This window comes from Carcharhinus amblyrhynchos, chromosome 8 (genome assembly GCF_965287045.1).
Source record: "Carcharhinus amblyrhynchos chromosome 8, sCarAmb.v2.hapA, whole genome shotgun sequence".
NCBI lineage: Eukaryota > Metazoa > Chordata > Chondrichthyes > Carcharhiniformes > Carcharhinidae > Carcharhinus > Carcharhinus amblyrhynchos.
In genome coordinates this window covers 34,197,639-34,341,817 of record NC_137331.1, presented here as the reverse complement: position 1 = coordinate 34,341,817, position 144,179 = coordinate 34,197,639, and the positions used below count along the sequence as shown (strand labels likewise).

General features: G+C 41.4%; 2 protein-coding genes and 1 long non-coding RNA gene across 4 annotated transcripts; 1 reads left to right on the top strand and 2 right to left on the bottom strand.

The window, feature by feature from the left end:
• Positions 1-24,432: 24,432 nt before the first annotated feature.
• On the bottom strand, positions 24,433-43,070 carry snrnp48 (small nuclear ribonucleoprotein 48 (U11/U12)). The gene is made up of 9 exons (XM_080193872.1): positions 42,788-43,070; positions 38,300-38,416; positions 36,926-36,986; positions 35,912-35,992; positions 30,409-30,591; positions 27,620-27,741; positions 26,595-26,731; positions 25,045-25,212; positions 24,433-24,943 (listed from the first exon to the last, which is right to left on the bottom strand). Exons 1-9 carry the CDS (start codon positions 42,983-42,985, stop codon positions 24,895-24,897), a joined length of 1,116 nt encoding a protein of 371 aa, XP_080049998.1. The 5' UTR covers positions 42,986-43,070; the 3' UTR covers positions 24,433-24,894.
• On the top strand, positions 43,018-130,767 carry LOC145346513 (uncharacterized). Its single transcript, XR_013887705.1, has 3 exons — positions 43,018-43,075; positions 93,714-93,783; positions 130,561-130,767. It is a non-coding gene; the product is annotated as an uncharacterized LOC145346513 (long non-coding RNA).
• Positions 56,890-139,565, bottom strand: LOC145346511 (desmoplakin-like). Of its 2 annotated transcripts, XM_080193870.1 has the most exons (24): positions 139,124-139,565; positions 131,655-131,751; positions 118,695-118,846; positions 116,856-117,039; positions 113,486-113,614; positions 105,823-105,891; positions 105,570-105,731; positions 102,826-102,930; positions 99,045-99,140; positions 98,232-98,357; positions 97,404-97,565; positions 94,733-94,887; positions 94,510-94,636; positions 92,179-92,380; positions 91,047-91,225; positions 87,971-88,143; positions 85,189-85,327; positions 83,463-83,656; positions 80,058-80,220; positions 78,304-78,387; positions 78,101-78,208; positions 72,170-72,268; positions 70,058-71,875; positions 56,890-60,684 (listed from the first exon to the last, which is right to left on the bottom strand). In XM_080193870.1, the coding sequence occupies exons 1-24, from the start codon at positions 139,417-139,419 to the stop codon at positions 57,520-57,522; spliced, it is 8,184 nt and encodes a 2,727-aa protein (XP_080049996.1). In that variant the 5' UTR covers positions 139,420-139,565; the 3' UTR covers positions 56,890-57,519. The 2 variants fall into 2 exon arrangements, with proteins under 2 accessions (XP_080049996.1, XP_080049997.1); XM_080193871.1 differs by lacking the exon at positions 70,058-71,875 and having other exon boundaries at positions 139,124-139,564.
• Positions 139,566-144,179: the final 4,614 nt, after the last annotated feature.

Here is a 144,179-nt window from a genome sequence, read left to right as displayed (position 1 = left end):
ACCTATGGTGATCAATAAATTCAATGGCAGAAGATGCATATTTTTAACCCCTAAACTAGAGGTGATCAATTTAATTGTGCAGATGGCTTTAGGGTTAGATTTAGAAAGAACAATTTCATTCTCCTGAGATGTATTTAAGTGAATGAGTTCCACATTGAAGTCAAGTACAGGGATTGATGTAAAATTATCCAAGAGTGTCTTTACATACCTTTGTACCCTGAGGTCCTGGCAATCCAGGAGTGCCTTTGTCACCACGGTAACCCTGTAACAATGGCATTGTTAAGGACCAGATTAGAAACTCCAAGGTATTCTATAAAGTTAACTTAGAGCATAATTTGTGCATTTGATCTTGGCATTAGGGTGAGCATTATGTGTTTCACATCAGGTATGATTCAAGTGATCTACTGGGAATCTTTTATCAAAACAAAATTTAATTGAGAACATAGTTAGAATATAATAAAAAGTATGACTTTTTACCAATTAAAATACTTAGACATGGCAAAGTATAATCATTTCCAATTTAAAGCAATACTCCATTGATGTAAAACCATCTCCAGAATTAGCACAAAAAAAAGTATGCTCATGCTGGATTTTCAGCCTTCTAACACTTCTGGATAGAGATCCAAGCAGCAGTCTCCAGACAAGGATATAGCTCAAAGCAGTAAAATGTCAGAGAAATAAACTTAATCTCTAGCAGCTCCCAGTCTCCAGATTTCAGAGACAGAAAGGGATGCTTCTCTCTGTATCTTCCAAAACAGCAGCTCTCAGAGAAAGATTCATTCTGATACAGCAGAATCTCCAAGGAAGAAACATATCTTCTGGCAGATTCCAGTCACCAACTTCAGAGAGGGAAAAAGAGAGACACTGCTCTCTCTCATCTCAAAAGCAGCATCTAAGCTTGAACATATATGTAGGCCCAACTTCCCCATCGCATGACCATACCTGCCAATCATCTCAATCATACTGCAAATATCCCAGGGGAAAACAGCAGCACAGCAATAGATCAGATTAAAACCAATACTCTAGCCATTAGAAGCAATTATGCTGCTGCAGCAACAATGCAAGATGCCAATAAATAGAACAGTTCCAAGTGCATAGAATTACTACAACAGATTCTGCACAAGACATGACTCAAATATATTTCCTAAAGGCACAATATCATCATAGCATTTACCCCACTACCTTTAAATCTCATACAAAAAGGTAACCACAAGAAAGTTACTCTCTGAAAAACTTCCTGAAGTGATGGGAGAGCTTTACCTTTGGTCCAGGGAATCCAGGGAATTCAGGCATTGCTGATCTGCAAGGACATCCTGAAGAGGTGCCATCAAATCTTTGCCTTTCACACTACATTGGTTGTTTTTATGAATCAAAAAATTGAAAACAACACAAGTTAGTCACCTTCAGTTTTTAAAAATTCAAGAACAATTCGGGCAAACACTTTCAGAAAGAAAACCATGACATTTTATGGCAACCATATGATATGACACAGCAAACTTAAAATTAGAACCAGCTCTTTCAAGAGAGAAATCAGGAGACAATTCACACAAAGATTAGTAAAAGTGTGGAACTCTCTTCCGCAAATAGATGCTAGATCAATTAGTCATGTTAATTCCGAGATCAATAATTTTTTGCTAGCCAACGGTATTAAGGGAAGGCAAATGGAGTTAGGACACACATGTTTCATGGGCCAGAATTTTCCAGTCATTCACTCTGGCAGGATTCTCTAGTCCTGGTTGAGCACTAAATTCTCCATCCTTGCTTGTGGTGGTGGCGGGACATTATGGCCAGAAAAGTCCGGCCATGATCTCCATAAGTGGCACTGGACTGAAGTCCTTGTTAATGATTTCCATCTTTTGAATGGCTAACCCCTATGTCCCTGACACCAGTTACAATGGTGGGGCTCCAAGTTCGAACACGTCTATCGTGCTGAAGTCTTAATCTCATTTGCAGAGGATTTGGACAAATACAAACACCAGGGAACCAAAATAAAGATAACCACGTTTCATTGGACTTATCTCCCATCCCATGTATGTTTTGACAGCTGGAGAGCTTAGCTGACAGTGGCTTGAGAGTAAGCTCTTTATCTTTTGAATGAGAGATGGGGGCGCTCCAGTGGGGAACTCACAGTAAAAGAACATAGGAAAGACGGAAATATAAACTCAAATTATTTTGAAAAAGGAAGAGAAATGCATTGGAAAGTTTAATTTAAAGTTAAAAGTTTATTTATCAGTGTCACAAGTAGGCTTATATTAACACTGCAACGAGGTTACTGAGAAAATCCCATTACTGTGAAAAGTGCCTATTGTTCACCTTTAATAACAAAGCAATAAAGTACCCATGGAAGAGAAAATGTAACAGATTTTCTACTTACGAAACTAGGCAATTCACAACAAGTCACTTCAGTTGCCTTATTTGGGTTGCTATAAAATTTGAACTGTTGTACATCCACCTATAGGACATAAAGGAAGTATGGCAGGTGAATTTAAACTCGTTCACTTATTCAGTGCTTATAATCAGATCAACAGGCAGCAAATTGTGATGTCACATTATTCAGCTTTTGAACTTTAACAGTTGTGTAACCAAACAGATACACGTATGTGTGATCAGGAGTTAAATAAGTGGTTTCAGCTGTTTGATTCAAATGCACGATATTGACCTGGATTTTGCTAGAGCGCATTTGTCATGGAATTCGAAGAAAACTGTCCACAAAAGTCCAGCAATCACTATGGAAAGAATTTCCCCTTGGATGTGATCGGCGCAACTTGTGGGCCGAAGGGCCTGTTTGTGCTGTAGTGTTCTATGTTCCTCTACAGCAGTTTCAATGTGGTGCCAGGTCAAGGGGCGGCATGGTGGCACAGTGGTTAGCACTGCTGCCTCATAGTGCCAGGGGCCCAGGTTCGATTCCTGGCTTGGGTGACAGTCTGTGCAGAGTTTGCACATTCTCCCCGTGTCTGCGTGGGTTTCCTCTGGGTGCTCTGGTTTCCTCCCACAGTCCAAAGATGTGTGGGTTAGGTGGATTGGCCGTGCAAATTGCCCCTTAGTGTTAGGAGAGGGAAAGCTAGGGTAAAATGCAAGGGGTTATGAGGATAGGGCCTGGGGAGGATTGTGGTTGGTACAGGCTCGATGGGCCAAATGGACTCCTTCTGCACTGTAGTATCCCATGATAAGGAGATGCCTTAAGTGATGTCAACAAGGGTCACATTGAAGCATTCACAAACAAAGGGGTTAAAAGCACTTAATAAACTTCACTTCTAACTTAAATTTCCAGATGTGAAGTAAGATAGAAGATAAAACAGATATAAACAACTTTTTAAAAATGTAAATGTCATTTTGAAAATTGGGAATTTTTTTACCATAATGAATAAATTGGGCATTGCACATTGAATGTGATCTTTTTAGCCCGCTGCGCCAGTCGCTCAGCACTGCAGCCTGGGAAGATAGTGCCCGAGGCTTTTGCAAAGGGTGCAGAAAGGTCTCGCACCAAAAGCCACCTCCTGGCCCTGATTTGCTGGTGACAATCACATTTTGTTCCTGTTCAACATGGACCAAACCCCATAACCTCAGTGGGAGCATAGCTGGGCAATGACCATTGGGCAGTGTCAACTTGGCAGTGCCCACTGGGCATCCTGGCATTGCCCACCAGGCACCATTACTGTGCCAAGGGCAGTGTCAAGGGGAAGGGGCCTGAGTGGGGATGGAGCTTGAATGAAGGTGGAGCTACGATGCGGGGTGGAGACAGGGGTAGACCCGTGGGGGGAGGAAAGGGAAGGAGCTGTGGAGGGGGGAAGCAAGGAAGAGATGATAGGCCAAAGGAGCCATTTAATAAAGGGGAGGTAATCGGCAACAGGGGTGGGCCGCAGAGATGGGTGCGGGTGGGAGGGGGGAGCAGGCCAGGGGTAACAGGCAATCTCCCAGTGCACTGTTAGGACAGATAGGATTCACATCAGTTCTCATACCAAAAGTGACAGGAAAATTATGCCCACAGTTTTAGCACCATTATCACTGGAAAATCTAGGCCATTATTAAACAGTGAGGCAAGGAATATGAGACAACTGTACCTCTGGTGAGAATCCAAGCCAGAATATCTGTGCTACTCAGTTTTATGAGTATCTACACATCTTGCATCTCTATCTGGTGTTTGACAACAGGGAACTTTATATTATTTATACTTAATTTATAATAATTTATAATACCCTTGTTCCTGCAATACTTCCATAAATTACTGACAGCATTAATATTACTAATCTACATGGACGCTTCCGCTACCTCTGAGTTGCCTCTCTTTTACCATATGATTGCTATTTATTAAAAATATCCCTCAGTCAACGAAATAAGCAATATACAGTCAAACAAAAATAATCCATATATTACCAAATTATTTATTTTAGATTTGTGATCATAGAACACTGAAAAAATATTAATGAAAGGCATGTTTTCCATTGTTACGACCTCATCAAAGTACATCAAAAATTCAGTCATAAGCTGAATAACGGGATTTAATGACAAAAATTCTATATGCCAAATGAGCGAAAGAAAAGGAGAATTTCACACCTGTCTTTTGGGCACATTTGAAAATGCAATCTTATGGCATTCGGTGCAAAAAAGGTGCTAGAATGTGATTCGAACCAGCAAGGCTGGGGGGAAGGGAGTGGGTGCAGACCATTCATGATTCTCCGTGGGAGAACGTGGGTTGGTGAGGTGGTTAAGGTAAGTGAGCCCAGATGTGTCTCAGGCTCATTAATGACATGCTAAGCATGTCATTAATATGTAAATTGGCTTTCATTAGCAGAACAGGGCTGGTACAGTTGGGGGAGATGGGAAACTGGGCACTTTTTTTGTCTTTTGGCTCCAGTTCGATCTTACCACCTCACTTCTCTGAGAATCCGATGGGACCATGTCGTAAGATCAGGCCTGTAGTTTCTTTATGCACAGCTGTGTGAGCAAAAGAAGTGCTGGGGTGAGATGGAGTATCATGGAGTGAAAGTTGCTTACCGGGAGTGTAGCATCATTCTGTGCTCCTGTCGCTAAAATAGTAACCCCATCTGTGGTGATGAACCCATACTGTTGAATGGGAGCTGTGCCAACCTGCTGACAGTCAACAAACAAAGTCAGCTGCGTTCTGGTGGCACTGAGCGAAAGCGTGTGCCAAGCCCAGTTGAACAGCTGCCCTACATTCTCAAAGGTGGTGACCTCCTCTCCTACAGCCGCCACGTTGTAGACTTCAACAGCGTTGGTCTCACCATACAGTCGGAGGCGGAACTGCTCGTCGCCATATCTGTCGGTTACCCCCCACAGATTCCACACCATATCAGGGGTATCTTCTCTCATTCTAAAGGTTGTGACAACTGAGAATTCTTTGGGGAACCCATATGGATGAACAAACCTGCAAAGTGCATAGCAAATGTTAAAACATTTTTCCCTACGTGTGATTGCAAGTGACATACATATTTTAAAAATGATGTGATGCTGACGTTCCTACTTCTTAATAAGGGAATACATGTTTTCTTTATTGCACTCTGGTTACCCACCTGTGTTGTCCACAATGGCGTACTCATGTATTACACACAATGAGATAGATTATAAATTCAGTCAACTAAATGGGGAGCATTTTAATCTCGACCAATGTATGGGTTTGGGTCAACTGGAATTTTAAAATGTTAAAAATCTGAATTCTGATCCCAACCCTCCTCTATCCTCTTGACATTTTTTTAAAAAATAGGTGGACAGTTGGAGGAGGGACAATCAACGCAATCCCAGAAGGCGGATTGTCCATTTAAATATTATAGTGAAGCTGCTTATCTCATAAAATATTAGTTTGAATAGAAGAGTGGCTGGCTGGCAGAAAACTGAGAGTATGCATAAATGGGTCTTTTTCTGATTGGCAGGATGTGACAAGTAGATCCCACAGGGGTCTGTGCTGGTCCTCAACTTCTTACAATTTATATCAATGACTTAACGCAGAGGGATAGGTGTTCTTGTGCCTATGTCACAAAAAGTTAGTACGCAGGTACAGCATGTAGTCAAAGAGGCAAATAGAATGTGATCCTTTATTATGAGAGGAATTGAATATAAAAGTAAGGCTGTTATGCTTCAGTTATTTAGGGCATTGGTGAGACAACATCTTGAATGCTGTGTGCAATTTTTCTCACCTTATTTAAGGAAAAATGTAAATATCTTGGAGGAGGTTAACTAGATCGATACCTGGAATTAGCGAGTTGTCTTATAGGGATAAGTTGAACAGGCTGGGTTTGATTCCACTGGAGTTTAGAAGAGTGATGGGTGACTTGATTGAAGTATGTAAGATCCTGAATGGCCTTGACAAGGTGGACTTGGAAAGGATGTTTCCTCTTGTGGGTGAGTCCAAAATTAGGGGGCACTGTTTTAAAATTAGTGGTCACCCTTATAGGACAGAGATGAGGGGAAATGTTTTTCTCTCAGAGGGTTGTGCGACTTTGGAATTCTGCCTCAGGAGGCAGTGAAAGTGGGGTCACTGAGTAACTTTAAGACCGCAGTAGATAGAATCAAAGGTTTTCAGGGGTAGATGGGAATGTTAAACTCAAAACACAATCTGATCAGCCATGACCTTGTTGATTGGTGGAGGAGCTTCAAGGGGCCAAATGGTGCATTTCTGCTCCTATTTCAAATGTTCACATATTGAAACATCATTTTAAAGTTAACCCTTATCCAACAAGCTTCCTGGAGCGCAGAGAAATTTTCTAGCACCTTGAGAAACTTGGCAACTAAGCGAGGCGAGAATTGTTGGATGTAGGCAGTAAATGAATTTTCTTTGACCTGCTGCATCCAATTTACTTGCTTCATCCAACCCCATGGTGTTCCTTCCAATTTCCTCCCTGGTCTTTACGATCTGACCCTTATGAGCTTCCTCAACCCTGGCCTTTGATCTGACTCTGGTGCACAATCTGCTTTCAGGTCTCCGATCTCTCCCCCCACCCCCTCCACCCCTCACCCACACCTACTCTGGCTTCTAATATTCCTCCCCCAACTCCCCTTTCCAATCTATCTCTTCACCCCCCCCGCCTCACCAATCCCCAGTTGTGAAAGGCTGATCCACCTGGTGGCCAGTCAGCCTCTCCATGTAGCCAACTACAGCTAAGAATCAGAAAGAAACATTAGTCCTAAATGCAATATGATCCTAGGGGAAACAGTTCTTCTGAATGTCCCAGCAGTAAAATTTTCCCTCACCCACCTCCTGGCTTCCTCTCTGTCTCTAGGATCAAGTCCAATGATTTAGACAAGTTGGCTGGATGATTAGCAATAAACCAGATAAAGACTACTTTCTCACACAGAGAAAGCTGGCTAAAAGAGGCTAAAATGAAATGACAGATGACCATGAGATTTCTTTTGTTCAATTTCTAAGTGAACCTCATGGGGAAACATGTGTGTGATATGGTGGCACGGTGGTTAGCACTGCTGCCTCACAGCAGCAGATAACCCAGGTTCAATTCTGCCTTGGGTGACTGTCTGTGTGGAGTTTGCACGTTCTCCCTGTGTCTGCATGGGTTTCTTCCAGGTGCTCCAGTTTCCACTCACAGTCCAAAGATGTGTGGGTTGGGTTGATTTGCCATGGTAAATTACCCCTTAGTGTCAGGGAGACTAACAGGGTAAATCCATGGGGGTAGGACCTGGGTGGATTGTAGTCGGTGCAGACTTGATGGGCCGAATGGCCTCCTTTTGCACCGTAGGAATTCTATGAAAAAAAGTTTCTTTGAATTATAAATTGTATATGTTAAAATAGCCAAATAGTTACTTGTGTTCCACATTTTTGAATATCAAACCATATTTACATTGGACAGATGTTACTGAAGGACAAACTTAATTCATGACACTAGCAGTAAAGGTACAGTTCAAAAGAATATTTATATGATGGTCTTCAAAAATGCTACACTTATTCACAGAATGGATCTCAGCAACAAGAACATGCAAACTCCACACAGACAGTCTGCCAAGGCTGGAATTGAACCCAGGACCCTGGCACTATGAGGCAGCAATGCTAACCTAATCTAACCTAACCTAATGCACCATAATCTTAGCCTCTGTGAACCACTGCTGCCAATATTTTAACAGTGTTTCTTGCAATGATTGCAAATGTGTTTAGTTATGGGCATTACCTTTGTGGGAGAATGCAATGACAATGCATGCAAAAAAAAATGATTCTGTTTAAAATTTGTATCAAACCTACTACAGTTCCCATGTTGATATGTCTGGTGCATTTATGAATTTACCCAAAAAACAGGAAGCATTGTTGAAAATCCTGTAGTAATGAAATCAAACCAATTAGCTTTCTAAAATAGTGTATAGCAAGTGGAGAACATTCACCTTGCAATGTCTTAAAAATGTGAAGTAGTATGTCAGGAATGAGATGATGTGTAAGTGTACTGTGTATTAGCCTTATTTGGAGTGTGGTCCATTTAATTTAACTATAAGCATGTAAGCATATACATTTTGGCAACAAAAAATTATAGAATATTAAACTTTATAGTTTACTTTATAATTCAAAGAATTTCTTTGGTTTTGGACATGAGTTGGTCATGAATGGACCTATGTAAATGCAAGGTTTTCTTTCTATGATATTACATACCTTGTTTCTCTCCTAATCTGTATTCCTGATTCAAGGCGGTAAGCTGTTAGGTGATTCTGGGATCCTTCCACCTCATATATACCTATGGTGCTCGACACCCCCAATGCATCCAACATGTCAGTAACTGGAATAGAAAGGAAATGCAACTAGTACCAAATCTATAGTTGTTTATCCAATTTACCAGAGCATGATTTATGCACACTTAGAACCCAGTATTACATTGTTGGACCTGCAGTATAGATGGGAAATTATACCATCCTTTTGGATAATTGCACTGATGCCTCTTGTGTTTGTGTTTATCAGCTGAGGTTAGCTTGGCTGGAAGAATCAGAAATGTTTCATGGTCACTTTTTTTTAATGATGGTCTAAAGAACAAGACAATAACCATCACTGCGGGTCACACAGAGACAAACCTTTAAAACTGGAGAAGCAAAACACAAGCTGATTAAAAAGAAAAGGCAGACTAAATATTCTGTAGAGCAGCATGGTAAAGGCTGCCCATCACAATGGACTGTTGTGTAGCTAATAGTCCGTGAATAGTCAAACCATGTTTGAATATTCAGAAGCAAATTCTTTAGCCAGTAGGAGCCAGTCGTCCTGTGCTTTATAGCAATATGATACACTATAGTAATGCGCTGGGGTTAGATTTAGTGTACAACATGAAAAATTCATGAGACCGTAACGTCAAAGCTACCACTATAACTGAGTTGCTATGAGTATGAGATATCCTTTGTAACCCAATGCACACCACTAAATAACAGAGTACAAGATCTCCTTGGCCTTTTTGGATCTTGCATTTTCTTCTGGAAGTGAGAGATGAGGAATAAACACCAGGCAGGATTTCAAGGGCTTGTTAGCAAAGCTATGCAAGATATGAATGTTGACGGCATAGTGAGGTAACTGTTAATGATGGAATATGAATGAAGGATAATACAGTGCTCTGCTCTTAAACGTGTATGATAGCCTATCTTTTTATTCCATATTGCATGATTTACTCACATAGTCCTTTGCCAAGTGTTCTGATCATTTGCTTTGCTGTTCTGAAGAAATCCAATTTGGAACTTTGTGCTTGGAGATCTCCAACCATGCAGCACATTTGGGTAAGTTGTTATCACTGTTAACTGACTGTATATGCAATAATTCCCACAGAACTTTACCTCATGAGAAAAGGCGAGTTAATAAAAATAGAAAGTTGTATTTAAAAAAGCCTGTGGTTTTAAAATTGCAGAAATTTAAGACTTTTGGGGCTCTCTACTTTTTCAGGGGAGCAGGGAGGAGTAATGGGAATAGGGCCTGGGTGGGATTGTGGTTGGTGCAGCTCGATGGGCCGAACGGCATTCCTCTTCATTGCCAGGCTCCTATGCTTCCTTTTGCACGGTTCAGCTTTTAGGAACTCATTTAATTTTAGGCTACTAATAAAGTAGATATTTGCCATTTCTTAACTCACCATCCATGTAAAAATCTTGTTTTTACCTCTTAATTACAATGAATACAGTTGTGTCACAATAGTGTGTTCAGAAGCATGTCTTATTTTTGTGGTGTTCTCAACATGTAACAATGAGAATTTTTGTACTATTCCAAGGGGTGGATTTTCCAGGGATATAGCACTCATACTCAAGCCTATGAGTGGGATTTTATGGGCTCGCTCGAGCGAGACTGGAAATTTCCACCTGAGGTCGATGGAGATTTCCATTGTAGGACCCTCATCTGCTCCGATTCCATGGCAGGTGAGGTTGTAGAGTTTCGGCCTATCTCTTTATATCCAAATGTTTATCAAACTCTGTTTTGAATGTACCACACAACTGAACCCTCTGGGGTAAAGAGTATTCCAAAGATCCGGAATCTTTTGAGTGAAGAAATCTCCCTTCATCTCAGTGCAAAATGCTCTATTCTAAGATTGCATTCCCTAGTTCGACCACAAAATTAGGCAAGTGACCCCCTTCTGTTTTAATTGCATGCATGTGCACATATCAGCCAGCTCACATACCTTCTCCCTCTGATATATCATGTGTAAGAAGCGACTCCGTCTCCACATCGAGTATTTCTCTGTGGCGTGTGTATGGCATTCTTGTGCGGGGATTGACTTCCCAGGCAGGAATGTAAATGCCTGTGGGGTTAGTGTAAGGATAATCTTTGTCCGTGACCATCTGTAACATTGGCATGCCTGACCCCCTTTCATCTGGGTCAGGATCCCCAGAAACTATACGGTATAGCTCATCGTAGTCAGGTATTTCAATTTCAGGATAATATCCTGATGGGGATTCAATACTATCATGAATGTCTATTGTGATTCCATTCCCAACACCAGACATTCCATTCTTAGAGGAAGTACTTCCTGCACGTGTGTTTTCTGGTGACTCTCTGTGCAAATCTTCAGCTGTGGACACTTCAAAGGCCTTCATGTCATCATCTCCTAAAGGAAACAATAGTTAACTTCAGTAGCAACCTTACATAGTGTTGACTTTTGGATTTAGAGTCATAGAGCAATACAGCATGGAAACAGGCCCTTCAGCCCAATCGATCCATGCCAACCATGATGCCCTCCCAACCAGTTATAATTGATCATGTTTGGCCCATATCCCTCTAATCCTTTCCCATCCATGTACTTATCCAAATGCTTTTTAAACGTTGTAATTGAACCTGCCTCAACCACTTTCTCTGGCAGCTCATTCCATAAATACACCACCCTCTGCGTGAAGAAGTTGCCTCTCAGGTCCCTTTTAAATCTTTCCACTCTCACTTTAAACCTATGCCCTCTAGTTTTCAATTCACCTGCCCTGGGAAAAAAACTGTGTGTGTTCAAAAGTATTTTCTGTATTTTGAGGACTAATAGCTGGATTCGGCCAGAGACAACAGTATGGAGAACCAATGTCTTGGGACCTTAAACCTGCCTTCAAAAAACCCTGGGACTGCAAACTGACATGCCTGAACCTCTCCAATGGCATATTGTCTGTTCCAATATCTCTGGTTCATGATGATGCTCGAGTCCATTTCAAGTTTCATATTTGGGTGACACATTTCCGGACAATAGTGTTTGGGAGACAACTCTGTGGCCAGACAGTTTTGTGAAGTTCTGCTGTTGGTATTCGATACAAACATTCCAATCATGGCAGAATGATGAGATGAAGCTTGCAGCATATCTTATATTTTCAGCATTATCATACAGAGACAGACCTGACTATCAGTCCTGTTGCAGTCATGGTGATGTGTAAGGGCTAAGAACCAGACTAGGAGTGTCTGGTTTTGGAAAGTCTAGCATGGAGTAGCAGATCTAATCCAGCCAAGTTATCTGACTGGAGGGCACGCTGGCACAGTGGTTAGCTCTGCTGCCTCACAGCACCAGGGACCCAAGTTCGATTCCAGTCTTGGGTGACTACCTGTGTGGAGTTTGCACATTCTCCCCATGTTTCCTCAGGGTGCTCTGGTTTCTTCTCACAGTCCAAAGATGTGCAGCTTAAGTGGTTTAGCTAAGCTAAATTGCCCCTTAGTGTCCAAGATATGTAGATTAGAGGGATTAGAAGGGTAAATAAGTGGGTTTACGGGAATCAGGTCTGGGTGGGACGGTCTGTTGGAGAGTTTGTGCAGACACAATGGGCCTACTTCTCCACTGAAGGAATTCTATGATTCTAATTCTATGATTCTATGGCTGGGCCTTATGCCTTTAGAGCAAGAGAATTTATCGCTCACTCCGATACCTGCCAAGCAGGATGACAGTATTCCATCATTGATCAGAAATAGGCAATTATGACAAGGAGGTTTGAGCTATTTGATGAATTCAAACCACCTACTGCATTTTGCAATGATTTGCATTTAACTGCACTACATTAACTGCTAATTCATAATTTAGAACATTAACAATCTTTAAAATTAACAGGCACTATCAATAAAAATGTCACCTTCGTAAGTCAGAAGTCAAAAAGATTCAAAATTCACAATTTCCTGAAACACCTGCAAAGATATTGACCATCACTAAAATCCCCCTTGCACTAATTATATATTTGCCTTTCAGGATTTGGCCATTTTATAATGTTAACAAAGGAGGAAATGTTCATCGTCCCTGCATGTACCTTCGTCTCAAAAGAATATGTCAAATTAAATCTCTTTACAGCCTATCAATCTTGGTCATCTATATAGCATGAAATTATATTCCCTGGACAAACAGAATGCATGTCTTCATAATCAAGGACGCCATGCACCCAAGACATATATCCTTCCACCTTCTTCCATTGGAAAAAAGATACATAAATCTGAGGTCACGTACAAACCCACTCGGGAACAGCTTCTTCCCTGCTGCTGTCAGACTTTTGAATGGACCTCTAGCTGTGACTGTACCACTACATTCTGCACTCTCTCCTTTCCTTCACTGTATACAGTATGCTTTGTCTGTATAGTGCGCAAGAAACAAAACTCTTCACAGTATACATATGACAATAATAAATCAAATCAAATCAAATCAAAACTAAAAGCCACATGTATTATGAGGATGTTTGCACTGTGCACTGGTTAGTAGTCAGAAGCACAGCCTAATAAAAGCCAGCGAAGCTAAATAGCTGCATTAAAGCATTTCAGAATTTTTCATCGTTTCTCTTCATTGGGAAGAAATGAGAAAGCAACATTGTCAGAAAATCAGAAACCCCCTAAAATGTTTCTGATCTTTAACTTGAAGGCTTTGTAAGAGAATGACTGTTGCCAAGCAAAAAGCAAACCTCTTGTTCTTCCAGCTTGACTTGACAGATCCTGACGTTCAAAAAAAAACTTTGCATTCATTCTGAGGACCAGAAACAATGTAATTATGCAATAGGCTGTGGAATTTATATACTACAAAACATTGCAGATGGATCAGAAAAATACACCATCAGCAACCAGGAATACGTCATCTGTAACATTTCTAGCTTTGAAAATAAATATTCTAATCAGTCAAAAATAAACATAAGTACAAACACAACTTTTGTTTTACACAATTAAAATTATTATTGGGGAAAACTATCTTAGAGAAAATCTGAAAAGTGCCACATCAAACTAAATAAACAAGTGGATAAATTCAAGCAATAAGTAAATTTAAGGATGTGTTTTCATAAGACAATTTCATTTTAAACCCAAATGCCAAGAATAATTTGGTGTCACAAAGAGAATAAACTCTCCATGAGCACTAAAAGAACAAAAGTTAGTAAACTTTACCAATTGTTTTGTAAAGGGATCACCAATACAGGCTTTGTGTGATGGCTAATCTTCACTTTATATCAAAATCTTCCACCAGTCTTCAGACTTTGAAAGGATCCTCCGGACATGATTTGATGATTATAGAACCACTTTTTTTTAAAACAGACTTGAAAAGGCAAAGCCAGGAAATAGAGATAAAACAGAAATAGAACAGTGTCTGCAGAACATTGGATCAAGGCACCCCAGATTGGTTGATGTTAAACTGATCATTTAGAATCTACTCACCAGAGATTGAGCCTGAATATTCCTGACAATTAATATCAAGTGAATGTAGCGAAATTAGGAAACAAGCTACTGGCCACAGCATCTGTCTCCTCAAAGGCATGGAAGAAACCTGTAAGTTTGGATTGAAAACATGATAAATTGATGATTAAATTTGAAAAAAAAGTTATATAATTTTAATACCTAATATATTAGGAAACACCCTTTCCTGATCTGACAGCATTAGAATATCCTTGTAAGGAAACTATCTTGAAAGCAAAGAAATATAATGGAAGGGTTCATTAAGTGAATACAGTGGTGGGACACACACAATCTCATGTATTACTGGAACAAATTGTGAATGGAGTTACACAGCCGAATTATAAAGTAACAAATTCAAACACAGCTTGGAGTTAGTGGAGTAATGCCTAGAATGTACAATCAAGATAAAAGTGTTCCAAGCGTGTATAGCAACTCCCTTAAATGTATCCAACTCCCAAGCAAAAGGTGTGGGTGAAAGGGAAAAGAGGAAACATTTGGAGCATAATCAGAACAGGAAATGCTGGATAAACACAGCAGTTCTATCAGCATCTGCTGAGAGACAAACAGAGTTAATGGCCAGTATTTTCTGACCATTCACAGCCCTGGAGTTTTCTCCCATCTTGCTGTGGTGAATGGAGATTTGGCTGAGCACCAAATTCTCTATCCTTACTTGCAGCAACGATCGGGCGCAATTGACTGGAGAATTCCAGCCAATATTTCTAGCCCATTTAGGCTCAAAATATTCATTCTGTTTCTCGCTCCACAGATGCTGCCAGATCTGCCGAGTTGATCCAGAGTTTTCTGTTACTATTTCAGATTTCCAGCATCTACCGTATTTTGCTCTTATTTTAACATTGGGAGCATGTAAATTAAGAAGGCCAACTGCCTTTTGCAGCAAGCTGCACTAGACAGATTTGCAATTATAATGATTTTTGTATATAAAACACAGGCTGTAATTCCACAGTGGCAATTTGAGAATTTGAAGTCAGTTTTTAAAAATCGAGAAATAAAAACTCAGTAACAGTAAAAGTGGCCAACCCTCTAACTGCCAAATATCATGATTCATTCATGTTTTCAGAATGGAAATCTGACAGCTGGGATTCTCCCAAAAAAATTCTAAGTCTGCAATTTGCATGAAAATGTGAATAACTCCCCCCGATTTTTTTTAGCAAGATTTTCAGACAATCAACAATAGTTTCATGGTCATCAGTAGATTCTTAATACCAGATTTTTATTTTAATTATTGAATTCAAATTCTACCATCTGCTGTGACGGAATTTGAATCCGAGATCCCAGAACATTAGCTGATTTTCTAGATTAATAGTCTAACGATAATACCACTAGGCCATTGCCTCCCCATGAAATGAATGTTCTTGATTACTATTAATTTCTTACCACAAATCAAGATGGTTATAAACATCGATGTCAAGTGAGAATGCTCCAGCATATTTCACATAGACCCGTTACAAACTAATAGACAAAAGAAGCTTTCTTTACAGCTGCATTCCACTGGAGGTCAAAGGTTACTGTGTTAACCTCCTTCTGGATGCAGACACCTCTAAGTTATTTTCAATTGATCATTTAATGCTAAAATTACAATAGAAATTTTGTGAGCTTTAGAAAAGAAATTGAGTTTATTTTTGTCATGTGAATTTTTTATAGGACAATAAACCTGATTATTAGTGAATAATTTGATGAGATGCTCCTCAAATGATAATAATTATGGTCAATTTATAAACTAAACCTCTTAGAATATCTTGGATTAATAATAAATTAAATGCCATGCTTTTCACTATGATATCCTCCACGTAAATACAAAGAAGAGCAATCATTTGGAGTTCTTTTATGTCACTGCAAGTTTAAGGCGGTCATGACATTGAATGCAGAGTCAATAAATGTAAGGACATTTAAACTAGGAGCAGGAGCAAACCATTCAGCCTCGTGAGCCTGTTCCATCATTCAATTCATCGTGGCTTATCCTCAACTTTGATTCGACTTTTCCTTCCAATGCCCATATCCTTCAATTCCCTTAACTTTCAGAAATCTATTGATTTCAATCTTGAATATACTCAACAACTGAGTTGAGTATATTCAAGACAGGCTGAGTGAGGTAAAAACTATCCTTTCTCAGCCTTCTAGGAAATAGAATTCCAAAAATTCACAACCTTTGAGTGGAGAAATTTCTCCTCATCTCAACCCAAAATGGCTGTCTCCTTACTCTATGACTATGACTCTAGTTCTAGACTCTCCAGCCTGGGGAAATATCCTCTCAGCATCTACTCTGTCAAGTTCTCTTGGAATCTTGTATATGTTGATGATAGATCACCTCTCACTCTTCTAAACTCCAGGAAATATAGATCTATTCTATTCAATTTCTCCTGAAAGAAAATCTCTCATCTCAAGAGTCAATCTAGTGGATTTTTGTCATGCCCCCTCAAAGGCTCGTATACCCTTTTACAGGTATACAGATCAAAAATGGATCTCATTACATGTATGGAGCTGTTAAGACTGTTGTATGTCAGAGTACTCCATGTTATTCAATGAATAAGCCATGTGGTCAGGAAGGCCTCAATACCCATTGTTTGCTCAATCAGTTGCTCTTTGCAAGTTTGACACCTCCTCATTGATGGGTTAAGAAATGGGAAGATTATAAATGTTTGATTGCTATTCAACCTCTGCTGAAAAACACATGTTTTGAACAACAATAACTGAGGCAAAAACATCCAGATTGCATGGAACTGTATGCAGCAAGGACTCAAAGGAGCAAATTTTACAGTCCTGCCCGCCACAGGAATCGGAGCAGGTGAGGGAGGGATCATAGAAAGGTCCATTGACCTCGGGCAGGATTTTCCGGTTCCAGAGCAAGCTTGGCCGGAAAATCCCGCCCAATGTCTTCAAGAGAGGAGGAGAGGGAAGAAACCTGTTGAGAAAAGGAAAGCAAAACAAAAATGCATCAAAATGTGTCCCAGTTCGAAAGCAAAAAGATATATGAACTTTCTTAAATAGTTGTCAATCTGAAAAGTGCAAAATTCTAACATTTACTTTCATTATTGAACATTACCCATTGAAAATGTTACCCTGTTAAACTCTTAAGCAGCATTCCTGAATTAAAATCTGTTTTCAACTTATATGAATGTGAGATAATAGATCTGCAAATTCTACAGATGTTCAAAATGCAGTAAAATGAATCTTTGGCATCCAACAAGTTTAATCAATTATATTTCCTCAGGTAAACAGATCACATGAAGGAAGGACATCTCATCTACAAAGGCTGAGAAAGGATAGTTTTTACCTCACTCAGCCTGTCTGATTTGCTTAGTTTGTTCACTCTGCCATGCAAAACAAACAGATCGTTATACCACTGCAAATAGAGGCAGTTTCTCTTTTATGTTCTGCACAACCAGCCTGTACAAGCTGCACTTTAAACAATCGTGTTTTGTACCCTATTTGGCATATTTTTTTCTATACAGTAGCACATGCATTAATATTATTTCCTCAAAGGTACACTGAACGCATTGTGTAGGACACTGCAAGAAAAATCTCAAGCAATAAAAACAACAAAGCTCCTGATAAGTCTAATACCCTCGGTATGGTGTTGACATGTTTCCTAAAGTACTACATCAAAACTGGATACAGCAAAACGACCCATCTTGCCCCTTAGCATATTCTACTGGGTTTAACACAGAGAAAGATCAGGTGGATGTGCATGCACACACCGACAATCTGAACAATTCCCCTAACCCCTGCCTTCATTTTTTTGTGAATTTAAACAGCCTATTTATATTCCATTGCATTTTAGTTATTACCTTTTTATAATCAGAAACAGGTTAGCCTTTTTTTAAGAATGCTTCCAAGTTGCACCTAGCAGTTGTAAGACATGCCCATGCTCCCTAAATAGTTAAAAGGTCTCTGCTGGGTTTTTGCTCTGCCCATTAATACATTGCAACATTGTAAAAGTACATAAGACTAAAGTCATTTCAGAAAACCTGCATTTTTTGCTTTTAAAATTCAGCTGGAATTGACCAAAATGTAATTGTGAATTTTCCAAATGAAAATACTGTGGTTTATTACACAGAATTTAGATTTAAAAATATCAAAATGCCTCTATCCTATTTAACTTAGTTGACTTCATAGGTTTTGTTTAATTTGTCATATAGTTAAGTTACTTCGAGCTGCAACAAGAAATCAAATTGATCCAAAATCAGTTTCAATAGCCACTAGTTTAAATGATAAAACCCTACATTGTGGTGCCCTTGGGCTCAACACATTTACACTGATCATCTATTTATTACAACAGAATTCTTGTACTTTTTCATGTTATCTTATAAACTGATAATCCTCACTTTTGGGTGGGGACAAACTCGCTGTCTGAAAACATTTTTTTTCTCATTTAAAAACTGTGCATCTTATTACAGCCAGTTACTCTCCTGTTGACTTCCAACTCTCTTTGCTTTTAATTAAGACTCAAGAAGGAGTCCACCCACCCTTCACCCCACCACCATCCCACAATGAGGATTTTATTTAATCTTGGCTGTTACACGTCAAGCTGGGGCTTAAGGGTGTTTAAATACCATTTACTATCATCTTTGAAAAACGAGTGTACAGCTAAGCATTAAAAGAGCACAGTGTATTATAACAAATTGGGTTCCAAGAAACCAGTGTTTTAATGTTATTTTTTGTTACTTATAACATCAGCGTTCCACTTACCTCCACTTCTACAGCTGCCATTATTTTGGTCTACACACTAAATCACCTCCACAGCCCACTGGCTTCCAGGTAACCTAAAGCTCAAAAGCTCTCATTCATGATGGAGCATAGTGGTTGATTTCTCAGATCTCCTTCCTGAGAACCATCCAATGTGGCAGCCTTCTTCGATGCAAGTTTCATCTGCCCCTGTGCAATTTCGCACAGGCTCATCTCAATGACCATCTGGCTGAGGTGTGAAATACCTGAGTTCTCCAACACAAACATTCAGTAAAGATCATCCTTTAAACTTTCCATCTGAGACTAGTCATTTACGACCACGACGTGGCATATCTACCACTATCATGGTCTACTAAAAGTAATAAAGCTTTCAAAAATTTTTGAAGTAAAATGCACAAAGTAAGCACCACCTCGTTACATTGATGCCTGTCACATTGCAACTACCTTATGGGTGAACTTAAAAACTATTACGGACATTAATGCATGGGTTAAAATAAATTGTTAAAACTAAGTATGGCATAGCTATATTGTTGGAAAACTATGGAAAATAAGAATTGAAAGCTAAACACCAATTGTCTCCATTTTTTGAAAGTCTCTTTCCTATGCTGTAGTTGTCTAAAATAGATATTGAGTTAGAAGTGAAGTTCAATAGCTCCACAATAAGAATCATAAAAGTCGAGTTCACAAACTCCCACATGGCCACCTGAAATCAACAGGTGATTTTCTTACCCATCCCAGTCTAAAACCATTCCAAGAATGTCTATCTTCTAATAACTTCACCCTGCTGCAGCAAATGGAGTTAAGACTTTTCCCATGAACAAAGCCAATTCACTATATTAAAAAAAATTAACACCTTGCACACAGAATCAAGGCATTTTAGGGCTGTAGAGAAGAGTGTGTCGGGATAATTAGATAGCTCTTAAGACTCACAGGCAGATGTGGCTGCGTTGTTTCAGAAGCAATCCCATAAACTGTGTTTGCTCTCTCCCACGTTAATGACAATAGGATCCACATTTAAGGAGATTTCCCCATGATTATCCATAGAAACAGAATGCACGCAACAATTTACAGGGCGGCGCGGTGGTTAGCACTGCTGCCTCACAGCACCAGGGACCTGAGTTCAATTCCCAGCTTGAGTCACTGTCTGTGTGGGGTTTGCACGTTCTCCCCATGGGTTTCCTCTGGGTGCTCCAGTTTCCTCCCAGTCTGAAAGACGTGCTGATTATATGCATTGGCCATGGTAAATTCTCCCTCAGTGTACCGGAACAGACGCCGGAGTGTGGCGATTAGGGGATTTTCACAGTAACTTCATTGCAGTGTCAATATAAGCCTACTTGTGACCCTAATAAATAAAAGCATGTGCAAACCTTTGAACCACCGTTCTGAGAATACTGTTTGAAACTTAATGAGCTTTGCATGTTAGTGAATTATACAGCATAACATTCTCTTTCGTACAGCTGCCTATCACTCAATTCCCTAGTTTTACAATTTTAGAAAGCTAAAATTTTAAGACCCCCATCGAATACTGATTTTAATAACATGCAGCAATTGAGCTAGAATAATAAATCTTGTACAGTCAGTCACACCAGTACATTAGTTTAGATTTAAAGTATTAAAAACAATAAGGCTGAGATTCTCCAATCTCGCTCACCTCTCCACAACTGCCAGCGAGAATGTAGAATTTAGAATCCGTCAAAACTCCATTCACTGCAGCAGATCCAGAGAATCCCAGTCTGGGCAAGGTCAGAGAATTCTGGCCATAAAAGTACAAGGCTTCTTTCTGCACCATCAGTTGAATGTTGGATGTAGCTTGCACGATCAGTATAGGGCACAATGCAACACCAACATTACAGATAATAATGCACCTACATCTTGGAGCTGATCACAGGTAAGATAACAACAGGCTTTTTAAAGAATCTAAGAGAAAACTTTATTTGAAAATACTGACACACCACCACCCAACCACATGGGAGTATTGTTTCCTCAAATTGTAGGTTCAAACTCCAAGATGTCAGAAAATATTCTATATTAATATAACTCACTGCAAAACAGACTGAGTCCTGAATCGCCAGAACTGAAATGTCAAATGTAGTAGCATAGAAATATAGAAGATAGGAGCAGGAGGCGGCCATTTGGCCCTTTGACCCTGCTCTGTGATTCATTAAGATCATGGCTGATCATCTAACTCAATAGCCTAATCCTGCTTTCTCCCCATAACCTTTGGTCCCATTTGCCCCAAGTGCTATATCTAGCCGCCTCTTCAGTACCTACCTGCCCGATTCAAAAGGTCCCGTTAAACTACTTGTAGAGAAGCCAAAGATTGCTCATGGCCTGCAACCAAGACTAAAACTTTATTTGGTCAAATATTTATTTACTATCCGGCAAATCTTGAGAGAGTTGGGTGCCTACATAATTGACAGCAGTTCAAAAAGTAATCCATTGGCTGGGAGATACTTTTCAACATCTTTAAGGTGCAAGACAACATGTAAATTAAAGCCAAAAGAGAAAATGCTGGAAAACCTCAGAAGGTCTAGCAACATCTGTAAGTCATGATGTGGAGATGCCGACGTTAGACTGGGGTAAACACAGTAAGAAGTCTCACAACACCAGGTTAAATTGGTAGCAAACACCACCAAATAAACCTGTTGGACTTTAACCTGGTGTTGTGAGACTTCTTACTGTGTACAACATCTGTAAGGAGAGAAAAGAGCTGATGTTGAATCCAGATGATCCTTTGTCAAAGCTAAAAGGCATAGAAAGTAAAAGATATTTATACTGCAGGGTAAGGGAATGAAAGATGAGTCACAGCCACAAAAAACAAGGGGAAAGACTGCTAACGCAATCCATAGAGAGAATAAAGGGTGTGAATGACCAAACGGTAGAGAAGCTGAAATCAGAGGGTAAACGGTGACAGATGAAACGTGGGGGGAGGGGGAGATGGGTGGGAGAGATAAAATTGAGAAAAAGGAGAAGTAAAGGGGGAAGAAAAGGAAAGGGGGTATAAAGTAGGGGGAAAAGAGTGGGAGGGAGGAAGAAAAATGATAATAAAGTAGTAAAAGGTAGAGAACAGTTAAAAATGAAATGAAACGAAACGAAAACAAAGGGGTCGAGGTGGGGTAGAACTAATTATCTGAAGTTGTTGAATTCAATGTTGAGACCAGAAGGCTGTAATGCGCCGGGCTGGAAGATGAGATGCTGTTCCTCCAGTTTGTGTTGAGCTTCACTCGAACATTGCAGCAGGACAAGGACAGACATCTGGGCATGGGAGCAGGATTGCATGTTAAAATGGCAAGCAACAGGAATGTCAGGGTCCTGATTGCTGAGCACCTCTGGTCTGTGGGCAAAGTGATCACCCAGTCTACGTTTGGTCTCTCCAATATAGAGACCACATTGAGAGCAACGAACGCAGTAAACCAAATTGAAAAAGGTGCAAGTGAAACGTTGCTTAACCTAGAATGAGTATTTTGGATCTTGGATGGCAAGCATGGAAGAGATAAAAAGGGCAGGTGCTACACCTTCTGTGATTGCATAGGAAGGTGCCACAGGTGATGGGAGAGGTATTGGGTATAGTGGAGGAGTGGACTAGGTTATCCTGGAGGAAATGGTCTCTGTGGAATGCTGACAGAGGAAGTGAAGACAGTGGCATCACTCGAGTTGGTGAAAATGGCAGAAAGTTATTTTTTGCATGCGGAGGTGAAATATGAGAACAAGGGGGACTCAATCCTTGTTCTGGGATGGAGGGGGAGGGGGTGTGGATTGTGGCATAAGAGATGGACCATACAGTTACTGACAGGGACCGCAACAGTGTAAGTGGGAAACCATGGTTGAGGAAAGAACACATATCAGAGCCACTTTGGAAAGTGGCATCATTAAACCAAATGCAACGAAAGCAAAGGAACTAAAGAGAAAGGGATGGAGTCCTCACAGGATGTAGGCTGCGAAGGACTGTAGACCCGATAGCTGTGGGAGTCAGTAGGCTTGTAATGGATATTGGCAGATAGTGTATTGTCAGAAACGGAGACAGAAAGATCAAGGAAGGGAAGTGACTGAAGTGGACCAGGTGAAGGTGATGGAGGGATGGAAACTGAAGTGAGGTTGATTAATTTTGCCAGGTCCAGACAAGGGTATGAAGCGGCATCAAAATAGTAATCAATGTACCAGTAAAGGAGTTTTGGGAGGGGACCTAGGTAGGCCTGGGACAAGAAATGTTCCACATGCCCCATAAAAAGACAAGCGTAGCTGGGACCCATGCAGGTAACCATTCCTACATCTTTGATTTGGAGAAAGGAGAAGTTGTTGAGAGAAAGGCTGAGGAGACTATTAGGTAGATGGAAATTGTTCAGTCCTTTTTTCAAGGTAGACGACATTCAGGCCATCCTGATGTGGGATGGAGGCGTAGAAAAATTGCACATCCATGGTGAATAAGAGGCAGTTAGGGCCTGCAAACTGGAAGCTGTCAATATGACACACAGCATCCAAGGAATGTAAGTGGACCAGAGGAGTGAGGATGGAGTAAAGAGGAAATAAGTTCGGTGGGACATGAGCATACTGACACAATGTAGAGACTATGAGGTTGGAAGCTGCGGGAGGCAGAAGGCATCTGGAGGAAATGAGGTTGTAAGTGTTGGAGCAAATGGCTTGATGTTCAGTGGTATGGGCACGGTCCAGGGGGAAGTATCTGAGATTTGACGCTCAGTCTCTGAGATTGAGGTCAGTACATCTTGGTCAGCAGGTTTGGACCTGAGGGAGTGATGAGCAGAAAGTTCAGAAGGAGAGAGATTGGAATGGGGGGGGGGCAGAAAACTTAAGACAGCCAATGTCCCGTTGACAGTTCCCAATGAAAAGATTGAGAGTAGGCAATTATCCAAGCAGGGTTGTCAAAATGGATCAGAATGTTGGAGGCATGTGAAAGAATCTACGGAACAGGGGGAGGACTCTTGCCCAAAGAACTGGGTATAGAGACAAAGGCAACGGAAGAACAGTTCAACATGACAAGCCCAAAATTCATTGAGGTGGGCACATAATGGTACAAAGCTAAGTCGTTTGCTGAGAACAGCACGCTCGGCCTCAGAGGGGAAGGTCGGAGGATGTGGTGAACACACAGCAAGGGCTGGGGCTAGAAGTGGGGTTCGAAGGATTGGGACTGATGGGGGCCTAAGATGCATAGTGATGTTGATGAGTGGTTAAAGCTTACGTTCCTTAACATCTGCCAGAAACAGGAAAAGTCTTGTTCGAAAAGGTCAAATGGTGCAGAGGATGAAAATGAAGCTGGGAACAGGGACAGCTTTGAGAGAATTGAGAGAGATATCTTCAGATGGCAGCACATAGCACCGAGTAGCTTTTAGTATGTAGCAAGATGGCAGTTCGAAGAATGCTGTATATCCTGGAAGTACCTGTAAATTAAAGCTTTGTATGAAGGTCTTTCGTTTAAGTGAATAAATATGGCACTTGCTATCTTGAGTATTCAATGTATACTTTTAAAAATACGCATTTGAATTCATTCCTTTGAATCTATAGAAAGTTTAAAGGTTCAGATGGTTGGCAGGTGATGCACTACAAGAATTTACCCTCTGCAAACCTCATGAAATATAATTATTGGACACAGGAGTTAATTGCCTCAATTTCAAAAATGACCTTTAGTTTAACAAAAAAAGTCCTTGAGCTGTCAGGAAGGAAGCTTTATTTCAAGTGTAACATACATTTTCCTTACCAACTGAATTCAGCTTGGGATTCAAGTATTTAATAAAAAATGTTAACCTTAAAAAAATTGAAAAATTACAGTCAACAGGAAAACATCAGACATTAAAACAAGTGTACTGTAACCAGGTCTTACAGTTCAAACAATGTCAAACTTTGAATATATGATTCAGAACTCCAGATATCCACATTTGTCATTCAGATATACTCTGGCGAAAGCTATTCTTACTTTATAGCTGGAGACAGTTAAATTAATAATGTATTCAGATATGAGATATTTAACTGGAAGTTTAACAATTTTCATTTTGTACAACCATCTGTAGACATTCATTTAAAAGGCTGCAGTTCTTAAAAATCAGTCCCTGTACACACAGTCCTCAGATTCTTTTACAAGTTTTATTTCAGCTTTTCATTCTATCAGTCCTGGTTTACTTCCGCCGTTTGTGACTTCGATGCCGGTCCTCATCCCGATGGTCTCTGAAATTATACATGAAAACTTTGTTAAATCTGTCCTGTTACACAAGGATTCCATACCCTGCAACTAGAATGAACTACTTTCCAATAGGAGATATACTCACTTCTCTCGTCTTTTCCTGGAGTCTCTTCCTTTATCCCAGTCTGGACTTCTTTTCCGTTCATGTGGACTTTGGTTGTGGTTCTTCCGCCGGCTGTCATGATCTATAGTCTTACTATTTCCAGTAGATTGGGATTCCATTGAAGGAGACTGTTCATCACCGGATCTTCTTCTATAACAGAAAAATACCCACCTCAACGAAGAAAACGGTAATACAACGCTATTCCTTCACCAATTACTCTTTGAAAATTTCACAATAAAGCAGCCAAAATGAAACAGTTAAAGTAAAATGAAAACAAAACGACTGCGATGTTGCAAGAAGTTTCCAAAACAACACTTATGCTAAGTTTTAAACTTTACTTATTATTGCCACAAGTAGGCTTACATTAACACTGCAATGAAGTTACTGTGAAAATCCCCTAGTTGCCACCTTCCGGTGCCTGTTCGGGTGCACAGAATTTAGCATCGCCAATGCATCTAACTAGCACATCTTTTGGACTGTGGGAGGAAACCAGAGCACCTGGAGGAAACCCATGCAGACACAGGGAGAACATGCAGGCTTAGTGACCCCTTTCAAGAATTGAACCCAGGTCCCTAGCACTGAGGGAGGTTTGCATTATATTCACACCTAAAAAAGGTGTTTCTACTCATTGCTTTTGAGTGTCAAAAGAAACATAAGCAATTTGGTCAACTGTTTTCAGTTGGTTGGAAAAAGTAACATTTGTTCATTTCCTCAACCTTTCCCTCATCCCATCCTTGTGAAATTTAGAAATTTGCCACGAGCAAAAACCGATGAAACTGCCACATTCCAGTGTTTATATGATCATTCCAACCAATGTTCTAATTATGCTCCAGCAGACTTAATGAGTGCTACGCCTCAAGGAGATAAAAGGTTCAACCCCAAATTGATGCTAAATTAACCAATTTTAACTAATTACTTACACAATTAATGACAATGGTTGTTTGTCATTAATTACATGAGATGAAAAGTAAACTTATATTTGTGAGATAGAGTGGAGAAACCAAAAAAGTTCTTCATGATTACAGTTTTCCTGTTATAGATCACAACATTTTATTAGGTTGCAAGTGGCACAGCAAGTAACTCAGATATACAGCTCAGTGGATTTAAGTTATTTGTGGAATAACATCTAAATTTGATTTGATGGTAAAACAGTGATGGGTTGCTTCTGAGACCAAACTGACTCCCACTGTCTCAAGTGTGTGGTTGGACATGCAGGAGAAATTCTCCATTTAAAACTTCATTTTACTACTTCTATGTACAAATTTAATCATTTAAGTATAGACCAGAATTCTCAGATATCATACACACCTGCCACCAGTGAGAATTTGGCACTCAGCCAAATCTCCATTCACAGCAGTGGGACTGGAGAATCCCAGCCATAACTTCAACCTTTTCTTGATATTCACTGTGGATTATAAGGAAGTAAAAGTAGAAGTCTATCCTACTCACTAAATAATCAACAATTCACCTCATCTATCTGGATTTTTGCCTCGTCTCATGGTCAAATCCAAAGAATTTTGGCAACTGCATACCTGCGAGAAATTGTAGAGCTTTTCAAAGATAATGAAGCGTTTTGATCATCATACTCTTCAGTGTTACTGTAGTCATCCTGGTCATTCCACTGTCTTGACAGTTCTTCCATATGTACATTAATAACATCCTTAATTATCTAAATTAATTAGGTACAATAAGGATTAAATTTTAAACACAATAAACTGACAAGCTAAGAGCACACACAATAAATTCACTTCAAAATCGACTTCAGACCCACAGGCTGATTTCACAAGCGGTATTAGATAATGAAGGTTATGTTGTAATTCTAACACAACACAGGCACTCTTCCTCCCCCTAATGGTGGATTATGGAAATTGACAGATAGTCCTCACACATTAGTCTTAAAAATCTCACGCAGCAATCATGCACAAATACATTACAAATAGGTTTTAATCATCAGAAAACTAAGACAACATACAACCATTTGCCCATTGGAAATCCGATAAAATAATTTGAGATGGCTGGAATGCAGATAATGGAAGGTTTTGGACCATTTCCACCACTATACATTTTTCAGTTTTCATGCAGGATGACTCAAAAAAAAAGTTCTAATTACTTTACTTCCATGTGGCCTTGATACTTAGGCAAGCTTTTCGCAATGTGGATAACATAACATGTTAATTTCTCTTGGGCACTGGATGCCTCAGTTTTCAAAGAGAATCAGGACTGGCTCTCAGGTCAAATTAAATAAATTACAAAAGATGTACAAATAGACAAGACAGGTTATATATTTACTGTACAAATCTGTCACCCTGGTGTTCAGCTAAAGAAAAATGCAAAGATTACAATACAAAACTCCAAGTTAACCCTTTGTTGATAGAATTATAATTCTATTTCAAGCATATTCTTTGTGCTATTTACAACCTTAATTCCTAATGAGATTTACTAAATGAGCATGTTCAAAGAATAGGAATAAAATAAAGAAGGGAAATCTAAAATGAATTAACTAATCAACTTAATATTCATTCTATTTTAGACACAACATTAGCTCATAGACCCTTACCTCTGTGTAAGATTTCTTTGTAATATGAACATTCTTGGCTCTGTAGGATTGGCGGCGACGTTTATAATCTCTCATTTCAGCAAGAATTTCAAGGTGTGACTTTGGCCCTTTCTGTTCATCATCTATGTTGGGTGAGGAAGACATTTTTGAATACGCATAATAGAAGTGGTCTGCATAATCACAGCTGTATGCAAGTATGGATCATGCAACGCAAAAAAAAACTTGGGACCCAACAGTAATCTGCACTAGTACCAGACTTTACTTCCATAGTTCCGAACAAAATAGGCAGACTACATCTTTGGACAACTCTAATGTCGAAACTATCTATCCCTGCAAAATCTAAAAATGACTTATGATACATCTATAATTAAACATAGTTAACTAAATGGCATTGGATTCAAACTCAACCAGACACATTGATAAATGATCATGAGCTCTAAAAGTAATATGCTATTCCCCAATCTGGCCAAAAGACCATGATTTTTAAAGTTCATTAATTGGTCACAAGTAGGCTTACATTAATTCTGCAATGAAGTTACTGTGAAAATCCCCTAGTCGCCATAATCCAGCACCTGTTCTGGTACACTGGGGGAGAATTTATCATGACCAATTCACCTAACCTGCACATCTTTGGACTGTGCGTGTGTGTGTGTGGGGGCAAACATCCAGAGGAAACCCATGCAGACACGGAGAGAGTATGCAGACCCTGCACATAGTGATCCAAGCTGTGAATCAAACCCAGGTCTCTGGTGCTGTGAGGCAGCAATGCTATCCACTGTGCAATTGGGGATTGAATATAAAAGTAGGGAGGTCTTGCTGCAGCTGTATAGGGCATTGGTGAGGCCGCAGCTGGAGTACTATGTGCAGTTTTGGGCACCGCACCTGCGCAAAGATATTTTGGCCTTGGAGGGAGTGCAGAGGAGGTTTACTAAGCTGATACTGGAGTTGAGGGGGTTGAGCTATGAGGAGAGGCTGAATAAACTGGGCTTGTACTCGTTAGAGTTTAGAAGAATGAGGGGAGATCTCATTGAGACGTATAAGATGATGAATGGGATGGATAGGATAGAGGTGGAGAGACTCTTCCCGCTCAAAAAAGACAGTAGGACTAGGGGGCACAGCCTCAAGATAAAAGGGGGGCGGTTTAGAACAGAGTTGAGGAGGAACTTCTTCACTCAAAGGGTGGTGAATCTCTGGAATTCTCTGCCCGTTGAAGTGGTGGAGGCTGCCTCGCTAAATATTTTTAAGACGCGGGTTGATGGGTTTTTGATGAGAGGGGATTAAGGGTTATGGGGAGAAAGCGGGAAAGTGGAACTGAGCAGCGACAGATCAGCCATGATCTTATTGAATGGCGGGGCAGGCTCAAAGGGCTAGATGGCCTACTCCTGCTCCTATTTCTTACGTTCAGTACTAGCTGTTCAAGGTTATTGAAAAGACAAACAGGATCACAACAAGCAAAAGGAGGTCCTGTGGCAGAGAGCTTCCCTGCCTGAGCCAGAAGCTCTGGGTTTGAATCCCACCAAGACTTATTGATTCATAACATGGCCAAAAGGTTCAACCTACAAAATCCTTCCAACTTGTTGACAGTTGGCAGTAAGAGTGGGAGAGAGTCCTGATCAGCTATGCTTGGCACCTCTTTAGCTATAAGCCTCTGGTGACAGGCTACCAAACTTTCCAAGTAAAAACAAGCTGTGGGAACAGATGAAAATCTGCCTTGTGCACCACAAGGTGCAGGAAAAGAAACAAGAGAAAGGGGAAGTTAGCTAGGAACAACCCTTTGAGCTTGTTTCTTCAGTTAGATCATGCCTGACCTGTACTTCAACTCCATCAATATGCAACCCAAAAAAAAATCAATTTCTCTGATCTCAGATTTTTTGGGAAAAAAATGCTCTAGGTTTCCACTACCCTCAGTGAGGAGTAGTGCTGCCTCATATCACCCTTGAACAGACCAACTTTAACCCGAACTTTAACACCCTTGTTTGAGCCTTGCCTCCCAGAGGGAACAGTTTTTCTCCAACTATCCTATCAATTGCTTTAATGATCTTAAACATATCAATTAGATTACCATTCAACCTTTAATTTTCAAGGGAATACAAGTCTAGTCTGTTCAATTCTCCTAATATTGTAATACTTTTACTACTGATAGTGGCAAACATGTTTGCAACCCCACCAGGGTTTTCTTAAAGTAATGTGCAAAACTGAAAATGAGTCCAGTTGAGCTTTACACATCTAACATAACTTGCATCCCATTCCATTTCAGCCACCTAAAGATAAAGGCTAACATGCAGTTTAGCAATTTAATTATTTTTTGTATTTCTCGACCAAGTATTTAATGATTTGTGCTTGGACCTCTAAATATTTCTGCTCCTCCAGTTCAGAAAATACCTCGATCTATCCACGTTGGGTCCAAAGTGGATGACCTCTCAGTTCCCTACGTGGGGCTCCATCTTCCAAAGTTTTTCTCACTCATTCCATAAAAGTCCCCTTCCAATTTTCTGCACTACTTACTGTGACATTAAATTTAGTGTCTTGGATATACAACTATTTATCCCATTTGTAAAACTCAACATTTATGCATTCAAACAATTCAGAGAGTCTAGAATGGAACATTAATCAAACCATATCTGTTGCAATCGGATACACTTTTAACAAAAGCTTTGGTGTGAAATTAAAACAGTGGTGATGTTGTATATTACCTTATATTTGAAACTAGACTATTGGTTCTGATATTGGTAGAAGAATACATCAAGCAAGTTCAAGCTACTAAGTTAAAAGAAAAATCAAATACAAACCTCGACTGAGTTTTGCAGCAAGGTCCACATATAAATCACCATCATTTTCAACAGATTTCGTTCTTTGCTGACTGGTTTCTTTGACAACATGTTCATAGATAGCTAGGCGATCCGCAGGCGTTAGATCACAGATGAAATGCTTATGATTCTCAGGAACCTCACGAGGTACTGACGAATAATCACCTATATATATATATATATATATAAACAGTTTATTCAGTTACACCTCAATTTCATATCATTTTCAAACAAAATAATGCAAGTCTAACTTCCACATGGAAAACGGGCTAATATACGTGTTGTCCACCAAAAACAATTTATAATTTTTATATATTACAGGTTCTGCAGATATCTTGAAAGATATCTGATGATTAGCAAAAACACTTTCTCAATTTCCAATTATGAAAAATATTTTAATGCTTACAAGCCTAATGTTAACTGTATAAGCAATCATTAGTTCCAAGTTCCAACCTGCCACATCAATACCAAGGGTGCCATATATTGGCCAGACTATCAGGAATAGCTCTTACAATAAGCTGAAAGGCTGCACCACCTCACTCAAAAAAATGCTGACAGAGGGGTCAGCATTCACTAGGAGGATGGCTGGAATTCTCTGGTCCTACTAGCAGCACACCCCACCTGCAGGTTTCCCACCAGCATGGGGAGATGTCAATGGAACTTCCCATTGACAACAGTGGGACCAGAGAATCCTGCCACTAGTAAACAACATGCCAGCTCCTGCCAGCAGGAAATACATGCCTGGGAGGGCACAGAATCTTGCCCAACGTCTTTCAAAGACAGGAATTCGAGGCGTATAGCCTGTGACTCCCCCTGAAAACACTCCCTACTTTGAGTATCAAATCTCAGAATTATCCTTTGCAGCATTTATTAAAAGTTGTAATGAAGTCAGCTGTCTAGGTTATTCTGCCTTTCCAACTAAAGGTATGTGCTGCAAATGGGAATCAAGACTTTGAAAAACATGGCAGCTTATAAAGCGATAGAATAAACATTTCTCATCCAAGAAAGATAAATTTCTGTGTTATCAATCTAAAATGTTACATAAAGTCAAAACTGCTTTCAATATTTGATTTGACATTCAACTGGTGGGACAATGCATCAATCCACTGCACCAGTTTGGGAATCCTCAGACTTCTACACAAGAACCAAGTTTTCAAATCTGACCAGATTATTCAGGTACAGTAAGTAGATAGAAAAACAAAAACAACTCCCATTTCAGCCTGTTTTACAATCTGACGCTACAGCACCACTGGTAGAAGAAATGAAAATGGCAGCCATGACTACACATTATGGGATATTGTTAAGTGATTACAAAGAAAAAAAAAATCACATTGCCACAAAATTAAATTAAACTAAACTACACTTTTATATCCCGTTATGTGCTGCTGGTAAATCAAGTTTATTACTAGATTTAGATGAGGATGTTCAAAACGTTTTGTCAAACAAAAACTAAAATTGCACTGAATCTGACATCACAAATTGAAAGAGATCTGGGTAAAAATTGAGCAGTATGCTTCAATGTCAGGAATAAGGTCACATAAACAGCTACAGTGTCAGGATCTCTACTCTTTAATGCAAGCTACTGAAGATGATACTGATAAGATGCACATGAAAACATGCAACTTATTTCAGGTCCTAAAATTACCTTTGTCACAATAACTAAGCCTTTATACTTTTAGAAAGTATTGCCTGTTCAGCAGGGATGGCAAATCAGGCTGCAACTCTAGATATTCCCATGGCTCTTCAGATGAAGTAAATTCATTGCATAAAATTAACCTGAAATGTGTTTACAGCTCTTGTGCACTATCATACGTACAGACCATCTAGTGAACGTACAGCAAGTGATCCGCAGAACCTGCAAGTTAGATCCGTCTATTGTTTACTTATTAAAACACTTGTAAGAAGATGTTTTAACAAACAATGGTAAGGAGCCGTTGACAACAACAGCCTTCAATTTGACCCTGTGCTTCTGATCTCATAACTCTCCATCACCAAGACTGGTGACTTCTAATTCCATAACGTAAGCCTTTGTACCGTTGAGATCTTCATTCTTGATTTTGTAACCTCCAATCTCAACCATTCCAATGGTCTCCATGAACCTACGCTCAATCAGCTCTAAACACAGACCCACAAAGTACAGGTCTGCTAAGAGACAGCATTTTTATTTCATGTTTATCTGTGTAACTAGGTCTATTCAGCAAACATCAAATACAGATAGAAATTTCTTAACACAAATTGTTTATTTCAATTTAACCAGTCCATTAAACTGAGGTTCATACTTAAAGGATATAATAATTTTAAAAGGATACTGTATGACATCAAGTAAAATTCTGTGCAAATCTGTACATGAGGAGAACATTCTTTCATGTTCATCATTCCTGCCAAATATACTCACCCCTGTTACTGAAAGAGAAAAACCAAGAAGTTTAAATCATCATGTTCAAAAGGAATTCCAAATATTTAGTGAAATGTGCATCACAGAATTACAGTTAAGTAGTTAGCTGCCATTGTAACAGTGTCAAAATCATGTTCAAGAGATAAAGGTAAAATACTGTGGATGCTGGAATCTGAAACAAAACTCTGGAAAATCTCAGCAGGTCTGACAGCATCTGTGGAGAGAGAACAGAACCAACCTTAACTCTTCACAGGCTGAAGGGTCATCCAGACTCAAAACACTAGCTCTGTTCTCTCTCCACAGATGCTGTCAGACCCACTGAGATTTCCAGGATTTTATGTTTCATGGTCAATAGCATTGGCTGAAGTTTATCTTTAGCTAGAAGTACCAAGGTTTAACAACTGATGTGAAGCAGGCAAAGTTAGGAATTCCTCATGGCCAAATTCTCCAACATGTGTAACTTATATGCATATACTTCACACAAAATGCTAATTTTGTCACTTATACTGGTTCCAGTGTAATGCATACCTACCCAGCCCCAATACTAACCAACTGGCCTGAAATATCCAGAGGGAATAGAAATGAACATAATATGCAAATAAAATGCAATGAAAAAGATTAATTCTTGGCACACTATTATAAATAAAGTTAATTCAACTGCTTCAAATAAAGGCAAAAATACTACTTATCTTGCTGGTACAGTAGGTTATTACTAAAGAATAGAAGGTCACAAGGGGAAATTTACCCATTAGAGAAGTGAGTCTCTAATTACTTAATAAAGCAGAATTAGACTACAATTACAAGAATATTTTATTATTCAAAAGTATTTCCATATTGTCCACTCAACCTTTAAAAAAATTTTAACTCATTGAGCACGGATAGTCTCAGTTAAGAATGTTAATATAAACTAGAAGAGATTCTTTTGTTCATCAGAACTTGAATAATGGCTTCTAGCTTTTCCATGAACCTCACTTCTATACTGTAAGGATCTACAAGAGTTATCAGAGTTAAATTTGTCAGCCCAACCTTCAAAACACTACTACTGACTGGTACAAGGTTAAATTCATAGGAGAGTTTTTGCATTGTGCCAGGAATTTCAACTACACTATACTTTCAAAAATAAAACAACACTACGATTACCAAACACTGAAGTTCAATAGCTTATAACAAATGTCTAAACTTGTGCACTTGAGTTTTCGATCTACATGAGTTTTCATTATACTGTAGACTGAAAGTTACAGTCATGACCATACATTTCCAAAAAGGCAGGGCCAATTGTAATAGAAGTTAATCAATCATAAGGAATTTGCCACTAACAAGTTACTGAATTAAAATAGGATTGAACAACTATTACTAATATTAAAATTAAAGCTTCTTCAGTCCTCTAGTAATGCAATCGATTAACAGCACTGGGTGTCTAAACCATGAGGAAAGAGGTTCACATTGAGAGAAAAGGATGCAGAGGCAGCATTATTGCAGTATTTAAAGTTCTGAAAGGAACAGATTAAGTGGACTCCAAAATGATTCTCAATATTAATACAAGGGCAAGACAACTTGGGTCCATACTTGAGGAAAAACCAAAATTTCAGGTTTAAGAAACAACTTATTTACTGAGAATGTTTTGATTTTGAAACAGAATCATAGGCTGGAACTTTTCCAAAAAATGATTGTGTGTCATAAGGGTGAGAAAACAGGAGAAATCCATGTCAGCCTGTCCAGCCCAAACTGGACAGCAATCATCCCACATTCAGGCAAGTTGTGCTCCAGTTCTGGAAAGGGCAGGGCCTAAACACACTGGTGAGCTCAGCTACAAAGTGATTGGGTGTCATTTTGAAAGGGTGCCCTGATAGACTCCTGCCCTCCCCCCACTGGCAGCATGTTTCCCTGCTCTCTCCTCAATACAGACTCCCCGAATGGGTACCCCTTGATGACCCCCCGACATGCACCACCTCCATTCAGGCCCTACTCCGGCTGTGCCAGATGGCCACTGCCCAGCCATGTCCCTGACTACCCAGGGCTTCAATGGCTTCCAAACTCCCCTCCCCCACATGGCCATCACACCTGGTCTGATTCTCACAGGCTCGTGCTACACCTGAGGGTCAGAAGATCCCAGAAGCTGGGAGAATCCGGCTCAAACAGGCTAAATATATTTAAATGTTGTTTTAAACACGCTAATAAGCCTCATGCCCTTTGCAGTAAGACCCAGTTTGCGCCAGTAACAAGGGACTGCAACGACTGCCAACCATTTGGCACCAGGCACAAAACCCATTTTTAAGCCTGCATGCAATTTTTGGGATCGGCACGATCTGCACCAGGCGCAACGAAGCCAGAAAATCTTTACCATAAACTCCTTTTTGCAGACAAGCCTATTGCTGGGCTTCACAATTAAAGCAGGGTTAGAAACCTGCGACCTTTGAAACAAGGTTTCTGATTGTCTATTGTTCCGTTCCATAGGAACATCAATACAGGAGTAACCCATTCAGCCCCCCAAATCTCTTCTGCCATTAAATAAACTTATGGTTGTTCTCTATCTCAACTACTTACCAGCCTTCATTCCATATCCCATGATACCCTCATTTATTTGAGGGGGGATGGGGGGGGGGCTTCATTTACTGTAAATTCAATTCTACATAGTGAGTAAGCATAGTCAGAAGCTTAGAAGGAATTTCCCAAAATTTTGTTCCCAAACTACTGACAATGTTCACCCTTCGCAAAAGTAGCATAACTAGCAGTGACAAGACACATGCAGGTTGTCCATTTGATGGATAGGGTGGTCATTGATGCAGTTGATGGTTTTTATTTTCTTAATGTTCATAATGGCAGTGACATTTTCTTCCCGCTTCTGTACAAAATTATACACATTGAAGACTAGCAATTGAAAAATGGTCTTACTGATGATAATAGTTAATGCCTCAGCTGTTCAAATGGCCAGTGTCAGAACAGCTATTGCAAGGTAATCATTTAGAAGAGGCATCATCATGCAATTGCAGAGTGCTAACGCCCTATGTTAAGTCAATTTTACATTGGAATTATATTGAAGGTCTTATAAAATTGTATTTTTTTAAAATTCCAACTTGGATTTGCTCTTACCTTGAGAAAACACTCTTTCTTCTTTTCCAAGTGGAGCTTTACTTTTTGCTTGTTGAATTATCTGAGCCTGCAAATCTTTATCTAAACAGAACAAAAATAATTCTCACACAATCTTGGCATTTCAAAGACGAAGTTGAGCTTAAGACCTAAACAAAAAGTTACTCTTGAGAATCATACAGCTTGTCTTTGCTAAGAAAATGTGCATAAGTCATGCCTTTGACATGAAAAATAGTATATACATGTGACAGCACACTTATATTTAACATATTCAATGTTAAACATAAAATTGCCAAGTCTTTTGTTACATTTCAGCAACCAAAACAATCTGCCAGGTGCATTTAGTCAGTGCTTTTCTGGGATCATTTACTGATTATTCTAGTAGGATTCCTCTCCAGGTCCATTGGTCACTGTATTCTAAAAAGGATATAGAGACAATAGAGAAGGTTCTGAGAAAATTTACAAGGATGATAGCAGAAACGTATGGGTGTGCACATCAAGAAAAAATTGACAGAGAGGGCCTCTTTTCTCTTGATAAAGGCAGCTGAGGGGTGACTTAATAGAGGTCTTTAAAAGGTTTTGACGAGATTGGATAGATAGTATGTTTCTTTTTGTGGGAAAGAGCATAACTAGAGGCCACCAATACAAGATAACCACCAAGAAATCTAATGGAGAAGTGGTGAGAATGGGGGACATGTTGCCACAGCATTGAAGTGAATAGTGTAGACACATTTAAGGGGAAACTCGTCAAATATATGAAGGTGATGCTAAGAGAGTTACAATGATAGATTTAGAAGAAAAATGGGAACAGGCTCAAGTAGAGTTTAAACACTGGCATGGCCTGATTAAGTCAGCTAGCCTACTTGTGTATCATATATCCTATGTAAAATATACACCCATCATTTCCTATGAGCAAAGAGTACAATTGCTGATTACATTCACATTGAAATCATCAAGAAATGAAATCCAGAAGTTACTGCTATAGCCTTCTTGAAAATACCTGTGTTGTGTACATACCCATTTTAAAAGTAGGTACCAGAGTTTTCTCATAGGCAAACAAAGGATCATACATTTCATCCTGAATGATAAAAGAATCAAGAAAAGACTGTCAATATAAAGTTGAATGCACATAAAACAAAATTTACAGACAAGCGTTTATTAAATGATCACTTAAGCTTGATAATACCACAGTCACACATTTGACATAGCCCGATGAGAATCCTGGACCACATTTTCACGTTAGAAACATTACACTTCATGTTTAAAGTAAACTAATGTATCTTCTGAAACAGAAGACAAAGGATTGTATTACAAACGTGTCTGTTGATCATGGAAACCCAATAGTACAGAAGGAGACCATTTGGCCCATCAAGCCTATACCGATAACAATCCCACTCAGGCCCTATCCCTGTAACCACATGTATTTATGCTGCTAATCCCCCTGGCACGAAGCAGCAATTTAGCTTGCCCAATCAACCTAACCCACACATCTTTGGAACATGGCAGGAAATCAAAGCACCCAGAGAAAACCTATACAGCCAAGGGTAGAACGTACAAATACCACATTTTCACCCAAGGCCAGAATTGAACCTGGGTGCCTACTGCAGTGAGGCAGCAATGCTAACCACCGCCCCAAATATAATGGATATAAAGCACCTTTAGGTTGTATTACTTTACAAAACTAAAAATCACACTTACTGGGCTCCATATGCTATTCACTTCATTGCAAATACTGACACAGGTGTGGTGAGTGTTGAATGCATAATGGGTCATTTTATTAATATCTTCAAAATGATCATTTCAAGCATACATACTCCACAAATGGAGGGAAGAAGCAATTGGCAAAATTGCATTACACAGTGAAAATGATCTTGAGAGATCTCTATGAACTGATACCTCAGTATAACCATGTCTGTGGATCAGGCATGGCTTTGCAGAGAAGCCTCTAAGCAGTACTTCTCTAAAATCCACCCTTTTTTATGAATGTTCACATACAAGTCATAAATACTTGTTTTACTTTCTCTCTACTGTTCTAGGTTTTTTACTGACAACCACATACTGATGGGCGCCAGAAAGTCAACAATGCTAATCAACTTCAACAGGAAGTTGATAAATAAAAATATAACCCGTGTGTGTGTGCGCACGCGTGTGCATGGGGGTGAAGCGTGGGAAACACACTCTGGAATGATACCATGATGTTGCCAACATAGAATAAATGAATAACTAAATTTGAAGTACCACATGCAGCATTTCTAATCTGTATCTTCCGTATCTCTGATTAAAAATGAACACTTCCTAAAAGCTGACAATTGAACAAAAGAGAATTTGCAGAGAAAACACTGGATTACATAATGCCCATTTCAAATACATCTTGCACACTTGCATACAGACCTCTTCTTCTCTAGAATATTCCAGCTTCCTTAGTCTGCACGATGCAACATGCTTCTCCAGTGATGATTTTGGAAGCCTGTGATCCACATCGAATGGACAAGTAATCATTGGATCAGGCTGAAAGAAATTTGGGAAAGAAAGTGTTATGTCTAGGATATCGGTCCTCCCATGCTACAGAAATGTGTTTTATTTTTATATGTGGCTATCTGCAGACCCATCCTCCCCTTCCAGAGGAATGTATTACATATACACACACTATGTTATATATATTCTTTATAACTAGGTTAACTACAAACCCATCCTCCCCACCAAAGAAATGTGTACATCATAAGAGAAATAGACAGATACACCCCTACACTACATATTTTCTCTATAACTGGGTTAAGTACAGACGCAACCTCCCCCGTTATAGAAATGTGTGTTTTATTTATATATAGTCTCTATAACTGAGATAACTGCAGACTGGCCTTCCCCTATCAAAGTAGTGTGTGTGTGTGTGTGTGAACATAAGAAATAGGAGCAGGAGTAGGCCATCTAGTCCCTAGAGCCTGCCCTGCCATTCAATAAGATCATGGCTGATCTGAAGTGAATCAGTTCCACTTTCCTGCTTTCTCCCCATAACCCTTAATTCCCTTGTCTATCAGAAATCTATCTAACTGTGACTTAAATATATTCAACAAGGTAGCCTCCACCACTTCAAATGGGCAGAGAATGCCAGAGATTCACCACTCTTTGAGTGAAGAAGTTCCTCCTTGACTCCGTTCTAAACTGCCCTCCCTTATTTTGAGGCTGTGCCCTCTAGTTCTGCTATCCTATTTAAGTATGAAGCATCTCTCTATCTCCACCCTATCTAGCCCCTTCATTATCTTGTAAGTCTCTGTAAGATCCCCCATCAGCCTTCTAAACTCTAACGAGTACAGACCCAGTGTATTCAATCTCTCTTAACCCCCTCATCTCCAGTATCGGCCTGGTGAACCTTCTCTGTACTCCCTCCAAGGCCAACATAAGAAATAGGAGCAGGAGTAGGCCATCTAGCCCCTCGAGCCTGCCCCACCATTCAATAATATCATGGCTGATCTGTCATGGCTCAGTTCCACATTCCCGCCCTCTCCCCATAACCCTTAATCCCCTTGCCTATCAAAAACCTATCAACCCGCGACTTAAAAATATTGAGCGAGGCAGCCTCCACCACTTCAATGGGCAGAGAATTCCAGAGATTCACCACCCTTTGAGTGAAGAAGTCCCTCCTCAACTCCGTTCTAAACCGTTCCCCCTTTATCCTGAGGCTGTGCCCTCTAGTCCTACTGTCCTTTGAGTGGGAAGAGCCTCTCCACCTCTATCCTATCCATCCCATTCAACATCTTATATGTCTCAATGAGATCTCCCCTCATTCTTCTAAGCTCTAACGAGTACAAGCCGAGTTTAATATATCCTTTCGCAAATACGGGGCCCAAAACTGCACACAGTACTCCAGTTGCAGCCTCACCAGTGCCCTGTACAGTTGCAGCAAGACCTCCCTGCTTTTATATTCTATCCCCCTCACTATAAAGGCCAACATTCCATTCACCTTCTTGATCACCTGCTGCACCTGCAGACTGCGTTTTTGCGATTCGTGCACGAGGACCCCCAGGTCCCTTTGCAGTGTAGCATGCTGCAGGTTTTCACCCTTTAAATAATAATCCCTCCTGCTATTATTTCTACCAAAGTGGATAATCTCACATTTGCTAACATTATACTCCATCTGCCAGGTCCTTGCCCACTCACTCAGCCTATCCAGATCTCTGCAGACTTTCCGCGCCCTCCACGCAATTTGTTTTTCCACTCATCTTCGTGTCATCAGCAAATTTTGTTACCCTACACTCAGCCCACTCCTCCAAATCGTCTATGTAAATGGTAAACTGTTGAGGCCCCAGCACCGATCCCTGCGGCACTCCACTAGTCACCAACTGCCAACCAGAAAAGCACCCATTGATTCCAACTCTCTGCTTCCTGTTAGATAACCAATCGTCAATCCACGCTAACACTTTACCCCCAATTCTGTGGGCCCTAACCTTCTGCAGCAACCTTTTGTGAGGCACCTTATCAAACGCCTTCTGGAAATTCAAAAACACATCCACCAGTTCCCCTCTGTCTACCGCACTAGTCACATCTTCATAGAAATCCAATAAATTTGTTAAACATGACTTCCCCTTCATGAATCCATGCTGTGTCTGCTTGATCAAACCATTCTCTTCAAGGTGTCTTGCTATTTCTTCTTTGATGATGGATTCTAGCATTTTTCCAACTACTCACGTTAAGCTAACCGGCCTTTAATTCCCTGTCTTTTGTCTGCTACCTTTTTTAAACAGCGGCATAACATTAGCCGTTTTCCAACCCTCCGGCACTTCCCCAGAGTCCAGTGAATTTTGATAAACAATTACTAAGGCTTTATTTTTACTATTACTACTGCTATTTCTTTCAGAACCCTGGGATACATTCCATCCGGTCCCAGGGACTTTCTACCTTTAGTCCCATTAGTCTACCAAGCAGTACTGTGTGCAGTTTTGGGCGCCGCACCTGCGCAAGGATATTTTGGCCTTGGAGGGAGTGCAGAGGAGGTTTACTAGGATGATACCGGAGTTGAGGGGGTTGAGCTATGAGGAGAGGCTGAATAAACTAGGCTTGTACTCGTTACAGTTTAGAAGAATGAGGGGAGATCTCATTGAGACATATAAGATGATGAATGGGATGGATAGGATAGAGGTGGAGAGACTCTTCCCGCTCAAAAAAGACAGTAGGACTAGGGGGCACAGCCTCAAGATAAAGGGGGGGAGGTTTAGAACGGAGTTGAGGAGGAACTTCTTCACTCAAAGGGTGGTGAATATCTGGAATTCTCTGCCCGTTGAAGTGGTGGAAGCTGCCTCGCTAAATATTTTTAAGAAGCGGGTTGATGGGTTTTTGATAAGAGAGGGGATTAAGGGTTATGGGGAGAGGGCGGGAAAGTGGAACTGAGCCACGACAGATCAGCCATGATCTTATTGAATGGCGGGGCAGGCTCGAAGGGCCAGATGGCCTACTCCTGCTCCTATTTCTTATGTTCTTATGTTCTTATTACCTCTCTAGTGACAGTAATTGCATTAAGGGCCTCATCTCCTACCATTCCTCTATCTTTAACATTCGGCAAGCTATTTGTGTCCTCTTCCGTGAAGACCGACACAAAAAAAACTTATTTAAAGCCCCAGCCATTTCCTCGTTACTCACTGCCCTCTCATCCGCCAAGGGTCCAACATTCACTCTAGCCAGTCTCTTAAGAACATAAACATAAGAAATAGGAGCAGAAGTAGGCCATCTAGCCCTTCGAGCCTGCCCCGAAGATCATGGCTGATCTGTCGTGGCTCAGTTCCACATTACCGCCCTCTCCCCATAACCCTTAATCCCCTCTCCTATCAAAAACCCATCAACCCGCGTCTTAAAAATATTTAGCGAGGCAGCCTCCACCACCTCAACGGGCAGAGAATTCCAGAGATTCACCACCCTTTGAGTGAAGAAGTTCCTCCTCAACTCCGTTCTAAACCACCCCCCCTTTATCTTGAGGCTGTGCCCCCTAGTCCTACTATCCTTTCTGAGCGGGAAGAGTCTCTCCACCTCTATCTCATCCATCATCTTATATGTCTCAATGAGATCTCCCCTCATTCTTCTAAACTCTAACGAGTACAAGCCTAGTTTATTCAGCCTCTCCTCACAGCTCAACCCCCTCAACTCCGGAATCAGCCTAGTAAATCTCCTCTGCACTCCCTCCAAGGCCAAAATATCCTTGCGTAAGTACGGCAACTGAAACTGCACACAGTACTCCAGCTGCGGCCTCACCAATGCCCTATACAGCCTCAGCAAGACCTCCCTACTTTTATATTCAATCCCCCTCACTGTGAAGGCCAGCATCCCATTTGCCTTCCTGACCACCTGCTGCACCTGCAGGCTGGGTTTTTGCGACTCATGCACAAGGACCCCGAGGTCCCTCTGCACCGTCGCCTGCTGCAGTTTTTCGCCACGTAAGTAATAGTCCTTCCTACCATTATTCCTACCAAAGTGGACCACCTCGCACTTGCCAACATTAAATTCCATTTGCCATTTCCTGGCCCATTCGCCCAGCCTATCTAGATCCTTCTGCAGACTCTCCACACCCTCCGCACAATTTGCCGTTCCACCAATCTTGGTGTCATCAGTCTCTTCTTGAGACTGTGTGTGTGTGTATATATAAATAAATAAATAAAGTAAGTGAGAGAGAGATACTCACAAAATACATTTTTATTTTTTCTCTATAACTGGGCTAACTGCAGACTGGCCCTCCCCTACCAGAGAAATGTGCGTAAAAATATATAGAAACATGAGAGATACCCACATACTATATATTTTTTTCTCTATAGCTGTACTAACTGCAGGCTGGTCTCCCCGCCATAGAAGGTGTGTGTGTATTTTTGGCAGGCCTCATGCAGCCTGGGCCTCTCCTACCGGCTGTGCCGCTGCTCCGAGCGCGGCTTGTGTCGGCAGGCCCAGTCCCGGGCTCTCGGCGCTCCAGCCCAGCTCGGTCAGGATGCCGCTGATGGAGAGGCTGCAGTGGCGCGCGAACTCGGCCAGCTGGCTCACGCGCTGCAAACGGCTCTGCAGCTGCTTGGAGAACTCGATGTTCGCCTCGACCGCCGCCGCCATCTTGTGAGCGACTCGACAAAAACTTCCGGCGGCCGAGGGAAGAGCCGCTCGACGACAACTCCCAGTCCTGCCTCCAGCAGCCGGTTCCGGGTCAGTCACTCGCTCCTTTATACTTTTTGTTGTTGGTTTTTGGGGTGGGGCGGGGCGCCTTTTGGTACTTTGTTCCTCAAAAAAAATCCCAGTTATGGTCCCCACACCAGTGGCAAACCAGATCCAAGTGACAAGACCAGGACATACATCCTATCTTGGGCTCAAAATCAAACAAGATCCAAGCTGCAAGGATAAGGCATTGCATCCCCTCCAGGGCTGGACCTGAGCTATATTTTAGCTAAAAGATTGCTTTGCAAAATTGCACCAGGTAAAGCCTCAGTTAATGAGCTCATTAGCTACCTTGATGGCTTACAGTACTCAGGGAAAACCGATTCCCGGCATGGGTGACTGTATGTCTCCATGATGTTCTCCCTATGTCTGTGTGGGTTTCCTCCCATCCAGTTTCCTCTCACAGTCCAAAAATGTGCAGGTTAGGTGGATTGGCCACGCTAAATTATCCCTTAGTGTCCTGTAATGCGTATGCTAAAGGGATTAATGGGGCACATAAGTGGGGTCATGGAGATAGGGCCTAGGTGGGATTGTTGTTAGTGCAGACTTAATGGGACAAATGGTCTCCTTCTGCAATGAAGGGTTTCTATCATTCTTTCTATCATCATTCTAATCGTGATCGCAGGTGTCAGCACACCCCAAGCACAATGGGCTAGCCACGGACCCTACTTGATCATGGTTTCATCCCTCCCTCAGAAAACTAGAAGACGCTTTAAACTGATCTAATCAAGAGTACACCAGTGCCTGTTCCCAAAATTAGCATCCTCCAACCCTTTATCATCAGTCTGGGTCAATCTTTCTGCTCACATTTTTGCCTATTTTTTCACTCAAGGGGCCAACTAGCAAATTTCACAACTTGGCACAAAAATAAATTGAATTTCAAAAAAATACCATTGAGGTTTTAAGGAAAGAAGCAATTGCTGAGAAAAAGTACTGTAATAAATTATTATGCTAAAAAACGTAAGTAAGAATAACCAGCAGAGGTCTGTATGTGGATGAGTGAGTGGATGCATGTGTATCTATTGATATGTGCTGGAAAGAGTGAGTGAGAAGCCTGAGATTGGGTGTGAGGTAGATTCGCACTCAGTATCATGCTTCATCCACCCACTCACTCACTCCCGACACACACACTCACCCAAGTGTCTTGCTGCACCACCCAACTTCCTGATCCCACACGCAAACTCTCACTCACCCCCACACTCATTCATATCATGCTTCATCCACTCACTCACTCAGCCCTGCACACACAATCAGTGTTTTGCTGCACCCATTCACCAGCCATTGTGCACCCACCCATCCACCTGTTCCCACGCATAAACACTCACTCATACCCCCACTCGCTCACCCTCCCACACACATACACTCAGTGTCTTGCTGCACTCATCTACCACACTCATTCATCCATCTATTCCCACATACACTCACTCCCTCCACATTCACCCCACCCCCTCACTCATATCCTTCTTCTACATTCCTTCCCTATTAAAATATCATTTTAGTATAATCACACAACAGAAGGAGGATGTGGTAGTGATTACAAATCATATTGAAGACCCAAATCCAGGTGAATCTGAATTTGACTTTCCTCAAATTAAATTGGATAATGAGTAAGTTGTCAAAAATTGGGGTAAATTATTGAGTTACCTTCTGGAGGAAAATCAAAATGGCCTGAAAGAATTATTACAATCACATGGAGATATATGAGAATAAGCTGGGAAGTACTAAAATAATTGTGAATGAGGTAGATGTACCAAATGCTATTCCAATTCAGCAATATTTGTATAGACTTAACTCTGTAAGAAGTCTGACAACACCAGGTTTAAGTCCAACCAATTTATTTGATAGTAAACTCACAAGCTTTCGGGGTTTGCGCCTTCATCAGGTGAATCACCTGACGAAGGGGCAAATCCCGAAAGTTTGTGAGTTTACTATCAAATAAATTGATTGGACTGAAACCTGATGTTGTCAGACTTCTTACTGTGTTTACCCCAGTCCAACGCCGGCATCTCCACATCATGACTACATTTAGACTTAACTCTCCCAGGTTGGCATATGTCCAGAAGGAGAAGCTGACATTTACTCAATCTGAAATGCAGGAGCCTGAAGTCTTAATTAACCGGGTAAAACTGGTAAAGACTGAGAAAGAGAATCAGTTACTTAACAATGATGTGAATAAGGAAAGTGAGCAGGTGTGAAGATAGATGCAAGACAAGTTGGCTGATTTGGAACTGTTCCTCAGTTGAAATTACCTGAAAATAAATTGCAGAATTTTCAAAAATAGTTCATCATGTATGTCAATAAAAATTAGATAAATTGACAGTCATGTGTGATCTCAAGACAGAGATTGAGGAGCAGAAGTATTTTACTCTTGCAGGCAAAAAAAAGGGACAACAACATTAAGTGAGACTGTTGGATGAAACTGTACCATCATTTGAAATGAACTGATGAAATAATGAATCTGTACAGATTGCATAAATGTGGATACCCGATGAAACATTACTGTTCACAACTGGTGTTCTAGTAAATTCCAATGACTTTTGTGGCAGTGTAACTGCCACAGTGATTTGCCGAACCATGGTTGCAACAGATTTTTACACTGAGGAAGACAGTCTGCTGTGCATCTTTGCCAAAGAGTGTGCAGAAAGGGATGGTGAAGATCCAGAGCTAACAAGGGAATTGGACTGCCTGACAGAGGAACTAAGGCCAATTAATAAGAAAGAGGACAGAGGTAAAGTGATCTTCCTGGATGGCGTTGACCACATACATGAATTTGAGAGATATGTACTCATACAGGCTCTCTTTGACAAAGTTTGACAATTTTCTAAGGAAAAAAATACTTTGTTTTGACATTCTAAGACTCCAAGAATCAATAGAACTGGTTGGAGTTAGCGAAGGAAATTAAGAAACAATTCTGAAATGGTTTGTGCCAGTTTGCAGCCAATGTCAAGTTTTACCTTCTGATCCTTCCTAGCATTCTGAGGACTTTACCGGAACTAATTTATACACGTAATGATGAAATTGAGCTAAGACTTTGAATCATAGCAGGATTAAGGACTCAAGGAGGTTTTTTGAAAAGGAAAGAGGAAGCAATTGAACAACAGTGTGTTGAGAAAAGAAGGAAAAGAGAATGTGATGGCTGATGCTTAATCACAACTTTGATGAAAGAAGCAGAAATGTTCAATGGTGAAAAAAATGACTGAAATGGACTACACCACTGTTATATTTGCATGCTTAGATTTAATAAAACATTGTAGAGTACTAATAGCATGAAACTTTGCATATTGATGGTTCTTTTTTTAAAAATAAAGTAGAAGTTTATTTATTAAAGTTTATTTATCAGTCGCAAGTAAGACTTACATTTACACTGCAGTGAAATTTCTGTGAAATTCCCCTAGTCACATCTCTTGAACGTAGAAACTGCTGTAAGGGAGTCAGAAGACAGATGTCTTTTTGTATCTGTTCAAAGGGGTTAAAGGCTGGAAATTTAGCATCTGTGTAAACAATCCATTTTTGGCGCCAATTGGTTCTGAAGGAAGATTTATGTCTATGGGGATAGTGCTTAAATTTGAGCTATAGAAATAAATAGCTGCTAAGAATTGTATTTTGTCATGTTCAAGTATTTTCAATTGGTAAAAGTAATGCTAATTCTTTTTGTTATATTTTAACTGTGCTGTTAAATAAAGTTTGTTTTAGTAAAAGCTTTCTAGTGGGTCAATCGAATCATACCTGGAGTGAAACACTTATGTTCTCCATAATACCAAAATCAAAAAAAGTTGGTGTCACAATATACCTTGGAGTTTCTTATCTAGTCTCTAACAACTGATATCTCAGAAAAGTGATGGAACAACGTGATCTCTTTAACACAGTGGAAATCACAAAGGAGTGGTCCAAAATCCTGGTACAGTGTCACTGCTAAAAGTGTAGCGGAAGCTCTGGTCAGCCAGGTCTTTGGCAAATGTGAACCAGATTTTGGAATGTGGATCACTAAATGAAAACATTGCTACAGGAGATTATAAATCTATATCTCAGAGTGGAATTTGAATATAAAAGTAGGGAGGTCTTGCTGCAGCTGTATAGGGCATTGGTGAGGCCGCAGCTGGAGTACTGTGTGCAGTTTTGGTCGCCACACTTACGCAAGGATATTTTGGCCTTGGAGGGAGTGCAGAGGAGGTTTACTAGGCTGATACCGGAGTTGAGGGGGTTGAGCTATGAGGAGAGGCTGAATAAACTAGGCTTGTACTCGTTAGAGTTTAGAAGAATGAGGGGAGATCTCATTGAGACATATAAGATGATGAATGGGATGGATAGGATAGAGGTGGAGAGACTCTTCCTGCTCAGAAAGGACAGTATGACTAGGGGGCACAGCCTCAAGATAAAGGGGGGGCGGTTTAGAACAGAGTTGAGGAGGAACTTCTTCACTCAAAGGGTGGTGAATCTCTGGAATTCTCTGCCCGTTGAAGTGGTGGAGGCTGCCTCGCTAAATATTTTTAAGACGCGGGTTGATGGGTTTTTGATAAGCGAGGGGATTAAGGGTTATGGGGAGAGGGCGGGAATGTGGAACTGAGCCACAACAGATCAGCCATGATCTTATTGAATGGCGGGGCAGGCTCGAAGGGCTAGATGGCCTACTCCTGCTCCTATTTCTTATGTTCTTATGTTCTTATGAATAGATTTCATCCTTGATAATGATCTGGCTTGTAGAGACAATCACATGATGGCCAGTGGTTTGCAACAAGTTACTAATAACGATGTTTTTACCAAACCTTTGCAAACTACTGTGGGGAAAAATGACTCACTTATTGCAAATAACAAGCAATTGAAGGAAAACATGATTAACACCGAAAATCAACTCTAGATCACGAAATAGGTGTTTGCAAATGAAAAACTGTTGAGAACAATCGAGAATTAATCAGAGAAAGTGGAATATTTGATTGAAGACTTGAACTGTCTAAAGAATAAACTTGAACAAGCAAAATTTGCAAAGGTTGATCTTTAGTTAAAACTTGGTGAACTTCAACCATCAGAACTATTTATGAAGTATCTGCAAAATGCCTTGAACAAGAAAAGGAAATTCTGGTAAATCAGATTAATTGGTTGAAACTGACAAAGGCTTAACAATTCATTGTGAGAGGAGCGATGAGATTTTTGAACTTCAAAGCAAAATGGAGGAAATGAAAAAGAATATGAATGGTATGGAGTGTTGTAATTTGAAAGTTAGTGTGAATAAAAACGAATTGTTGAATACTGATCAGGTTGAGCAAATAACGGATACATTAGTAGTCTTACTTGTATCAAAGTCAGTAATGGACGATAAGAAAACAACTGAAGTACCTGCAAAATTAGGGAAGTGTGAATTATCAACCAAAAGTGCTGACATTGCAAAATAATCTGAGTCAGTGACCTAAGACTCTGACGTAAAAATGCTTGTTGATGATATGACACAAAATGTAGCATCTGGAAGAAGGGCAACTGAACATTTTGCCAAAGACCATTCAAACTCTACTGAGAATTGAACTGTGATAGTTTAGACATTGTGCAAAAAAGTTGAGGGATTAGAATGAATTTTCAAATTTCAGAGAAAAGACATGATTGACATGTCTCAGAGTTGAAAAGAACATGTTTGACATGGGACTGGGAGAAACAACAAGATCATAAAATGTTCTAAGAACAAACAAAGCAAGAATACAATACTATTCTGAGTGGACTGAGAAAACATCTTAACAATATTATTGGAACAACCAAAGAAAGATTTTGTCAAGGGAAGAACGGAAATATTAATGCACAAAAAATGACATTTTGACTTCGTTAAATCAAAATGCTGATTTAACACGTGTGGATTTGGAAAGTGGGCTTGAGAATGGAACTATGCCTACAAGTGACAAAAAGGACAATTGCACTGTAGACTTAAATGAAACAGTCTGTTCTGAATTAAAAACCTGAATCAAAAGGAAAAGAAACAGAAGACTGGAGTATGATAAAGTTACCATGTTTTGATGATGATGTTATTGTTTTTGTTTTGGTTAAATCATTGTAATTATATAAAATGACCTGTGTAACTGTGAACTAAGAAAAATGTACTTGTATGATGTGATAGGTAATGTGGTTAAAGATTTGCCTCATTAGGTTTGAAAAATGGGTGTAATTCCAAGGTAAAGAATTGTGAAAATGTCTTTCTTTCACAGGGGGAGGTGTTAGGAAGCCATTGTTATGTTCAGGGACTTATATTTGTAAAGGTAACCATTAGAAATAAAGTATAGTCTTAGATAGGTTTAATTTAATGTTTCCATGTTGGCAAGAAAGCTGTGGTAAGTTTTCAGGCGAAGTGAAAGAGTTAATAACCATACAAGTTTAAAGATCATATAAGCTGCTAGACTCGGTTACACAGGGAAAGAATCATACAGTGCAGAAGGAGATCATTCAGCCCTTCATGTCTGCACCAACCACAATCCAACCCAGGCCTCCTGACACTAAGGGGCAATTTAGCATGACCAATCCACCTAACCCACACATCTTTGGACTGTTGGAGAAAACCAAAGCACCTGGAGGAAACCCATGCAGACACCAGGAGAATGTGCAAACTCCACACAGACAGTGACCCAAGCCAAGAATCAAATCCAGGTCCCCAGCGCTGTAGGGCAGCAGTGCTAACCACTGTGCCACCATGAAAGCTATGAGAAAACCACAGGTCTTGATTAAAGCAGACCAGATAAGCGTCAAGGGCCATAAGACTGTACATTTTACTTCCACTGAATTATTTGCAGCTGCAGCTTGTCAGTATCTATTATAACAAGGGTTTACCAAACTGGGTTTAAAGGACATGTAACCCATAATGAGGGACTAACGTTTGGAACACTGTGGAATGCTGCTCAGAATTGGAATATTATACAATGTGTGCTTGTCGGATTCTACAGCCTCTACAAAACAACAGAAAGGCAACCGTTGCTCATCTGGCGGTAAAGATACTCTCCAGTAGCAAACAAATTAAAGACAACTTCACAAAATAACTCAAAGTAAAGGTTTAATAAAGAAACAAGTGCTCCACCCATCCCCATCTGCTTTCTATTTATACTGGGTCAGCTGACCATCACAGCATGTTACCATTGGTTACGTGTAACAATTGTTGATATTAGGCCATTGAAGGAGGCATTTAAAATGGTACTGATGGGCTCTACTTAGTGAGGTATAGTCACATCAGAGGAAGAGATATTCTCTGAGGACTTACTTTGTGAAAGTAATCACAGTTTTTGTCTGCAAGTTACAGATTCACTGACTGGAGTAATTCCACCTGCCTGGAAAAACATCAGATTACTTGTTTGATGCCTGGTGGAATGTTGTACATCAATAAGACCGGGAAAAGTGATCCACAGGCTTAGCGGGGGAGGCTATGGCAATTGCCCATGAATATGTTAGTTGTTCCAAAGATAAATGATGAAAACAGGTGAACCTAGCTAACTAGACTCCCACCAGTTTGAAACAATCAGGGACACACCATTGGTGGATATATTTGTTCCAGGAAAGGCACCTAACCAATTTGTGGGAAATAATCAGGATGGAGGCGACCATAGCGACAGGGGTAGTATTATGGGCCATCATGATGTGCTAACTGTTAAATTGCAAGTTCTGACAGTACCTTGCAATACTATGCTTCTATGGCACCCTGTAAAAAGGAAGACGGGGGAGGGGGGAATTAGAAACTGAACTTTACAGCAGGATAGTTTAGAATACCTCCTGCCATCTGGACAACTGACCATCTGAAGGATTCGGAGAGGTGTTCTCAACATCATATTAGCCTTTTGGGGTGGTTACCCAGTGGCAAAGGGGAGGACTGAAAGTGTTAATAATCACACAAGTTTAAAAATCACATAAGCTGCAAGTCAGGGCAAGCTATGAGAAAACCAGAACTTTAGATTAAACTAGATCCAGAAAAGTATCAAGGAACATAAAACTACACAAAAGACTTCCATTGAATCATGTGTAGCTGCGACTTCTCAGTATCTATTATAACAAGGAACAATGGATATGGGAGGTTGCAAACCATTGGTCAGACATATAGCTATCATACTCGCGTCTGGAGGGCGGTAGATAGTAAAAAAAAACTCTTGCTTGGTGGTATTATAATCAAGTAGATGTACACATGTGATTATTTAGTAGCATTTGTACTTTATGCATGATATAAACCTGATTAATAGTTGTGAATGAACAAAAATATCTTTGATACAAATGTAATCTCTAATTGGTATATGCTAATTATTTGTAATCAAATCAAGAAGTATATCTATTTGTGTAACTCTGTATCCAATGCTCTGGACTACACCACCAGCTGGCATACTAGAGCCCTTGCTATAGCTCATAAATAAAAGGCCAACTTTAAAACTCCCAAAATTCTTTGCCTGGTCTACTTAAGGGCTTTAACTTGGTGTTGTGAGACTTCTTACTGTGCTTACCCCAGTCCAATGCCGGCATCTCCACATCATCTGAAGGGAAACAAAGTCTGTAAGCAGCTGACCACCAATTGCCTCATATCACTAAGTAAACAACATTTGTCTGTGTGGGGGTTTCATTTCAATATCCAGCTGAGATTCTATTGTGTTTTAGAGTTTCAGAATGCAGATTTCTGTGGGGGGAGCAGACAGCTCCCTTTGTCTGCAAATCTGTAACAAAAACCAACTGAGTTGTAGATCTGTTTGGAGTTGAATCTTTTAATGACGTAATGGTTCAAATAGCTAGCTAGACTTCCTCATTGAACATTAGTAATTAACTAGTGAGAGGTCCAGAGATCAAACAAGCTGTAACAAAAAGATTTCTGGAAGCCTAAAACTAATTGGAGAACAGACTTCTATTCAGAGAACTAGGAAAAGTTGGGTCAGATCAATTGGTGAGAACTACTAGGAAGGGACTTTATAAAAGTAACTCTAGTAATTGTTTTATTACTGTCTGTGAACACACTGTAAAGTAGTGGTGGAACAGTGTAATCTCTAATGTGTGGAAATCACGAAGGGCTGGTTCAAAAGCCTAAATGTGGAGATGCCGGCGTTGGACTTGGGTAAACACAGTAAGAAGTCTGACAACGCCAGGTTTAAGTCCAACTGATTTATTTGATAGTAAACTCACAAGCTTTTGAGGTTTGCCTCTTCGTCAGGTGAATGGAGAGTACTGGCCTCAGACAGAGCATATAACAGCACAGACAGTTTACAGATTACTGATTAGAATGTGAATCTTTACACCTAACCTGCTATTCAAGTCTTAAAGTGGCCAATGTGAGTGGAAGGAGCATTGAGCACAGATTAAAGAGTGTATTGTCTCCAGACAGTAAGTGAGGTTTTGCAAACCCAGACAAGTCATGGGGGTTACAGATAGTGCGACATGAACCCAAGATCCCTGTTGAGACCGTCCTCATATGTGCGGAACTTGGCTATTAGTCTCTGCTCAGCAATTCTGCGCTGTCGTGTGTCGTGAAGGCCGCCTTGGAAAATGCTTACCTGAAGGTCAGAGGCCGAATGCCCGTAACCACTGAAGTGTTCGCCAACAGGAAGGGAACAGTCCTGCCTGGTGATTGTCAAGTGATGTTCATTCATCCATTGTCGTAGCGTCTGCATGGTCTCCCCAATGTACCATGCTTTGGGACATCCTTTCTTGCAATGTATTAGGTAGACAACGTTGGCTGAGTTGCAAGAGTATGTACCGTGTACCTGGTGGATGGTATTCTCACGTATGATGTCATCCATGTCAGTGATCCGGCATGTCTTGCAGAGGTTGCTGTGGCAGGGTTGTGTGGTATTGTAGTCACTGTTCTCCTGAAGGCTGGGTAGTTTGCTGCGAACAATGGTCTGTTTGAGGTTGTGCGGTTGTCTGAAGGCAAGAAGTGGGGGTGTGGGGATGGCCCTGGCGAGATGTTTGTCTTCATCAACGATATGTTGAAGACTCCGGAGAAGATGTCGTAGCTTCTCCGCTCCGGGGAAGTACTGGACGACAAAGGGTACTCTGTCCACTGTGTCCCGTGTTTGTCTTCTGAGGAGGTCGGTGTGGTTTTTCGCTATGGTGCATCAGAACTGTCGATCGATGAGTCGAGCGCCATATCCTGTTCTTATGAGGGCATCTTTCAGCGTCTGGAGGTGTCTGTCACGATCCTCCTCATCTGAGCAAATCCTGTGTATACAGAGTGCTTGTCCATAGGTTGTATGTGGGCTTGCGGTACAGTGAGGTGCTGAGGTGACCATCCTTGATGGAGATGCGTGTGTCCAAGAATGCAACTGATTCTGGAGAATAGTCCATGGTGAGTCTGATGGTGGGGTGGAACTTGTTGATATCATCATATAGTTGTTTCAGTGATTGTTCACCATGAGTCCAAAGGAAGAAAATGTCATTGATGTATCTAGTGTATAGCATTGGTTGAAGATCCTGTGTGAAGAAGTCTCGTTTGAACCTGTGCACGCGTGGGGGATGTTGGTGTAGAGCACTGAGACAGATCCGACCAAAGAACACACTCGTCAACTCAACACTCTGATCAAGACCTTTGATCCGGACCTTCAGAGCACCCTCCGTGCTCTCATTCCACGTACTCCCCGCGTTGGAGATCTCTACTGCCTCCCAAAGATACACAAGGCAAACACACCCAGCCGTCCCATCATATTGGGCAATGGGACCCTGTGTAAGACCTTCTCTCTCAAAGGCTGTGCCTTTATATGCCTTGTCTGTGATCAGAATTCTCCACTTACCCCTGACGAAGGATCAGCGTTCCAAGAGCTAGTGGTGTTTACTTTGAAATAAACCTGTTGGACTTTAACCTGGTGTTGTGAGACTTCTTACTGTGTTAACCCCAGTTCAATGCTGACATCTCCACATCAAGTTGTTAACTGAACAGAGCTGAAAACCCAGAAGAATGAGGTTGCCCTCTGGGGAATTGCTTCAAAAGCTAATTGCATTTCTTTCAAGATTCAGCTGTGATTGTCAAGGTGAATGTTGTTCCCAAAGTGACTAACTGATGATTCTTTGAGGAGTCCAGCATGCCAGTTTAATAGCCAGAGTTAAAGATCTAGATGCATATTCTGGAGGTTAACCCTTTGGAACACCAAACCCCAAGAATTTAGAAGCATCTTCCAATTCAGTCCTTAGCGCTACACAGCTTGCACTGTAGAGAACTGCCAATTAAGATGGTGATAGCAGACACTGCTCACTCTGTTCAAGATCATGACTGGCATCATCTTTGAGGAGTCCATCAGGATGCATACCTTGTTGTCATGCATTCTCTCTGATGCAGTTGAGTGCCATGCAAGATTGGGACCAATGTTCTTTGGTGGGGGGATGTGCAGGTGAGATGCCATGAGACAATGGAGGCTCAACACTATTCATCCTGCTGGAGTAAAGAAACAGCTGTGTGGGGTATGTGCCTGTAGTGTCAGAGGGGGTGGTGTGAAGGAGATCAGAAATTCACAAAGGTATTGGGAAGCACTTGAGTGGAAGTTACAGATGCATAGAACAGTGAGGGTTGGGCTTCTTTTAGGATTCCTCAGCTCTCAATGTGGTCTTATTCTTTCAGTGTGTGATTCAAGGGAATCACGGGGCCTGTTGAGTTGGCATTTTCACTGATCGGGATAGGCCAGCAGCAGAAACGACAATGTACTATGGCATGTAACCAGGACCAGCAGCCTGCAGCTGCTCAGAGAGCAGGACCACACATGGAGCAACAAAGACCGTAACCAGGCAAGGATGCCAAGGGCTTTGCCTATCTAGCAAGGATGCTTCAAGTGCAAGGGTTGATAGATAGCACCCTAAGTCACCATGGCGACATGCAGTGCCATTCAGGAACCATGAAGGATTCCACTACCTCAACATCCAACACACAATGTGCCTCATGCCAGAGCGTGCCCGTTTCCTGGGGATTGCTCATGACAGTTACACCTTGGGCTACTCACAAATCCCAGGCTACCTTTCTATGGGCCAGATCTTCCTCTGGGTTCAGGAAAACCTGACTTTCATGCTGTTACAGCTCACAAACTACATGCGACCCATGTGTGACTTCATATGCCATTTTTGTCTCTTTGTACTGAGGTTGGGTTTGCAGTGCATTTTGTGAGCCGTGTTGAAGTTCATCAGGGGCGTGGACATATTAAAAGGCATGTCTCGGTTCTCTGACACAGTCCCTAGTTTCCAACAGTATTTAAAGGCTGACATTGTTCAACAGCACCCTAAACCCCATCTCCACCCACGTCATACCAGCTCATGTCGCCTCATATCACCACACCACCTCAATAGCCTTCTGCTTTTGTTGTGTCAGCATCACAGACTAATAGCCATATTCCACAAACATTTATATGGACAGTACTGCCCACACATAACCTGCTAAGATGGTAGTGCTGATAATAGAAATAATCAAAGCTTTGAAGATTTCAAGTGGTGGCCTTTAACAGCTTGTTCCATTGTGGGATTGTTTTTGTGAAGATCATTGATACACTTTCTTGAAAACAAAAGGCTTTGTGATTTGTGTAAATGCTACCGCATGTTTTGTTATTGCAAGAGGACACCAGTTATCTGTCAGTTTACTCAGCCGATTTCACATTTTACAGAATATGATCAGTCTACTTTTCTCCCTCCTTCCCTTTTTAGATGATGTACTTTAAATGAATTTCCAAAGCCCCACACTACCAGACAAAAATGTTGTGCGAGTGGATATCTGATTGTCATTCTCCAATAAAAATTGGAAACCCAGGGCCCGATCCTATCGGTTCATTGTGCCAATTAATCAGCGTGATGAGCCGGGAAGATCATGGGCAAGAATTAAAAACCGATTCATGCCAGTTTGCTATTCCCTTGGCCCTGTTTTGCTGGCAACATCAGTATCTGGGCATGAAGTCTATTTAGACAGAAGTAAGACTACTTATGAGCTCCCACATGGCACCTTCCTGAATCTTCCCCCTTGTCAGCGTGATGAGAATCAGTACCAGCAGAGACCAAGCACCACGGCCACACTGTGGGTGGGGGGGTTGGAGGCCATTGAAATCCCTGGGTGGTCAGGGGCATGGATGAGCAATACCCACGTGACATTTTTATGGTGCCCAACTGGGAATTGCCAGTGTGCCAGAGCATTGCCAAGGAGATGGGCCATGATGGGCTGGGGAGGGGAGGAAAGCTCTGCAACAGTGGGTGGGGAGGGGGGGGAGTGGCAGGGTGTGCGTGATGTGCAGGATGTGCAATGGTGAGCACAGAATGTCTGCCAGGGGACTCTTTGGGAGGGTTCTGATGTCCCGATGCTGGCAATCCATGTTGTTGTGATAGGGAGAACATGCCCCCAATGATTTGGAGGGTGAGGGGCAGGAGGTCTCCCGGTTCAGAGAGACTGGGACTCCCTTAGCAGTCTGCAGCTAGCTTCCCTGGTGTACTTAGGCTCTACCCCTCTCCTACCAGCGCAAATCTCCCAGCTGTCAGAAAAACTGACAAACGTGGGAAGATTGCAGAGCTGAGCTCACCCAAAAAACCAGCATGGAACACTCCAGTTTTCAAACTTTTAGGACATTTAGAATATTTTTGGGAAGGTCATCTCCCCTGTGTGTTTTGCACACTAAACATTCCCAAACCACAAAAACGAGAAAATGGCCCAGGTTCAGGAATGTGGAAGAAAATCTGATTTCTTCATATTAAGCATATTAAGTTTGGCTACTTGTACACCAAAACACACCTCCATAGCCAAATGAGAATTCAGCCCTAAGTGTGTGAAATTTTATGTGCCTGCCGTATAGTACTCATGAATATGTCAACAAATTGATGTGGTAGTGCTGATAATGTAAATATTTAATCAAAAACAAAATCAATCCAAATAATGCGATTTTATTCATAAAGAAAAGCAAGAATACACAAACTTAAAATTCAGCATGCATACAAGCAATAAATCACTCCTTTTTGTTAGCATGAGTGTAGAAAATCTACGTACTGAATATATATTGTTAAAAAAAAATTAAATTTAAAGCACGATTTCCTGTCCCCCACTAAAAACATCCAACTACTAGTCAGTTTGAAACTACATTCAGCACGGTGGAGCCCACTTAAAATCAAGCTATGTTCCTCTGTATGAAACTTTTCACTGTAAAGAAAACATCAATGCTGTACAATAAATTTCCTCCAAAGTTTTAACATTTTTAAACAGTTTCTCTTCACTGGCACCACTCCATGGCACTTTGAAACTGCTATATAGTACAAAGCATTAACTATGTAAAATAGAATCTCTGCCTTGAAGATAAAGGTTTCCAACATAATTTCTTATTTTCAGAAACCTTGTGATATGGATTACTAAACTAATTCAAATTAATTTTCTCTCTGCAACATAAAGTTACTGATCTAAACAGGGCACCAGTGTATCATTAAAAACATGGGAGTTTCAAAAGGAAACATTTGGATTAACGCATTTTGAAAACGCACAATGTTTAGATATTTGTAGTAAAAGATTAGCGCAAGGTAGAACTGGTTACATAGGTTGTAAGTGTACTGATAGATGTGCTGTAAGACGTAGCATCAAAACTTCCTCGTCTCGACCCACTTCGTGAACCCGAACGGGAACCAGAACGGGAACTTGGTCCTGAGAAGCCGCCTGCATTATAAGCGCTGTCAATTCCTTTCGTGGAAAATGATGATGCTTCCAACAACCGCAGGGCAGTCTTATCTTCAACCATAGAACGATCTACTGCTTCTTTATATGAAATCTTCAGTTTTGTTTTGGGACAAGTGAGGCTTTTTGAATGGCTATTGGTGTCTTGCAGTTTTGCAGCTGTTTTGGCATTAATCAAGCCTTTATCTACTGCTGTGTCAATGGTGATTCGTCCTGGAACATTTGGCACAATCAATCCACCTGTAACCATTTGGTATTCAAGGAAACGTTGTCCAGCTTCGTATGGTAGCCAATTTTCTTGCATCGCTTCTGCTGCGGAGAGCCTTTTTTTGTTCTTCACATCATCAAAACCAACATATGCTTTTTGTGCTGGCTTTAATCTCTTCCCCATGTCTTCCTCAATAATGGCTTGGCATACAGCATCTTGGATGGATAGCTTCTGACCAGTTCCAGGATTTATTATACCTCCTGTACAGGCCTGGGCTTCCAACAACCTCTGTCCTGTAATAGCATCAACAATATTACGACGAATGGCTTCAGTAATTGTTATTTTTTCCAATGTTTCAATATCGAATATTGCTGCAATGGGAGTGGAATCATCAGCAGAATCATGAGACGTTATTTTAAAACTTGGCAATGGACTTAGCAACGGACTTGGACAACGGTTTGTTAAACAATTTTGTTTACTCTCACTTGTACTGATGTTAATCTTATCCGTGAACATATCTGCAAACTGTGTGAGTGTCATCCTTCCAGCGCGATAGTCATCAAGACTCTTTTTATCAATTAAACCTTTCTTTAATGACTCTTCAATGTCATACTGATTACCTGTTTTTCTGTCAACAATAACGGTTTTTGTGGTCCCATCTGATCCTGTAATTGTTATTTCTTCCCACTCTGCCTCCTGTTCAGAAAGCTCTAGAAAAGTCTCATAATCTATCAAGTCTTTGTGGTAGGCCTCACGTACTGTCATCTCTTGATTTGTGTCAGGATCCACAATGACAACTCTACGCTTTCTCACTGCAGATGACCTGGTGGTTTTGGATTCCTTTTTCTTTTCTTTCAGTGGCAACAAACAAAGACCTGTGGCTTTATCAATAATACACCGTTCCATTAACTGAAGATAGGTAAGATTTTCTTCTGTGTTGGGATCAAAGAAGCCTTTGGTGTCATCACCTGGATCCATCAGAATTTCATTCAGTTCTTCATCAAAGTAATTACGTTTGTAAGCAATGTTAACTGGCAAACGATGACTATACTTTGGATCAATAATTCCACCGGTCGCAATTTGGGCTTCCAGCAAGCGAATGCCATGACTGTGTTCAATCAGGCCTTTTTTCATTGCCTGAAACAGTGAGATGATATTCCCAGTTTCAGGATCTTTATAACCTGTAACAGCCCTTTCTGCTGAAAGAAGTTTGTTTGAGAATTCTCGACCTATAACTCCTTTTGTAGTAGCAGCCTCAACTGTCAGCTTTTGGTTATTGACAGGATCAATTATATGACCTGTGGCTGCCTGAGCTTCCAAAAGTTCAAGAGCTGTGCCCTGTCTCAGCAAGCCTTTCTTCATGGCTTGGTAGATTGGAAGCTTCTCCTTTGTGGCTTCAACATACACTCCTGAAATACTACTATTGCCTTGCAGGTAGCCCTTATACTGTTCACTGATTTGCTCTGGTGTTAGGCTTCCTGTTTGAAGAGCAGCAGCTGTGTTTTTATCTATAATGTTTGCCCCAACAAGACTGTCTACTGACACATTTGCTCTAATCCCTGGTAATGTTATTTCATTCTTTTGCACTGGCAAAAGAAGCAAGTCTGTTCCAGGATCTGCCCGACAGGCTAATTTCAGCTGTTGGTAGGAAACGTTTGTATTTGTATTTGGATCAACAAAAATTTTTGAGTTATCAAAAGGAGAGGCAAGTGTCTGATACATTTCTGCATCAATCAGCCCACGTTTATATGCAAGCTCTTTTGGTAGGTACACACTGTTTATTGAATCAATTATTCCACCTGCTGCAATCTGAGCTGCAAACAAGCGCAGACCGGTCTCTCTGTCAACAATATCTTTTTTCATTGCTTCATACAGGGAGATAACTTTTCCTGTAAATGGATCTTTAAATCCAGTTGCAGCCTTCTCTGCTACCAGAAGTCTGTCTCTGTCTTTATGGTCAACCAGGCCCACCGCAACAGCTTCATCCACTGTCATCTTCTTGTTTTTGTTTGGATCGGTGATGTAACCAGTAGCTGCTTGTGCTTCTAGAAGTGACAAGGCCACTTCGGGAGTAAGAATATTCCTTTTTGCTGCTTCTGACATCGAGAGTTTTTCTCCATTTTTCTGAGAGTAAACTCCAGCTATGTTCTCCAACCCATGAAGACTCAATTTAATTTCACTCGCAACATCCATTACAGTTTTTTGTCCTCTTAGCAGCTGGTCTAAAGTTGATTTATCAATAAGTTGACAATCGTACAGCTGGCTTACTGTGACCTTTTTACGAACTCCATCAAATACAAGTTTTGAAGAATCTACTGTAACTATACCACCTGTTTGAGTCTGCTTGTTGAGTGTTGGTGGTTCCTGATGGAGCTTTTCAATTTCTAATTGTGTTTTTATGCGCAGTGCTTCCAGTTCAGATCTCTTTGTCCTTTCACTTTCTTCGAGTTTCTGCCTGTAGCTTGCTTCAGTCATTCTCAGTTCTGTTTGCAGTTTGTCAATTTCAGCTTTCAAACGTTCAAACTCATTACTCGTCTTTCCTTTTTCTAGCTGTCTTATTTCTGCTTGATTCTTCCAGTAACTTAGATCAGATTTGACCGCATCATTTTCATCCTGAAGTCGCAGCTTCAAGCGGGATTCAGCTTCTAGCAGTGCCTTTATTCGACTTAGTTCATCTTCATAACGTTGAAGTCTTGATTTATCCTGCTCCAAGAGTTTGATCTTCAATAAGAGAGATTCCTTTTCTTGCAAAATGTCTTTATGAGCAGAGTGTGTCTGTTGAATCATATTAGTTGCCTATATGTCAAGATAGAAGATAAATGTTATTTTTTCACATTTCAAAAATAAAGTCAACAAAATTAAGCTTTTTAAAATGAGTAATGATGAAAAATGAGAGATATTGTCAAAGCATTTAATGTTGTACCCATCAGGACAGTTTGCAAGAATATCAGTGGTAAAGGGAACAACAATTTATACCTCATGGGAAGAGTACACTGATTGATTGGCAAGGAGACTCCGACGGATGAAGGCATTGCCATGGGGAATAACTGTTTTTCATAAATTCATTTATGGGATGTGGACATCACTGACTAAACCAGCACTTATTGCTCAAGTCTGGTTGCTCTTCAGAAGGTGGTAAGAGCTGCCTTCTTGAACTGCTGCAGTCCTCGAGGTATAGATGCACGCATAATTCTGCTAGGGAGACACCCACGGTGCTATTAGACCTATTGAAAAAGGCACAATGCATGGACATGTGTGCAAAGGACAAGGCTGGGTGCATGAGCATATTTAGCTTCTAGCATGCATACATAAGCCAAACACAGCAGGACTGATTATCTTAAATTGGTTTTCAATGTAATCCTTAGTGGGACTGCTTAGCAAATGCTGTCCAGTTACAGAATCATATTTAATGATAGACACTATATTTTGTGCTTTCAAAGCACAGGCTGGTCGGGTATGGTCTGTACTTTGCTTGTTGCAATTAGTCAAAAGGATATGATCTGCCAGTCGATGAGACATACAACCTACATCATACCAGTACTGTCTCTTCCAGAATCCATTTGACAACCAATAAGCACTCTTTTCATGAAACATAGATTATTCTATTTAATCCTGATATTCTGGATAAAGTGGCCTGATGAGTGCAAGACATAAAGCTTTGACAGCATGACTTTTTTCCCCCAGTAATACTCAAATTCTATATTACCAAATGACATTTTAAAATGCTTATTTTAAACCAGACTATTTTATATATTTTCCAAATATCATAACCATTTATCAAAATTATTCTTCCAACTGTCAGGAAAACAGAGGTAATTTTAAGTGTATTGCTAAATATTATAAATAGTTTTAAATGGATTTAATTTAATTTAGTGTAGTGGTTCTGTGAAAGGAAGAGTAAACCTATAGTTAGATTCATGTTGAACAAAGGTGTTTGCTTGGGCTGGTGGTTGCGGGCGGGGGGCGGGGGGGTTGGTTTCAGATAAAACTGTGCTTATGGCATGAAAAGTAAACAAGCTGGATGAAATATAAAGTCCATACTTAACAACTGGGGTGCACCCTTACAGTAGGAAGATTTTGAGTGTTTTTGACTGACTTTATAGCAGTTGGTTACAGGAAACAAGTGCTCTCTCAGCTTTGCTAGAAGAAATTTCATACCATGTAGTAATGGTTAAGAAAGCAAGCACAGGAAACTTAAAAGAATAATTGGTCAAGGAAACTAGAGAACTGAAATTTCGAAGAAGTCTGAAGTTAAAGGAACAAAGAGGAACTGCCTTTGGGAACAGACATTGTTTATGGAAATTAAAGTCAGACCTAGAAAGAGAAGAGCTGATGAGGTTGGCTACAGATAAGCCACCTGCTTGAAGTGATTGTAAGATCTTACTACAGCCTGTGGAATGAAAGTTAAAATAATGGAGGGAATTGGTGGCTGGATCTCAGAGTTTGTGTAAAAGCATCTGAGACAAAGGAAACTGAAGGAAAAGTGGAAAACCCAATACTGGATTCCTTGTTAAAAGTGGAGCAGAAGCTTCATTTGAAAGGAGTTAGAAAACCTGACATGGATTCTTAATGCAAACAGCTTTGAAAACAACAGCTCCTGGTAAAGTATTGCTTTGATTTTAACATTTTCATCCTTGTTTTCAAATCTTTCCAACACCTCACCCCTTTCTATCTCCAGAAATGGCTCCAACCCTACAGCTTTTCCAACCTATAAGCACTCCTCTAACCCAGCCTTTTGTGCATCCCTGACATTAATTATCCACCATTGGATGGCCAAGTCAATAACTGCCCGAGGTCTAGAATTCTATCCTTAAACCACTGCCTCCAGACCTCAGTTTCCTCTACCTTTCTGACAAAATATGGTCATCTTCCCTAATATCTCTGAAGTGCTATAGGATGTTTCATTACATTTAAGGTGCTATATAAATACAAGTTGTTGTTGTTTCTTCATGCTTCACGGAGGATGGCAGCACGTAGGCCAGCCGCACATTTCACAGACGAAGACCTAGGATGATTGCTGGAGATCGTAGAGAAAAGGAGGGCCATCCAGTACTTCCAAGAAGGCAGATTAGCCTGGAGCAGGGACTCGAATGTAGCCAGGGATGCTGTGGCAGTCAGAGCCCATGGCCTGACACTAAGCATTCAATGCTGGAAGATGATGAACAGCCTCATTCGGGCTGCAAGCGTTAGTATCCATCTTTCCTGTCCTGTTACCTGCCCCCTGGTCCCACCAGCCAGCCATCAAGCTCTTGTTCATCCCTACTGTCTCCCAGGAGAAGATGGCCCATAATAGCAGGGAATGGGAGAAGACAGGTGCAGGAATTCCCAAGTTGCATCTCCTGACCCACTTCGATAAGCACACAATGAGCTCTCAGGAGGTAGCCAGGTGAGCTGAGAGTGACAGTGAAGTCAGTGTATGCCAGAGAAGTGACCATCCACAAAACCTTCAACCATATGAGCTGTCGCAAGTAAGTTTGGCACAAGTATTGGAAAATAGGATTAGTGTGACTTCAGTGATAATTACTAACGGTGCGAACTTAATGGCCGAAGGGCCTTTCCCATGTTGTATGATGCTCTATGCCCTTTGGATACAGATAGGGTATGGAACCCCCTCTGGGAAATGGGTCAAGACAAAGGGGTCATGGCTTTGGAATGCAATATCCTTTAACCATCATTGTGTATACAGCATCCCTAATGACAGTATCTGCACTCCCCTGTGCCCTCTTAGTGACCCTACAACTTGTTCCTCCCTTGTACTGAACCATGTGTCTTCTCTTCCAGGAGCAACACCTGACGAGGCTGAACCCTCAGGAGAAGCACTACCCTCCCCCCAGCACCTTAGAGGAAAGGTCTATAGAAAGCGTTGATCAGCCAATACAGGCTTCAGCCACACCATTCACCAGCGCAGAGAAACACAGCTCAGTGGATAGAATTAGCAGACAGGCTTTGGAATCCTCCAAGAGTATCAAAGGCCACAGGGCACAGCAGAATGCTTCCACCTCAGATGTGCATCTGGGGAGTTCATCCAAATGTAATGTCAGGCCACATAAGATTAAGAAGTTGTAGGGTCACCAAGAGGGCATAGGGGAATGCAGACACTGTCGTTAGGGATGCACTATACACGATGACGGTTAAAGGATATTGCACTCCAAAGCCATGACTCATCTGTCTTGACCCTTTTCCTAAAGGGGGTTCCATGCTCCATCTGTACCCAAAGGACATAGAGCATCATACAACACGGGAAAGGCCCTTTGGCCATTAAGTCCGCACCGATAATAATTATCACTGAAGTCACACTAATCCTATTTTCCAATACTTGTGCCATATCCCTGACAGCCATGGTATCCCAAGTGCTCATCCAAAACCTTTAGTAATGGGGCTCCACAACCTAGATGATGCATTCCAGATCCTCGCCATCTGTGGAGCGTAAACTTTATCTCAAATTCCCTCTGAGTTTCCTGCCCCTCCCCTGAAACTATGCCCTCTCGTGATGGACTCCTCAACCAAGGGCTCCCTATTCACCCTGTCCAAATCCCACACAAACTCTGCAGCTCAATTGTGCCCTACCAGCCTTCTCCACTCTAAAATAAAACCATCCAAGCCAATCCACCTATCTAAATAGCTCAAATGTTCCATCACAGGCAAATCTGATGGTCCCCTCAGTACCCCTTCTAGTGCAACCACACCCTCCCTATCATGAGGTGACTAGAACTGCATACAATACTTCAGCTGTGACCTGACCAACTCTATGCCATGACTTATGAACAAGAATATCTCATATGCATCCACAACCCCATATTCAACCACCCTGATGCCTGCAGGCATCTGTGGCTAAATGTCCCAACATCCATCTGTTCCACTGAGCTGCCAGTGTCCTGCCATTCATTCAATACTCGCACCTTGCTATTCCCTCAAGGTGCATCACCACGCATGTATCAAGGTGAAATACCACCTACCATTGCCCATCTGACCAACCCATCTATACCTTCCTGTAATTGCCAACCTTGGGGTCATCTGCAAACTGATGGACCATTCTCTCCACGTGATCACTAATATCAGTTATGTATATCACCAACAGCAGGGATCCAGCTCAGAACTTTGTGGTATGCCACACGGCATCAGCCTCCCGTCACCCGAACAGCCACCTGGCATCACTCTTTGTGTCCTATTACTAGGCCAGTTTCGGATCTACCTTGCCAAGTTCCCCTGCCTTCCATGTCCTTCAACCAGCTCAATGGTCCCCATCTGGAACCTCGTCCAAGGCTGTGCTGAGAGTTATATGAACTATGGCAACTGCACCTCCCCCATCCAAGCACTCAACTGCTTTTTCAAAACCTGCTATTGAATCATCTGGCATGATTGCCCTCTGATGTGGAGATGCCAGCATTGGACTGGTACAGACTCACATTCCAATTATTCATGTAAATTGAGTTTGTGTCTTTGTGCCCTGTTTGTGATCAGAACACCCACCCACCTGACAGAGAGCCAGCCTGTTCCGAAAGCTTGTGGCGTTTGCTACAAATAAACCTGTTGGACTTTAAGCTGGTATTGTGAGACTTCTTTTTATGATCTCCCTCTGCCAAAGCTATGCTGCCTATCCCAAAGTAGCCAAACCTTTCCAAATGGAGCCTCACACGACCTTTCTGAATTTTTGCCAATGGTTCCCCCACTGTTGCTGTGCAACGCACCTGTCCGTAATCTTCTGGTTCATTCCCCACCAGTCCCCTCCCCTCCCCAGAGCAGCATCACAGGGAGTTGACACCACCATTCTGCCTGGAGAAGTCACTCGCGGACACAGCCAACCCAGGCCCATCACAGTGGTGTGCTGTCAATGAGATCCCTGAAGGGGAAGGTGGTGTACTACGTTGGGGAGATGGACTAGGGATCTAGAAGGGGGTTAAGGGTTGGTGCTACTGGATACTATGGCTGCAATTCTCCCATCCCGCCAGGAGAATTCTGCAGCGGCCAATTCACGGGGTTTGCACGAGCATTCACGTCCCACTTGCATCTCCCAGCACTGGATTTCCAGTGGCGTCGCTCTGCGCCAGAAATTGGCAGGGAGATGCACAGACTATTTAAATGGTCATTTCAGTATTATTTGAATGTGATTAGTGAGCCCAGGACTGAAGTCTCTGGGCCCACTAGCACCTCCCACCCCGCCAGAGTATTTTACACTAGTGGGGGTTACAGTAGCTTCCCACTTTCAGGAAGCTAGCGGCCTGATCCTGATGGAGTTGGTGGGGCGGGGGGGGCGCAATCTAGGCCCTCCATGGTGTCTGGTGGTGAGGATAGTGCTCCCTAGGTATTGGTACTTATAACTGCCAGCCTGTGCCTCTGACACTGCCCAAGGGGCACTGCTCATTGGGTACAGTACAGTGCTAAAGGGGCAGGGCATATGGGGGCAGGTGCTAGGAGGCGATCAGTGGGGTTGGAGGGTCCTGTGCCAATCTGCAGTTGCAATTGGTAGGGAAAAGAGGGAGGCCAGCGATTGGGCAGGCCATCAGTACAGGGCCACTGCGCATGCGCCAATCTTGGCACTGACAGTTTGGTGCATGCGTAGTGGCCTGCTCAAAGCACTGATTTCAGCCTCTCCAGTAGGAATAGGCCCCCAGAAGTTAATGATATTCACGCTGGTGGCCTTTGCAGTGCACAGAGTGTGGGGAGATTAGGAGATTCTTCTCTGAACTCCCACTGAAACAAAAGTTTTCATGCGAATTCAACACTTAGAATTTATTTGGCAATATTCGGCCCCATACTTCCTGATTACATAATCTTATGGCAATGAGGGCCTTGCTGGTCCTCTGGTATGCTGGACCCTAAAGCAGGTCAGTACGCTGCTCGATGGTAGATCAGGTGGTAGGATGGACGTCATTATAGCAGGTCTCCACCATGGTCTCAGGCCTTCTCGGACCAGTGTCATCATCCATGACCTCAGCAGTAGCCCTTGTCCCCCACTAGCCATCCTGGCACCTGGGAGGTGGTTTTCGAAGACCCTGGGGATATCCAAGTCCCCCAGGATGAAGAAGAGGGGAGGAAGAGTTAGTCCCTAAGGTTATCTGTCCCAGGCCCCTCAATCCTTCCCAGCACCCCGTGTCCCCATGAATCTGAATCCTGGCAATCTTGCACCAGCACCGATGTCCAATGATCAATTGCCTGCTGATCATTACCACATCATTGCCTCAGCGGGCACTGGCAGTGCCCATGCCCCCACACAATTACCAGTGGCGTCCCACACAGCTGTATCCTCTCTTCATGATTCAACACAATGCCTTCTACACCCCCAATGCAGTTACATGGTCGCTGGTGTGTAACGTAAAGCTAACCCCCAGAAACAGACCCATGATACCACAGGCCATTGGCGGCAGCACATGGCAAACTGGGCATAGTGCTTCGGCACATAGTGCATAATGGTAGCCACGAGAATGCCCTCACTGAGGAATCCTTGCAGTATAAACCTGCGTGCACCCACCTAGACGTATGGTGCAAACTAGCTTCCAGACATGGCTTGCAATTCGAACAGATGGTAGGGATGACTATCATGCGATGGGTATCCATTATAGAGAGCATCGCAGAGTTCATGCATTGTGCAGAGCCGTGTTTAACACCTGCTGAGTTTCCTCGACTGGGGCAACGGCTGCCAGACCTGATGTATGTAACTGTTAATGTGGCCAGGGATGGAATATCTGCAAGATATCTAGCAGATGGGTGGCTGCATTAAGAGTGTGACATTTGTGGATTTGAACTCGACTTTGATAATCTTTCAACAGGCAGAGAGAATGCTCATTGCACAAGCCCCAAACCTCTGTGACCTTATAGGGAAAGGACAGGAAAGTGGATGTGAGGAATGTTGGATCAGCCATGCTCCTATGAATGGCAGAGTAGGCTCGAGGGGCTGAACTCCTATTCCTGCTCCTGTGTCTTATGGTGTTAACTGAAACAGGTTTAGGCAAACTAACCTCAAGAACAAAGTGAAGTCCTTGTAACATGTCCAAATAATATGTGCAAATGGATAAGAGGTGATTAAACTGGCCTTCGGAAATCATTGAGAGTTTCTGCTATTGTTTGTTCAGTCATTTTACATGGAAAACATTATGTTACTTTACACAGTAATTACACTTGGGATGTCCTGATGTTATGAAAGACACTAATCAGGATTTCCTGCTTCCATTCACACTGGACAGGTTTGACGTAAACGTGTGACACAGTTGTTGCCTCCTACCATCAGTGATGGGCACATTTCCCATGCTTAGGTGTCAGGAATCTCATTTGATTGCAATACTAATTAATTATAAAGCTCGTATGCCAGAATAATCCCCCACCAGCCTCCCTGTTCCAACACCCCCTCCCCTTTAAGAAAATTCTATCCACAGTGGCATGCTGGCAGAATAGCGTGAAGCCCAACAAGTTTCCAAAGGCATGCATCAGGTGAATAGACATTCCAGGGGAATGCAGTGCTCAGGGGGAAGAGGATCAAGACTGGGTAGTACCCTGGCATCCCCAGCACTGCCAGCATCCCCTTATACTGCCCAGTCATTCCCACTTCCTAGGTGGGGCCAAGGGATGCCCTGGAATACTGACTGAAACAAGGACACCTTTGAAGAGGTCATGGTCTTCTTTATGAGAATTTAAAAAAAATTAAGTCAGAAAATAAAGTCAATACGTTACCATGAAACCCCCCCAGGAAACAATTCGAACATGTAAGGCAGTAGAGTGGCACAGTGGTTAGCACTGCTATCTCACAGCACCGGCGACCTGGGATCGATTCTCAGCTTGCGTTACTGCCTGAGTGGATTTGCACATTCTCCCTGTGTCTGCATGGGTTTCTTCCATTGCTCTGGTTTCCTCTCACTCCAAAGATGTGCAGGTTAGGTGAATTGGCCATGCTAAATTGCCCCTTAGTGTCAGGGGGATTAGCTAGGGCAAATACATGGGGTTATGGGGATAGGACCTGGGTGGGATTGTGGTCAGTACAAACTCGATGGGCTGAAGGTCCCCTTCTGCACTGTAGGGATTCTGTTAATTAATTTAAAAAATGAACAACACTGCACTGTAGGGATTCTATTAAATAATTTAAACAATACTTTGCAGAGGCAGGTAAAGTTTCAGGATGAGAAAAGAGTCAAAGTCATTAACTTTTCTCTATCTCATCAATTACGAGAAACAAAACAAAGGGGTTTAGGGGCAGAAAAAAAAGCATTTTAAAAAACGTGAGTGCCAAAAATAAGATGTGAAAAGAAAAAAAACTCCTATCTATTATATCTGCTTTCATAACCGATCACTTTATGGGCATTAAAGCACTTTTGGAGTGTGATCATTGCCATAGTGAAGGAAAGGCTGCAGCCAATTTGCACATAGTAAGATCCCATAATAAGATAATGATCATAATCAGTTTTTAAAAAAATGTCAGTTGAAGATTATCTATTAGCCATTGCACTGGGAAGAACTCCCCTGCTTGGTGAAACCACAGATAAAAGCTGTAAACATTTTTTTCTATGAGATCATGCACCAATATATGACCATAAAAGAAATCGCTGAATAATTCTATCCCATGGTGAGGGCAAAAATAAATGTGATTTTACATAGTGCTACACATTTTTTTTATTCATATGGATGTCATTTGGACACTGGGGGAGGGGGAGGTCATGAGTAGGATATTGATTTTGATGATCAGCCATGATCAAAATGAATGGCAGAGCAGGGTCAAAGGGCCAAGTGGCCTACTCCTGCTTTTATTTTCTATGTCTTTAACATTGCAAGGTCCATCGTAAACTATGGTGAAGTTTGTTCTTAAGTCATTTAAATTTATTTTTTAAATCTGGGAAAGCAAATAGTTAACCACATTGCATTCTCCCTAATCCTGTAAATAAATCAGGAACACTACCTTCTGCAAGGGCTCCCTTATTATGTGTTGAAACTCTAACAAAAGTCCAGAGAAATTAAATGAACAGCCAGTTTTATCAATCTGCCACAAGTGTTACATTGAGAGATTGGGGGCCCTCCCAGAAATTCTGCCTCCATTTATTTCCACAGCTGAGGGTACCCAACTACAAATACTAGAAATAGTAAAAAAAATTGGTTAAGCATTTGTTTTGGGTTTTTTTTTAAACACATTGTTAATAAAACTAATACAAAATACTTCACATGATAAAACAGTAAAACTTGCATGTACCTCTAGAGTCTGCTTTTGGAATGTTTCAACTTCCAGTCTCAACTTTTCCCTCTCATTCTTTAACTCATTAATTAGCTCTTGAAGGTCAGTGGTTCTTTTGTTTGTTAGTTCAAGCTGGAGCCTCAGTTCAGAGATAGTTCTTGATTTATCATCTTCAGCTTCATTTTGGATGCTACGAAGGTCATCATAATTTGACTTCAAATTTCTTAATTCTTCTTCTAGCTTCAGTCGTTCTTTTGTGAGATTTTCCACAACTGAACGCAGTCTGTCTATGTCACTTATTCTTTCATTCAAAGCCTTGGTTTTTTCTTCAATACTTTTTTGCAAATGTTCATTTCTCTGACAAGCATGTCTTGTGTTTTCCTGTTCTTGACTCAATTGGCGACGCAATGTTTCCACATCAGCATGCAGTCTACTCAGTTCCTCTGAGCTGATGTTCTTCTCTTTCACATGTTGGTCGCAAGCTTTCTGCTGTTGGGTGAGATCACTTTCAACCTTTTTCTTCATGATTGAGATATGCTCAATCTGCTGTGTGAGCTGAGTGATTGTGAGTGTATGCTCCTTGCATTTTTTTTCAAAGCGTTCAACTTCTTCTTCAGCCTTTTTTCTCTTTGAAGATTCTTCAAGTACATTCCTCCTTAGCTGTATTAGTTCCTCATCTATTCTATATTTGACGTTATTTGCTTCCCTTATGTTGTTCTGAAGACGTGCAATTTCTTGTTCCAGTCTGGATTTTTCTCTGGATACTTTCTCATGTTCTATCTTTATGACTGTAATCTCTTGCTCTATAGTTTTAATTTTGGTAAGTTTTTCTGTGTCCTTCTTCTGAAAATCAATTTGCTGGTGTTTTAATTTGTCATTTTCACTTTCTAAGTCTTTGCGTTTTTTGACTTCTTCTTCTAATAATATTCTTAGTTTTTCAATCTCCTTCCCTTTGTCTTGGATAGCTTTGGATGTATCTTCTTGAAGTGATTTAAGCCTTAGTGTTTCCTCTGTTCTAAGCTTGGTGAGTGTTTGAATTTCTATTTCAAGTTCCTGTCTCCTTTTAGATTCCTCAACACAAGCTGATTTCTGCTGCAAAATATCATTTTCTGCCTTTTTTCTACTGAATTCAGTTTCTCTAACAGAACTTCTTAATAGTTCTAATTCATCTATAAGGTTCTGCTTTTCTCTCAAAGTTTTGTCCAACTGAATTTTCAAAGCCGCAATACCATCTTCTTTTTGTATACTTAGTTTTTCAACTGTAGTTTCTCTTACATGAATCTCTCTTTCAACCTGTGACTTCAACATCCTGTTTTCCTGCTCAAACTTATCCCTAAGCTTATCTAGTTCACTTTCAAACTGTCTCCTTTTTAAAGACTCTTCCTGCAATGCATTCTTAAGCCTTTCCATCTCTCTCTCTTTGTCTTTGATTGATTTCTCAATTTCCAACTTTTGCCACACTGTCTCATCCAGTTCTTTCTGTTTCATTCGGGAAATTCTGTCAAGTTCATCCATTTGCTGATCATACCGGTTTTCAGCTGCTTTTCTCTTTCTCCTTTCTTCATCAATTTCAAACGTCAGTTTTGTAATCCTCTCATTAATTTCTTTTATTTGAAGAAGGTACGCTTCCTCCCTCTGCCTTAAGGTATCACGGTCCATTTCAACATTTCTCTTCTGTTCCTCTACGATCATAATCCTTTTCCTGAAGTCTGAATACTCAGTTTGAACCTGGGTCAAATGTTGATCAAGAAACTTCTTCTGCTGAATACCATCAGCATTCTCATCTTGAGCATGTTTAAGTGCCTCTTCCAAAAGTTCTATTTTTGTGTTTTTCATCTGTATAATTAAAATTAGATGGAAGTGGCCTGTGATATTTTGCTTTGTATCCTACAATCTTAATACAAACACAATACGCAATCTAAAAAGTTGTTTACATTTGTAACCATAGTTACATTTTTATAGAATAAATGAAAGGCTGTTCAACTGGCAAATATACACTAGACTATATTACAAAAGAGAATATTTTTTACTTCCTATGTGAAAACAGCCAGCTACCATTGGAATATTTTCAGGAAAAGCTACAATGTGAATATTAACTTTTCTGGAACAGCAAAATAAAAATAGGTTCACCTTTACTTCTTCCATGTTCTTTAGCATCTCACTTAGATACTTGTAGTAGTCACCAGATCTTGTAAGAAGTTCTATGTAACGAGACTGCAGATCTGCAGACTAAATGAAAACGATATATGATTATATGGAAGCTTTCTTGACTCTTTCCAGAACTCATATTACAATGTTTATTGAATTCAGTACTTGATGAAATATTATTAGCATGACCTCTGGATAACTAATTTACTATCATAACCACTATTACTGATAGCAACGTATTTAGTACCAGAAGTTCAATAACTGCATGCTTGATCACAGCCTGCACCTGATATCACCCTCATCCTAGCATCTGGATTGCATTTCATAAAATGGAAAGCAAATTACTTCATTCTGCTTTCCTGTTAAAGCAGAAGATGACCCATAACCAGTGACACCTCAGTTTCGCAAGGTTCTGCCGGAAAGCACCAATTAGCCATCTCAGAATCTCCTACCACTGAGGAAGCACAAAGCAAAAAAGATTGGGACTGAAAGACACTAAGGAGCAATGCAGAAAAAAAAACGAGTAAGAAGGCAAATAGATTGTTTGACTTAAACTGTTTCTGTCACTGCCAGTGCATTTAGCTTCACAGGTCATTTATCCCCTCAAGCATGTTCTGCCATTCAATGGGATCACGGCTGCTCAGCATCTTATCTTTGGATAACGAACCTCTACTAATTTCAGATTTAAGATTTAGAATTGATCGAATATCAATTGCCGAAGAGTGTTCCAAACTTCACCACACTTTGTATGTAGAAGTGTTCCCTTGGTTGGAAATTTACTACCCCACTTTGACGGGACTGGAAAATCCCACCGGCAGTATAGGTTATAAAATACTGTCCCTAATTTCGCTCCTCTAAGATCTGGCTCTAATTTTTAAAAAATACAGAAGGACTTGTGCTCCTACTGTAAAGATATTTTCTCTTTATCCACCCTACCTGTTTCCACTTAATACCCTAAAAACTTAAATTACTTGAAAACCTAACTTTCCAAATTCCTATGAATACAACCCTAATTTATATTAGTCCCTGCACTCATTCCAGGCCTTCCCAAGGTGTGGTACCTGAACTGCTTAAGTACCTCAGGTATGATCTAACAAGAGCTTTCTATAGCTGACAAAGCAAAACTTCACCCTCCTTTCAATCTCATTTTCCAGATGTACAGGCTACATTCCATTATTTTTTAAAATTATTCTTTGCACCTGTTTGTGACACCTTAACAACCCACGTACCTGGACCATTACGGTTTCTGGCATTTAGAAAGCACCGTGTTCTATTCCATTTAACTCCAAAATGGACAAGCACCCATTTGCCTATTCTAAAATCCATTTGCTACAGTTTTGCCATTCAATTAATCTACAAATTATTCCACTGTAATTTTATGCTTCCATCAGCACCACATATAATGCTGTCTACCTTTGGATCATCGGTAGATTTGGACATGTGGCTTTCTATTCTACAGGTCCTTATGAGACAACGTTGGTTATGTCCTGCTGATTAGAAAATTTGCCTTTATCCTTTCTCTCCATCTCCTATCACTCAATCAATTTTCTAACCAGGTCTGTAATTTGCCTACAATTCGATTTATTTCAGCCAACAGTATCTAATGAGGAACTTTATCAAATGCCTTCTGAAACATCATACAACCACAGACATCCACAATTTTGTCGTTTCAAATAAAATCAATCATTGACCCACTTTTTACAAATTCATGCTGGTCTTCTGATCGACTGAAAACTTTCAAGGCGTTTAATCACTTTATCCTTAATTATAGAGTCCTGACAGTGTTAGGTCTACAATTCCCTGACTGTCCGTTCACCTTTGTTAAACAGTAAAGTAACATGTGCACTTTTACAAGCTAAAAGAACAGTTCTCAGATCGAGAGAGCTTTGAGGATTATGATTGGGGCATCTCTCCCCCTTCCTTAAATCTCTGGGATGGGAACCATCTCGTCCTGGAGATTTATCACTCTTTAGAAAATAGAGATTGTTTCCTTGTGCTGGGGAATCATCTCAGGATAAGGAGCCAGACATTCAAGACTGCAATGACTAGAAATCACATCACGCAGAGGATTATGAATCTTTGAGATGATCTATGCTGATAGATTCTGGATGCTCGGTCATTTTCTCTTTATTTGTTCAAGGGATGTGGGTACCGTAGGTTGGATCAGCATTTATTGCCATCCTGAAGGGCATTTAAGAGTCAACCATGTTGTTTTGGATCTGGAGTCACATAGCCACACCAGGCAAGGACAACAGATTTCTTCCCTTAAGCATAACAATGAACCAGATGGGATTTTACAATAATCAACAATAGCTTCACGGTCATCATCAAATTGCATCACCCGCCATGGTGGGATTTGACCCCATATCCCTAGAGCATTACACTGGGTCTCTGGATTACCAGCCCAGCTACAATACCACTATGACACTGGCTCCCTTAATATGGTATATTCAATGGCAATATCATCAGATTTTTAAGACTTTAAGGAAATGAAGAGATCGCCATAATCTTGTATTTAGCAGAGCAGGCTCAAAAGGCTATGTGGCCTATTATTATTTTATGCTCTTATTGACTGCCATGTTTTCTGCATGTGCTCAAAATTGCCCCCCTCAATTCATAAGCTGGAACATTTTTCTCTGGTTAAGGCTTAATTTTTCCAACGCAGAATCTACTTGCACAGTTCTATAACCACAGCATTGCTAATACAAGCAGCTATCACCTCTGCTCTAATCATCCTGTTTAATACAGGCATTTCTCAAACCTAAAAGGGGTATTTTCTATCCCCATTTTTGGTGAGCGGGCGGGAATAATGGTGAGGGTGGAGAATCGAGGGGGGAGGGCGGCAGGGTAGCACAGTGGTTAGCACTGCTGCTTCACAGCTCCAGGGTCCCGGGTTCGATTCCCGGCTTGGGTCACTGTCTGTGTAGAGTTTGCACATTTTCCTCGTGTCTGCGTGGGTTTCCTCCGGGTACTCCGGTTTCCTCCCACAGTCCAAAGATGTGCGGGTTAGGCTGATTGGCCGTGCTAAGAAATTGCCCCTTAGTGTCTAGGGATGCATAGATTAGAAGGATTAGTGGGTACAATATGTAGGGATATGGGGGTAGGGCCTGGGTGGGATTGTGTTTGGTGCAGACTCAATGGGCCGAAGGGCCTCTTTCTGCACTGTAGGTTTCTATGAGTCTCAAAACAGCTTTCACACTGGAGGAATTTTCATATTGATTGTCCATGCCCTTCACCATACAATGATGGCAACTCCATTTAAATTAACTGAAATATAATTGGGGAGGTCTTGTGTCCATGGTGGTGGCAATGGGGGATGGCGGTCCTTTTTTATGTTTTTCATCCAGGCACCCTTTAAAAATGGTTCCCCAATCTCTTGAGGACCAAGGTTGCTGACAGGATGGGTTCATTCAGAGCCAGTGTGACATCATGGAACCAGCTCCAAGATTTTTTTTTTGGAGTGACCTTCAGGAGTACTGTCCAATTTGGGAAGACCAGACACCCAAAGAGGAGCCAGCAGAGCCACTACGAATACCATCTACTGTTGAAGTGAATGGAGGAGAAATAAAAGATGGAGGTGCCATCTTGCTGATGGGATCAGAAGCTACTTGCTCACACAAAATATAATCTTCAATGGATCTGAATGTAGGTGACTGGAAACATCGCAAGCATTGGTTTACAGATATCCTGATTTGTCCTTTAAGGTGACCCTTGACATATATCCCATGGCACTCCAACCATCCATGCTGTTGTCACCTTCTGCGAGTAGATCCTATGCACACAGTCAAAATTCCATACCTTTCCAAAAATATTTGCTAATTACTTTATTGGCTTCCCATTGCTAGTGGGTGCATTGATGCCACTGATCTGAAGCCACTGTCAGTAAATGTGCAGGGAGGCAAGAACATGCCAGGGAGGCAGGACGACATTGGGAAGCTAGCCCAATACATTGTATGCTATTTTCCCAGCCTATCACCCTTATACCAAATATGTCAAGGATGCTGCAAAATGTCTCCCCAAAGTGTTCAAATAATTCTTCCCTTTCCTGATATCCCACAATGTCTGCACTTCAGGCTCCAGCACAACAACCTGAAGCTGAAGGTGTGCAAGATGGAAATACTTTCTGCCAATGTGATTGGCTAGGACAATGCCCCAAACTCCCACATGATATGCTGCCATTCATAGATAAACTCATATTATTTATTTTATTAATTAGCTTGTGTATTTAATTAATTAGGCAATAGTTTTTAATTTTCAACTAATTTTACTCGATCGACTTATAGGTAAAGCAAAGATTTACATGTAATATAAATCACTAAGTAATTGAGATAAAAGGAGCATCTCCTTCCCCCACTTCAAATTTCAAACTTTTTGCACCATGTAGACAGACATTATACACTCTGACTTTCCCTTCCACAACAGAAATAAAAATTATGCAAGGTGCACAATGTCCAGTTTTCTGCTTGTGCCCAAAATGAAAACTGCCACATGACAATTCCAATGAAATGGAATAAAAATTAATAACTGCCCACTTTAACTGGGCAGGCAGCACACAGAGGGAAACTTTCCTCCAAAAGCATTTGAGCATAAAGGATAACCTAAGTCAATAACATAGAAATTTTGGATGCTTGAGCGGGGGTGGGGAGAGGATCATGCTTTCACACCCTGTTGAATATAGGTAGAAAATTTGACAGGCTCCATTATGGACAAGCAATTATCCTTAGATTTTAACTCTGCAACTATAACTAGATGATAAAAGAAAAAAAATCCAATTAGTTCAGAGGCTGGAAAACATGGGGAACTTGTCAGCATTAATTAAAATATGTCAACACCTTTAATAGAGTTGTTAACCCATTTAATATTAGGATTTAAAATGCTGCATTGACTGAGAACACAGGAAGGTAAAGAGTAAGCATTTGTCTGCAGTTACCACCAGTAGTAATTGCTTTCTTACTGATAGGCATACAGCTTGACAGAAAATGTGATTTTACGTTATCTTTCAAGGTATATTGGGGCACTAAAGGCAAACTAAAGTGGTGCAACTTGCTTGATAACAGTGAACTCTTTGGTGTACATTTTAATGTGTTAATAAAACACTGGGATTGAGTTTCCATGGACACTTCCTAATCCTTCACTATAGCCTTTGTACATGTGGTACAAATCCTGCTGAAAGAGTGTTGACTAGTGAGCCTATCAGCAAGCAATGCAAAAGAGAAACAGTCTTATGATTGGAGGAGCAGTGAATAGTGTTTCATTCATTCAGCGTGTGGCCTGACCGTCAGCAGCAGTGAAAATAACTGGAAACCCCTGTTGACAGTTACAGGACCACAAGATCCTGTCACTAGTCAATGGCAGCTGCCTCCACTGCCACAAAACATGCCATGAGGGGAGTGGAACGTCCAACCCAATATTTTTGAGGCATAGACTAACATTCGAAAGACACGTTTTGCAGTTGAATAAATATATAACAAGGTTAGCAAAGTATTGTATGTTGTAGCCATGATGTGGAAATGCCGGCATAGGACTGGGATAGGCACAGTAAGAAGTCTCACAACACCAGGTTGAAGTCCAAAGTCCAACAGGTTTATTTGGTAGCACGAGCTTTCAGAACGTTGCTCCTTCATTAGCTGAGTGGACTCACTCACCTGACCGAAAGCCTGTGCTACCAAATAAACCTGTTGGACTTTAACCTGATGTTGTGAGACTTCTTATTGTATGCTGTGTTAGCAACCAAATGTTTAATGGGTTTAAATGAAAAGGTTTGATATGCCCTCATTCAAGTAGTGCACAATGTCACAAAGGGTTTAAAAATTCAATTATTACTTTAATCAGTCATAACTTTCATTCTTAACTAAGACAAGGAAATAGCTTACAGCTTTAGGAAGAAGTTTAGAACAAGAAAACATTTCCTACCTCATGAAGAATTGTACTGGAGATTGATTGTGCCAGTTGCCTTTTGATTGGAATATTAAGCAGAGTTTCCAGACCAGCACTGTAAGATGCTAGCTGTAGCTCATAATCCTGTTTAACAAACAACATTGTGTACATAAACATCCCATTGTATAAATATGCAAAAGAAAATTATTCATCTACGAGACCATATTTGAGTTTCTTACCTTTACTGACGTTGCACATAGGTCTGCATGCTTTTGGTACTCTTCAACACTGCCTCGTTTGCTCTTTATTTCAGTGTACAACTTCTATTCAACAGTAAAGTTAGCACTCAATTAGGAAAAAGAAATCTTCAATAAAGTCAATCCATCTCAGTTACATAATGAACCAACTCTGATTTTAATAACTCCTTCCTTGGTAGCCATGCCTCCATCTGCTTCAAAATTCCAGAATGACTCCCCTCCCATACCCCAGACATCTTATCATCCTTTGAAATGCTTGTGAAGATCTACTTTTTTGACCAGGCTTTCGGTCATCTGTCCTTTTACCTCGAAATTCTGTTTGATAATATTTCAATAATATGCATTAGGACATTATACCATATCAAATGTGCTGTAAAATGCAATTTGCTGGTGAAACGACCCTGGTTTTTGTTTTTTCCAATATTGGAAGCTTGAAAGGACACAACAGCAGGGAGATTTCCTTCACTATGCTGGGCCCAGGCCACTGTCAGGGCAATGGAGCACACTGGATTTCCCTTTAACCCAGCTGCACGTTGTCTGACAGATATTTGAGCCAAGTTGGGGGTGGAGAAGAGGAATATCAAGGTTCATATATTTCCACTTGAAACCTATCATAACAGTGAGTTTCCAATCTTATTCCCATCAGTAATCAGACTGAGCACCTTCCCAAGGAATGAGGTGCAATTAAGTCAAAATGATGGGTCTTGCAACAGATAGATAACAGAATCAGAGAACTTGGTCAACTGTGCACTGTTACCCAGAAAAGCGGGGAAAATAAAACTATTCAGGAAAGCACAACAGGCATGAGCTGTGATGATCCTATAACTTTTATTAAATATTACCAGTGTATAATTCATTTTAAAGGCCCAACTTTGAACTGAAAATAACAATAAGGCCATGAATGCTCACTCTTTTTATGAAATAAATTCAACAACTTCCAGAGCAGGCACATGTACAATTAAACATGGAAATTAAAGTTGTTTCTCAAGTTACCCTGCTCCTCCAAGAGAACTGAAATCCATGCAACAGTGTGAAGTTACTGTAATTGCTCATTAAACATGTTAGATGAAACTAAGCCTCGTACATTCAAGTGTAAATTAATTTTTAAACAGCATGTTAAGTTATAATTAATTCCAAATAACTCCTCTAGCATTGAACATTAACTTTACAAGTGTGGAGTCAGATGCCATCAGAATTTTTTAGCACTAAGAATTAAACTTTTTTTCTGTCCTTTATCTCTCTCTTAATCTCATCTGTCTTTCTCGTTATTTTGTTTTCAGCATCATTTAGATTTCCCAGTTTAGGCTGAGTGCCTCAGCAAGGGTTCTTCAATCTGACTGGTTTAAAAATCACACCGTTGCTTTTACACCTCATAACTCCTATGCATCCCGTGTGGAGCATGTGCCATTCTGGATGAGATGCCTAATAAGAATATACTGTCTCTCAAAAACCTCCCAAACTCCATAGGTAACTGTGTAAGAGAGTGAACTCAGATCATTTTTTGGCTCCAAGCCAAAAATTCAGGCCAAATAGATACTGTACGGTTATTGTTAACTTTGTGGAAAAATGCAATGCCACATTTTGTCATCATGTTTTTTGAGATAGCACAATATACAACCTGAAATTTTGCTACATTGGTCTATTTAGATTTAATCCTTTAAAATCTGTTTGCAATCAATACATGCAATTACTGGACAGTCACTTTTTATTTCAAAAATACTAAATTTCATACAAACCTTCTGCTCATTTAGCTGATCCACTAGGGCATTTGTATCCCCAAATCTATTAACCTGCAGTGCATCCTGTTTCTGTTTTGTCACATCGATCCACTTGCTCAGGTTCTGGAACAACTCTCCATAGTCTTTCAGCTGCCTATGTTCCTTATCTAGGTCAAGATACCTGCACAAAAAAGGAAAAAGATCCATCTAATTCCATGAGAATAATAATGAATTCATTGCAATGTTTTATGAGTTAACAACAAATTTAAAATGTGATGATCTTTCATGCAAATTATTAGTCAACCAAATTACTTGAACATGAAGGTTTCTAACTCCAACTTCAGAAATATTACAGGCTGTAGCAAGGAACAGCTACTGGAGGCACAAGTATGAGAGAAGCTATTTGAGTGAGTAACTTGGGGTGAAGTGAAAATGACAGCTATTTGAGTGAGTAACTTGGGGTGAAGTGAAAATGACAACCCATGACAATCAAGGCAGCATTTGGCTAAGGGCTGCATCAAGGGGCCTCAGCAAAACTGGAGTCAATGGGAATTAGGGAGAAAACCCTCCGCTGGTTGAAGTTATACCTACCATAAAGAAAATGGTTGTGGTTACAGGATGATGTGGAGATGCCGGCATTGGACTGAGGTGGGCACAGTAAGAAGTCTCACAACACCAGGTTAAGGTCCAACAGGTTTACTTGGTGGCACGAGCTGTCAAGAGTGCTGTCCCTTGATGAAGGGGCTCACCTAATGAAAACTCATGCTACCAAATAAACCTGTTGGACTTTAACCTGGTGTTGTGAGACTTCTTATGGAGGTGAATCATCTCAATTCCAGTGCATCACTGCAGGAGTTCTTCAGGGTAGTATCTGAGACCCAACCATCTCCAGCTACTTCATCAATGGCCTTCCTTTCCATCATAAGGTCAGAAGTGGGAATGTCTGCTGATGATTACACAATGTTCAGCGCCACTTGCAACTCCTCAGTTACTGAAGTAGACCATGTCCAAATGCAGTAAGATCGGGACAATATCCAGACTTGAAATGGCAAGTAACATTCATGCCTCACATGTGCCAGGAAATAACCACCTCCAACAAGAAATAATCTAAAATTCATCACCCTCTTGTCATTCAATGGCATTACCATTGCTAAATCCCCAAACTATCAGCATCCTAGGGGTTACCATTGACCAGAAGTGGAACTGACTAGCCATGTAACTATTGGGCAGCATTTTCTGGCCTTTCATTGCCAGGATTTTCTGGTCCGATTGAAGGTGACCCCTGCAGTGGATTCCCGGTGGTGGAACAGGCGATCCATGCAGAATGCCTTGGACTTCAGTGAGTCCAGAAGATCAGAGGCAAGGAATCCTGCAATGAGTAATTCACTTCCAGTCTCCCCAAAGCCACTTACAATGCAGAAGTCACAAAATGTGGTGGAATAATCTCCACTTGCCTGAATGAGTGCAGCTCCAACGACATTCAAGAACCGTGACACCATCCAGGACAAAACAGACATCTTGGCCCCCAACCACAAATATTCACTCTTCCCACTACTGATGCACAGTAGCAGTAGTGTATCTGCAAGATGAGCCTTGGTGAGCATAGACTCACCAAGACTCATTAGATGACACCTCCCAAATTCATGACCATTATCATTTAGAAGGACAAAGCCAGCAGACCCTCAGAACACCACTACCTGCAAGTTCCCCTCCAAGGCACTCACTACCCTGACTTGGAAATATATTGCCTTTCCTTCACTGTCACTGGATTAAAATCTGAGAATTGCACTGTGAGTGTACCTACACCACATGGACTAGTGGTTCAAGAAGGCAGGTCATCATCACTTTCTCAAGGGCATTTATGGATAGAGAATAAATGCTGGCCTGGCCAGTGACTCTCACATCCTATGCATGGATTTTTAAAAACATGAACATTACAATTATGCACTGCTTAATCCAGTATTTCAAATTTACATTGAAATCAAAATCTTTCCCAGAAAAAGACGACCAATGTAAAATTAACTATTATTAGCTAGCGCTGGCTGACACTAATCTTAAAATAGTCCTAAGAAACACCATTAAACATTATGAAATCTGTTATTAACTCATTTTGTCAATAATGGGTAGCACAGAACTAGAATCAGAATATTGGACCACTTCAACACCCTTTACATGCCCAACATCAATATACTTACGAGAACCTTTGGGAAGTGCCTTTGTGTTCATGCTTGATGCAAGTATATTGACGTTGGGCATACAAAGATGCTGAGGGGTGTCCAAGACTATAATGAAAAAAGCTATGCTGCCTGTGTCCAAATTAATTTCTAACCCTGGGGAAAAGAGTCCAAATCTTTGAAGAACACTGTCCCCAAGTAAAGGTTGTTGAAGTGGTCCAATATTCTGAATCTAGTTCTGTGCTACCCATTATTGACAAAATGAGGTAATGTTTAATGGTGTTTCTTAGGACTATTTTAAGATTAGTGTCAGCCAGCACGAGCTAATAATAGTTAATTTTACAACAGTCTTCTTTATCTGGGGAAGATTTTGATTTCAATGTAAATTTGAAATACTGGACTAAGCAGTGCATAATTGTAATGTTCATGTTTTTAAAAACCCATTCATAGGATGTGAGAGTCACTGGCCAGGCCACCATGGGATTGTCCAAGCTCTCTTTCAGAAGATTTAATACCTTTCATTCTGCTATCAAGTCATTTCTACTATCCTCAGCTGTAATGTTTCCCCACTACCATTTCAAGCTCCACGTTCTGTGCTGGCTCTACTATAATGGAAGAGTCTGGAGTTGTCTCAGCTTGTAGTCATTAAAGGAGACAAATGAGACCATTCTACCAGTAGTCTGGTATTTATCTGGTCAGCACAACTAGCCCAAGGCCTCAACACTTTGGCTCCAGAAGCTATTTTATCCAAGATGGAGGCCCTCCTTCAGGCAGGATTTCTTGCCTTTTGAATGACCCCAAAGGAACGTAAATTGAACTGCAAAGCCAATCTTACCAATTCCGTTATGCTTTCATTGAGCACATTCCTTCAATTACTACTTGTTTACAAATATTATCTTGTTATAGCAATTCAACCATTCAAAATGCATATCCTGAATTACCCAGCCACAAAGTCAGTGCTTGGAGACAACCAATTTTCCATCAGGATTTGGTACAGTTACTGTACATCTATCCCCAGTTACAATAAGCTGAACATGTTTGGCATTGTTTCTATCAATTACCTGACCTGTTATTGTGAACCCTCCCTTCAATTTACAACTAAAACCCAGTTCCATTTATAATTGACTAATTCAATCTTCCAAGCTTCTTGACATGAAATGTAAACCTATAATCTCTTCATTCAGGACAAGATTGCAACTAAATGAACTAATATACTTATTAAAAAAATTATAAATAGGCAATATCCAACCTGCTATCAATTTCCTTGTAAATTCTCTGCCATCGGTCAGCTAGCTGTGTGACCTTTTCATTGTATTTCGTAAGATCAATGTCACATTTGTAGAAAGATGGCATTATTTCATCATTGATACGGAGGGATTCCTGCATATTTTGCTGCATCAACATAATTATGTCTTTCTTCTGATCCAGTTCATTCTTCATTTTCTAAGAAAAAAGTATTAAAAAATTAATACAAAAAGCTACTTTTTTATAAAAGATAAACGGGTGGCACGGTAGCACAGTGGTTAGCATTCCTGCTTCACAGCTCCAGGGACCTGGGTTCGATTCCCGGCTCGGGTCACTGTGTGGAGTTTGCATATTCTCCTCGTGTCTGCGTGGGTTTCCTCCGGGTACTCTGGTTTCCTCCCACAGTCCAAAGATGTGCGGGTTAGGTTGATTGGCCATGCTAAAATTGCTCCTTAGTGTCCTGGGATGTGTAGATTAGAGGTAAAATGTGTAGCAATGTGGGGATAGGGCCTGGGTGGGATTGTGGTCGGTGCAGACTCAATGGGCCGAAGGGCCTGTTTCTGCACTGTAGGGTTCTCTGTTCTATGTTAAAATTTTCCATTTCTGAACAACCAGGAATCCGTTTTTCACCGTTTTTAAAGCGGATGCCTATCTCCAATAGGCAAAATAAGAACCCCTCACTCCCCCACCGCAACCCCTCTAATACAAGAAGGGGAGCCCCCCATCACCTCCTCTTCCTCCAACAGAATTCCTCAGCAGGCCCCCCGGCACCCTGACACTGCCCCCATCAAATTACTCATCAGACTTCCACCTTGCACAGTTTGCCTTTTAGCTCAAACATTAGTGTTGGCCAGGTGTGCCAGCATAATACTGGCAAGAGATATAGCCACCCAGTAATGTTGGAAGAATCTTGTCCCATTTTCTAGACTCCCCAGTCAAGTAAACTGCTAGCTCAAAGTTTGGTTCGCAGAGGCAGCTCATTTGCTATGGGAAATTTACTGATTCATAACTGCTATTGGAAAGTCTATGCATATGGAGGGAATGCAGGTCCAGTCTCAGGAGCGATCCTCTGCATAGCTGAATAACCTAACACTCACTGTTTAGATCTTCATCCAAAAAAATGATCCCTTTGTACTTCAGGGGGTACAAATGTTTACTGAGATGTATCTCAGTAATAATCTGAGTCGGTCACATGGACTTTGTAGAAATAAATGGGATCAAAATAGGGCAAGTTCTAGAATAGATGGACAGCAACTCCAACAAATTAACTATCTACCCCAGGAAGGTGACAGTTATCCCCAGTTTCTTCAGGGAGAAAACTCAAAGTAACGCAAGTGGTTCTGATACAGGGAGATAATGGTGCAGTGGTACTGTCACTGGACTAGTAATCCAAAATCTCAAGAGTAATGCTCTGGGGACTTGGGTTTGAATCCCACTATGATTGATGGTAAAATACGCATTAAATAAAAATTTGAAATTAAAAGTCTAATGATGATCATTAAACCATTGTTCAAACCCATCTAGTTCACTAATGTACGTTATGGAAGGAAATCTGACACCTTCACCTGACCTACATGTGACTCTGGACCCCACAGCAATGCGGTTAACTCTAAATGCCCTCTGAAATGGCCAAGCAAACCATTCAGTTCAAGAGCAATTAAGGATGGGCAATAAATGCTGGCCATGTCAGTGATGCCCATCCCCTGAAAGAATAAAAAAATTCTGCTTACCTTAAGATTGATTCTGTACATTTCTATTTTATCCAAACTCATTGGGACTGTTTCCTCTTCAGTTAGTCTAGCTTCATAAACTTTTATCACATCCTCCGCCTCCAGAATATTTTGGAAGAGTAACTTAAGTGCTTTCATTCTGAAAACAAATTAATGCAATCAGTGCATTCATGGAAAAGTAGAAATAAAGATTAACACAGACTCACAAATAATACTTCAACATGATGCCCTGGAACTAGCCATACCTACTGCCAAGCTTTTCCAGTACAGCTGCAACACTGGCATCTATCCAAATTGCCCTGGAAAATTGCCAAGGGAAGTCCAGTGCACAAAAGGCAGAACAAATTCAACCTGGTTAACTACTGCCCTACCAGTCTACTCTCAATCATTAGCAAAATAATGCAAGATGTTGTTGTCATTGCTATCAAATGGCACTTACTCTGCAATAGTTGGGCTCACTGATGCTTGGTTCCACCAGGGCTACTTTGCTCCTTACCTCATTACAGCTTTGGTCCAAACATAGATAAATGTACTGAATTCCAGATGTGAGGATGATTCAAGTAGTCCTGGCAAAATTTAAGTCAATGGGAATCACTGGGAAAATTTTCCACTTCACTGAGATGGTAATTGTTGTATAAGGCCAATCGTCCCAATCCCAGGATATCATTACAAGATTTTCTCAGGGTAATGTCCTAGGCCCAACCATCTTCGGCTGCTTCAATGATCTTCTGTCCAGAATGTCAGAAGTAGGATGATTGCAAAACATTTAGCTTCATTTGCAATGCCTCAGACACTGAAGCAGTCTGTGGTCCATCTGGACAACACTCAGACTTCAGCCACTAAGTGTCAAGTGATTCATACGATATAAGCACCACGCAGCGACCATTTCCAACAAGAGAGAATCTAACCATCACCCCATACCATTCGATGGTATTACTATTACTAAATCCTCTACTATCAACAACCTGGGAATTACCATTGACCAGAAACTTAACGAGACTAGTTATATAAATATTTTGGCTACAAGAGCTGATTAGATGCTGTGAGTTCCAAGGCAAGGAACACTTCCAATCCACAAAGCACAAATCAGGAGTGTGATGGCATGTTCTCCATATGTCTGGATGAGTACAGCTTCAACAACACTCAAAAAGCTCAAAACAATCCAAAACAAAGCAGCATGCTTTATCTGCACATCATCCCCAGACGAAACATTCATTCCCTTCACCAATGACACAGTGGCAGTAGTATGTAGCATCTACAAGCTGCACTGCATTAACTCACCAAGACTTCTTCAACAGCCCCTTCCAAACCCATGAGCACTACAACATAGAAGGGCAAGGGTAGCACAGCATTGGAATACTACCACCTGTTAAGTTCCTCTCCAAGTACATGGTATCCTGAGATGGAACCGTATCACTGTTCCTTTACTGTTGCTGAGTCAAAACTCGAATTCTTACAAAATGACACTAAGATTGTATCCACAGCATATGGACTGCAGCAGTTTGAGAAGGTAAATCACCAGAGCAATTGGGCACGTGCAACAAATGCTGGCATCCCACGAAAGAACAAAAGAAGACTTGTCACTGATTACGTAATCTAGCTACCAGCTTCCCATAGATCACTCAAAATGCTTCCTGTAAAAAAAAACAGCTGCTTCCCCCCGCCCTCAAACTGTAATTTCTAATGTCCAAAAATAAGTAAATGATATGTGACTATTTCTTTTGACAGTATGTTTCATTGTGAAGATTATCTTTGTGAAGAATGATCGTTGATACACCGTGGCACCACGGTTACCACTGATGCCTCATGGCACCAGGGACCCGGGTTCAATTCCGGTTTCAAGTCAATGTGTGGAGTTTGCACTTTCTCCCCATGTCTGCATGTGTTTACTCAAGGTGTAAAAGATGTGCAGGTTAGGTAGATTGGCCATGCTAAATTGCTCCTTAAGGTCCAGAAGGTCTAGCAGCATAAATACATGAGGTTATAGAGATAGGGTCTGGGTGGGATTGTTATTGGTGTAGGCTCAATGGGCCAAATGGCCTCCTTCTGCACTGTAGGGATTTACGAAGGAGGAATAGTATGGAAATATACAATGGCCAAGATTTTCTGCTCCTGTTCACAATGGGCAGGTTTGGTGACAGGAGCAGAAAATATCGCAAGACGGCCAAAGTTGCGTTTCACAACAATGTCAAAATTGAAAGCAATTTTCCCCTTCTCCCGTCAGTGATGGGCCACTTTCTCGAAGTTGAACATTGGAAACCTCACTATAATAAACTAACATGTAATTATCAGGCCCATAAACCAGAACCACCCTCCACATCCAAAAAATCCATCCACGGAGGCACGTTATGAAAAAGACATGAAGCACGACTGTCTCAAAAGGAAAGTGGGTCATGCCAGGATAGTGTCAACTTGATCCTACGTACTGCCAGGGGCACACACCTGAGTGAAGATTGTTTCCTGGTTTGCTAGCCGTGCACTGGGACCACCTTTAAAAATGACGCCCAGATCACTCAGAGTCTAGTTTGATGGCAGGAAGGGCAAATTAGAGACTGCCTGCCAGCAATAAGTCGTGGTACCTGTGATGGCAAGTTTTATTTTTCTACGTCCCAGATTATATGGCAGAGAAAGCCACCGTTGCTTTCAATGCTATTTTTCCCACCTGACATCAGCCTTTACGTTTTTCACATTTATACTATCCTGAAGTACATTTGCACATGCAGATAATCCATTGATGTTTCATTCAGATTAGTTATATTTATAGTTTTCATCTCTCTCTCACCTTTCCAAATAAGCAGAAGAAAAATCACTGCCATTCTTCAGTCTTTGGCCTATCAGGCCAAATTCTGTTTCGAAGAATGTTCTTGACTCATTTGGAATAGTGGTTGATTTATACCACCTATTCTGTAGGCTGACAAAGTCATCATCAATTGTATTCAACTCATCCTGTGCGAGCTGAAGTGAAGAAATAAAATAAATGAACACAGAAACAAAATGGCAACATTCAACATTTCTTTCAGTAAAACCTGAAGTTAAACACAAAATTAGCACTCAAAAATTCAGGACAGCTTTCAAACATAATACAGAAATCTGATAAAAGCACAATTCCTAAAAGATAGCACATAAACCAACCAGCAAAACAATCCATTACTTAATTTTCACGCACTAATGCCTAACATTATTTTGTGATAAAGGGGCACAGAACGATGGAGGTAATGGTGGGGATTTCTGCTCCTGTTTCAACTGGGGAATAAGATAGAGAGCAGAGAATCGAGTTCGAGTCCCAAAGTTGATTTCAGGCCAGTCAGATTTTCCCATTCCATTGTCTTCACAACCCCCTTTTTCCAACCCCGGTGAGGTAACAGTGTTCCCACCATGCAATGACGAGAACCTCTTTATAATATATTACCAGATACATAGCGGGGCTCCCTGCTGTATCATCTCCTTACATAGGGAATTCCCATCAAACAAGGTTTACAATAGGTATTGTAAAAACGGGGAACTGGCGAACAGAACCCACTGGCGGCATACAGGTAAGTACAGACCCTGGGAGGAGAAGGTGATGCCTGGCAGTGTCTGAGCACCACAGGATGGGGAGATGTCTTTTCATCTTTCAGAAATCTAATTTTCTGGCAAGCCCACCCCACCTGCGTGATATCGTGGAATCTGCCCATTCCATTTCTTTCCCCAAAGAATTGAAAATTACAGCAGAAAAGGCCAGCAGAGCCGGAGGGGAACTTGCTTTTCCTGTCTGAGACAACACTTTTTAAAAAAGAAATTGGAAAATTCTGCCCAATGAGTTCACTTTGTGAATTTTATACCCATCCTGATAAGCATTGTTTAATTGAGCACTTACCTATTTTGCACACTTTTGCTATGAAATCCTCTTTTGACATTCTTGGGCATATATTAGAAATTGTACAGCCTATGATTTCTCTATCCAGTAATTTGAAAACAGAATATCTAGCATTGGGCTTCTGAGTATTGTTAGATATTGATAAGGTTCAAACTATTTCAAGTGAACTCCAACAAAATGCCAAGTAAAATAAAAATAACTTGTTAGAGATGCAAATAACTGAAGAATCCAATTTCAAAGCATTCTCTTCAGCCCAGCTATGGTTGAATGCAGCAATCTCCAGCACAAAGATCCGTCTGTTCCACCTCAGCATACCTTGGGTCTAGAGAAAAGTACCCGCATAGCCTCACTAACGTACATCTTATTTCCCACTTTGAGACTAAAAGCTGGTGTTGAATAGAGGTGGTTTCTGCTCTAGGAGGCCTGCATGCATTAGGATTTGTTTCAGATTGACAAAAACCATTTCACATAGACCTCTGAACCTGGAGAAAGGAAGCCTTCATCCCATTTAGTCTGGGTTGGGGTTTGAGTGATTAAAAGATAGCTTTTTAATAATGCAGCTGGAGTGGCAGATTTTCAGTTGTTCTGCTTGAATGCAAATTATCAACTGGTAAGTGTGCATAAATGTAAATTAGGCAGGGTCAGGCGATGATGTATGCATAAGTAGAGACTGCCTATTTTACCTGCTATGTAAAGTAAAAGGGAAAGAAAATAGGAGATCTTCTAAACTGTCCCATTTTCTTCCTATGTGCTCTACTCAGCAAGTTATTTATCCCCAAAGCACAGAGGAAAATTTTCTTGTTAGTTTAAAAAAGGATTCCAACCCCTTTTGGATCTTGTAAATGCAAAAAAAAAATCCCTTTTCATTTCATATTAGAAGAAATATAGCATTACATCGCAGTGATGCAACATTATGAATATCTCTGATTCAATGACGAACTTAGAATCCTACAGCACAAAAGGAGGCCACTTAGCCCATCAAGTCTGCACCGAACACAAACTCACCCATGCCTATCCCCACAACCCCATGCATTTACCCTAGCTAGTCCCCATTACACTAAGGGGCAATTTAGCATGGCCAATCCACCTATCCCACACATTTTGGACTGTGGCAGGAAATCAAAGTACCCAAAGGAAACTCACGCAGACGTGGAGAGAATGTGCAGCCTCCGCACAGGCAGTGACCCAAGCTCGGAATCAAACCTGGGTCCTTGGCGCTGTGAGGCAGCAATGTTAACCACTGTGCCACGTTGCCACCCCTAATGAAGAGCTTTCTATTCCTGTTTTGTTATCTTCCATCATTTCTTTTGGCAGAATTTTCCAGCCCTTCCTGCTGGCAGGTCTTCCTGTCCTGCTGCTGATGGCAACTCCTCCTGGCAGTAGGTTTCCCGGTGCTGGCCACCATAGACATTGGTGGGACTGGTAGATCTCTAAGCTTGCCAATGACAGTTGGCCTCCACTACTGGAAAACAAGCCTGGAGGTGAGCAGCAGTGTTTGTGGGGAGGGGGAGCGGGGTGGAGGAGGGGAGATGGGGGTGGGGGGGGGGGGCGAGGTGGAGGAGGGGAGATGGGGGAGGGGAGGGCGGCGACATGACCCCCATCCTTTGACTTTTCCTTTGTGTTTTAAATACTCTTTAAGGGTAATATATCCATCTGGTGAACTTACCCAAGTTAATAAAAACAGAAACGTTAAGAAGAGATTTTTGAGTGCCATTGTCACTATCCAGGCACTTGTTAGACTAAAGATTAAAACATTCCTTAAAGCTCTGAGGCTCAAGTTCTTGAATGAAACAAGTCACACTCCCAAGTAATCTTTAATTCAGTTAGTTGTGTAGTGATCATTTCTGAGCTACTTTTGCATACATATTAACAGATTTCATGAAACAATTGGTATATGTTTATAAAATCTATCACTGATAACGGAAAACAAACATTAAAAATAACTGCTATTAACTTCAAATTTCAAAGTTAAGATTTCAGGTTGCTGATACTTCATGCTAACCTCCAACTCAGACATCCTTCGCGCAAAGTCCACATGTGCATTAGAATCAATGAGGAGATGTATTTTTTCCATCATTTTATACTCATTCTGTTCTAAACGGCGACGTATCTTCTGAAGTTCTTGTTGGAAACTCATGTCAACCTTTGATGGTGTTGGTTGTATTGGTATTGTTACTGGAACTGTATTTCAACACAACATAAAAGCTTAGGATTAGAAAAACCAATAACTCTTATGAAGACCACATAGAATTTGCTTCATCATGGATCCTCAGTTGCACAAAACACACACTATCCACAAAGAAGTAGTGCAACATTCTGAAATATGAATGTAAACTTTCAATATAATTGCATAGTCTGTCTAGCTGAATTCCATAGGTGATTCATTCAATTCCATTAACACCAGAGAACCCTCTTGTACGGTATTCAATTAATTAAGCCATTCTCACCATCATTTCTTTCAATTCCATTCTTAACCATGTAGTTATTCCGCTGTTTTATTAAGACAATCATATCATGACAGGAAGAGTGTGAGGGAAAGTGGGAGGGACAGCATGAGAGTTTGAGTGTGTCCCTTGTACCCCTGGTATGTTGTCTTCTTCTAATGTTAAATAAAATACAAATTACCCTTTTAACAAGTCTGTCACTTCCTGATTGCGCAATTATAGTTTCACTTTCATCTATCTTAATGGGCCCAACGTTCTTCTTTACCATACAAGCATAGAATTCCTACAGTGCAGAAATAGGCCAACTGGCCCATCAGGTCTGCACCAAGTCTCCAAAAGAGCATCCCATCCAAGCCCTCCCCTCATAACCCTACGCATCTACCGTGGCTAATCCATCTAACCCACACAGTCTTTGACACGGAGAGGCAAATTCGGCATGGCCAATTCACCTAACCTGCACATCTTTGGACAGTGGGAGGAAACTGGGGCACCTGGAGGAAACCCAACGCAGACACACGGGAGAATGCGCAAACTCCACACAGATGGTTACCCACGACTGGGATCAAACCCAGGTCCTTGCCGCTAAGGCAGCAATGCTAACCATTGGCGCCATGTCGCCTTTAGAATATTCTCATATATATTGATACATTGTACACTCTTTATGGAAACATAACAGCAAATATTACAAACCCTGTTCGTGAGTTCTTTCTTCCTCCAAAACAGTCACCAAGTTTAAGTAATGTTTCTTGCTTGAACCAAAATCAGATTCCAATTTTCTCTTGTCTGCATCAGTAAAGTATTGCGAATCCTTACTATATATCTGGAAAGTTTTAAAATTCTTTTCCAGGTTTCTTATGACAAGCTCATAATCCTCACGAGACATTGTCCTTAACTGAAAACAAAAGACAGATTACTTGCAAGGGATAATTTTTTTGTTACTTTAATTCCTTAGCATGTTCCATCAGCTCCCTGGGGGCGAGCTGTGTGAGATTTTCCCACCATTATAATTAATGATGGGAAAAACAGGTGTAATATAGGCCTGGATTTTCACAATGATGGGGAGCCTCTCAGTTGCAAAAATGACAGAGCTGCCAAAAAGCAGAAGTCCCACTCCAGTCCTGCACCAGTCATTTTGGCGGTGATGGGAAGTGGGATGGATTGCATTTCATGCAGGTGCATTTTGCGGAGGCAGCTACCCATACAAATTAACAACTGCATCCAGTCACATCAGCATGGCTCCAGAAGTCTACCCACGGTGGATACTTAATGCATTGCCATGGTAGGTGCAAGGTCAAAGGATGGTGAGTGGGTAGGAATGTGTTGGCATGAGTTAGTGCTTTTGGCATTAGGGTTATAAAAAGCCCTTGGAAATGAGCTGAGGGGCATAACTTGGCATGGAAGGTATGAGGAGCCATGAGGTGACTGGAGCAGACGGATTGTCATGGATTGGTCATGTGGGGTGGATGTTTCATGTTTTTTTTAAACTCCAACACAATACTGGAATACTGATACCGGCGTCTTACCCAACCCACTTCCACACCCAATAACCCCTGCACTTGAGGGATGCGAAGCCTTACTCCCAAGGAATCCCACCACCAAAAATCCAACTTGTGGGGCACTTTCTTTCAAGTCGAGTTTGCGAAGATGGGAATTGTCCCAGTTGTGCGCTTCTGACATAGGAATAAAAATTCAGACCATAATCTCAAGTTTTTGATGCACATTTCTGCAATGAGTGACTCCTCACTAGAACAGGACAAAAAATTGTCCAATAGCTCCCAACATTGAATAGACAGAAAATATGACTTTTTAAATGTTTCTTCTCATTTTTAAAATTTTACACTAATTTTCCCAATCTTTTAAGTCCCATGTATTGACAGAGAGCAGGCACACTTCACACTACAGGCTAATTCACAAGTCAACCGCGACAGCTGATTTACCACAGCAGGACAGGTCATTAGCCCTGGGGACTCACCACTGACCTCAGAAGAAAGCTGCCCACAAAGATCTAATAGAGTTTACAGCATGGAAATAGGCCCTTTGGCCAAACTTGTCTATGCCATCCTTTTTTTAAGCCCCTAAGCTAGTCCCAATTACCCACATTTGACTTATATCCCTCTATACTCATCTTACTCATGTAATTGTCTAAACACTATTTAAAAGACAAAATTGTATCTGCCTCTATAGAGTCATAATGATCCTGATAGTGGGAATTTCGCCTTTTCCAGTGGCCATTTAAATCTGATGTCAAGTCAAAAAGATAGTTTTACGTGGAGCAGCAGTGATACCAGCAAGCAGGTAAGCAACCAATAAAACTTAAAGTCTTCCTGTATCCATTTAAATGTTCGGGTACAAAAATCATATGACTGTATTCGGATAGAAGCTAAAATAAACAGACTGTAAAAATAAATTTTGTTTTTAAGAAAATGTGAACTTTTTGCTATCATGGTGATGAAATTAGATATCCCACCAATATAAATTCAGCTTTTCAGGGGTGGCAAGGGAAAACAGCAGCAATTATCAAGTTAAAAACCCAATTACACCTCATTCAACAAAGTGTAACTTTATATGGGTTTTACAAGACTAAGTGTAGAAGAGGAAATTTTCACCATAATTGCAACAGAGGTTGCATTCTGTAGGAACTTCTAAAGTGCACTTTATGGAGGTGGATATCCTGACCACAACCTTTGAATTTACCCTGCGGTCACCTGGACTCCCAAAGTTGCTGTCAGTTTCATTGAGACAATGATGCCAAATGTTGACGGCTTTTCCATCATAACTGCAACAAAATCCAAGCATTGGTCTTTCCTTGTTTCATCTTAAGAAATATGTTTGTCCCCAATAGAAGAGTTACACATTGGTAATATGCGACTTCAGTCTCTCAATTAACCAATGCACTGAAATGGCATACATTTTTGATATCAGTATTACATGCCTCATTTGCTATCACAAACCCCACCTCTCCCCCAAACCAAACAGTGGGATTTCAAGAACACACAAAAATTTATTCTGAAAGTTCCTTACCACTGATATGGTCCAACTGCGTATCTTTTCGACATCCATCATGCAGTATTGCCAAGATACCAAGCTCTTCATGTTAATGTACAATTGATTCCACAGAGCAAGGATAGCCTCATAGTATTGATCAATTCTGATTTCAAAAAACATAATAAAGCCCCATTTAATAATCAACAAAGAATCTGAATTGTATTTATAACCTTAAATAACAAATTACGGAACATCCTACTTGTTTGCAAGATCAACTGCGCCAGGATTTGGAGGTGGGATGAGAAGACAAACGGATGGAACCATCATTTCCATCCCACCAGGTCCTATCACCCTCCATTTGCTGCGTTGTGAGTTGTCCAACAAAATACATTCATTGCCCCTGTGGACAACCCGCTGAAAAACAAAAATGAAAGGAGAATTAATATATTAGAATTGTAGCAAAACTATTCAAAAGCATATGAATGTACGATTAAGTCAATTTTGTCACTATTTAATACATTGTGGGGTGGCACAGTGGCTAGCACTGCTCCCTCACAGTGTAAGGGAACCGAGTTTGATTCTTGTGTTCTTATGTTCTTAAGTTCTTGGCTTGTGTCACTGTCTGTACAGAGTTTGCATCTCTCTCAGCATCTGCATGGATTTCTTCCGGGTGCTCCGTTTCATCCCACAGTCTGAAAGACATGCTGGTTAGGTGCATTGGCCATGCTAAACTCTTCTTCAGTGTACCCAAACAGTTGCCTGAGTGTGGCACCTAGAGGATTTTCACAGTAACTTCGTTGCAGTGTTAATGTAAGCCTATTTGTGACACTAATAAATAAACTTAAACTTGATTCCAGTAAACTAGAAAACTTTTACTTAAATCAGGCAACACTTCAATATTCAGTAAAAGATTTCATAGAATCCCTACAATGCAGATGAAGGCCATTTGGCCCATCGAGCCTGCACCAACAATGATCCTACCCAGGCCCTATCCCTGTAACCACATGTATTTACTTGCTAATCCCCCTGACACTAATGGGCAATTTATCACTGCCAATTCACCTAACTCGGTGCAAAAACAGGGAGTATGTGCAAACTCCACACAGACTGTGACCCAAGCTGGTAATCGAGGCCGGGTCCCTGGCGCTGTGAGGCAGCAGTGCTAACCACTGTGCCACCCTGCTGCCCTAGGCAATACTTTGAAGTGACAGTCTCAAATTGTTCTCAATCACTAACATATAAAGTACCAGCGCAGTCAATTTCTGTTCTTTTAAAATTGCTTAATCTGAATTACTGGCTTACTTAATTTGGATTTTAAAGAAAACTTCAACATAGTTTTATTACAATTGCTTATTCAAACTGCTTGGAAGTTAAAAAGTTACAGTACAAAAAAATGTACTGCAACCCAATGTTATATAGAGCAAAAAAGACAACGGACATAACCTAAACTTAGCAAAATGAAATTTATAAATTCTGCTGTACAAGCCCACTTTTATCATTCACTAAAGTCTGACTCCTGTAAGATCAAGTCTTGGCACAACTCCTTCAAATCGACACTAATTTTGGCATAGGTGTGATCTCAGATTTAACAAATGTTTTTTAATGTCACAAAGAACTTTGTTGGTTTAAATCTGCGGATTGGTTACATCGCCACAATATCCAAAAAAGATTAATTGTGAAATCTGATTAGTCCAGTGTCACCATCGATTTTTTTGAAAACTCATATTACAGTTAAGTAAATTAACTAAACATGGCCCAGTGGCACAGTGGTTAGCACTACTGACTCACAGCGCCAGGGTCCTGGGTTTGAATCCCAGTTTGGGTCACTGTCTGTGTGGAGTCTGTATGTTCTCCCTGTGTCTGCATGGGTTTCCTCCCACACTACAAGGATGTGCAGGTCAGGTGGATTGGCCATGCTAAATTGCCCCTTAGTGTCAGGGGGGCTAGCTAGGGCAAATGCACGAGGTGATGGGGATTGGGCCTGGGTGGGATTGTGGTTAGTGCAGACTCGAATGGCCTCCTCCTGCACTGTAAGGATTCTATGATTCTAAATATGGGAAAGATAAAAAAAGGAAAGAGATACAACCCACAATTAAATTTTTTGCGGTGCTTAGTTTTGTAGTGTGGAAGGAAGTTGTTAACACCTTCGACTTTGCAGTTAACAAAAACTCACAATGCACACAAAAGATACAGAAGTGCTAGAAATGCCCTGCAGATCATGCAGCATTTGTGGAAAGGGAAAAAAATTAACATTTCAGCTCAAGATGACCAGCCATCAGATGAATCATCATCCTGACAAACTGTAAACGCTGACTGACCTGCTGAGTATCTGCAGCATTCTTTTGTTTCTATTTCAGACTTGCAGCATCCACAGTATTTTGCTTTTGCATACATCGGGGCAGTTTCTCATTTTGATTGGACATATCCCATATGTTCCAAAAGGACTGTCATAAGCACGGTGGCACAGAGGTTAGCACTGCTGACTCACAGCGCCAGGGACCCGGGCTCAATTCCCGATTTGGGTCACTGTCAGTGTGGAGTTTGCACATTCTCCCTGTGTCTGCAAGGGTTTCCTCTGGGAGCTCCTGTTTCCTCCCACAGTCCAACGATGTGCAGGTTAGGTGGACTGGCTGTGCTAAATTGCCCCTTAGTGTTGGGGGAACTAGCTTGGATTAATGCATGGGATTATGGGGATAGGGCCCGGTGGTCAGTACTGACTTGATGAGCCGAATGGCCTCCTTCTGCAATGTAGAGATTCTATGATCTTTCAATGAGTATAAAGCAAGTATATTCTTCCAATGTTTTATTGGTCCAATGGTACATAAAGTGTTATCTAAAATAGAAATCCCATTGTGTACTGGCTGTTTTAAAGTTCTGCAAATGAGTGAAATGACAAAACTTATTAGCAAAATGTTCAAAAGAAATTCTACCTGATCCTGTTTGTAGTCACAAAGAGCCTTCAGAACAATTTGGTTCTGGGCCCGATCAGTACCAGTAGAGGGGTTACGTGGTTTCAGCTGAACTATCTTCTTTGATTTGTTTACCAGGTTTGACACCTGCCTTTTGTATTCATGGATTTTCTCTTGATCTTTCTGCCAAAATAAAACAAAGAAAACATATCCAATAAATGAAAAATCCAAAGCCAAGTAGTAAAAAACAAGTCACTGGGGATTACGTGTACCTGTAAACGTGCCACTGCATTATCATAGAGATTGGGAAGTCCAAGTATATACAAATCATTCAATTTGTTTGCTTAATACTGGCTAATGTTTCATACATTAAACAAACCTAAACCTAAAAGTAACAACCCATAAAGTTAATGGCTCCCATTTTTCTAATACTGCCTCTTTCCCTGCCACCATGCACCACTGTTCAGTTGAGCAATGGTTGAATTTGGTGTTGCAGGCTGTCAATGACCTGGGCTTACCAGTGCAGGCCAGTGTCCTGGCAAGACCAGCACCAGAAAACAGAAGCAAAATACAGCTGCAGGTCTCATTATCAACTTTCAGGCGTTCTGCTGCTTCTGGACAATACCAGGCAGAGACACTGAGCTCCCTTCTCCCATGGAAACTCCTATGCACCATAGAGATGCAGGGGATGACATAGGTCTCCACTCCTTTACAATGGAGAAAGGTCGCTGAGGCAAAGCACAGGAATGTCACACTCAATGCTTAATTGTGAGATCTTAAGGAAACTGAACATATCTGATAATTCATCTAATGTTGGAAATCTGCACTTTAAAATTATCTATTAAATACCTCAGATTCTGCAATCATCTTCTCCAATTGTGGCAATGATGTTGTCTTATCACAAATGTATTTCTTTCTTATGGAGTCCTGCATTTTCTTCAATGAGTTTTCAGTTGCTTGAGCATCCTCAAAAAACTATAAAACAAAAAGAGCTTGGGAGTCAATATATAGGAGCATGAGCAGAATCACACAAACCTATAGTGAAGAGTGCAGGTTAGCCAGTTAATTGGAATCTCTTGACCACCTCACCATTTCCATAAACTGATGTTCTCCTTCCTTGGCGTAACAGTTAGAAAGAGTGAGTGTGCAAACCCACAGGGCAAAGTGGTTCTTAAAACATTACCTTTGCTTTCTTCCACCTCACTGTCCCAGCCAGGGAGACTATTAATCCAGAAACTCAGCTAATGTTCTGAGGACCTGGGTGCAAATCCCGCCACGGCAGATGATGGAATTTCAATGCAATAAAAAATATCTGAAATTAAAAATCCACTGATGACCACAAAAAAGACATTGTTGACTCTTGGAAAAACCCCTCTGGTTCACTAATGTCCTTTAGAGAAGGAGATCTGCCATCCTTACCTGGTCTGGCCTACATGCCAGAACCACAGCAACGTGGTTGACTCTCAACTGCTCTCGGGCAACTAGGAATGGGTAATAAATGTTGGCCAGCCAGCGATGCTTGAGACCCACAAATGAATTAAAAAGAACTACAGATCTACAAAGTTAAAGCAAGAAATGAGATAGCCATATCCCAACTAGTAGGGCACAAATCATTTTCAAGTTTAAGTTATATTGACTAATCTGCAGAACTGGATAGTTTACCTGGAAGTAATTGGAATTCTCTTTCAGGTGAACTTCAATGCATTTGGTAAGCTGGAGAATCCAACTCCATTGTGTCTGTAGAGTATCGATGTAGGCCTGTAATTTTTAAAAGAGTGCACAAAATTCTCTCATATTTTTCTGAAGATTCAGCAAAAAAATCAGATTGTGATGAAATAGAAATCTATAATTTGCAATGATGAGTATGACATTCTTATATTAGCTAAAAGTGATTAATATCGTTTTGAGCCCTGGTGTTCTAACGCATATTTCTGAAGGTCGTAAATATGATACATGTATACACATGCTAGATTTTACCATAGTGCTTTTTTTAAAATGATGTGCACCGTATACAAAGATACGCAGGTTAGATTGATTGGCCATGGTAAATTGACCCTTAGTGTAAGGAGAATAAGCAAGGTAAAAACGTGGAGTATGGAGCTAGGGAGTGGGTGGGATTGTGGTTGGTGCAGACTTCATGAGCCAAATTGAGAAAGGATATACTGGCACTGGATAGGGTGCAGAGGAGATTCACTAGGTTGATTCCGGAGTTGATCCGGATAAACGCGAGGTGATGCATTTTGGCCGGAATAATGTAGAGGGGAGTTATATGCTAAAGGGTAAGCCTATAAAGAGTATAGAAACACAGCGGAACCTGGGGGTGCAAGTGCACAAGTCTTTGAAGGTGGTAGTACAAGTGGAGAAGGTTGTGAAGAAAGCTTATGGTATGTTAGCCTTTATAGGAAGGGGTATAGAGTATAAGAGCTGGAGTCTAATTTTGTATAGAACGTTGGTTAGGCAGCATTTGGAGTACTGCGTCCAGTTCTGGTCGTCTTACTACCGGAAGGACATGGACACCCTGGAGAGAGTGCAGAGGAGGTTTACCAGGATGTTGCCTGGTATGGAAGGACTGGGTTATGAGGAAAGATTGAGCAAATTGGGGCTGTTTTCCCTTGAAAGACGGCGACTGAGTGGGGATCTAATAGAGGTATACAAGATTACGAAGGGTATAGATAAACAGTGGTAAGCTATTTCCTATGTTAGAGACACACAGTACGAGGGGCCACGTGCTTAGGGTGAGGGGGGAGAGGTATAACACGGATATTAGAGGGAGGTTTTTCACACAGAGGGTAGTGGGGGTATGGAATGCTCTGCCAAGCAAGGTGGTGGAGGCAGGCATGCTGGAGTTGTTTAAGAGTTACTTAGACAGGCACGTGAGTGGGTTGGAGATGGGAGGATATAGGAGATTGTTTTAAATAAGGTTCATTAGCATTGGGACATCTCTGGTAATGTATAAGGATGTGGAATGATACTAATGTTTTTCTCTTTTAATTCACAGGTTGTAAGTCAGTCCGCCTTGTTGTCCAACGAGGGGCATACATGCGATGGGTCGTACAAGGGCTACTCTTGGATGTTCGAGAGTAGCCTAGTACTTCATGTCGTTAGTGTATGCTTAAACTGGACCAGATGCTGGGCAACACGACAGCTCAGTGATTATCACTGTTTGCTGTGCAGACACATGGATTTGGGCCAGTGTCTGTGGGAGTTTGCGCATTCTCCCTGTGCTTGCGTGGGTTTTCTCCGGGTGCTCCGGATTCCTCCCACACCCCAAAGATGTGCTATTAGGCTGACTGGAGGTAATAAACTGTCCCTAAATTAGTTTTCCCTCAATGTGGAATGCCATAAGCATAGATGAAGGTCATGGGTGGAGGGGGGACTGGTAATGTAAAAATGGCAGCACGGGCTCATTGGGCCGAAGGGCCTGTTTCCCGGGCTGTTTTTGTTCTTTTTGTTCTTTTGAGCGGGTTGGCTTATGAAGACAGACTGAATAGACTGAGGCTATACTCATTGGAATTCAGAAGAATGAGGGGAGATCTTACGGAAACATATAAGGTTATGAAGGGAATAGATAAGATAGAAGCAGGGAAGTTGTTTCCACTGGCAGTGAAACTAGAACTAGGGAGCATAGTCTCAAAATAAGGGGAAGCAGATTTAGTACTGAGTTGAGGAGAAACTTCTTCACACAAAGGGTTGTGAATCTGTGGAATTCCCTGCCCAGTGAAGCAGTTGAGGCTACCTCACTGAATGTTTTTAAGGTAAAGATGGATAAATTTTTGAACAGTAAAGGAATTAAGGGTTATGGTGAGTGGTTGGATAAGTGGAGCTGAGTCCACAAAAAGATCAGCCATGATCTTATTGAATGTGGAGCAGGCTCAAAGGGCCAAATGGCCTACTTCTGCTCCCAGTTCTTACGTTCCTATCAATGGCCTCCTTCTGCACTGTAGGGATTCTATGACTATGTAACTGTCAGTTATAAAACGACACAAGTTTCCTTCCAACGTTAGATGGGGAAACTGCAGTTTATTTCCAGCTCTTCTGATTTTATTCATGTCTCCGCATTTGCTGGTTTTGAATCTTTGGGGCTTTTTACATAGAGAAAAATTCATAATCAGTGAACAGCTAGGTTAATTTTCTTATATGACAGCATTGCCAAAAAATGTGAAGCTAGCGCTTCCACATATCCAGTGCACAGGAGATCTAAAATATCTGGTGAAAAATGTGAACTGATAATTCAATGCCGGTTTAATTTTTTAAATCAAGATTTAAAAAAAAATAAGGGCAAGAAGGATGATAAAAAGATTACCACCAGGACAGCTACATTATTACAAATCAAATTTCAGAGTAAGTAATATCTGCAATCCTAAGAGATGGAATTTCACCAAATGTAGGCTGACAGAGTTTGTTCTATTGAAATTAATTGTAAATTATATTGAAAATAGTAAATGGGATTATTTGAATCACAGCTTCAGGCAGCAATTCTATTGCAAGGTGAAGCCTCTCTTGAAGATTTTTTTTTCAAATAACAAGCATGAAGTTTTTTTTCGGTCCATGCATTCTGACTCAGGACGGCACAACGGGTACCACCGCTGTCTCACAACTCCAAGGACCCAGGTTCAATTCCGGCCTCGGGTGACAGTCAGTGTGGAGTTTGCACATTCTTCCCATGTCTGCATGGGTTTCGTCTGGGTATTCCGGTTTCCTTCCACACTCTGGAAATATGCTAGTTTCGTTGATATAAATTGCCTCTTAGTATCCGGGAGATGGTAGAGGTGTGGGGTTAGGGCCTGGGTGGGATTGTTGTTGGTGCAGACTCGATGGACCCGAATGGCCTCCTTCTGCACTATAGGGATTAATTCAAATATAACATTTAATATTAGAGCCCATGTACTGGAACAGGTCTTACTCAAGCAAGAATGAATGCTAAGTGCTTATTTCTAGGATCTTCCCAAACATACACGTGGCACTTCTAGTTAGGAAATGACAGCATGAAGCTTCACATTTAATTAAATATAATACAAGATGGAAAATGAATGATGGAATATTGGGTAAATCCTTCATGAATAATCAAACAACACAATTTCCATCCAACAAGTGCTACAAAAGTGTTGTGCCAAATTCAGGATGCAAGAGTTCTGCAATTATTTTTGCCCTGCTTTTGTATCAAACTATTTCCCACTGGGAAATTAATTCATTTATTTTAATCACATCCATTAAAATAGCAAAGGGATTTGATGCAATTGCAGCACCCAGTCAAATTTTTAGGCTTGTAGCAATTATCACTAACATCTCGCACAGGTACCTAGACAATGAATAGTGATTGTGCTCCACATGTATTGAAGTGCTACTACTTCCCTTTATCTCTAAACCTGACAGTAAGCTTAATTGACAAGACTTAGTCAAGATCTACACTGCCCCTAGAGAATGATCAACCAGGCAGCCCCACCTCAATCTTGTCAGCTGCAGGATGATTATTTGCTACTAGCTGATCACCATCTTGTTTGAGTCTGTTTAACTGCTTTTCTTTTTCTTCCAACTGGCTCATCATCACCTAGCAAAAGTAAGTAAAATTTAAATAATTAAACATGGATGCACACAACCAATCATTTGATAGTAGAAAATTTGAATATTGATGAAAAGAGACATGTTGACAAAACTTTTTGTCTTGCATTCATTAGGACAAATGCAAGAATGCTAAATTTCAAACATTCATAACAATTTATACTCGAGGAGAAAAGGGTACTGATTAGTTGGAAAGTTGTGTCTGATTTGTTGAGGCATTGCCTCTGAACGTATTCAAGAGGCTGCCAGATATAGCGCTTGGGACAAATGGGATCAACGGTTATAGGAGAAAAGTAGGATTAGGCTATTGAGTTGGATGATCAGCCATGATCATAATGAGTGATGGAGAAGGCTCGATGGGCCAGATGGCCTCCTCCTATCTTGTTCAATGTTTCCATGTTGCCATGGAGGAAGCGAGATGGCATTATAGACTCCCCATGCAATTCAATAAGGTGAAGGCTTGAATACATTTCTCCTCTTTGCAGAGAAAACAGGGGTCAGTTTTCTGGCCCAATTTGTTCCAAAATTGAGGGCCATTCTTATTGTCTAGCTTATGGATTCCAAAGGGAATTAAAAGGGGCTATTTGCAAAACACAAAGTATAATCCTTCAGAAAACTTTTGAGCTTCTCCACCATACTCCATCGCTTCAATGTTCCACTTGTTGGTGAAATGCAGGAGTCTTTTTTTTTAAACTGCCAATTGATTTCTATAATTTCCTGTCCAATTTCCCCAATCCATTTGATAGTGGCTTACTATTGACATTCATATCATTTTGCATTCATTACCACAGGTCAATTATATAGGATGCGAATGCTACAAAAAGCTCCCTAAGGATACGTGAAACAGAACAAAAATGAAATATTCCCTCTCTTTCTTTTTCCCCTCTATACTCTTTTTCGGATTACAGAAGTTACGCAGAAAGGAAATCATCCATCCATACTGACCACCTCCACCCCAACCCCAAGTCTCATTTTTTAAAAGGTATTTTAGTTGAAATGTTACTATTTTTGAAGGCACAGATGGCACTAAAATTGAACAAAATATCTTCACATATAACTTGAAATGCATTGTTTAGTTAATTAAAATAATATAGAATATTTATTACCATGTTTTTCCCCTAAAAGAATTTAAGTGATTCTACAAAAAATTCTAAATATGTAAACCACAAAGATAAAGCACGTAGAATTGCAACAAAAAGAATGTTAATGTAGGAAGTGTATTAATACAAGGACAAATTCATCATAGACCAAAAAAGACAGATTTCCTTGCATATGGCTTTCCTTAAAGAATTTAAAATTCCCTAAAGTAAAAAGGTATTTATTGTTTGATTTTTCACCAAACTTGACAATGGGGTAAATCTTAACAAGTTGGTGCTCTTGCATTGGATTCTGACTCCATGACAGTGCAGATACAGTCAGTTCCAGAAGTACTCAGTTAAATCATACTTGGAAGTACTGTGTACCATACTGATTTTCTATAAACGATATAGAGGCAATGGAGAAGGTGCAAAAACAATATTAGAATGGAGAGATTATAACTTTCCGGAAAAACTGAACAGACTTTTCTCTCTAGGACTTTAAAGTTATGATGGGATATGACAAGGTGGACGTTGAGATTATGTTTCCAGTTAAACAGCTTCCAAAACTAAGGGACATAAATATATTCAATTATTACTAACAAATCCAGTTAAGGGCGAAGAAAATTCATAACCCCAAGTGATTAGAATGTAGAACTTGCTAGCACATGGAATAAGTGAGCTGAAAAGTATGGATGCTTTTAGGGGAACCTAGTTAAATACATGAAGGAATTGAATGGTATGCAGATCAGCTTTGAACGAAGTAGGGTGGGAAATGCCTCAGATGGAACATAAACAACAGCACTGACCATTAGGGTTGAAAGGCCAGTTTCTGTGCTATATTTTCTATGTAACTGACGAGGAAAGCAACACTTCTGATTTGCGGTTCAATTTCAAATTTTGATTTAAAAAAAATGGTCAGTAACGTTCGATGGCAGGTAGTAAGTATAACATTAAGGATCAGCCACATGTTATATACCTGCATTTGGAAAGGAACAAAAAACAGTAGCTTGTGTTGCGGCTTCAGTATCCAATCTTCCCTTTTTAAGCAAGGTTTCATGCAGGGAGTGCTACCTTACAAATTCATCCAAAACCATAGTAGCAATTAGAGATTAAGGATGACTGAAAACTACATCAAAACTTTGACTTAAAAGTAAACCTTTCCTATGACTGCCAATAGTTTGAAAGTTCACTGCCAGGAAAGGCGGTGATAAGAGCACGAAAAAGAAGGTGGAGTAAAAATAGAATATGGAAAGAGTAGTAATTGTAATTTCACAATTACGAGTGTTGGTCATTGTTTGAGTCTGGCTCAGTGAAGACAGATAGTTAGTAGCTACCACAACTTTTCAAAATGTCTGGCATCAACACATACGTGTACTGCTGAAGCAAGTGCAAAAATTGATTTCCATCTTCAGCATGCTACTCTCACCCAACCCAGCTGGTTCAATTTATGGGGGTGGGGTGGTGAATGACATAGAGGTAATTTACACATCAATCTTATATCTGTAGAATGGCGCTCGGGTGAGTTTTATTCCAACAAATACAGACTTACGGAAAAAGCTTCTTGTTTTTCAGCAATCTTTGTGTTCTTATCACTCCAATCGTGAACAAGTTCTTCTTCCTCACGGTCATTGATCCACATAATTTCATTACTTGTGGCTGAAATTATGTTCTGGAGCTTTTTTAGTTGATCAAGTCTATCCGCTGAAGCTTTCTGGCATGCGTGCAAAAATCAACACTCGTTATCTGTTCAACTAAGTTACCAAAAATATCTGCTTTCAGGTTTACCAAAGCCTTCACCTTACCAAAATGCTTTCGTAATGACTTTCCACTGCTAGCAAGTGTTCTCTGTTGCTGTCAGAATAGTTCCCCTTCTAGGAGACAAAGGGAAAGCAATCAGAATTTCCAAATGTAAAACCTTCATTAGATATTTGATTTTCAATGTCATCAGAAAAGTGGTACTGGAAGTTACACTCTGCAATTCAGATATGTTCAATTTGGCAAGCTGCACAAATAATCTATATCTAATTGAGCATTTACAGCAGCAGCCAAGCTTCTCGTGATCTTTAACTCCACATTCTGGAGTAAGTAAGCAGCAAATAATTTAATCAAAACTTTTATTTCACACAAGATCCTTGCCAACACCACCAGCTCAGTATATCCATGTCTTGCACAGTTTGCTCGAATTAGAAGTTTGAGTATTATGTCACAAACAGACTGCATTACACTACAATGAGATAGCAGGCTTGTTGGAATTTGCTACAAACTGCAAATCAAAAAGACCTCATTACTGTAATAGCTGGGCCTCCCAATAATAAACTTCAGCAAATCTCAAAGTTATTTCCGGATTCTGGACAAAAACATAACACTAAGAAGTAGGCAGGAGGGATTTTAACCTTCAATGGCAGGCAGTAAATATAACATTAAGGATCAGCCACATGTTATATACCCGCATTTGGAAAGGATGGAAAGGAAAAGGCAAACAAAACGAAGGGTTGAGCAACAGGGTTATATGCTGCCACCAGTTTCTCACCTGGCAGTGAAAGTTAAAATCTTATCCACAAGAGAGTATCACTAGCGCAAAGCTTAGTATACTATAAAGAGGCTTTCAAAAGTATCTTTCAATTCCTTACAACTTTAGCTGTTAAGGTAAAGCTGGCATCCGCAGGGCAGCATAAGTAGTAATTGAAGGTTAATATCCTAAGCTGCAATTGTGCCAACTGTTCATTGGGAAATTTGTCATATGCATTAGCCCACACTCTCAGTTTACAAATACAGTGGACTTGAAATTCATTTCATTCTGCTTGTAGATGCATAACTAATAGCATGGATCCAGTACAGAGCCAAACCAGGTCAGCGTGTCAATAAAAATTGTGCCTCGTTATAATATTTGCAGTGAGCTAGATGTGCCTGCTGCTCTTCCAAAGAATGAGGGGGCCCAAACAGGGGCCAGCAGTGGCCCCTTTATGGACTGCTGATTAGGTCACTGTAGAACTGAAAAATAAGTCTGGACATGCCTCATATTCGTGACCTCTGCAATTTAGGTAGACTTTACTTCTAGTGTGAATAAACTTTAATTACACAGCACAGCCAAGAACAATAAAGAACAAAGAACAAAGAACAAAGAACAACCCAGCACGGGAAACAGGCCCTTCGGCCCAACGAGCCCGAGCCGCCGCATCCTCCTACACCTACCCTGCCCTGTGTGTCTGCGAGTGGAACCCCTAACTTAGCCAGATTCAGGGGAGAATAGTGTCAATTTGGTAAACCAATCAGCCTAAGAGCACATCTTTGGGGTGCAGGAGGAAACCGGAGAGCCCGGAGGAAACGCACGCAACCACAGGGAGAATGCGCAAACTCCCACAGACACAGGCCCAAATCCATGTATCTGCACAGCTAACAGTGCTTGTCACTGAGCTGTTGCGGCGCCCGTCTACTGGTCCAGGATCAAACACACACACCGGCACGAAGTACTAGGCCACTCCCGGAACCTCCAAGAGCAGCCCACGCACGACCCACCGTGTGCATGCCCCTTGTTTGACAACAAGGTGGACCTCCACCTGCGGAATAAAAAGACAAAAACGTTAACATATAAGTCTGCATTTCCGGTGTCTCCCGAGGCTCTGACCCTATTTAATACCCCCTACTATAACCCTCCATCCTTGTTTCGCTCATGTGTCTAAGTAAACCCTAAACAAGTCCAACGTTCCTGCCTCCACCACCCTACTCGGTAGCGCGTTCCATACCCCCATGACCCTCTGCGTGAAGAACCTTCCTCTCACATCCAAATTATACTTCTCCGCCCTCACCCTTAGATCATGACCTCTCGTAATTGTACCCAGTCTAGGGAGCAGCCTCTCACTATTGACTCTGTCTATTCCCTTCAGTATCTTATATACCTCTATCATGCCTCCCCTCAATCTCCGTCTTTCCAAGGAGAAAAGTCCCAGTTTCTCCAACCTTTCCTCGTAGCTCAGTCCTTCCATGCCAGGCAACATCCTGGTAAACCTCCTCTGCACCCTCTCCAGAGTCTCCACGTCCTTCCGGTAGTAAGGTGACCAGAACTGGACGCAGTACTCCAAATGCGGTCTAACCAACGTTCTGTACAACTGAAGCATTAGACGGCAGCTCCTATACTCTATACCCCTTCCTATAAAGGCTAGCATTCCATAAGCTTTCCTCACAACCTTCTCCACTTGTGTCGCAACCTTCATAGACTTGTGAACCTGCACTCCCAGGTCCCTCTGTATTTCTATACTCCTAATCGGTCTACCTTTTATCACGTAGCTCCTCTCTGCATTATTCCTTCCAAAATGCATCACCTCGCATTTGTCAGGATTAAATTCCATCTGCCACCTATCTGCCCAATGTACCAACCTATCTATATCCTGCTGTATCACCTGACATTCCACCTCAGTATCCGCCAACCCTGCCATCTTGCTGTCATCCGCAAACTTGCTGATCACACCACGTACGCTCTCTTCCAAGTCGTTTATGTATACTACAAAGAGGAGAGGTCCCAGTACTGAGCCCTGCGGCATACCACTGGTCACTGGCCTCTAGCCCGAAAAGGTCCCCTCAACAACTACCCTCTATCTCCTATTGCCCAGCCAGTTCTCAATCCACCTAGCTACCTGTCCTTGTATCCCATGCGCCTTAACCTTTTCTACCAGCCTACCATGAGGGACTTTGTCAAACGCCTTACTGAAATCCATATAGATGACATCAACAGCTCCCCCATCGTCAACCGTTTTTGTCACCTCCTCAAAGAATTCTACCAGATTCATAAGGCAAGACTTCCCTCTAACAAAGCCATGTTGCGTATCCCTAATCAGATCGCAACGCTCCAAATGCTCATACATCCTACCCCTAAGTATTTTTTCCATTAATTTCCCTACCACCGATGTCAAACTCACCGGTCTATAATTTCCAGGGTTATCCCTACTACCTTTTTTAAACAGCGGTACCACATTTGCTACCCTCCAGTCTTCTGGGACCTCACCTGTGTCCAAGGAAGAGACAAAGATTTGCGCCAGAGACCCAGCAATTTCATCTTTCACCTCCCTAAGCAGCCTGGGATAAATACCATCAGGCCCCGGAGCTTTATCCGTCCTTACGCTACCTAAAAGCCCTAGCACTTCCTCCCTCGTAATAGATATTTCCTGCCACTGATCCACAGCTCCCTCCAAGACACTGCATGACACCGAACCCCTCTCCTTCGTGAATACCGACGCAAAGTATTCATTCAGGATCTCCCCCATTCCCTCTGACTCAATACATAACTCCCCACTTCTGTCCCTAAGAGGACCAATTTTCCCACAACTACTCTCTTGCTCCTAATATAGGAATAAAATGCCTTTGGATTTTCCTTAATCCTATCAGCCAAAGCCATTTCATGCCCTCTCTTCGCCCTTCTAACTCCCCTTTTTAGCTCCCTCCTACTCTCTCTATATTCCTCCAGCGCACTCTCCGTACCCAGTTGTTTCGACCTAACATACGTCTCCCTCTTCTTCCTTACCAAGTCTTCGATACCCCCTGTAATCCATGGCTCTCTAATCCTACCTTTCCCATCCTTCCGCTTAACCGGAACATGTCTCTCCTGCAACATTTTCAGTTTGCCCTTAAAAGCCTCCCACTTGCCAACTGTGGACTTGCCAGCTAACAGTCCCTCCCAATCAGTGTCCTTCAGCTCCCTCCTAATCCGGCTATAGCGCGCCTTCCCCCAGTTCAGCACCCTCCCGTTTGGCCGGCACTCATCCCTTTCCATTTTTATCCTAAAGTAGACGGACTTGTGGTCACTGTTAGCCACATGTTCACCTACCTCAACCTCAACCACCTGCCCCGGCTCATCACCCAACACTAAATCCAGTATAGCCCCTTCCCTAGTCGGGCTAGTTACATACCGCTTTAGGGACCCTTCCAAAACACATTTTACAAACTCCTCTCCCTCCGTACCCCCAGCTCTAGGCCCCCTCCAATCCACTCCAGGAAGATTAAAGTCACCCACTACAACCACCCTATTCTTCCTGCACCTATCCAAAATGCCCCTGCAAATGGCTTCCTCCACTGACCTCGGGCTGTTGGGTGGCCTATAGTATACCCCTAGCATCGTAATCTCTCCCTTTTTATTCCTCAACTCCACCCACAGCGACTCAATCCCTAACTCTTCCATATTGTCCTCCCTCTGCACTACTGTGATGTTTTCCTTAACTAACAGTGCCACCCCTCCACCTCTCTTCAACCCTCCTCTGTCACACCTAAAACCTCACCGTGCAGTAAAATAGCACGGTTAAGTGTATTAAAATGAATTTTATGAGATACACATAAAATATGATTGGCCGAGGGTTATGCTAAATGCCCATTTCTATAAAACTGTAAAATACATTGTGGCAAACATAAACCACTGGAACTCCTTCCTAACAGCACTGTTACATCACATGGTTCAAGACGGCATCTCACCATCTTCCCAAAAGCAAGCATACAAGAATAAAAAAAACTTTCATTTTTGATTCCAAGTAGATGTGCTTAACTAAAAATTACTGACAGAGGCCACTGTATCATTTATCAACCAGAATCTTGCAAATTTAACTTGTTTACTAAGATGGTCAGCTCCTGGTATAGGTTCTAAAATTGTAGTGGACCTGCAATAAAAATTCACTGATGGCTACAACAATAATTCCAGTTCTCTCAATGTTGGCAATTAATTTTCCAAGACTATGGGGCTATTTGCTAAGGCAAATAGGTGACTAGTGGAGTGCCGCAGGGATCGGTGCTGGGGCCTCAACTGTTTACCATTTATATAGATGATCTGGCGGAGGGGGCTGAGTGTAGGGTGACGAAATTTGCTGATGACATGAAGATGAGTGGAAAAGCAAATTGCGCGGAGGGTGTGGAAAGTCTGTAGAGGGATCTGGATAGGCTGAGCGAGTGGGCGAGGACCTGGCAGATGGAGTATAATGTTAGCAAGTGTGAGGTTATCCACTTTGGCAGAAATAATAGTAGGAGGGATTACTATTTAAAGGGCGAAAAGCTGCAGCATGCTACGGTGCAGAGAGACCTGGGGGTCCTTGTGCATGAGTTGCAAAAACCCAGTCTGCAGGTGATCAAGGTGGCGAATGGAATGCTGGCCTTTATAGCGAGGGGGATAGAATATAAAAGCAGGGAGGTCTTGCTGCAACTGTACAGGGCACTGGTGAGGCCGCAGCTGGAGTACTGTGTGCAGTTTTGGTTGCCGCACGTGCGCAAGGATATTTTGGCCTTGGAAGGAGTGCAGAGGAGGTTCACTAGGCTGATACTGGAGATGAGGGGGTTGGACTATGAAGAGAGACTAAATAGACTGGGTCTGTACTCGTTGGAGTTTAGAAGGATGAGGGGGGATCTTATAGGGACGTATAAGGTAATAAAAGGTATGGATAGGGTAGAGGTAGAGAGATTCTTTCCGCTTAGAAAGGATAGCAGGACTAGAGGGCACAGCCTCAAGATAAGGGGGCCAGGGGGGCAGTTAGATCGCAGTTGAGGAGGAACTTCTTCACCCAAAGGGTGGTGAATCTCTGGAATTCTCTGCCCGTTGAAGTGGTGGAGGCTACCTCGCTAAATATATTTAAGTCACGGGTAGATAGGTTTTTGAAAGACAAGGGAATTAAGGGTTGTGGGGAGAGAGCGGGAAAGTGGAACTGATCCATTTCAGATCAGCCATGGTCTTATTGAATGGCGGGGCAGGCTCGAAGGGCTAGATGGCCTACTCCTGCTCCTATTTGTTATGTTCTTTCTTAAGTTCTTATGGCAGTGGTCTTCATAACACAACAACAGCCTTCATACATTACTTGGAAACTACTTGCAGCCCACCTTATCCTCAACTGTGCTACGTGAACCATCTGTTGCATATCTTTGCTATCTATTCACAACTGGCTTAGCCATGGGATGCTGTCTGAACCAAGAGACAGCATTAGTTTCCTTCTCTCTTCCAACTCAGAACAAAAGCTAAGTCTTTGCTCCCAATGTCCATCCAGCTGTATTTTGAAATGTGGAATAAAACTACCCAGCAGCTCCATTCCTATGCAAGGAGTGGCACAGTCCACAATAAAACATGTTGGAACAATTCAACATGGCTTGAAGCAAGACACTTACTGGCCAGTAACTCTCAGCAAAATATGACATCACAACATCATGTGTTAAGTCTGTCATTCATTTTCAGTTTCAATTTTATAATGTGCCCTTCTTGCTCACTTTGCTGCTCTTCATACATGCTTCCAGCATAAGCTTAATACTTGTTAGATGATTTCTGGTAACATTATTGTGCTCCTTTTCAAGACATTAAAAATTATAAATCCGCAGCTTCACACATAGTTAATGAAAAATGGAATCTCCTCGTAACTAAAAATATAGGCCATGGATTTCCACTTCTCTAGTTCCATGCAGTAATCTTGAAATTATTTTCAAATGGGTTTAGATCATAAGACATAGGAGCAGAATTAGGTCACGCTGTCCATTGAGTCCGCTCTACCTTTCAATCATAGCTGATATTTTTCTCATCTCCATTCTCCCGCTTTTTCCCCCAATCCCTGATCCCCTTATTAATGTCCACAGCCTTCTGCAGCAAAGAGTTCCACAAATTCACCATTCTCTGGCTGAAGAAATTCCTCCTCATCTCTGTTTTGAAAGAATCATCCTTTTAGTTTGAGGTTGTGCCCTCTGGTTCTACTTTATCCTACTACTGGACGCATTCCACATCCATTCTATCCAGGCCTCACAGTATCCTGTAAGTTTCAATAAGATCCCCCCTCATCCTTCTAAACTCCAATGAGTACAGACCCAAAGTCTTCAGCTGTTCCTCGTACGACAAGCTCTTCATTCCAGGAATCGTTCTTATGAACCTCCCCTTGACCCTTTTCAAGGTTAGTATATCCCTCCTCAGATACAGGGTCCAAATGGGATCTGACCAGAGCCTTATACAGCCTCAGAAGTATATCCCTGTACTTGTATTCTGGCCTCTTGACATGAATGCTAACATTACATTTGCCTCCCTAACCGCTGAATGAACCTGCACGTTAAGTGTAATCTTGAACAAGGAGTCCCAAGTATCTTTATGTTTCTGATTTCCTAAGCATTTCCCCATTTAGAAAATAGTCTATGCCTCCATTCCTCCTTCCAAAGAGCATAACTTTCAAATTACAATACCCACTGCAGCAGCAGGCAACATTGGCCACTACTTTTCTAATCTCAGAAGATCTTAAACTCAAAGAGAGTGCAAAAATTTTGGGAAGCAAATCTTTCCAATTAGCTCAAAAACATTCCATGTTCAGCAGGGTCTCAGGTAACAAAGATCAGCTTGGAGAATATTTTGGAAGCATGGTCCTTCTTTCAGGAATATTGTCCCAAGTGCAGCGGTGGTCTTCCTTCCAAGTATGTTTCCATTACAGCAAAGCATAATTTTTGTGGGGAAAATATTCAAAGGCTTTATATAGTTACCTGTTCCGCTTTGAGCTTATCTATTTTCCAGCGAAAATCTTCTAGGCTCCTATGGTATCTTCTTTGCTCGTTTATCTGGTGCTCTACCGAGGCTGCATCTACTCCCCATTCTTGAGTGTCTAACAGATGCTGTATGGAAAACGAACAGATTAATTTAAGAAAATTTAAGGACTGATTAGGAACAGTCAGCATGGCTTTGCGAGTGGAAAATCATGTCTCACAAATTTAATTGAATTTTTTGAAGGGGTAACCAAGAAGGTAGATGAGGGCTGTGCAGTTGATGTTGTCTACGCGGACTTCAGCAAGGCCTTTGACAAGGTACCGCATGGTAGATTGCTGCATAAAGTTAAATCTTATGGGATCCAGGATGAGGTATCTAAATGGATACAAAATTGGCTTCTTGACAGAAGACAGAGTGGTGAAGAAGGCATTCAGCATGCTTGATTTCATCAGTCAGAACATTAACAAGACATCCCAACTCCTGTATTCAAAGTGGTACAAGACATTAGTAAGGCCACACTTGGAATACTGTGTGCAATTCTGGTCACCCTATTATAGAAAGGATATTATTAAACTAGAAGAAGTGCAGAAAAGATTTACTAGGATGCTACCAGGACTTGATGGGTTGAGTTATAAGGAAAGGCTGAATAGAGTGGAACTTTTTTCCCTCTGGAGCAGAGGAGGTTGAAGGGTGACCTTCCAGAGGTCTATAAAATAATGAGGGGCACAGACAAGGTAGATAGTCAATATCTTTTCCCAAAGGTAGGGGAGTCTAAAACTAGAGGGCATAGGTTTAAGGTGAGAGGGGAGAGATGCAGAAGTGTCCAGAGGGGCAATTTTTTCACACAGTGGGTGGTGAGTGTCTGGAACAAGCTGCTAGAGGTAGTAGTAGAGGCAGGTACAATTTTATCTTTTAAAAAACATTTAAATAATTACGTGAGTACGATGGGTATAGAGGGATATGGGCCAAATGCAGGCAATTAGGATTAGCATTCGGATTTAACAAAAAAGGGTGCCATGGACAAGTTGGGCCAAAGGGTCTGTTTCCATGCTGTAAACCTCTATGGCTATAAGAATAATTATGGTTGACTTTCCCTTTCTATTCTTTCCTATTACAGAAGGCTAATTGCCAATTATGGACTAAATTAAAATAATTATTAAAATAGTTTAACCTACGTTATGAATTAATATTTGACACAAGCATTAGGAATGACATCAGAGGGGAAAAGAAAACAAACCTTTGATACAATTCTGTCCATATGGTTTACAAAAAATCAAGCATAAAATCAATACTGATTACCTTGACTGTACTAAATATGCAAAAGCTGGATTTAGCTCCCATATATCACACAAGCAGAGAGGTCTATGGCCAGATGCCTACCCCTAAAACCAGCCATTGGAAATTTATCCTTTTCTCCCTTTGAATTTCCAATCCACTTGCGGCAGTGATTCCATCTGCCCTTGCCCCTGCCCCTCCCTTCCCCAGGAGGTATTTCAGCCCATAACTGAATTTTATTTTGAAATTCTTTAAACCGCTGCCATACGGCACAATTTTGGTCTCGTGCCACTGATACAGAACCACTTGAAGCAAACATATCACCCTGCACAACACAAAGCATGTCGCAAGTTATCGCAATATAAAACCTATCTATTTTCAAACTTTTCTGTCCATGTTACACTAGAAAATACACATCATTGTATAGTAGGTTAGAGAGCAAGAGTTCTTCATAAAGCAAAACACAACTATTCAATCAACTTAATTAGCCCAAGAGACTAATAAATATAATGAAGCTTTTTAAAAAAGTAATGAATTTATAGCTGAATAAATCATTATGTAGATTGGGCTTAGCATGACATGTGCACAGGCAATTGATGATGCAATGGTATCAGAAGGCATGTAGCATTGTACAACTGATGTTAATGATGATATTACCTCCTGGAATTCCATAATCTTCATGCTTGGAGTAAGAAGGTGATGCGGCTACATGGAGGGGAGGATGGAAACCAAGAAAGGACAGTATCTGGAGCACTGGCAGCACCCAAGTTGTAGGTACCAATACCAGATGGCTGACCAACCAAAATAACTCATATCTAGATTTTTCCTATTGGTATCATGTAATAAGATTTCCTTTTGTCCCAGAGCAGTAAGCAAGATGTACCAGCTGTTGGCATATAAACTGCAGCTTCTTGCCATTGGGGCACAGCTGTAAAGGTGACAACTACTCTAATGCTCACGCACTGGGTATTTCCAAGTAGCTTCTGATAATATTCAGCAATTAGCAGTGCAGTTGGCAAAATAATTGTCAAAAACCCTGCTCAGGCACTCATCAAATTCAATTCTTTTGCAAGTATATACCCAAATTATTGGGGTGTTGGTGGGGGACGGAGAAGGAAAACTGAATGTGAGGGAGAATAAAGAGAAATTAACAAATTTCAATGGGGAATGCTACAAGGACAGACCATATTCTCAAGGATGCTACAAGGACAGACTACAACACCAATGAGATAATAAAGGCCTTATCAGAACCTGCTGGATTAACAGTGTAAATTGTGAGTGACGCCAGCTACTTCATTCAGAACGGCTAAGCATTTTAGGCAGCAAATAGCTGCGATGCTTTTGTTCTCAGACAATCCACGATAATCTGATCTCCCTATTCACAGTAACATGACTGGAAATACCTGCTTCCCGGTCACATCTCAGTCAGCCAGGAACAAAAGCTGTAAATAGGTACAATGAAGTACTCAGTGCTACTTGATTAATAATTGAGATTCTGCCGACATTTTATTGCGATAATGCTTGCAGTGTAGGATTTCCTCGAGCTGTCACTTAAACATTGTCAGTCTTAGGCTTAGGAAGTGGAATGAGAGATATGTTATAAAGAAGGAAACTAATGAGACAATTCACATGTGAAGATTAAGAACAGAAGATTCCCAATTCTCTTTCAACCAAACCCACTGTCTTCTCCTCAAACCACTTTTTATAGAGCTGGAAATAGCAATTTTGCCTATCATCTCATTATATAATAGATGGCCTATCAGTCGACTTGCCCCATTATATTCACTTTGAAAAAATATATCTAATTTGTGTTTGACGGAATCTCCTGCAGTTTCAACAGCTGAGTGTCTAATTGATGTACACACCAACTTCACTTAACATCCATCACCACTTGAGTTAGAACTTCTTCCTGGTGTACTTTTCTCTAAAATCAGAAATGGTTTAGTGGGTAAATGGCAGAACTTAAGGACAAAAAATTGAAAAGAAAGAAAGAAAAGGAAACTTTGAATTTAGTTCTTAATTAATAAAGTCAATTCTTCTTTACACTATTCTATAAATACATAGTCACTTTTTTCCAAGTGCAACTTTACTTACCTTCTGTTGGCTTAACCAACTGTACATCTCACTAGTGGATCTTGAAAGCCCATCATCGTAGGAACCTTTGGGTTTTTGGATGCTGCGTGGCCTTAGAGTCCGGCTCCTTTCAATCATTCGCTCAGCGTATCGGTCAGTGATAGCCTTTGAAATGGCATGCATCTGAGTCCGAAGGCTAAGTAGCCTGCAGGAAAGTTTCAAATATAGTGACTACTGAACACGTCTAGCTGAAGAGAGCCCCAACTAAGTATAATATTCATTTTTCACTGTCAGTTTTGATTTTGGCATCTGTTATCCACCCTCATGTCATTATGTGGGTTTAACCCTCACATCCAGCAAATTTGTGGAATTAATCTTCACCTTTCTTGTCCAGATGAAGCCCAAAACAGGAAAATTGGAATGTCGTGTCCATAACAGAGCCTGATAGGACTAAATCAAGAGAGGCCGAGGGTCATTTAACAGTCCTAAAGATTCCAGCCAAAAGAAAGAATCTTACTCATCTTGGCGTCTTCTGCCTACTTGGATACCATTGGGATGAGACTTCTAAAGTTAAACTAGCCCCTCGTTTGTCTGCAGCAGGAACTTCAGCCGACTTCAAAGATAAGGCAAGATGTCACCATGCAATAATAGCACAACCTCAAGCCAGTAAGTGGACTCTGCTCGATCCTCTCATTGGGCAGGGGGGGTTAAAATTGGCCTGAAAAGGACACTACAAAATCTAATGAATCAGACCAATTTTGCAACAAACACTAAAAGTAAACAAGTGACTACCTGACCCACTTTGTTTTCTGCTCACCATTATCCATCATTATTCTGATTTGCAGTTACCTCACACTTACACAATTTCCATAACTTCACAATCACCCAACTTTTTTATTATCCTGGCAAATAAATTTAATGATGAGTTCAGTTAGGGAAAGCTGGACTTGTAACGAAAATACAACAAAAATTTCCTCATTTAATTTGAGGCAACAGAAAAAAAATGCTGCAAAAACATTTTAATTTATTTTAATAAGCTACTTCACAGGTGTGACAAATTGGACACCCAGGTTCTATCTTAAATGGCTTGTCAGAGGGGCAGGGGAAGATCTTTCGAGCAGCAGAGAATGTAAGCAAACTATTTTAACATGCTTACATGATGCCATCTCTGATCTGACGATTAATACTGATTCTATTCAAAAATACATTTTGGACTCTAATAATTCCATCATTCATTCGATAAACAAAAAAGTTGCTGTCCATTATATTTCCTCTATTACACATGCTGTTTATTTTGCCCCATGTCTCTGTCAATAAAACTGTCCTGATGTAGCGTGCCAGGTTGAGAGGAAAGGCACTGCCTCAGTGGGTACATAATGCCAAAATAGATAGACCCCCTTGCCCAATACCAGCCTAGGTAGCTAAAACTACCAGCCTACCCGCTTGCTGTTGACCTCTATCATGTGTAAAATAGTAGCGGGATGAGGCACTCAATTGGCCATTTGACAGCCTCAATAGGCCCAAGTACAGGGGGCTACCCAATGCCTTGTAAAATGGGAGCTAGATCTGGGATGAGCATTGCATTTTACAAATGTCCCTGCCTTCAAACTTGCCATCAAGGCACCATAAAATTCCAACTAATAAGTTTTTCATTTTGCAATATCTGATGGATACTTTCTGTTACAAGTCATGTAAAAATGTTATGAAGTATGGAGATGGAATTGAAGTTCAGATCAGCAATGATCTGATCAAATGGCAAAATAGGCCCACAGGAATGAATGGCAAACTCCCATACCTATGATTCAAAACTAATCTTCAATTTATTTCAGCTTAAACTTGATTAGAAGTAATTTTCCTTACTTGTTTTGGGTTGATTCAGAAGCCATGCCATTATGTCTCAAATCTTCAGCATAGTCTTCAATTTTTGCTAGCTCCTCACCAGCAATTTTCAACAATTCATCAATTTGTAATCTGTTTCTTCCGGGCATACCAGAATCAAAAGCATTCAGATCCTGAAAAGAAATAAGAGAACAAAAATGGCTCTTCACCAAAGAACATTCTATTCCACTGTAAGCATATGACATGATTTCATTTTACAAGCAACTAATGTTCAAGTATTCAAATAATTTTGTACAGAAACATGACAAATTAATGCTTTGTCTAAAATAAAACAAGTAATTTTATTTGAATACACTGTATTTCATGCAGATTTTCAATAAAGTTCAATTGTTGAATATACTCCAAATACAAGTTATCATTCATATCTCTCGGGATATCTGTAGCTTCCAACTACTCAAACTACACGTAACTGTGGTACACACACATCATAGGAATTTTGCAACAAGATGGAGATAATGCTTCCTCATATTCCTAAGTACAGTTGATGCTCCATTATAACCATACACCATGGTCTCTCTCTCTGTCTCTCCTGGCTCCCAATCACCGTGGTCTACAAGTGATATGTGGCACTTGGTCTGTGGCGCTTTTGCCCTCACGCTGGCAAACTGGTGGTGATTGTTGATATTATTGACCAAAACAGGGCACTGGTGGATGGCCCATGCAGCAGAGTGCGGAGACAAGCAAACCGCATTTAAATGTATGCAGCTCACTGATCTCAAGATTCAAATGCCACACAGTGTCCACCACAAGTCTCTGAAAGCTGCCTGGGCAAAGGAGAATGTCACCGAGTAATGGGAAGCCCTCCACCCACTGGGCAAAGAAAACTGAAGCCTGTGCAAAGAGAGCCAAAATGACAGACTTTGATCACTACAAAATCATGAAGGCCAAAACAAAAGAAACAAATCGTCTAGCACAAGCTGTCAAAACTGAAGGAGGAAGCTGACAAGAAAGCACAAAATGGTCATTGTTTAAATAAAAAGAATAACCAAGTAAATATTAGGCTGAGTTTTCCCAAAGAGTGTGTCACAGGGAGTTAAATTTTACTCCTCCTCTTCTGAAGTTGACAACTTGCTGGCTTGTAATTTTGTGGATGCCATGAACATCTTCAGCATCTTGGGCACAAATTGCATTCTACCCATCAGTGAGAAAAACTGAATATCCAGTGTTCAGCCCATCTCAGTCCTTATCCAACACTCATATACAAATTCAGCAGGGATCAGTGCAAGGATTCGATTCAATCATCTTCTCCCCAATCCAAATGCTACTCTGCACCCAATTTCAATCACCATTCCATCTCAAGGTCAGCTCTTCCAATAAAAATTAGCAATTGGATCACCTGGAACAAATGGTTAATGAAACAATTGTATCTGGTCAAAAGTGTGCCATGCTCTGCGTTTAATGGCAACTTTCTCTATGTAGCAATGAGGACAGATCCCAGCTGCACAAGCTAATATATTTCAATATGGGATTCATTGGAGGGTTTACAGTATGCAGGGGAAAGCTTGGTGGTGAGAGCAAACAGTTGAACTAGTCAGTCCACAATGCCTTGGAAAATTAACAGGTAATCTATAAATTGGTTTTTCAGTGGCAGAAGATGGGCAGGTTTCTCATCAGGTATGTTACACGGTGATGTGCTGCAAGAAGCAGGAGGACTCTATTGTGATCAACCTTGTAGTTGAACATGTCAATGTCTCCAGCCACTCAGATGCCCTGAGCAAAGGGACCCCAGTTGCAATTGACTGGCTCCAGTGCAGCTCCTGGCTGCCTTGGACTATTCCCATAATAACTGAGTGGTTGGGGTGGCACTGCTGTTTCACAGTGCCACGGTACCCTGGTTCGATTCCCGGCTTGGGTCAAGAGTTTGCACATTCTCCCTGTGTCTGCGTGAGTTTCCTCCAGGTGCTCCAGCTTCCCCCCACAGTCTGAAAAATGTGCTAGTTAGATGCATTGACCCAAACAAGTGCTGGAGTGTGGCAACTAGGGGAATTTCATAGTAACTTCATTGCGGTTGAATGCAAGCCTTACTTGTGACTAATAAATAAACTTTTTATAAAGGTCCTTACAAAAGTGGTGAAAAGGGGGATGTGTGGAGATTGGGCATCTTTTTGCTGGCTCTAAGGTTGTAAAGGAATACCTGATAACTGTGCCATGCAATCTCCCCAGCAATTTTCCAGTATTCCCTCAACAAGTAAGGTGTACACCAGAATGCTGCTATAACATGATTCATGGGCCTCATATCTCAGGCCTATGTTATAGGTGAGACCACGTTACTTACAGCTGGTGCCAAGTGCTGAGATTTGATCCTGCCATGTCCAGGATCAATACTGAATGCAAAAACACCGACAGAGTATGGGAGCTGCAATAGTGTAAGAGTCCTACATGCACGTGATGTTCCTGATGCCAATGTTACTTTCTCCTGGGCATGGCAGTCCAGTAGAAATGGATAACTGCAGACTTGAGTGACTTTCATATCAGAAGATTGAGGGGTAGAGACAGCCTGGCAGTAAGCATGAAAGGTTGATTCCTATCTTCCGTAGTGGTCTGTGGATAGCTGTTGTCCCAGTTCGATGTTGCAAGCTCTAACTGCTGTTGTGCACGCTGAGCAGTGTCACTCTGGGACTGATGCCCCACCATCTCCCTCCCCTCATCTCACTTGGGATCTTGTAGAGTTTGTAGCCTGAGCTTCGATCATCAGCAAGAGGAACAGCTAAAAGATGAACCTTGTGCGAGAGACTAGCTGTCCCAGGGGAACCAGTTTGGTTGTCTCATAGCTTGGTATGGCTCCTGCTCTGCCCAAGACCACAAGAAACTACAAAGAATCGCAAATGAAGCCCAGGCCATCACACAACCCTGCCTCCCATCCTTTTGTCTGCACTTCCTCGGAAAAGCAGCCAGAATAATTAAGGACCCTACACACCCTAGTCATATTCTCTTCCACCTTCTTCCATGAGGAAGAAGATACAGAAGTCTGAGGTCATGTACCAACTGACTCAAGAACAGCTGTTTCCCTGCTGCCAGACTTTTGAATGGACCTACCTTGCACTGAGTTGATCTTTCTCTACATCCTAGCTATGACTATAACACTATATTCTGCACTCTCTCCTTCTCTATGTACAGTATGCTTCAACTGTATAGCACACAAGAAACAATACTTTTCATTGTATATTAATACATGTGACAATAATAAATCAAATCAAATTCCTTCCAGCAGTAGCTCACCCAGCAACAAGGAGCAAATTGGCAATGCACTGGGAGTGCAAGATGGACTTACACAGGAAATTGAGCCATCAAGGGCACACAATTGTGCTGTGGAGTCCATTGAAAATCTCCTCTTTTACTTTTCTTTGATACCCTCCAGAATCACTTTAAGGAGTATTAATTAGGTCACTGTAAAACTGGAATAACCAGTCGCAGCATATACAACACTTGCTCCATCTTACTTCTTTGTGCATTTTGTTGAAGGGCACCTGAAAGGTGCAGGGCCATTCTTTGCATTTTAAATTGTTCCAACATCATCTTCAGATGGCCACCAGAGATAATGCCAAACAATGAAGGTCAACATAGTGAATGTTGTAAATCTAACACAGATTACAGACTAGACCTTAAACCCAAGCATTGGGATACATTCTGCTTGTTTTTTAACATGCCAAATGCTACACCAGTGTGTCCAAATGACGTGTTGAAAATGACCCATGCCAAATGTCAGGGTGAGGGATCAGGCTTGTTAAGGTGTCCCCAACCTAGAACGAGATGGAAAGTTGATGCATTGGAATACCATCAACTCCAAGTTCTCTTACATGCTCAGGTATAAAAAACTTATCTTTTCATTGCTGGGTCAAAATCTTGGAACTCCCTACCTGACAGCACCGCCATTGCATGAACAAGTAAGGTGTAGTTTATTGCATGTAGTTTAAGATGACCCATAGGACAACTACAGATAGACAATAAGTGTCTATCTAGCCAGTGTCTTAATGGAGCCAGCCTCCCTGTGATGACCAACACGGGGAGGGGTATAGCATCAAAGCCAGGGTTCTGTGGCCAAAGGAAGGCAGCCCAAACTGTACCCTGCAAACCTTAGCCCTCTTCCTGACTATCTTGTCAGTATCTACCTGACATGGTGGCACTGAGGCTTCACAGTTGCCAGCCTTCTGATTGAACTAACAGTATTAGGAGTCTGCCCACCGTCCCTAATTGAACGGTCAACTTGGAGGCAGCCAATCAGATAGCCACCTTTTGTAAAATTGCAGAGAAGGTCCAGCTGTTGGAACTTGGAGGCTCAGGACCTTTTTTTTGCACCAACACTGGGGTCCCGAATCTCACAGTAAAAGTCAAGCTTGTAGCTCTAGTTTTTGGTCATCAGGATGTGCACAATGTTGATCCACATTTATTGCCCAATTTTATTTGCTCTGTGAAGGAGACATCCTGTCTTTTGCTTTGTGTTCATTCCTTTCAAAGCCCTCTATGGGGGTGTGTTACAGTTCACTAAAGTCAGAGTTTCTGTGACAACAACTGCCGTCTGGAGATATGAATACAGGATCCAACATTCTTTCCATCACATGGCTGACCAGAAATCGCTCCTGGTCTTACCATTTGCATGCAGGAGAAGCATTTTCATGTTGATAGTCAGTCTATTTGGTTGTGTTATGTGCACACTTTCCTTGAGTAGCAAGTCCTAGGGTGGGATTTGAATCTAGAGCTTCTGGATCAGAAACAGGGTCACAAAGTCCCTATTGTTAGTGATGGTTAACTTTGAAAGGAATGTGGGAATCTTGTTCAATCAGTTTGAGAGAGTATGTGAAGAACTGGAAGAGGCCATTTACACTCTCAAGTCAGTTCTGCTATTCAGTAAGACCAGTACCTGGGACTTTGATGTTGTGGCCATTTCAGAGACTTGGATAGAGCAGGGTCAGGAATGGATGTTGCAGGTCCCGGGGTACAAATGCTTTAGTCGGAGTAGAGAAGGAGGTAGAAGGGGGGGTGGGGTAGCATTATTGGTCAAGGACTGTATATCACAGTGTCAGAGAGGAACTTTAATGAGGACTTGTCTGTTGAGGTAGTATGGGTGGAGATTAGAAATAGGAGAGGAGAAGTCACCCTGTTGGGAGTCTTTTATAGACCTCCAAATAGTTCTAGAGAGGTTGAGGAAAGGATTGCGGAGATGATCCTTGTTAGGAGTGAAAGTAATAGGGTAATTGTTATGGGGGACTTTAACTTTACTCATGTTGATTGGAATTGCTATAGCTCTAGCTCGTTAGAGGGGTCAGTTTTTGTTCAAAGTGTGCAGGAAGGTTTTTTGACTCAGTATATAGATAGGCCGACTAGAGGTGAGGCTATATTGGATTTGGTGCTGGGTAATGAGCCAGACTTGGAAGTTGGTGTGCATTTTGGGGATAGTGAGCACAATTCGATTACGTTCACCTTAGTGATGGAAAGGGATAGGCATGAACCTCGGGTCAGTGGTTTCAGCTGGGGGAGGGGTAATTATGAGGCTATTAGGAGAGAATTAGGAAGCATTGGTTGGACTAGGAGATTACAGGGACTGGGAACGTCCGAGATGTGGAGATTTTTCAAGGAGCAGCTACTGCGGGTCTGTGATAGGTATATCCCTGTCAGGCAAGGAGGATTTGGTAGGCCCAGGGAACCGTGGTGCACTAAAAAAGTTGATTCGTTGGTTAGGAAGAAAAAGGAGGCTTATGTTCGGATGAGGCTTGAGGGCTCAGGTAGTGCATTAGAAAGTTTTAGATTGGCTAGGAGGGAGTTGAAGAGGGAGTTAAGAAGGGCTAAAAGAGGACATGAGATGACTTTGGCTGATAGGATTAAGGAGAACCCTAAGGCGTTTTACAGGTATGTCAAGAACAGAAGGTTGGTTAGGGCAAGATTAGGGCCAGTTACAGACAGTAGAGGGAAGTTGTGTGTGGAACCGGAGGAGATTGGAGAGGCGTTGAACCAATATTTCTCTTCGGTGTTCACGCAAGGGGACATGAATGTAGCTGAGGAGGACACTGGGGTGCAGGGGTGTAAAATAGATAGTATTGCAGTTGATACGGGGGATGTGCTGGATATTTTAGAGGGTTTGAAAATAGATAAGTCCCCTGGTCCGGATGGGATTTACCCTAGGATTCTCTGGGAGGCAAGAGAGGTGATTGCGGAGCCTCTGGCTCTGATCTTCAGGTCGTCGTTGGTCTCTGATATAGTACCGGAAGATTGGAGGACAGCAAATGTTGTCCCATTGTTTAAGAAGGGGAGAAGAGACTTCCCTGGGAATTATAGACCGATGAGTCTTACTTCTGTGGTGGGTAAGGTTTTGGAAAGGATTATTAGAGACAGGATTTATAGTTATTTGGAGAGTAATGAATTGATTAAAGACAGTCAGCATGGTTTTGTAGCGGGTAGGTCGTGCCTTACTAACCTTATCGAGTTCTTTGAGAAAGTGACCAAAGAGGTGGATAGGGGTAAGGCAGTTGACGTGGTGTATATGGATTTTAGTAAGGCGTTTGATAAGGTTCACCATGGTAGGCTTCTGCAGAAAATGCAGATGTATGGGATTGGGGGTGATCTAGGTAATTGGATCAGGAATTGGCTAGCAGATAGGAGACAGAGGGTGGTGGTTGATGGTAAATATTCGTCATGGAGTTCAGTTACGAGTGGTGTGCCTCAGGGATCTGTTTTGGGGCCACTGCTGTTTGTAATTTTTATTAATGATCTGGATGAGGGTATAGTTGGGTGGATTAGTAAGTTTGCTGATGACACCAAAGTCGGAGGTGTGGTAGATTGTGAGGAAGGGTGTTATAGTTTGCAGGGTGACTTAGAAAGGTTGCAGAGCTGGGCCGCGAGGTGGCGGATGGAGTTTAATGTGGAGAAGTATGAGGTAATTCATTTCGGTAGGAATAACAGATGTGTCGAGTATAGGGCTAACGGGAGGACTTTGAATAGTGTGGAGGAGCAGAGGGATCTAGGTGTATGTGTACATAGATCCCTGAAAGTTAGGAATCAAGTAGATAAGGTTGTTAAGAAGGCATATGGTGTCTTGGCGTTTATTGGTAGGGGGATTGCATTTAGGAGTCGCAGCATCATGATGCAACTGTACACAACTCTGGTGCGGCCGCACTTGGAGTATTGTGTGCAGTTCTGGTCCCCACATTACAGGAAGGATGTAGAGGCTTTGGAGAGGGTGCAGAGGAGGTTTACCAGGATGTTGCCTGGTATGGAGGGGAGATCCTATGAGGAGAGACTGAGAGATTTGGGGTTGTTTTCGCTGGAAAGAAGGCGGCTAAGAGGGGACCTTATTGAAACATATAAGATGATTAGAGGTTTAGACAGGGTGGATAGTGATAGCCTTTTTCCTAGGATGGAGAAAGCTAGCACGAGGGGGCACGGCTTTAAATTAAGGGGGGGTAGTTATAGGACTGATGTCAGGGGTAGGTTCTTTACCCAGAGGGTGGTGAGGGACTGGAATGCCCTGCCTGCTGCAGTTGTAAATGCGCCTAGTTTGGGGGCGTTTAAGAGATCTGTGGATAGGTTTATGGACGAAATGGGATTGGTTTAGATTAGTGGGTTAGTGTTGTTTTTTTTTAAAAAAGCTGGTCGGCACAACATCGTGGGCCGAAGGGCCTGTTCTGCGCTGTAATGTTCTATGTTCTATGTTCTATATCTGATCTGCACTGCAACTACAATTACCTACTTTTGCTCTGTAGTCTCTGTACCTTATCTAACAAAAAGAAATCCAATCTCAATCTTGCTTAATTCAACAGACTCTAATTCTGTGGTTATGGTTTTTTAGGGAATAGATTTCAGACATCCTTTACTCTTTAGTGTTAAAGTGCTACCTAAATTCACTCCCAAATGGTTTAGCTTTAATTTTAAGATTGTGTCTCTTTATTCTGGATTACTTCAAAAAGACATAGTTTATCTGCAGATAAACTATCAAATCCATTTTGTTCATTTTAAAGCCGTTGATTAGGTTAGACCTCAGCCCTTTAAACTCAATATAAACTACCTTTATGCAACCTAGCCTCATTTTAATCCTTTAAGAGGACAATCCAGCTGTGCTTCGAGTGAGAGCTACATTGTCCTTGTGTTTTAAATCTGGGCTTCCCCAACTGACGATAACACACTGTTTAAGTCTTGATGAAGCTTCAACAATCAACCGAGATGGATTTTGTTTTGTTAGATGAGGTGTAGAATACAGAATACACATTCATGTATGCTAGAAAAGAACAGTTTTGCTGTTGAGTGTGACAGATGTCCAGAAAAATGGAAAGTATGACCATTTTTGGCATTTCTCCAGTTTTCCCCAAGCACTTACTGAAAAATGACAGGAAATTGGAAGTGCACTATTGGATTTCAGTACCAAATTAGAGTTCAGGTGGGAATAAAGGCTTCAGGTGAGGTATCAGCGAGCATCACACATTTCTGGAACCACACCCCATCAAAAATGAACATCTTTGATTGAAAACTGGGGTGAAGAAAAGCAGGGAGAAAACAGAATTTGGGGGGTGGGGAGCAAATCGCACAGCCACATGGATTTGCTCAACTATTCCAAGGGCCTTACGTGTGGGAGTCACAAACTTGTGGATTTTTAAAATTCATTTGTGGGACTTGGGCGTCACTGGCTGGCCAGCATTTATTGCCCATCAGTTGACTCTCAACTGCCCAAAGGCAGTTGAGAGTCAACCATATTGCTGTGGCTCCGGAGTCACATGTAGGCCAGACTTCATAGAAACAGATTTCATAGAAACATAGAAGATAGGAGCAGGAGGAGGCCATCTGGCCCTTTGAGCCTGCTCCGCCATTCATTACGATCATGGCTGATCATCCAACTCATTAGCCTAATCCTGCTTTTCCCCAGAACTTTTGATCCCATTCACCCCAAGTGTTATATCCAGCCGCCTCTTGAATAACTTCAGGCATCAACTACTTCCTGTGGTAAAGAATTCCACAGGCTCACTACTCTTTGGGTGAAGAAATGTCTTCCCACTTCCATCCTAAATGGTCTACCCCGAATCCTCAGACTATGACCCCTGGCTCTGGACTCCCTCACCATTGGGAATATCCTATCTGCATCCAGCCTAAAGGACACTAATGATTCAGATGGGCTTTTCCAAAAATCGACAAAGGTTTCACGGTCATCAATGGATTCTTAATTCCAGATAATTTTTATTGAAATCAAATTCCACCATTTGCCACAGCAGGATTCAAACTGGAGTCCCCAGAACATTAGCTGAGTTTCTGGATTAATAGTGTAGTGATAAACCACTAGGCCATCACTTTCCTTTGTGATGCAAGCAGATCTCATCTGCTCTTCAAGTGTTCATCTGTTATGGTTTGAAATAATTTAAATCCCAGCCCTTCAAAAGAAAGAGGTTATTGCAGAAGGTCAGGGGATATGGAGTTGGGGGTAGGGTGTTGGCGTGGATAGAGGATTGGTTGTCAAATAGGAGGCAGAGAGTGGGGGTCAATGGGTGCTATTCGGATTGGTGGATGGTAACTAGTGGAGTGCCCCAGGGGTCGGTGCTGGGGCCTCAGCTATTTACCATTTATATAGATGATCTGGAGGAGGGAACCAAGTGTATGGTGTCGAAATTTGCTGATGACACCAAGATTGGTGGAACGCAAATTGTGCGGAGGGTGTGGAGAGTCTACAGAAGGATCTAGATAGGCTGGGCAAATGGGCCAGGAAATGGCAAATGGAATTTAATGTTGGCAAGTGCGAGGTGGTCCACTTTGGTAGGAATAATGGTAGGAAGGACTATTTCTTACGTGGCGAAAAACTGCAGCAGGCGACAGTGCAGAGGGACCTCGGAGTCCTTGTGCATGAGTCGCAAAAACCCAGCTTGCAGGTGCAGCAGGTGGTCAGGAAGGCGAATGGGATGCTGGCCTTCATAGCAAGGGGGATTGAATATAAAAGTAGGGAGGTCTTGCTGCGGCTGTATAGGGCATTGGTGAGGCCGCAGCTGGAGAACTGTGTGCAGTTTTGGTCGCCGTACTTACGCAAGGATATTTTGGCCTTGGAGGGAGTGCAGAGGAGGTTTACTAGGCTGATGCCGGAGTTGAGGGGGTTGAGCTATGAGGAGAGGCTGAATAAATTAGGCTTGTACTCATTAGAGTTTAGAAGAATGAGGGGAGATCTCATTGAGACATATAAGATGATGAATGGGATGGATAGGATAGAATAGAGGTGGAGAGACTCTTCCCGCTCAGAAAGGATAGTAGGACTAGGGGGCACAGCCTCAAGATAAAGGGGGGGAGGTTTAGAACGGAGTTGAGGAGGAACTTCTTCACTCAAAGGGTGGTGAATCTCTGGAATTCTCTGCCCGTTGAAGTGGTGGAGGCTACCTCGCTAAATATTTTTAAGACGCGGGTTGATGGGTTTTTGATAAGAGAGGGGATTAAGGATTATGGGCAGAGGGCGGGAATGTGGAACTGAGCCACGACAGATCAGCCATGATCTTATTGAATGGCAGGGCAGGCTCGAAGGGCTAGATGGCCTACTCCTGCTCCTATTTCTTATGTTCTTATGAAGGCCAGTAGGCTGCAAATATCAAGAGGAAAAAAAGCACAAGCTATTGGAGTACATCGATCAACAGGCCACATGGTGTAATTTTATTATAGCCAAGTTTGTTGTGAATGCTTGGCTGAGTTTCAAAAGGCCAAAACCAATTGGATCTGTTCACATTTTGATTGAAGGGTTTAAGTGGATATTAAAGGATTAGCCATTTTAATGTGATTACTGAATTAAAGTTTATTCATTTTAAATTACAGATTTAAAATCTTCGAATGAAAGTTATTTTTCTGTATCAAGTGTACGTGAGTGAGAGCTCCACTGGATGCTCAGGATTTTTTTTTTCAAATCCACAAGGCAGTGGAGGCCTATCTACTGTGGATACTAAATAAATGACTATTGAGGAGGCATGGGAAAGGGGCTTGAGGGCCTAACAGCCTTTTATAAAATGGTTAGTGCTCATTATTGCCATGTGATTGAGTCTGTAGAATCTGATATGATTTGCAATTAGCAAGTTATTGCAAACAAGTGAACACCATAAATCTTCACATACACTAGCTTGGTAGCAAGTATCCGGCCCTTGGAATCACTTTGAACATGACAGACATAAAATGCAAATGGAATCTAATTCTTAATCTTCCTTCAAAATGGTGAAATTATTATTCTATGAGTCTGGTAATTCTGGATCCTTTTTTTTTCCTGCTGTAATGGTTTCTGTTGGCTCAGCCATTTTCTTGACATCAACAAACTGCCTTCATTTCAGGTATCTGAAATTTGAAGAACTGCTGACCATTACAACATAGGTGTAAAAGTAAAAATAGTAGGGAATTAAGTGCATCAAATTTGTACCCTCATTTTGTTAAGCCAAGTTCTTGTGTATTCTCCCTGTGTCTGAGTGTTTCTTCTGGGTGCTCCAGTTTCCTACCACAATTTAAAGATGTGCAGGTTAGGTGAATTAGCCATGGTTAATCCATAGGGTTACAGGGATTGTAGTGGGGGCTGGGGAGAGGGCATGGGTAGTATGCTCTTTTAGAGAGCCGTTGCAGATTTGATGGGCCAAATGGCCTCTTCTGCACTGTAGGGATTCTATGATTTTCCATATCCATTCTTTCCAACCACACATCTGTATAGCTTTTAAAGATATCAAATTACTTTGCTTTTATGGTCTTTCCCAGATAGTCTCTCACAATAGGAGTAAATTATTCCTAGAACCCAGAGTCAGGCAACCTAATAAAGCAAATCACTGTGTTCTGGATGTTGTCACATTTCTTTGTTGTTGGTGCAGCTGTACCTATCCAGGTTACATATGAATATTCTATCTTGCAGATGGAATGCTGAGACTCAAGACGACAGTTCACCCATCACCACAAATGCCGACTTTACCAGCAATAGCCCACATCCCGAGAATAAATATATAAACAAAATAACGGCAGGAAAGTTTCAGAGTCTGGAAGTGAGAAATTCATTGCATAATACCCAGCCTGGCCATGCTGTCTTGGACAAGAGCAAGTTAAACTTATGATCAATGGAGCCCCCAAGGTAAAAATGATGGGTTAGTATGGCAGGGTCTTGGAAGATCAGGGTTGAAAATAGTCATTACTTGATGGTGCAAATATTATCTACTACTTTTCAGCCCAGGTCCATCCCCTTCATCTGAAAAACGCTCTTAGTATGCAGTGAGACTTACAAGGAGATATGTTTTAAACATGAATGTCCCCTGCAGCACCTGAAGTTGACAACTGTTCCAATGTGACTAACTTATTAATGGCGTTGACTTTAAAACATGGACGATGTTGGATGGCAGTTTGGACAAGAATGTTAATGAGAAAACCAATTCCAACTTCAATACTTCAAGGATGTTTTTAATAAAATATTATGATAAGGTTCAACAAATTTTCCAGTTTTACCAGGGTAAATATTAATCTTATGCAACAGTGCAAACCAGTACTATTTCACAAACTGCCTGTTATATATAATGCACAATATACAGTTCTATTGAAGTCAACATAACTGGACATTTGACAGCAGGCAGCTGATACAATAAACTCTGTTTTACTGCTTCCTGAGACGTATTTCTAGCCCACTACTTCTACATAGCATCATAGCTGTAACGTTGATTGCTGTCTGAATCATATTAGAAGCCTAATGACTGAAAACCTGAGGTTACAAGGATAAAAATGAAATCAATACATAGCTGTTGGAAGAAGCTAATAAAAATGACTTTTTAATAAAACAGAAAACCCCAAGGCCAATGCACAGGATCATGAACTTTTATTTTAAAAATAGAATACATTTGCAAATCACTTTTGATCTTCGTTACATTGACACATCAGAAATATAAACACCACATTTCGTTGTTACATGCATGAAAGATGTTCGTGCATTCTAAAACTTTCCTTCCAATCTATGTAAGAATTTACCTTTTGAAGTAGAATCTCTGCATGACTGAGGTTCTTTGCACAGTCGTCTGTCATCTTTTGGATCAGGCTATGGTGTCTTTTTAATGAATCCATATTGCTTAAAGAGAAACAGATAGGAGTGTATGCAGTACAATTAAATGTGTTTATCAAAATCAGTTGATTCTGTATTGACACACTGCTGTAGTTCTTTTTAATTTCTCAATCTTTAGCCTCCTAGACACCTCTCTCCTGTCATCACACCTCCTTTCATTTATCCTGTGCATGCTCGAATCCCCAGCCCAACCTTCAGAACTGCCTGACTATTTTACTATACTGGTGCCACTCTGGACTCAATTCCCTTAGATAAGCCTACAGCTTCTCACATTGCCTCTCTTGGTATTCTCCAAAGGGTCCATCAAGACACTCATAATTGCAATCCTGCGAACAGCAACTACAACTATTCCTATTCATTGACCTTTTCGATCCATTGCATTTGCTAGGAATCAATTTTGCCAATTGATTATCCATCCGAATCATGCCTCCCAGGGCTGACCCTGTGGGCTTTGCCAATGGATCACCATCACCTGTCTCCACGTCTCCATCAGACTTATGTTCCCTTGTGAACAGGGATCTTGACGTCTGTGAGCTTATTGTGGATGATTACATCAAAATCATGGCCTTGACCTAGCTAGGAACAATGACGCCTTTCCCCTAATTGAGGCCTCACACCTGGCCATACTTTTCACCATCATGCAGGTGATGTAACTTTCATCAGCAGATCACACCTTGATCTTTTCCCTTAATTCTAACACTTTCACCACTTGAGCATCTAGCCCTGTTCTACCTCATCACCTTTCTTTTAAAATCCTCATTCTCTACCACCCACCCAAGTATAATTAAAGTTTTCTCACAAAGATATTTTCAGTGCTTCCTTTCCTCCGTCTCTGGCCCAAGTGACTTCTCACCCTCAATAATTTCACCACCATCTCAATTCTTGCTCTCTCCCTCTCCAGAGTTCACTGCCTTCCTACCTTCACCCAACGCTGCTCTCATGAAAACATCCCAAGTCATAATCACGATAACACTCTGAGTCTCGCCATCTCATTTAGTCCTGTTACCTCCATCACATCAATCAAATACAAGGCCATTTCTCATCACTTCCTTGTATCATTTTCCATCCACATCTACCTTCACTGTGTCCACAGGTTACGTGGGATCAAATCAGGCCATGACAGATTGTGAAATTTGAATTCAATAAAAGTCAAGAATTAAAAGTCTATCAATAACCATGAAACCATTGTTGATTGTGGTAAAAAAAAATCATCTGGTTCACTAATGTCCTTTAGGGAAGGAAATCCGCTGTCCATATCTGGTCTGGCCTACATATGACTCCAGACCCACAGCAATGTGGCTGACACCCAAGTGCCTCTGACATGGAGGACAATGAGAGACAGGCAATAAATGCTGGCCCAGCCAGCAATGCTTTTGCCCTGTAAAACTCCTCTCGCATTTCAGGTTCACTTTGCTGTCACAGTTTCAATTGCCTCGCCTTTGGTCCTCTTTACAACTAAACATTTCTGTACCTATAAATCACACTCCCACTTCTATTTTTGATGCCCCAGGTCTTATTAAAACCATTACGCTCTTGCACCCAGACTGTTCCAAGTCTGGCCCTCACCTCTAGTCCCTTAAGTTCGAGGAATATGAAATGATGCATAACTAGTTCATCCATTCATCAGCAGAACTGGCTGGATAGATCCTTGTGAGAAATGCTTACTCTATCAGGATCATCATGAAGTGTGAAGATTATCCTAGTTTTCTTTCTTTATCAAACCTCCGTCTTAAACATCTCTCCTCTGTCTCCTCCATACTTGCCTCCAACAAGTACAAGAAGTGCATGGGCATACTTTACTAAGATTGAGATCAGCCATCAGTTGCCTCCCAAACTCAATGAGTTCTCTCCACCGGAGCCCTGAACTCAAAACCTTGTCAGTGTGCTCAGATTTCCCCTCGTACCCTCTCAGAGCTCATCCTGCCCACACGACCCATCTACTATTCCACTCAACTCCATTCCCAAGGTGCTGACAACCGAATGTTTCTTTTGTCTCCCATGCTAGCTGATATAGTCATGGTTCTCTCTCTTCAAATGTTGTAACAAACACTCAGAATAATCTGCTGTCATTAACCCCTTGCTCAAAAAGCTAACTTTTGACCTCACCTTCCTTGCAATGTTACTACCCTATCTTCAACTTCCTTTTCCTCTCCAAAGTAATTTAAAGTATGATCACCTCGTGAATCTGTGCCCAGCTTTCGCAGGAGACAACATCTGAATTCTTCCCACCCTGCCACACTTCAAAAAGTTCAAAAGTCGCAATGTATATTTTTTGTGACTATGGTCATAGTAAACTATTCTATCCATCACAACCTGTCTGCAGCCTTCAACACAATAGCCAAATGATCTCCATCTCTTCACTGCCTCTTTAACCATCTTCCAGTTATGTGGAACTGCACTTGCATTCTCATCTCTCTAGTCATAGCCAGTATGCCTTCAAGTTCCCACACCATTACTCCAGCAGTTAGTGAGGGTCTAGCCTTGCCCCCATCCTTCATCTACCACTCAGTTTCATTAGAAAAGACATTAGTTTCTACTTGCAGGTTGGCATCACCCAGCTCTGCCACATCACCATCTCTCTCAGTACGTTTAATCTCTATAAATTGTCAGATTCCTTGTCTGGCTGAATAGAAATTTCCTCCAACTAAACACTGGGAAGACTGAAGTCACAGAATTCCACACCCTAGCTGCTGACTCCACCTCCCTCCTTTACAAATGTGAGGCCACACCAGACTGTTTGCAACCCTGATGTCATAACTGACCCTGAGATGAACTTCTGGTCACACATGCTTGCCATCACTAAGACCATCTGACCTTGCTCCTACCTCAGCTCATCTACTCCTGGAATCCTCTTCCCCATCAATGTTACTTCTCAATTTAATTATTCCAAAGCACTCCCAGTTGTGTTCCCTCCCTAAACTGAAGTCATTCAAATACTGTCTGTAGCCTAACTTATATCAGGCCTATTCACTGATCACCCATGTACGCAATAATCTACATTTGCTCTCAGTGAATGTCACAATTTTAAAATCCTCATCCTTGTTTTCAAACCCAGCCATGGCTTCACCCCCTCCCCATCTCTAATCTCTAGAACCCTCAAGGTATGTGCTCCTCCAATTCTGGCCTCTTATGGCTCATGAAAATCTGCTCCAAAATCTCCTTTTGTGGCTTGGTTGTTTAATGTTACTTGGGCTGGGAGAGGAAGGGGTGTGGAGATGGAATCACAATCTTTACAGCACAGAAGGAGGCCACTCGACCCCTCAAGTCCACTCTGATTCTCTGAAAAAGTGTTCTACCCAATCCCCTGCTCCTGTCTTATCCCCATAGCCTTGCACATTCTCTCTTTTCAGATAGCAAAAACTTGGAATACCATGGCTGAATCTGCCTCCGCCACCTTCTCAGGAAGTTTGTTCCAAATTCCAACCATCCTCTGAGTGAAAAGTATTTCCCTCACATCACTTCTACTCCTTTTACTCATTATTACAAATCTGTGCACTCTAGTTTTTGATGTATTCTTGAGCAGCAACAGTTTCTCATTATTTACCCTATCCATGATCTTGAGCTCATGATCTTGGCTCCCTTTATAAAGTCTCTTCTCAGCCTTCTTTTTTCTAAGGAAAACAGACTCAATCTCTCCAAATATGCTCACTGCTTCAACTGTTTATCCCTGGAATCATTTTTGTGAATTTCCTCTGTACTCTCTCCAATGTCTTCACATTCTTCCTAGAACCATAGACTATGAGCGGCATAGTGGCAGTGATTAGCACTGCTGCCTCACAGTGCCAGAGATCCAGGTTTGATTTCCAGCTTGGGTCAGTGTTCTCCCCACGTCTGCGTGGGTTTCCTCTGGGTGCTCCAGTTTCCTCCCACAGTCTGAAAGACGTGGGTGCATTGTCCCCAACAGGCAACAGAGTGTGGCAACTATGGGAACTTCGCAGTAACTTCATTGGTGTTAATGTAAGCCTTACTTGTGACTAATAAATAAACTTTAGTTTTAATTAACAGCAGAGAAGGGAGCCATTTTGCTCATCTTGTCCATGCTGACTCAAAGACATCCAGATGCCCTTTCTAATCCCGTCTTCCTGCACATGGCCCACAGCCTTGCAATCCAGGTGCTTTTAAAATGAGTTTAGGATCTCTGCCTCTGCCACCAACTCAGGCAGTGAATTCCAGATATCCAACACTCTGTGTAAAGAGGCTCTTCCTTATGTCCCCTGGCTTTTGAATTCTGTAAGTAGTCTCACAACAGCAGGTTAAAGTCCAACAGGTTTGTGTTGTGAGACTTCTTACTGTGTTTACCCCAGTCCAATGCTGGCATCTCCACATTTTGAATTCTGTGCCAAAGGAAACAAGTTCCTCCCATCTACTCTCTCCCTACCTCTCAATTTTGTACACGTCAATCATCAGCCTTCTCTGCTCCAGGAAAAGCAACCCCAAGCTCTTCAATCTCTCCTCGCAGATACAATTTTCCAGCCCTGACAACATAAATCTTCTCTGCACTCTCCAGTACAATTACGCTCTTCCCAAAATATGATGGCCAGAAGTGCACACAATACTCCAGTTGTAGCCTCACCAATGTCTTATGCAGTTTCAACATTATATCCCTATCTTCATAACATATCTCTACCTTTAGCCATAGAGAGGGTGGAGAGGAGATTTACAAGAATGTTGCCCGGATTAGATGGCATGCCTTATGAGGATAGGTTGAGAGAGCTCGATCTTTTTTCCTTAGAGACACGAAGGATGAAAGGTGACCTGATAGAGGTGTATAAGATGTTGAGAGGTGTTGATCAAGTGGACACAGAGGTTTTTTTCCCAGGACTGAAATGGCTGCCACAAGAGGACACAGGTTTAGGGTGCTGGGGAGTAGGTACAGAGGAGATGTCAAGAGTAAGTTTTTCACTCAAAGGGTGGTGGGCGCGTGGAATCGGCTGCCAATGTGGTGGTGGAGGCGGATTCAATAGGGTCTTTTAAGAGACTTTTGGATAAGTACATGGGACTTAGTAAGATGGAGGGTTATAGATAAGCCTAGTAGGTAGGGATATGTTCAGCGCAACTTGTGGGCCGAAGGGCCTGTTTGTGCTGTAGTTTTTCTATGTTCTATATCCTATACCTCTGTCAATGAAGGAGAGCACTCCATATGCCTTCTTTACAACCTTATCAACCTATACTGCTACCTTTGGGCATCTGTGCACTTGCAAGCCAAGATCTCTCAGTTCATTTACCCCTCTCCGTATATTTATTGTGTATTCCCTTTCACTGTTTAACCTCCCTCACACTTAGAGTTGAACTCCATCTACCACTTTCCTGCCACTCCATCAACCTATCATTTCAGCTTACAGCTATCCTCTACACTATCAGCTACACAGCTAACTTTTGTGTTCTCTGCAAATTTTTCAATTGTGCCCCACCCATGACTTTGGCAGACGCAAGATTTCTAACTAAGCTTCATTTTACTCTCATTGTTAGATGAGGAGCATTTCACTTGAAAGAAATCAGCAAAGATGACACTGTATTCCTCTTATTAGTTTGAATAATATTCTCAAAACATGTCAGTATTTGAAGAGCACCCCCAAGGCATGCAAGTAATTTGTGGTTCTCATCACCCAGCTCAACATAAAGTGTCAAAGAAAAATCTGCATATATATAACTTTTACACAATTCATTTAACATATCCCAAGGCACTTCATAGGACAATTGTCAAATGTCAATGTAAACATTCAGACAAGATGATATTAGAATGGGTGACTAACAACTCGGTAAGAATTAGATTTACAGTCTAGAGGAGAGTTGGAGACGTGTAGAATGGAAATTAGAGTTTGGCACTTGGGCAATAGAAAGAATTGTTGCCACTGATTGAGCGATTAAACTCAGGAATGTGTAAAATGCCAGAATTGAAGGAGGGTAACGATCTCAAGCTTGTAGGGGAGGAGACTCAAGAGACAGGGAGTGGTGACATGGAGGGATTTGAAAACAAGGATAGGAATTTTGAAACAGAGGCGTTGCCAAAACAGGGGCTAATGTAGGTCAGTGAGCACATGGATGATGGACAAATGGGTCATAGCATTAGTCAAGATACAGTCATGAACTTTGTTTTGGATGAACTCAAATTTATGGAGGGTACAAGGAAGGAGGGCAGCTAAAACTGCCAAGAATAAGTTTATTTCTCAGCGTCACAAGTAAACTTACAGTAACAGTGAAGTTACTGCACTGCAAAATCCCTCCATTGCCATTGTACACTGAGGGAGAATTTAGCATAGCCAATCCACCTAACTAGCATGTCTTTCAGACTGTGGGAGGAAACCCATGCAAACACGAGGAGAACATGCAGACTCTGCACAGACAGTGACCCAAGCCAGGAATCAAATCCAGGTCCCTGGTGCTGTGGGGCAGCAATGTTAACCACTGTACTACCATGTCACCCTAGTCTACAGGTGAGAAAGGCATGGATCAAGATTTCCACAGCAGATGAGCTGTGGTGAGGTAGATGTGGGCATTGTCACAGAGGCGGAAATCAGTTTTCACAGCTTCAAGATACCCAGAGCACCTAACAGCCGATTCATTACTTCTGAAATGCAGTCACTGCCCAAAACAAATTTTACATAGTGCTACGCAAATTATCTTTCCGTCACGTGGACATGATTCAGACCTTGGGGCTAAAGGGATATGACTGGGGAGGGGAGGGGAGGGGAGGGGGGCAGGATATTGATTTTGATGATCAGCCATGAATAAAAATAAGTGGTATACTCCTGCATCCATTTTCTGAAGAAATAAAGCAGCCAATTTTCATATGGCAATGTCCTACAAATAGCACTGTGATTATATCTACATAACCTGTTGTTATTGAGTTGAAGGGTAAATACTGTCAAGGACACAAGTCCCACAGCAAGTGCATATATGCCTCTTGTTCAAAGTTGTACAACGACTTAGAAGTCTGATTCTCAAAACTGTCAGAGAGGCGGGGTTCCACTGCAAATGGGCAAACTGTTGAAACACTGCTCTCTCCTCTCGTAAGTTCATTTTGTATTTTTTTAAAAAGAAGGTGCGGCAAAGGCTTGCCACGCCCAATGCAGGTGAGACTCTGAAACCTAAAGAATCCATTTTGAGGCACTTCAGCAACTACTTTCAGATCACACTGTACACGCCCAGAACTTGCCCTCCAGTTCTCCCCACACCCAATGCCTCTTCTCCCACCCACCAAAAAGAAATAGTTAAAAAAAACCAATGCCAAAACACTTTTAAAGACATTAAAACAGAAACCAAATTAGAAAAAAAAATAATTTTGCTACAAAGCTGATTAAAGGAAGAGGGAGCGGGGAAGAGGAAATCAGAGAATCCCTACAGTGCATAAGGAGGCTATTCAGCCCATTATCTTTACCTGGGGTACTGACTTGGATCAAAGTCGTGGCCTGACATCCGACGGTTTCTGGTGATTTGCATCATGTGGGTCTGGGTGACCGTGGGCAGCTCACCACCAGCCCCGATGGTGTGGTGCAGCTGCCGGGGCAGGTGTTGGCCTGACAGCTGGATGTCACCTCCTCCGTACTGGTAATGGCTAGCTGGCCCGAACACGTCCCCCGCTCCATCGCTGCGGGTGGAATAATCTCCGGACATGCGACCCGTGTAGGATATGGGGCGGCGATTCAACGCGGTCTGTGAGCCGTGTAAACTCATCGCTGCGCCGGCTCTCTACCCCCGACCCCCCTGCACAACTCAATCGACTCGCTACTGCATATACATTATTGCATAAATCCAGCCGGCTGCACGGGAGGGGAGTTATTCCAACACCACCTCTACACCCTCCCGCAAGACTGTAAGCAGACTGCAGGAAGAATTCCCCCTTTGGTTCCCAAAACTCCTCCCCAAAGTTTGGGCGCAACGCAGTTACACCCTCAGCAACCGCCCACACCTGAGTAACGCAGAACTGGCTGGCTGGCTTCTGTGTTTTGAAGAGTGAAACGCCTCTTAGCCCGCAGCGACCTAATCCAGGGTGTAGGTTTTTTTAAAATGTATTCTAACCAGATAAAGATCACACCCATCCCATTTTGCTGACTTTTCTTTTTAAGCAGGTGGAGTGTTCACATTGGAATAAAATCTGTGCGTGGCTGATTTGTTGGTTCGTGTTGAGTTTAAAAGGAAGTAGCGTGTGTAAAAAGAAGCCTTTCCCCTTATCTTTGTGACTCATCTTTCATTCCCTCACCCTACAGTGTAAATATCTTCCACTTTCTATGCCTTTTAGCTTTGACAAAGGGTCACCGGAACTCGAAACGTCAGATTTTTTTTCTCCTTACCAATACTGCCAGACCTGTTGAGGTTTTCCAGCATTTTCTGTTTTTGGGGCGGATTGTGTGTGGCTGCCGATTGGTATGGCTGCAAAGGAAAATGATTAAGTGTGTCAAACATTAAGCCTGATGAAGGAGCAGCCTTCCCAGAGCTCATGATTCCAAATAAACCTGTCGCACTTTAAGCTGGTGCTGTGAGATTCTTACTGTGCCCACCCCAGTCCAACGCCAGCATCTCCACATCAATATTAAACCTGAGCTGACACTGCGTTTTTTGTAAAAGATGAAAGCATTCATTTCAGCCAGGCTTCCACAGCACTCTGGACCAAATAAAAACTATTTGTAATAATCCAGATGTGAGCTCCAGCTCACTAAAACTGGAATTTGAAAGTTTGAGCTTATATTGCGCATAATGTTTATCAATTGTTAAAGTTTTCCGTGATTAACCTTTATAAATATACAGTATTTGTTTTAATTAAGTGCAAGTGCGGTGTCAGACACTGGAAACATAGGGAAATACTCAGTTTGGTTTGATTTATTGTTGTCACAAGTAATAACATACAGTGAAAAGTATTGTTTTTGCGTGCTATACAAACAAAGCATCACATTCATAGAGAAGGAAAGAATAGATTGCAGAATATGGTGTTACAATCATAGCTAGGGTGCAGAGAAAGATCAACTTTATGCAAGGTAGGTCCATTCAAAATTGTATCAGCTGGGTTTGAATCTGAAACTAGTTTTCTTGTTTATAATGTAACATTAAAAGTGGAACAACAATTGCACATCTGATCTTTCAGGCCAGATGAATTTTTATCTTGTCTGGCTTTTTTATTTTATGAAATGACATGCCTGTAGCTGATCCAGGCCAAACAGTTTTTGGGGAGGTGATTCAGTGGGGTGAGGTGAGACCAGTCGTGTTTCAAGTTTGCATGCCTTTCTATTTCCACTTTCAGAGACTTGCAAACAATTAGGCACTTTGAACTAAAAGGTGGAATGCTTTAAAATAACAAATGTTGGGCTCTTTAGTCTGAAAGATGTCTTGCTGCAAATTTATAGAACTTTTTCAACCACCATGGCTTCCATCTGTCATTATCACACAATCTTATGTCACAAATAGGGGAGAGTTTGATTAGATGGAGAGGAAAAGTAATTTGACTGTGAGGGATAAACAGGTTGGTGTGGTTGAACTCTAACATTTTCTAGGCAATACTCCACTCAATTTGTCAAACCTCGTCTCATGAGTATGTGCCCAGCATCATTCCACTGTCCACAGCCTGCTTCCTACATCCTCTCTGAGTGAGATTTGCTAAATGAATACTAAGTTTTGTCCTGATCATGCATGCCTACTTCTAACTTCAATGAGACAGATTAAACTAATTTTGAGTACTTTTTTTTAACCATCTGCAAACAGAGGTGTTGTTCATCCCATGAGTTTGGATTCAATTTGAATGCGTTCTTCGGTGGCTATGGTCCCCTTTCCATTCCTAGTTCATCTGAATTCATATCAATGTGGCTGAACTTTAAACTGCCGAATGCAAAGCAGATTTGCAGATAGCTAGAAGCCTTAGGGTAAATTTTCAGTCAGTTTTCTGACACGGAATTGAAGTTTATGGAATTGTCCAAACTGTGATGGCACAGTGGTTCGCACTAGTGCCTCACAGCATCAGGGACCCGAGTTCAATTCCTGGATTGGGTCACTGTCTGTGTGGAGATTGCACATTCTCCCCATGTCTGTGTGGGTGTCCTCCCATTTCCTCCCACAGTCCAAAGATGTGTAGGTTAGATGAATTGGCCATGCTAAATTCTCCCTCAGTGTACTTGAAAAGGTACCAGAATGTGGCAACTAGGGGATTTTCACAGTAACCTTACTACTGTGTAATGTAAGCCTACTTGTGACTCATAAATAAACTTTAACTTTTTACTTTAACACTTTGATTAATATCCCTCAAATAGCAGCATTGCCATGCAATCCTGTCCTCATGCTAGAAAACAGCACAAGCAAACAGCACTAAAATTTGCTCCAGAGATCCAATTGGATTGTCACTTTGTAAAGTATAACTCCAATCCATGATTGCAGCCTCTGTCTTAAATGCCCATCAATTTCCATTTTTGTGCATTCCTCTGCACCCTTAATTGTGCACAGATGAAAGCCTGAGCAAGTTTTATATTTATTTATCCTGTTCTAAGGTCTTACAGGCCCTGCTTCCAATCTGAAGCATTGCCCAACATGAGGCAATGAGCCAGATACTGGCAACATTTCCTCACAAAGGCTACTAAAATCTTGATCAATGAGAAGGCAACAAATTGATAACTGCACAGAGAAGAAGCTTAATCAATGGACATTTAAGTCAGAGGCCTAGGCAAGTCTAAGCAGGCCTCAGGAGCCATTTGATTTTGTTGGGTTCTGGACTGAGAATAAGATTATAATAGCAATGTTTCAGTTTATTGGTGTCATAGGTAGGCTTACATTAACACTGCAATGAAGTTACTGTGAAAATCCCCTAGTCACCACACTCTGGCACCTGTTCGGCTACACTGAGGGTGAATTTAGCATGGCCAATGCACCAAACCAGCACATTTCTCAGACTGTGGGAGGAAACCAGAGCACCCGGAGGAAACTCACACAGACACGGGGAGAACATGCAGACTCCGCAAAGACAGTGACCCAAGCTGGGAATCAAACCTGGATCCCTGGTGTGTGAGGCTACAATGAAAGCAGAATTAATAAGAGTATCATAACAAACTTCATATCCACATCAGAAAATTGATGGTTAGACTTTCAAACTGTATTTTGTTCACCGGTTTCATGCATGTTCATATTTACATAAGCTAAGCCAATAATGTTTGCAGATGCAGGTCATTATTACAAGTGAGTAAACCTGTTCCTGTGAAAGTTATCAAGGATGGAGTCAGATACTGAAATCTGTCACATAACATTACTTTATTAACATGAATGTGACAACAAGATTATTACAAGTATTAAACAATACATAAATGACTTCTTACATTTAGTTAATTAGTGAAATTTAAGTTGTCACTGGGATGAATGTAGTTTAACTGTATGGCAATAACTCAACATCAGGTTTGATTTCACACAGGAAAAAATTACAATCAGTGCCCAAGATTAATGTAGTTAGCTGAACTATTTTAATATGACATTCATTGTTTAATTATCTTCTCATTACCTGTGTTGTCAAACTTGGGGTCAGAAATGGTGCTCATGTAACAAAGCACCTTGCCCATTTTATTCTGGTGTGCAAAAAAATTACATGCATGCATTTCATAGAAATAACAACTGGGCATGAGTTCTTTCCATGGAGCATTACAAAAGATGGTGTAACTCAATGCTGAGAGAACCAAGAAGAAAGAAAATTCGAGATCTGAGCTGCCACCAGCCCTTAGGATAACATCACGTTAGCTTTTCAAAGATTGTCACTGAAGCAGCCAACAGCATTGAGATGAACTAGCTATTCTGATTATATTGCACTACTGAGTTCCTAGTTACATCCAGGGTGCATCTAAGAAAAAAGAGGCATCAGAGATGGTGCAAACAAAGATTCGCGAGTATGATACTAGAACTGGCAGGTTATAACTATGACAAGAACTGAACGGACAAGGGTCATTTTTCTAGAAAACAGAGACTGAGTAATGACTTTGTAGAGATCTTCAAGATAATGAAAAGATTCAAAGCAGCGACGAACAACCTAAGTTAGTGAGTGGTCTGCAAGATTGAAATTGAGCTTGTTTACTAATTGTGACCCCATGAATAAGATTGAATGCATTTAATACATGCAAATATCTCATAACAAGTTATAGAAAATGCTTAATCATTCGTATACTAATTGAGCTGTCATCAATTTCACAGTGGTAAAAGCAAAAGAAATGTTTACACTTTGGACGCAGAGGGAGTGCACAGCTCTCACAGTCAGTGTGGTGTGCAATCAGCATGCACTTCACTTCACTTGCCCTTGCTTTATGTACATATCACTTCAGGTATACCGGTAGGAAAAAGTTATGTGGATGGAAACCAACAGAATGTGGCAACTCTGTGCAAGTTGCCCACCATTGATTCAAAGGTAGGTGTGGAGAAAATGCTTCCACTTAGTGGAGGAGACAAAATACAGGAGCCATCAATATAAGGCAGGCAGTCGC

Bases quoted from the DNA above. Each gene is read 5' to 3' on its own strand.
- snrnp48 (XM_080193872.1), bottom strand. From the start codon at position 42,985: ATGGCGGCGGCGGTCGAGGCGAACATCGAGTTCTCCAAGCAGCTGCAG. The intron at 36,987-38,299 runs GTCTGTATGCAA...TTTATCATTCAG, and splicing joins AATATTCTAGAGAAGAAGAG to GATGAAATGTATGATCCTTT. The intron at 30,592-35,911 runs GTAAGAGCAAAT...ATATATATATAG, and splicing joins AGAAAGAGTGTTTTCTCAAG to GTGATTATTCGTCAGTACCT.
- LOC145346511 (XM_080193870.1), bottom strand. From the start codon at position 139,419: ATGAGTTTACACGGCTCACAGACCGCGTTGAATCGCCGCCCCATATCC. The intron at 131,752-139,123 runs GTAAAGATAATG...TTTCTCTTTAAG, and splicing joins GATCCAAGTCAGTACCCCAG to CAATATGGATTCATTAAAAA. The intron at 91,226-92,178 runs GTTTGTAATATT...GTTGAAATACAG, and splicing joins AGAAAGAACTCACGAACAGG to TTCCAGTAACAATACCAATA.